Raw genomic sequence first — 129,223 nt, forward strand, 5'->3', positions numbered from 1 at the left:
TGGGCCAATTGCAGTGCTACATCCTCCTTTGCACCTGCCATTGATCCAGGGTAGCACTTTAAGGGCTACCAAAGTTGAGATTACCTCCATCCTCCTTTGACTGCATTGAAATGGAAATTGCAGGTCACTACAAGACAGGTGAATCAGAGCATATTACTAATCCCCAGTAGTCACAATGCAAGACTTTGCTTTCACTATTCCTGTTTTCTATGTGAATGTGGCATTTGTCAGTTGCTTTGATGGGCAATGGTCCTTGGAGCTGGTGCAGTTCACTCAGTGATGAGGTCAGACAACGATGGCTCTGCAAACATGACCAGAAAATCATTTCAAAAGTCAGAATGTTATGGCCCCTTTTATTGCCTTACACAGGGCAGAAATCAGGCCATTTAGAAGTATTTGTTAATTTATTTATAAACTTCATTTATATTTTTGAGACACTGAAGGGACCTTTTACATTGATCTTTCATAGAAACATCTAAAAAGGAAGGAAGCATAATTCTCAAAGACAATTTGACAGAGGATCCTTTCAACATAGAATTAAAAAAAGTTTAGCAAGAGCTTTTCATTTTTTTCTTTTTAAAAACACCTTTGTTGACATATAATTTACATACCATAAAATTCACTCATTTTAAGTGCACAATTTAATGATCTACAGTGATTCACAAAGTCATGCAACCATCACCATAGTACAGTTTTAGAACGTTTCCATCACCACTGCTACCCCCCCAATCTTTTGTGCTGTCTACATTCATTCCCCATTTCCCATTCCCAGCCCTGGGAAACCACTAGTTTACCTTGTGTCTTTATAGATTTTCCTTTTCTGGATATTTCATATAAATGGAGCCATACAATATGTGCGGGTTTTCTTAATTTTTATTTTTCGAGGCGGGGGCAGTGGTGCAGCTGGCTTCTTTCACTTAGTATGATGTGTTTCAGGTAATCTAAGTTGTAGCATGCATTAGTAGTTCCTTCCCTTTTATTGCAGAAAAGCGTTCCATTGTATGACTATACCACATTTTGTTTATCCATTAGCCTATCAGTGGACTTCTGGATTGTTTCCACTTGTTGACAATTATGAATAATGCTGTTGTGAACATTGGCATGTAAATCTTTGTGCAGAGTGATGGCTCTTTAGACAATACTGAATTCTTCCTCACCTAGAGAAACAAGCTCTTCCTGGAATAGTACATAGGTAGGCCTCATTGAGCCTTATTTGAGAACAATGGATAAAGTGTTAAAACTCTTCTGCTACTCTTGAGAAGACAAAATTGTTATGGGAGTGTCAGAAGATCTCAGGCTTTACTTAGGACATTTTTCCATGTTTCTCTTAACAAAGAGGGACAAGACCCAAGTAGGGCCAATTGGGTTTTTTCTGGATAGATATAGATGGATGTCTGCAAAAATATCTTTTCTCATTGGGATTGCTGTGCTAAGAAATTGTAAAGCTGACATCCATTAGTGCAATTTGTCCACTTTTGTGGAAGGAGACTGTCAACAGAATTCATTCATTCATTGATTCATTCATTCATCTGACAATATTATTGGGTAGCTTCTACATGTTAGGCACTGTTCTAGATATTAGTGATTCAACTGTGGAAGAAACAAAACCCCTGTGCTCAAAGAGTTTACTTCTAGTTGATGAAGCATACTACAAAAAAATATAAAAAATATATTTTTATATGATATGTCACATGGTGATATGTATTATGGAGAAAAATTAGGCAAAGCAGGGGAACTGGGAGCTCCTAGGCAAGAATAAAGGTTGCTATTTTAAAGAGAAAAGTCAAAGAAGATTGGACTGAGAAGGTCAAGTATTATTTAATGCTGTTTAACAAATTACCATACATTTAGCTGCTAAAAGAACAGATATTTATTAACTTACAGTTTCTGTGGTCCAGGAGTTGGACATAGCTTAGCTCGATCTTCTACTTTAGGATCTCTCACAAGTCTTTAATCAAGGTGCTGGCTGGGCTGTGTTCTTATCTGAAGGCTCAATGAGGGAAGGATCAGCTTCCAAGCTCACGTGGTTGTTCACAGAATTTCAATTCCTCTAGGTCTGTTGGATTGAGGGTCTCAGTTCCTAGCTAGACACCCTCATTTCTTTGCCATGTGGGTCTCTCCAACATGCCAACTTGCTTCCCCAAAGCCAGCAAGGGAGGGAATCTGCTGCCAAGACAGAAGTTACTGCCTTACGTAGCCTAATCACAGAAGTGACATCCATCACCTGTGATAGGTCCTGCCCACACTCAATGCGAGGAGATTACACAGGGGTGTTAATACCAGGAGGAGGATCATTGTGGGCCATCTTAGAAGCTGCCTGTTATAGAGATGAAGGAGTGTGCCATGGGGGATATCAGAGGGGTGAGTGAAACAGGCAGAAAGTTCAAGTGCAGAGGCCCTGGGCTGGGAGCTTGCCTGGTGCTCGAGGAACAGCAAGGAGGCTGGTGTGGCTGGAATGGAATAAGGGGACGGTAGTAAAGACGAGAACAAAGAGGTAGATGACGGAGGGCCAGGTTATGTGGAATCTTTCTGACTTTACTTTAACTGAGTAAATTACTCAGTTAAAGTAAATTTACTGAAGGGCTTTGAGTAGAGGAATGACATAGTATGACTTAATGTTTCTACAGCTCATGTGGGCTGCTGGTTGAGAATAGAGTATCAGGTAGGAGTTGATGATGAAGAAAATGGAGAGTCCAGTTAGGAAGCTACTGAAATAATCCAGGGGAAAGATAATGGGACCTCAACATTTCTCATGGGACCTCATGGGAAATGATGATAAATTGTCAGATTCTGGGTATATTTGGAATGTAAAGAGGACAAGATTTAACAGAGCTTTTCTGATTGGGTGTAGGGTACAAGAGAATCTATATCTATATTTTTATATCTATATCTCAAGGATGGCTCCAAGGGTTCTGACTTGAGTAACTTGGAGAGGGAAGACAGTGGAAGAAGCAGGTTTAGGGGATTAAGGGGCAGGTGAGAAATTTGATCTTGGAATACAAAACTTGTTATGCTTCTTAGACAGGGGTTGGAATTTTTTTTTTTTCTATAAAGGGCCAGATAGCAAATATTTTGGGCTTTGCAAGCCATACAGTCTCTGTCACAACAACTCAACCCTGCCACTGCCGCATGAAAACTCCCATAGAAAATGTGTGTTCCCAATAAAACTGTATTTACAAAAAAAAGTGAGAAACAGTGTTTAAGCATAATTTGAAAACCCTTTCTTAAACATGCAGCTGGAGAAGAAGCGGCAGGTTATATATGGTTCCTTGGAGTTCAGAGAAGGCATCCGGGCTGGGAACACATTTTGGAGATTTGTGTAGATAGGCCAAAGGAAAAATGAGAAGTGGAGAGGCAGAGAACCAGCTTCTTGGTTTGAGCTCCTGAGTTCAGATCTATCAGAAACTCAGGTACATCAGTAAGTTATATAGATTCTAGCTGGGCAGCTACATGCCCAGCCATAACTCTATTTCCATAAGAGAAAGGAAGATGGACTTTGGTGGGTACCTTGCATTTTCTGCTAGATAACAGGGCTCTAGAAGGCAGGCAGTTGGTCAAGGCAGAAGGAGAGAAAGAGAGAACACCTTGTTGATGTTGGTGTTGGCATGACTGATGGGTGCCCTCAATCATGATAGGCCCCAGACCACCACATGAGACCTGATCATTCAGAGGAAGGGGAACTATATGGCAGAGTGGGTACCACATGCCAGACACTATGCCAGCAGCTTCCAACTCCTTCACTTCATCTTGCATGTCATACGTCCCAGGAAAGCAGATTACATGCCCACTTACTGATGAAGAAACCGAGGCTCAGAAAACTGGTGAGCAACATAGTCCCTATTTGAACTGAGGTCTCTGTGACTCCACATTCTTTCAACTGTGTCCCTCCTGCCTTGGGACAGGGTCTATCTGCCTTCTGGTCCTTTTCATGCTCCCTATGGAAGTGGGCTGAGCCCTCACGTGTGTGCAGGGGTAAATGCATCTATTCTAGATCCTTGCTACTTAATCTGTGGTCTGTGGACCAGCAGCATCAGCATCACATAGAGCTTGTAAGCAATGCAGAAACTCCCATGAATCCCGTTACTGGGTATATACCCAAAGGAAAATACATCATTCTACCGAAAAGGCACTCATATCTTCATGGCAGCGCTATTTACAGTAGCAAAGACAGGGGATCAACCTAAGTGCCCATCCGTGGTGGACTGAAAAAGAAAATGTGGGAAATATACACCACGGAATACTATGCAGCCACAAAAAGAATAAAATAACATCCTCTGCAACAATAGGGATGCAGCTGGGGGCCATTATCCTAAGTGAATTAATGCAGAAACAGAAAACCAAACACAGAATGTTCTTACTTATAAGTGGGAGCTAAACACTGGGTACACATGGACATAAATATGGGAACAATAAGCACTGCAGACCCCAAAAGGGAGGAGAAGGAAGGGGGGCAATGGTTGAAAAACAACCTATTGGGTACTGTATTTACTATCTGGGCAACGGGATCATTATAAGCCCAAACCTCAGCATCATACGATATACCTATGTAACAAAACTGCACAGGTACACTCGAACCTAAATTTAAAAAAAAATAGCTTTTAAAAACGCAGAATCTCAGGCCATGACCCAGACTTATTGACTCTTTCACAAGATTCCCTGAGTGAAATGCACAGTAAATTTGAAAGCTTCATGGTTCTCACACTTCAGCCAGCATTAGAATTACCTGGAAGATTTCTTGGCCCCTAGAGGCTCTGATTCAGTCCGTATAGGAAGGACCTGGGATTCTGCATTTCTGACAAGGTCCCAGGCGATGCTGATGCTGCTGGTCCGGGGACCATGCTTTGAGAACCACTGGTCTACAGAGTGCCAGGTGCCAGGGATCTGGGCTCAGCAAGCCAAAATCCCTGTCTCAAAGTTGCTCACAGCCTCATGCCCTCCTCCCTGCCTCTAAAGGAAACACCACATCAGATCCAACGCTTCTTCCCTTTTCATAAGTCCCAGGAAAGCAGATTTCACATGCCGCCTCTTGTAACCACATCAGTGCTACCAATGCTTATGCCTACCCTGAAGCTCTCTTTGGTTTCTGCAGGTAAATCCTACCTCTCTTCATCCTAGCAGCGGTGGAGAGAGGGAACAGGTGGTCACCAGCTTCCCGCTAATAACCCTTCATATGTTTGCAGCCCATTATTAAATTGCCCTCACATTTTCCTTCTTGAAGATTACATAATTAGCTACCCTTTTCTGAATCATGGGGTGGAGAGGGTTTGGCTGACTGTAGCTACCAGCCTCAGACAGGAACATCTGTAGTGGAAATTCTTGAACCAGTGTGGAGGCTGGAGGTAGGATGGCACGGGGGCTTCAGAGGGTTTCAAAGGCGAGACCATCAGACTCCTTCCCCTAAGCAAGATCCTTAGGAGTGATATCAGCAGACAGCATGCAAGATGAAGAGATGTCTGGTAGGAGGCAGGGACTGGCTGGAGGTCAATCATCATGGGTGAGTCAAACAGCTTCAGGGCTTTATGGGCACCATTAGGCCCATCCTCCCGCTCTGTGCAATCTCCCACCCTGACCTGTTTTAGCCAATGGAACATCCTTTGGGGTAGGGGGCTGCGGGTGCAGCCTGGCTGGTGGTGGGCATCGTCCTAGGTAGGAAGTGTGTGCACATCACCAAAATGATGTCCCAGCATGCTAAGGTCAAGGTCAAAGTTTAGACCACCTGCATCAGCATCTCTAGGGAAGCTCGTTAGGAAATGCAAATCCTCAAACCTCACTTCTAAATCTACTGCATCACAATCTCTGGGTGAGGAGTCTGAAAATAAGGAGTTCCAGGATATAGCACAGCTCCCTACCCTCTTTGCGCAGTCAAGTTTGATGAATGGCTGTCCTCCTGTCTGATGTGTTGTTCTGTCTTCTCAACCTTTCTTTCTTGTTTTTTTGTTTTTTTTTTTTTGACAGGGTCTCACTCTGTTACCCAAGCTGGAGTGCAGTGGCACAATCTTGGCTCACTGCAGCCTCAACCTCCCAGGCTCAAGTAATCCTCCCACCTCAGCCTCCCAAGTTGCTGGGAAAACAGGTGCACACCACCACACCCGGCTAATTTTGTATTTTTTGTAGAGACAGAATTTCATTATGTTGCCCAGGCTGGTCTTGAACTTCTGGGCTCAAGTGATCTATCTGCCTCCGCCTTCCAAAGTGCTGGGATTACAGGTGTGAGCCACAAAGAAAACAAGAAAATTGTTCAGAGAAAATAAAGTACCAGTATAATGGCTAGTAATAATATAACCTGTCTGTGTGATGTGTTTATATTTTCAAAATAACAAATAGTACTAGCTAGCATTTATTGAGTAAATAAATGGTGGCAGGCACTGTGCTAAGGGATAAATCTAGATTGGCCCACTCAATGTTTACTTCCACTAAACGGTGGCTGTTAGTATCCTGTTCACTGAGGAGGAAACTGAGCCACACAGAGAAGCATGTCCAAGGTCACACAGCTAGTAAGTGGCAGGCTGACTCCGAAGTCCAGGATTTTAACTTCCATGTTATCCCTTCTTCCTCCCTAACATGATCTTCTCTTCCAACTGTAAAATAAAAAAAAGAGAGGGCCAGGTATATCAGCTCATGCCTGTAATCCCAACACTTTGGGAGACCGAGGCAGGAGAATCGCTTGAGCCCAGGAGTTCGAGACCAGCCTGGGCAACATAGCAAGGCCTCATCTCTGCAAAAAAAAATTGAAAATTAGCCAGGCATGGTGGCGTGTGCTTGTAGTCTGAACTACTTGAGAGACTGATATGGGAGGATCACTTGAGCCCTGGAGATCAAGGCTATAGTGAGTTGTGACTGTACCACTGCACTCCAGCCTGGGTGACAGAGTGAGACCCTGTCTTGAAAAGAAAAGAAAATGAAAAGAAATAAAAATAAACTTGTAGTTTTAAGCAGAAGAAACAGAGAACTACTACTCGTGAACTACATGTCAGTGTTTCAAGTATATTTTCCTCTTTTGCTTTATCTTTCACCAGCCTGGCAGGGGAGTATACCCATTCTGCAGATGAGGAAAACTGAGGCTCACAGAGGCGAAGTGACTTACTTGAGGTCACACAGCTATCATGTAAGCAAGGCTGGACTAGAAGTCGGATCTTTTTTTTTTTTTGAGACGGAGTCTTGCTCTGTCACCATGCTAGAGTGCAGTGGAGTAATCTGGGCTCACTGCAACCTCCGCCTCCCGGGTTCAAGTGATTTCCCTGCCTCAGCCTCCTGAGTAGCTGGGACTACAGGTGTGCACCACCATACCCAGCTAATTTTCTGTATTTTGGTAGAGACGGGGTTTCACCATGTTGGCCAGGATGGTCTTGATCTCCTAACCTCGTGATCTGCCCACCTCGGCCTCCCAAAGTGCTGGGATTACAGGCATGCGCCACGGCGCCTGGCCCAAGTCAGATCTCTTACTATCAAACCACACAGCCCGTGGGCAGGATGGAGATGAAAGGAGTCGGACTTCCATGTGGGGTTACTTGGTTATGTCTGCTCTTGGGATCATAGTTAACAAGAGGCTGCCATTCCTATTTCAGACTAAGCTATTTAATTAGCCTGGGGCCTTCTTACTTCCCTGGCATTCAAAAACACTGCCCAGGGTTACAGGTATAGCTAAAATAGGATCTGAATAGCATGTTTGGGAAGCTGTATAATTAAAACTGACTTAGGAGACAAGTGCCATCAGCCTGTATGGCAGAAATAGAAAGTCACCTAACCAGAATCTGTGTTGTTCGTATGGATGCGAGGGGCTGCTTTTGCAATTCTGGTGCTTTTTAATTATAATAGGTATCTTCAGGACCGTAGTTTGCTTTGGCACCTCTAACTACCTATCTAAGGATCCTGAAGAGAAGACCATTATTATATGCTTGTCTCTGCCATCCAGGGCTGGGTGGGTGGGTGTTCAAGGGAAGAAGGTGAAAGGCCTGGTTCCTTTTAGAAGCTGGAGATAAAAATGAGCCCCTGGATACCTTCAGGAAGTGACTGAGGCCTCATTCCCTGCTCATCAGCTCTGAATGTCATTCTGTGTTAAGAGGGGTTGAATTCCAGAACCATCTAATCTTCCCATTGCACATCTCTGCCTGAGTGTTCCAATGTGATCTCATCGTGGCCATGTTTTTTGTTTTTGTCTCCCAGCAGCTGTTCTTAGAGAACTAACTCCTCCCCTCTCTGCAGCCCTTGTGGGATCACAGCTCATGGTGCTCACACATCCCTGTCCACCTGGTCACTTGGTCCAGGCCGACTGAAGCAGAGTACAGGGTCCTCTGGACAACAGTAGGCATGAGACCTAAGTAGGGCCCGAAGTTTTCCATTAGATTTGGTATAAATATCTCTTTTCTTGCCGGGCACAGTGGTTCATGCCTGTAATCCCAGTGCTTTGGGAGGTTAAGGTGGGAGGATTGCTTGAGGCCAGGAGTTTGAGACCAGCCTCAGCAACATAGCGAGACTCCATGACTACAAAATAAAAATTTTAAATTAGCCAGGTGTGGTGGCATGCACCTATAATCCCAGCTACCCAGGAGGCTGAGGCGGGAGGATTGCCTGAGCCCAGGAGTTGGAGGCGGCAGTGAGCCATGATTGCATCACTGCACTCTAGCCTGGGCAACAGAGTGAGACTCTGTCTCAAAAAAAAAAAAAAAAAAGGAGTCTCTGGGCAGATCACCTGAGGTCAGGAGTTCGAGACCAGCCTGCCCAACGTGGTGAAACCTCGTCTGTACTGAAAATACAAAAATTAGCCAGGCATGGTGGCACAAGCCTGTAATCCCAGCTACTTGGGGGGTGAAGGCAGGAGAATTGCTTGAATCTGGGAGGTGGAGGTTGCAGTGAGCTGAGGTCGTGCCACTGCACTCCAGCCTGGGCAACAGAGCAAGACTCTATCTCAAAAAAAAAAAAAAGTCTTTTCTTTTTGGAGCATAAACTGTAAGAATATAAACTTAAGATCACTAGTGGCCATTTCCTGCCATGTAAAGCAAACCTACTCTAGGAAGAAAATATAAAAACCCTGATTTTCAGAGAGATGCTGTAAAGAGGTAGGATATATATAGAGAGAGTGAGCTCTTATGACTTCAGTTGCATCCCTATTTCCAGCCATGCCCACAGGATTTGCTCTTGGACTTTCCAGTTAATGAGCCCATAAATACTTTTCTGCCCAAGTTGGATTGAATTGGACTTCTTCCAGGAACCCTAGATAATACATATCTGAGACTCATATCCAGACACAAACTCCTCCTCCTCCTGCAGCACACCTGCATCTCTCTAGCCTTCCTTGCCTTCCATGACCTCATCACCTCTCACTCTGGTACTGCCATTGGCTCACTGCCATTATCTTGGTTCAGACTCACATTACTTCTCACCTAGATTGTTGCAACCATCTCCTCACTGGCCACCCTGCCTCCAGGCTTGTCTGCTCCATGTCCAAAGACAGCCAGGTGGACAGACAGACAGACATGCACACAGCCCTGCCAAAATCTTTCTGATCACAATCCTCCCTGCTTTTCCATGGGGTAACTTAGGAGGCCGCCTGACATCTGGCATCTGCTACCTGTGGAGCCACACCTGGCACCCACCTCTCCCCAGTTCCCATTCTCACCTCTAAGCTAATGCAGAAGCTATCTTCAGGGCTTTCTTACTACTTTCTGTGTCATGAAACCCTGGGCAGTCCATCAAAGCCTATAGAGCCCTCTTGGAATAATGTTTTTAGAATCGTAGAATAGAATACATAGATTGATAATGAAATTATAATGAACACTGATATACAGTTATCAAAATATTTAAACAAATTTAAATATGGTCATGTCTTTGCTTCTTTGTTAACACATTAAATAGACAATTTAGAGGTGGGCCTAATAACTATTTGTAATTTTCAAGCAATAAAGAACATAAATGAAATTTCAAGTCATTTGCAACAACTGCAAGTGTAATGAGATAGACTACACATGATCTTTGTTGGTGACAAAGTCCTGAGTAAGTGCTAAGCTTGTTTTGGTTGGTTGCCTGCAGTCATAATGGAAGGAAACACTAAATTTCAGAAGGAGGTTGGTGACAATAGTGATGTAACTTTTTTTCTTTCTAAGTTCATGGACCTTCCAAATAAGCCCCACTCCCCATCTTTGGTTCTTTGGGACTCAGCTTAATGTCAGCCCCTCTGGGAAACCTTCTGTGATCCTTCATCACACTAGGTTGGGGCCCCTCACCCGTAACCCCACAGTCCCCTGAGCCTCCCTTTATCACACCACAGGTCACATATAATTCCATGCATGTGTCTACCTCCCTGATTGGGGCCTTCTTCATTGAGATCTGTAAAGGTGCCAGCTTTGCAGGCACAGCCTTGATCTGAGTCCAAGTTACATTGAAAAGCTGGACTTCATGTCCCCGTGAAAGGCAGGAGAGGCTTGCAAAGCAGTGGGATCCTGGAACTCATTGACACTCCCCTGATGAAGGACTTAAACTGATTTCTCGTCCGTTCTTTCATCTGACAAGGGTGCAGCCATGATGAGTTGAGCCTTTATTGCTAACCAGATCTGCATTTTTGTCCTGTCCCTGTCTCTTGTCACCTGTTTACCTTGGGCAACTCACTTTGCTTCTCGTCTCAGGACTTCAGTTTCCTCACCCGTAAACTGGGGACCATGACAGTACCCACCTTGTAAGGCTCCAGTAGGGATGAAACAAAAACGAATGTGAAGGGCTTAACACTCAATCATAATAACCAGTTGTCTGAGAGTTGAAAGTGTCCATGTTAGCTGTTGTTGCAACCCATTTGCTCATTCAACAAGCATTTATCAAACACCTATTTTGCCAGGTGCTTTGCATACATTTAAAGCATTTCATAATACCAGAGGCAGGTTCTATTATCCACATTTTAAATAACCTCTTCTTTTGCTCGAGAGGTGCTTAGTATTCTTGGACAGTTTCAGGTCATAAGGGATTAAGGTACCAAAAAATTCTGGGGACGGGGTCATCCCCCTCCTCCAAGATCAGGCATTATTAGGCAACATGGTGCAGGGGCTAGGGAAAGGATTCAGGTTTAGGTTTGAATCCCAGCTCCTGGAAGCCATACACACCCTGCAGGGCAGACACATTTGACGGCAATAATTGAACTTAGCTTACCCTGCGAACGACCCTATGGTCTAAGAAGAATGTGTATTCACAGTTCAGAGCTAAGGAATCTGGGAGTGGCCAACCTGGAGATTCACTCCTTATCTATGAAGGATGTCTGGGTCCCCTGCCTATCCCTTGGAATGCAGGCTGTACAGGCAATTGAGGCCCTTGGTTTTGGGTTAAAGAGCCAAAACCCTTGGTTAAAGGGCCAAAAGGAAGTTGCTTAGATAGAGGGTGCTAAGCGAAAATGCTATATAAACTGCATGCTTTTTATATAAACATGCTTTTTATATAAACAATCGAGGCCCTTTGTTTTGGGTTAAAGGGCCAAAAGGAAGTTGCTAGGTGGAGGGTGCTAAGTGAAAATGCTACATAAACTGCATGCTTTTATATAAACAGTAGAGGTTCTCCTGTCCAGCCAGCTGCCACTGGATTGTCCCTGTATGTAAGTTCCCTCAATAAACCCTGTGTCTCGTTCATTGTCTCTAGGTCTCTTTTTTGGCCTCCTGGACGTGGTACTATTCCTAAAGGAGTTAACAGTGGTCTGGCATGACACGCCTTGGGCAAATGACTTCATCTTTTTTTTTTTTTTTCGAGATGGGGTCTTACTCTGTCATGTAGGCCAGAGTGCAGTGGTGTGATCTCAGCTCACTATAGCCTCAATCTCCTGGGCTCAAGCGATTCTCCAGCCTCAGTCTCCCAAGTAGCTGGGACTACAGGTGTGAGCCACCAATGCCGGGCTAATTTTTGTATTTTGTAAAGAAACTTTTTGTAGGCTGGTCTTGAACTCCTGGCCTCAAGTGATCCACCCACTTTGGCCTCCCAAAGTGCTGGGATTACAGGCACGAGCCACCATGCCTGGCCAACTTCACCTCTTAATGCCTCTTTTTTTCTCACCTAAAGAGTGGGATAGTACTTGTGCCTACCTCATGGTAATCAGAGAATTAAAAGATCAAAATTTGTGTAAAGGGCTGAAAACAGTGCCTGGCACACAGACCTCAAAAGGGGTTAACTTTTTTTTTTTTTTTTTGAGATGGTATCTCGTTTTGTCACCCAGGCTGGAGTGCAGTGGCACGATCTCAGCTCACTGCAACCTCCGCTTCCCAGGTTCAAGTGATTCTCCTAGCCTCAGCCTCCTGAGTATTTGGGATTACAGGCACCTGCCACCATGCCCGGCTATTTTTTGTATTTTTAGTAGAGACAGAGTTTCGCCATGTTGGCCAGGCTGATCGCGAACTCCTGAGCTCAGGTGAAAAAGGGTTAACTATTTTTACTTATGGGAACACCTAGCAAATTCCTCCAACTCCCTCAAGTGCCCCCAAGGAGCACCCATTCCAATAGGCATCCTCCTCTGTGAGGCTCACTCCCCACCTGGTATGCCTTGCCATCAGTGCTGGAGAAAGATTTTGGATAAATACCACAAAGTGGTTAGGAGTGGCCACCTTTGGGTTCACTGCTGGACTTGTGGGTTCAAAGGTCAGTGCCCTGGGCTACCAGCTGTCAGGCCTTCATAGAGGCTTTACCTGTCTGGACTGCAGTCCCTCATAAATTGGAGATAATCATAGCACCTCCCTCAGGAAGCAGAGTGAATAAGGGCAACAAAAACAATTACTGAGTGCCTACTCTGGCTGGACAGGTGTTACCTGATAGGAGTGATCAAGGTACTGCAGGTTGAAATGAAATAATGTTTTGTTGAGGCGTGTATGCCTGCAGAATCATAAGCACTCAATATGCATTACGTGCTATATGCTACAAACTAAATATATCATACTAAAAAATGTATAGGTCTGCTAGATTTTTAGACAAAAAATATATGCATCTGAATATCCATCTTTTGTTACTCCCATATTCATTTTCTCATTTATTCCCACAAATCAGCCCTGGAGGATAGGCAGGGTGGAGATTTTCTCCTGTTTTTACTGAGGAAAAAGAGGCACTGGGAGGTTAAAATTAAAATGCTGATGAGCTGGTGTCCAGCAACAGGAGATGACTGGGCATATTAAAAAGAAATCCGGCCCGGCGCAGTGGCTCACGCCCCTAATCCCAGCACTTTGGGAGGCCGAGGCAGGCAGATCACTTGAGGCCGGGAGAAACCTGGCCCACATGGTGAAACCCTTTCTCTACTAAAAATACAAAAATTAGTGGGCGTGGTGGCATGTGCCTGTAGTCCCAGGTGCTCGGGAGGCTGAGACACGAGAATCCCTTGAACCTGGGAGGCGGAGGTTGCAGTGAGCCAAGATTACCCCAGTGCACTCCAGCCTGGGTGACAGAGTGACACTCCGTGTCAAAAATAAAATAAAATAAAATAAAATAAAATAAAATAAAATAAAATAAAATAAAATAAAATAAAAAAGAAATCCAGCGGAGGGCAATGTTCCACCTCGAATCTCTGAGTGGAGAGCCAGAGGCCTTGGGCTGGGAGGTTTGATGGAGGCCTCTGGGTCCAGGGCGCCCCAGCCACGAGGACAGGCAGGAGGGCGGCGGTGGACACGCCCCGGGGCGCACGCTCGTTGGCGGCCGCCTGCCCGTGGGCAGAGGAGCGCACGAGGCCGGGCACGACGCTGGGTGGCGCTGCCGGGCCGCCCCGCGCTAGACTTGTTGCGTCCAGGGCGCAACTCCGGCAGGTTTAGGGTAAAGGGGCGCTCCGCTCTCTCCGCGCGCCCCCTGCAGCCCTGGACGCAGCACCTCCGTTTGGGACGCCCTACGCCCACCTTAACTTGAGGCTCCCATCCAAGCAGCCTCTGCAAGCCTCACCGCAACCGTGCTAGGCGCGTCGGGTGGGGCGGGAATAAAGTTTTTCCAACCCAGTTTGGGGAGAGGGCTGGATGGGAAGGACCCTCCCTGCTGCAGACTTCATGGCAGGGTGCACTGTGTCCCCTCGGCTCCACGGCTGCCCCGGGGGCGCTGCTTTCGGTAGGTGCCAGCCCCCGTGCCAGCAGGATGGGCTGACCTGTGTACCGCCCCCTCCCACCCCCTTCCTCATCCCCATCCCCTCCCCCGCCTCCCGCGCGCTCGGGCCCCAGCGTCTCCGGCCCCGCCTGCGCTGGGGTCGCTGCAGTCCCCGCAGCTGCCCCGGGCTCCTTGCCCAGGCGCCCCGGCCTTATTCCAGCCTGGGGAGCGCCTCGGGGGGGGAGCACGGGACAGCGAGGGAGGCCGAGGCGGGGGCCCTGGGCGCCCGATATCTCCGAACCGGGGAGGCGGCCCCGATTCCGAGAGCCGGAACGCAGGGAAAGGCAAGGACGGGGCGGCCGGCGGAGGGGCGGGCGCCGCTCATCAGCCACGCCAGTCACGTCTGGGGCCACCGGCTGCCTTTTTCTTCCTTTCCCCCTTTGCTTTCTTCCCCCTCCGCTGTTGGCGAGGGCAAAGTGGCCGTGGCGGCGCCATGCCCGGGCCGGAGTGAGTGCGCGCGGGCGAAAATGGCGTACATCCAGGTAGGGCTGAGGCTGGGGGCAAGGTCCGGGGTGCGGGGAGGGGGTGCCGCGCCCCCTCCGGCTGGGAGCGCGCGGAAGGGAGGGCCCACGGCTAGGCTCCCACAAACTTGCTTCGAGAAAAAGGGTGCCCGTGCGCGGGCAACCTGTGCAGCAACAGGGGTGCGCCCCGGGAGGAGAGACTGGGGACCCCCAAACCCCGGGATGGAGGGTCCTATGTGTACTCTGCAACGCGCGCCCTTGCCTCTTGGGGAGGGAATGGGGGGTGGGGCTGACTTTTCTTCTCCCCTGCCCCCTCCCTCTCCTTGGCACCCCACCCCAGGGGAGGGGCCGTGGGGAGGGCGGCCCGGGGCGCCCCAGCCGCCCGGCCCGCCAGCTGCCGTTGCCGTGGTGACGGCTCCGGCTAATTGGCCGGCGGAGCGAGCCTGAGGCAGCTGTTCCGACCAGGAGGGACAAGGACGTCGTCTCTCCTGGGCACTGGGTGCTGAGGGGTGGGGGACACCCGGAGGCCAGAGGCGCGCTGGTGAAGAGAAGGGAGCCTGTTACTTTACTCCGCTGCATTGGGGTCTGGGAGATGTGGACCCTCTTCACCTTGAAGAAACGTCCCCCACGAATCCTTGGGCTGAAATAATTTCTAAGCAGCCTTTTTTGGGGGGAGGAGGCGGAGGGGTGGGCCGGGCTTCTTGGTGAAAAGACCTTTCTCCTCTGCAAGAAGGGAAGTGACCGCAGGTCAGCGCCAAGGTCAAGCAGGCAGACCCGCAGTGAGACCCGTTGAGCTGCTTGCTTCTGGTGCTGGCGCCTCTGAGCTGGGCAGAGAAGCTTACAGACTCCCACGTCCAGGGTGCATCTTGGCTCACATCTTGTCCCCTCAGCCACAGCTGGGGGTGCTGCTGATCCTCCCATTCCCCTCTGGGTCACATATCCCCTCATCGTGTCCTCAGACGCTTCAGCATGCCGGGAACTCTGTGCTGTGTCACCTGGCGGAGCCTCTTCCATTCGTCTCCTGCCTTAGATTCCCTGAATTGGCTTCCCTTTCGTGGAATCGCCAGTTTCTCTTCAAGTTCAATGAAGGTCACATTACTGTCCATCCACTGTGTGCTGAATGTTGTCCAGGGGCTATTCAGTAGTCACCCGACAAACACTTGGGCGACCGCCTACTAAGTGCTGGCACTGGGGATACAGTGATGAAAACAGCACAGTTCCTGCCCCTCTGAGTGCGCAATTTAGTGAGAAATGAACATGATTACCGGCTCCTGGGGTTCTTAATGGCTGCCTTCAGCACAGAGAAATTAAGTGACTTGCCCAAGGCCACATAGCTGCTTAGGGGTCAAGGTGGGATCTCAAGAGGGGACTGTGGTAGATATGTTAAGCATCTCATATGGCAATGACCCAGTGATGTTGGTTTTCCTTCTAGAACAAGGTGTTAAACTTTGTTGTCCTGTAAAGTGCCAGATACTATTTTTTTTCTCTTGGAGGCTCACATGGTCTCTGTCACAACTATTCCACTCTGACTATAACACCAAAACTGCTATAGACAGTAGTAAATGAGTGGGTGTGGCTGTGTTCCAATAAAACTTTATTTGCAGGCACCAAAATTTGAATTTTGTATAGTTTGCACGAGTCAAGAGGCATTCATCTTTTTTTTTTTCAACCTTTTAAAAACTCACAAATTATTCTTAGCTCAAGGGCTGTAGCAAAACAGGCTGCGGGGCTGGTTTTGATCTGCGAGCCTTAGTTTGCCAACCTCTGTTTAGAATGCATGGGTTGTCTTTCTTCCTCTTTCTTTCTGGTGTGAATTGGTTCTCTTCCATCGGTGTCAAACATGTGAGCCCAGGAGACCCAATGCCAGAAAGACTCAGCATGCCTGGGAACGTCAGGGCACCCTCTTTCATCTTCTTTGCTTTCTCTCTGCTCCTTGACACTCATCTTGCACCTGGGCTTTGAGAAAGCTGGGGAGGCTGTTTTTCAGCAGGGCCATGAGGTGGCCTTGTCTCTGTTCACTTTGGTTTCATAAATGGCCTCTTTTGACCACCACATGTCTAGGAAATGCTTCCCTATATTCAGAAAATGGTCATAGATTATTATGAAAAAGTATCACTTTATCCTAAACATTCTAAAGCACTTTTTCATGCAAGCCCTATGAGGGTATAATATTTTGCTGTTTTGTGCCCTGCTGTACCTGCCGGGACAATACCCGGTGCCTACTGGGTTCCACTAGGTCTTGACAATCACCTAATTCTCATCACAGAAAGGGTGCATTTTATTTTTCAGCTGGACCGCACACAAGTATTTGCATAGTCAGTGTCCTGTCCCACCTCAACAGCACGCCTTTGAGGTATAGAGTAGCCTTTCCACTAAAGAAGAGGTAACCGAGGCTCAGAGAGGCCCCCTGACTTGCCCAAGTCACATGATCAGTCGATGGTGAGACTAGGACTCTAGTACTTCCTGGCTCAGCTTGTTGCGTGGCCCCTCAGCACCTTTGGGTCTTGTTCTGTGTGTGGTTTGAGTTTTGGCTTTAGAGAGTTTGTGATAAGTGCCTTTGACTGTTTCCCAAGCTGTTGCTATTCCCTTACCACTTCGAGGATTTCGATTTTTTCACAAGCCACGTACCACCTGTACTATGATGATGATGATGATGATTGTTATTTTAGACAGAGTCTCACTCTGTCGCCCAGGCTGGAGTGCAGTGGTGCGATCTCGGCTCACTGCAACCTCTGCTTCCCAGGTTCAAGTGATTCTCCTGCCTCAGCCTCCCCAGCAGCTGGGATTACAGGCGCCTGCCACCACGCCTGGCTAATTTTTTGTATTTTTAGAAAAGAGGGGGTTTCACCATGTTGGCCAGGCTGGTCTCAAACTCCTGACCTCAGGTGATCCACCCGCCTTGGCCTCCCAAAGTACTGTGATTATAGACATTAGCCACCACACCCAGCCCTACCTATGCTATTATTAACTTAATTTTTTTTCTATAAATGGGCTCATTTTTATTTTTACTTTAAAAAATCATATGAAAAGGAAACATTATGTCACTAATATCATAGGAAACCAAGATCATGTGACATGGCAGAAGGCAACTAGAAGAATAAACCCAATGGGAATAATTCCACATTATTGAATTCTAGGTGGACGTGGCTGTCTCCAAGGCTCTGGACAAGATCTACTTTCTTTGTTTAAAAGAAAGGGGATGGGGGAGGGTGGAAATTGGTAAGTGGTAAAAGATGTTAACATGTAGTGGTACCAAATTGAGACTTTCTCCTCCTTAAAGGAGAATCGGAAAAAAGATAATAACTTTCTCCCTCTTGATTCAAAGTTTTGAGTTTGAGTCCCACCTCAGTTCACCTCTGGGACATGCCCGAGGTTGGGATGCAGTACTTCCGACCTATCTAGCTTACTTGGCCCATTTGGAAAACCACCTTAAAGAGAAGGAGGGAGTCTGTGCCTTGAGAACCCAGGAGACGAAGATGGGGAGGTGGGGTGGGGCCACAACAGGAAGGGAGGACCTCCTTCCTCAAGAGGACCAGATTAGGGCTTCCTTTTTAGTTCCCTCTATTTGTGGGTGGTGATAGGAAACACCCCACCATCACCATTGGAGCAGAATTGGAAGGTAGGGCCTCCGGGAGGGCGGGAGAGCCAAGTAACATCCACTGTGTGCCTGCCTGCATGTTAGCTAATCATGTCCTTTTGGGTTGGCTACATGGCTATTTCTGTATAGGAAGGTTTGCTCTTCTCCTGAAGTGTGGCTGCATTGGATAGCATGACTATCTATCTGCCCGCTCTGATTCATAACAGCATAAGGTGCAAATCAAATCGAAATGCTAAAGTTTCCCATTTATTTGGTGTTGGTTAACCAGGAGGCTACCAGCAGCCCTGAAAATAGCAACACCTTGTTAGGATGTTAGGAAGTCAGCTCTCTTCCCAGGATGGTAAGTGGAAATATGCAGGGCTTTTTTTTTTTTTTTTGTAAATTTTTTTTTGAGTTGCTGGAATATTGCTAAACTGGTCTTGTCTCTCTTTCTTTAACCCCTTCGTTCCCTTACGCCCTTGGCTTCATCGTGGATCTTAAAAGGGCAGTTGGAACCATTAAACGAGGTGGGTTCATTTGATGATTTGTTTGGTCTGGTTTCTAATCAAGAAATGCCTGACTTTCATTTTGGAGTCTTATGTGGGGCTGTGGGGATATTGAATATTCAACAATAACCTGGTGTTAATAACAGCACAGTTTCCATTCCTTTCTACTGAAAGGAGATCCCGGTTTTGAAAAGACACCAGTTGACAAGACAAGTTTCCCTCTCCACCCCTACTTATTCCGTTTGATTATCTCTGTCTGTTTCATGTCACCGAGATTTTTTAAAAATATTTTTCCCCTGCTTTCAAGAAGACACAGTAATATTCATTGTGTTTCGAACATATCGTATAGCCCTTATGATATTGTATAAACCACCCACATATCAAGAAAGACGTTCACATAAACTACAAAAGAAAATACCTGCAAATGTTTTGCTTGCTACTAACGGCTCCAGCGAGTTGATGTTTGCTATCTTTGTGCCTGCAGTTGGTAAATAGAAATGGAAAACATTTTGTTCTAAGTGCTGAGCAGCAGAGCCAGAACTCCTGAATGTCTATTTCTCATCCGAGATCGGCTGCTTGTAATTTTGGGTGTTGTTTCTCCTCTTCCTCTTCCCCACCCTGCCCACCTCCCCTCTCCCCCATCCCCCCGCCCACCTCCCCCAATGGCCTCAGGGTTTTCTTTCTAGAATCTCTGATCTGCTGCTGTGCAGATGGACCTGCCGGCACTGCTGTCAGAAGTGCTATGAGTCCAGCTGTTGCCAGTCAAGTGAGGATGAAGTTGAAATTCTGGGACCTTTCCCTGCTCAGACCCCTCCCTGGCTGTAAGTAAAACTGCTCTGAACTTCTGAGAAATCAATTTCAATGAGAAGGGGGGTTGGGGGTCTGGGCCACGGGAGGGAGGATTTGGGGGCATGAAAGAGAAGCAGGCTGAGTTTCCAGGGACAACTTTGCTGCAGACTGGGGATATGTTCTGTACCCCTCATTTTGTTCGGCAAGCTGGCGAGACCAGCTGGTGGTGTGGTTTTAGTTCACCTAGTGGCACATCGGGCCTTCTGAGATATGAACCGTGTAATGCTAGGCGTGTGGGCATTTTTAGTCACGTGGAGTGTGGTTCCGAGCAGAAAAGGAGATCTGTGAGCCGAGCCTCTATATTCTTCAGGGGCTGACCGCATTCTGAGGGTTTCCATCCAAGTCAGTGTGACAAGATTCCCTAGCACCCAGCCCAGGGCCTGCGCATAGTAAAAGCTCGATAAATATCCATTGCATGGATGGGTAGATGGAATGAACAAACAAGTGCCTTTTTGCTGCTCCGAACAAGAACTTCAGAAACAGGGAAGCAGAAAAGCACCTCCAGGCTCCATCCTGTCCTCCAACGCTGTTTATGTTCTCTCTGGCATCTTTCGTTTTATTTCTAATTTGCTCTCCTCCCGCGCCTGCATACAACATCTCCATCTGCCAGTCGCTCAGATATTTTGGGAACGCAGTTTTGAAGCTTCTCAGCCACGTGCCTGGTCCACCTCTCCGTGACTGAGAGAGGGACGTGGTCAGAGAGCCTGGGTACAGTCAAGAAGGTCGGGGCTGGGAAGGATCAAGAAGTCATCAAGTGAGCTTGTCATGATTCAGAGGGGCAGGCCCAGAGAGGGAGACAGACAGCGGCCAGGACCCACAGCTGGAGCCTGGCAGAGTGGAAGGAGGCAGCGCTGTTTCAGCTCAGTCCTTGGTCTCAGATTCCAAAAGTCTCTGGTGTCCCATCTTTCCCTCCAAGTTGGGGGCTCATGCCTCAGGCCTCTCATTTTCTCTTCTTAGAAACAAGTATCAAATATTTCCATAGCAAAATGGTTCTGTATCCAGGCTCTGTGGTCTCAACTACTATTTCTAGTTCTGTGACCTTGGGCAAGTGGTTTGATCTCTGTGTGCCTTGATTTCCCATCTGTGAAATGGGATGATAAAAAGAATAGTATTTCTCTCAGAGTTGTTGAAGGGAGTCAATGAATTTGGAATGTGGAAAAGTAGTTAGGAATGCTTGATACTTTGTTGGTGATTATACATGTAAGTAACTCTGGCTGGGCGCAGTGGCTCATGCCTGTAATCCCAGCATTTTGGGAGGCTGAGGGCAGGCGGATCACTTGAGCTCAGGATTTCGAGACCAGCCTGGGCCACATAGTGAGACCCCCCATGCCCCATCTCGACAAAACATCAAAAAATTAGCCGGATGTGGTGATGTGTGCCTGTGGCCCCAGCTACTCTGGAGGCTGAGGTGGGAGGATCGCTTGAGCCTAGGAGGTTGAGGCTACAGTGAGCTGTGATTGCGCCACTGCACTCCAGCCTGGGAAAGAATGAGACCCTGTCTCAAAAATAAATACATAAATAAATAAATGAGATATGCATATAATATGCTTAGCACAGAGCAAAAGTTTTATAAGCATTTATTTCTGTCAGTATGAGGTTTCCATAGAGATTAATTAAACTGATACAAACACAATGTTAAAGAAGTCTTCCATTATTCATTATTCATTATTCATAAGTTGTGGCCTGAATCCTACAGGTGTGTGTAGAGTTGAGATTTTTGGTGAAAGCAACTCATTAATCAAGCGATAATTCACAGCCGGGTGCTGTGGCTCTCATCTGTAATCCCAGTGCTTTGGGAGGCTGAGGTGGGAGGACTGCTTGAGGTCAGGAGTTTAAGACCAGCCTGGGCAACACGATGAGACCCCTATCTCTACAAAAATTTTAAAAATTAGCTGGGCACGTTGGTGCCTAGAGTTCCAGTTCTTCGGGAGGCTGAGTTGGAAGGATCGTTTGAGCCTGGAAAGTCAGGGCTGCAGTGAGCTATAATCATGCCACTGCACTCCAGCTTGAGCAACAGAGCAAGACTTCAAAAAAAAAAAAAAAAAAAAAGGATTCTACTGGTCTACGTAGCAGAAGTTAGTTCAGTCCATCTGATGTCCTTAAAGCTATGCTCACAAGAATGCTATCTCCATGTGGGTAGGGAGTTTTGCCTGCCTTGTTCACTCAGAAAAAGTTGTTGACTGACAGACTATCCTGCAGGCAGAACTTGCATCCTGAAAGTGCCAATCATCAGTTGAAAAGTTAATCTCAGTTCCTTTTGTAGTTATTTCTTAAGTACAGTGTGCCAGGCGCTGTGGTATACACAGGGCTAGATAGGGTCCTGTGACCATGCTCAGGGAATTCTCAGTCTCACGTAGGAGGTAAGGCAGGTATGTAAGTCAGGTTGCCCCCTAGAGTTGTGCATTTACACCCTGCATTCCATATATGACAGTCCTGCATAAGACCTTGTTATGAAAGAATCAGGAATGATGGCTTCAGGCATAGCTGGATCCAGGAGCAGAAATCATGTCATCAGAGCCTTTCTCTCTCTCTCTTTCTTTCTCTGTTTCTTCTGTATTGGCCTCGTTGTTAAGCTTGTTTTCTCCATGTGGCAGCACTAGACTTGCATTCTGTTGCGGTTGCATAAAAAACGAACAAACAAACAAAACAAAACCAGGAAAGACTCTTATTAGCCTGGCTCGGGTTATGTACCAATCACTTTCACTTGGAGGAAATGGTGCTAGAATCATGCCAGTTACCTGCCCACCCAGGAAACCAGGGAAATGGTCATTTCCACCATAAACACAGGAACTAAACTATTAGACCAGGGGTTGGCAAACTTTTAAAGGACCAAATAATAAATATATTAGCCTCATGGGCCATATGGTCTCTGTTGCAGCTACTTATTTCTACCATTGTTATGCAGAAGCAGCTGTAGACAGTAAATGAATGGGCACGTCTGTGTTTCATTAACACTTCATTTACAAAATCAGGCAGTGAATTTGGCTTTGTAGTTTGCAGACCCCTGTAATAGACAACTGGGGTATTGTGACTAGAGAGGAGGAAATTGACTAGAGAGGTGGGCAGACATCACCCCTTGTAGAGATAGGGGTCTCATTGTGTTGCCCAGGCTGGTCTTAAACTCCTGACCTCAAGCAGTCCTCCCACCTCAGCCTCCCAAAGCATTGGGATTACAGGTGAGAGCCACGGCACCCAGCTGTGAATTATCGCTTGATTAATGAGTTGCTTTCACCAAAAATCTCAACTCTACACACACCTGTAGGATTCAGGCCACAACTACATCTAGGAAGAGCTGGGGGAACCTGCAAGCTCAGGTTGAGTTGGGTCTTGAATGCCAGAGTAAGGAATTTGGATTTTCTTCGATACCAGCGGAGACCCCTCACAGGTGTTGAATATCACAGCCAGGTACCTGTTTGCCCCCGAGATGTCCAAATGTTGAGTGTTACAGATGCACAGCCTAGGTTCTCATGCTGAGCTGGAGGACAGTTGCGTTTTGCCTTGACTGCTGCTAACCCTTTGTGTAAGCAGGGGCAAGGGGGCTGGGACCCTCTGGGAAGATACTTCTTTTGGTTTTGCCACTAGTAGAGAAGTGGACTAGAACTTTCCCAGCAGGGCCAATACACCACAAAATTCCAGGTGGCGCCATTCACATGGTGGCCATTATGAATGGCACCACGTAGGGTTGTGCAGTCTACAGACTGAACAGCTGTGCGTGACCTTTGTGCTTCCCAGGATGAATGAGGTCTCTTCTGAACACTGGGCAGTGCTTAATACAGTTTTGACACTCGGCATAATGCAAAACGGTAAGAGAAATCTGTAAAGGGAAGATGGCTAAATCATTCAGAAAGTAAATTTACAGCTTTGTGTTTTCCCCAGATTTATTTACCAAGTGGGCAGCTGCATGTTATCAAACAGACAGGAAGTAGAAATGTCAAGTGTATGGGCTTTGCAGTGCTGTTCCTACTGCGACATTTGAGCCAAGAACCATGGGACTTGCCTCTGTGGACTGGCACGTGGCAGATGAGCTGGCCCTTTGTGTGTGCTCTGCGTGTGATCTTGGGGATACAACATTAATTGTCACATATGCTCATGTCCTGTGGGCCCCCAACTTTTCTTGGCTGGGCTGGGCTGGTGAAGATTAGGAAAACTGCACAATCTGAATGGTGCTTTTTGAGGCAATGCCAGAAAGACCCTCATTGAAGAGTGAATTAAAGTCAAGTTGGTTGATTGTTTGTCGAACAAGCACATATTGAATGCCTACAATGTGCAGAGCTCTTACAGCCCTCTCAGAGATGCCCCCCCTTGGCGATTGGGAGTGTGTGCCATTTAGAGTTTAGCATTACTGGCTTAGCTGGGGTTCTGCCTTTTAACAGTGGTGCAAATTAGTTATTCATCCTTCTCCCAACCTGTATTAGTTTGTTTTCTGTTGTGATAAAGGGATACCCAAGACTGGGTAAGGTTCAAGTGATTCTCCTTTTTTTTTTTTTTGAGACGGAGTCTAGCTCTGTCGCCCAGGCTGGAGTGCAGTGGTGCAATCTCGCTCACTGCAAGCTCTGCCTCCCGGGTTCATGCCATTCTCTTGCCTCAGCCTCCCGAGTAGCTGGGACTACAGGCGCCCGCCACCACGCCCGGCTAATTTTTTGTATTTTTTTTAGTAGAGATGGGGTTTCACCGTGTTAGCTAGGATGGTCTCGATCTCCTGACCTCGTGATCCACCCGCTTCAGCCTCCCAAAATGCTGGGATTACAGACGTGAGCCACCGTGCCCGCCCAGTTTCAAGTGATTCTTATGTCTCAGCCTCCCAAGTAGCTGGGACTACAAGTGCATGCCACCACGTCAGGTTAATTTTTGTACTTTTAATAGAGATGGGGTTTCGCCACGTCGGCCAGGTTGGTCTCGAACCCCTGACCTCAAGTGATCCACCCACCTCAGCCTCCCAAAGTCCTGGGATTACAGGCATGAGCCACCATGCCTAGCTCCTGATAACACTTTTGAAGAACATCAGATCAGTCTCATCTCATGCACAGGATGCGTCTGAAGACCTCACAGCATTCAAAACTTGCATTTTTCAAGACGAGTTTTCCCATAGGCTTTAATGTCAAGTTGGGGGGGATGCAGCCTCGGAAGGCATAAATCTACAGCCATTATGGCTTAGGGGTATGTTATTAGTAGCATCAGTCTCAAAACGACGTCACCAGCTGTTTTTCTACCTCCTTTCCCATCCCTCCAGCATCCTTACCTAGCTTTATGAGTATTGGGGGGGATCTTAAAGCCACCCCAGTTGTAATAATATCAGCTAAGCTGGGCATGGAGGCATGCATCTATAGTCCCAGCTACTCAAGAGGCTGAGGGCGGGAGGATCATTTTGAGCCCAGGAGTTCGAGTCCAGCCTGGGCAACATAGTGAGACCCTGTTTCTTAAAAAAAAAAAACAATGAATTGATCGATCAATCAATAAAAAATGTTTCAAGATGTATTGAGCACCTGTTTACTACACAACCAAGCACTGTTCTAAGCATTTTATTTATTTTTGAGACAGGGTCTCTTGCTGTGTCACCCAGGCTGGAGTACAGTGGCACAATCACAGCCCACTGCAGCCTCAAACTCCTGGGCTCAAGCAGTCCTCCCACCTTAGCCTCCCAAGTAACTATGACTACAAACACAGACCACCATGCCCAGCTAATTTAAAAATTTTTTTTGTAGGAACAGAGTTCTGCCATGTTGCCCAGGCTGATCTCAAACTTTCGAGCTCAAGTGATCCTCCTGCCTTAGCTTCCCAAAGTTTACATTCTTCACAAAGTTTACAGTTGTGGGCCACCATGCCCAGCCAACTTTTAGTAGAGATGGGTCGTGCTGTGTTGCCCAGGCTGGTCTCAAACTCCTGGCCTCAAGGGATCCTCCTGCCTTGGCCTCCCAAAATGCCGGGATTATATGTGTGAGCCACCATGCTCGGCCTCTACGCGTTTTATATGTGTTAACTCTTTCAGTGTTTACAACCACCATATAATGTGGGTACTGTCAATATTTCCACTTTACAGATGGGGAAATGGAGGTACAGGAGGGGAAAGGGACTTGCCCCAGCACCCAGCCAGGGTTCAGCCCCAGCGGTTCTCTCAATGACTACCCTGTATCGTCTTCCTTCTCCATCCACCCCTACCTCCTCCTTCCCAATTTCTCAGCAGTTCTTTATTGGGAGCACATTGAGTCACGGCTGCTGCTAATTTATAGCTATTTCTTTACATCAAACTTCTGTTCAGAAATTGTTGATTTTCAGGGCCATTTCTGCCGCGCAAAGAACCCTTGAGTGACATTGTTATAGGATATTTTTAAAAGATCTTAAATTATAGACACAGTGACTGTTGAAATACCAGGACACTTGTAACCAAAAGCAGAAGTTTGGATGCCTATAAAACAACCAGACGGTTCACTCCAGACTGGAGATTGACAGGTCTCGGGCTTCACTGAGCCAAAGTGGCGCCCCCACGTGGCGACAGCTTAAGTTTACACAGCTCTCCACCCAACCCCAGCTTTGAAATTATGCAAGTTCTTGACAGATTGTTCTAAATTGGGGAATATTTCTTCATATCATTTCACATTTTGTGCAAAAAGCAAGACGTTGTTGAGAGTTTAAGGACACCACACTGTTTCAAATTTGCATTATTCCATGTTGCATAAAATGAGTCTGAGAGCGGTTTCATCATGGGTCTTAACCCCCAAGGGACAGAGATGCCAGTCCCCGGGGATTCCTGGACAGCTACTGAGACCTCTTCCCTTCCTATAGGATGGCCAGCCGGAGCAGTGACAAGGATGGTGACTCTGTCCACACGGCCAGCGAAGTCCCGCTGACCCCACGGACCAATTCCCCGGATGGAAGACGCTCATCCTCAGACACATCCAAGTCTACATACAGCCTGACGCGGAGGATTTCGAGTAAGTATCTCTGCTTTACCTTTCTGGGGGCCCTGGCTGGCTTTCCCAGACACTCTCCCACGGAGAGTCATGAAGGGCAGTGTTATTGCTGGGGGAGGGCGGCAGAGTGGGATGACAGTCCAGGAGACAGGGCGAGAGAGAGATAATGACGGTGTGACAGAGGAGGGCATCACACCTGATTGCTGCTGAGTTTAATCAAAAGCAATCATTATGATTGATTTTTGCTTTATTAATTTTAAGTCTGATTGAATTGGCTGAATTGATTAACATTGTCAGTATATCATTTCAGATTCTGAAAGATGAGTGTGGCTATATTATATAGCAGGGTTTGTCAATTCTGGTGACTTCGGGAGCTAGGCGGGTTGCATCAGTGGCCAAGTGCAGAGGTTGCATAGAGATAAACATTGCCTGAGTGCAGTGACAAATGGCAGCTGCCGCTCTGTCTGGAGAGTTACTAGGGCAGGGTGGGGACTTCGGTCAATTGAAAAGCAAATGCCCATTGAAAGGGGGGCAGGGTGTCTGCTACTCGGCTCTGGCCAATGGTAGCTGTATGGGATTGGGGGCTCCGTATTGTCTGATCTTTGTAAAGAGATATTGACAATCTGGGTTTTTTTATGTGGAACATTCTTACTTTCAAGCCTAAACAAAATGTATGTGTGGCCATCAAATTTGACCACCCAATTTGTCCACTCTGTTGTGTGGCATATGTGTTTGACCAAACAGCATGATTTGGGCGAGGAGGAAAAAGGAGGACAAACACCCAGAGGCTCCCAACCTCCTTCTGCTCCACAAAAGTATCTCTGCTCTGCGTGAACCGATGTCTGAAATTCACCAAACAGAGGGAAAAGCTTCAAATGCATGAAACAAATCCATTCAGGTGGAGATCATTGGTGTCCAACCTTTCCTGGGGATAGAGGGAAAAGAAAAAAGTAGAAAAAAAAAAAAGAGTTCAAGGGCATGAAATAGTGAAACAGAGGGAGCACTGGATTTCTTTAGGCCTCAGTCTTCCCATCTGTAAAATGAGAGGGCTGGTCTAGAGCTGCACTGTCTGGTAAAACAATCACTAGACACACGTAGCTGTTGAGCACGTAAATGGTGTGAGACTGAATCTTACTGATGTTCTGTAAGTGCAAAATACATACTGGACTTTCAGGACAGTGAGAAAAAAAAAAAAGTCTGGGCGCGGTGGCTCATGCCTGTAATCCCAGCACTTTGGGAGGCTGAGGCGGGAGGATCACCTGAGGTCAGGAGTTCGAGATCAGCCAGGCTAACATGGTGAAACCCCATCTCTACTAAAAATACAAAATTAGACGGGCATGGTAGCGCATGCCTGTAATCCCAGCTACTTGGGAGGCTGAGGCAGGAGAATCGGTTGAACCCGGGAGGTGGAGGTTGCAGTGAGCCGAGATTGCACCAGTACACTCCAGCTCAGGCAACAAAAATGAAACTCTGTCTCAAAAAAAAAAAAAAAAGAGAGAGAGAGAATTTAAAGTATCTCACTAAAATATTTTTATATTGGTTCCATGTTGAAATGAGTATACATTGGATATAGCGGGTTAAATAAAATAAAATATTAAAATTAATTTTGCAGTCTGGGCGCGGTGGCTCACGCCTGTAATCCCAGCACTTTGGGAGGCCGAGGCAGGCAGATCGTTTGAGGCCAGGAGTTCAAGACCATCCTGGCCAACATGATGAAACTCCATCTCTACTAAAAATGCAAAAATGGGCCAGGTGTGGTGGTATACAACTGTAGTCCCAGCTACTTGAGAGGCTGAGCCATGAGATTCACTTGCACCTGGAAGATGGAGGTTGCAGTGAGCCGAGATCCGCCACTGCACTCCAGCCTGGACGATAGAGCAAGACTCTGTCTCAAAATAAATACATAAAATTAAATGAATTTTGCCCTTTTTTTTGCATATTTTAAAAGTCGTGGCTGCCAGAACATTTTAAGTTACATGTGTGGCTTGCATTTCTGGCTTGCGTTATCTTTCTATGGACAGTGTGGGCCTAGATAATTTCTAAGTCTCATGCCCAGCTCTGAACACAGGTTATCTCCATTTAGCATACATCTATCAGAGTACCTCCCATGCCTCTGGCAAATGTCTCATAAAGACAACTGTTTGGGCAATTAGCAAGAATGCCATGAGCTCATTGCTAGAAGAGAGGGATGTGCAAAGGTTGGAATAATGAACTTAGGATCAATGCACTCTGCTGGTTCATGGAAGGGAGAGAGGCGGCCTGTAAGCGATGAGGTTTGAATGTGAACCTTGAAGAAGTACAGTCATTCCCATTTGTTGGTCTGTGCCTACGGGCACATTCTGTGCCATGCTCTTTCCATGCCCTGGCTCAGTGAATCTTCACCACATTCTTTGAGGTAGGTGCCATTATTGACTCTATTTTACTGATGGGAAAACAGAGTCCCAGAGAGTCAAAAGAATATGCCCGGAGTCACATGGCTCACTGGTAATGAGTACACGAGTAGTGAGTAAGTGGCTGAGATGGAATTCCACCCAGGCACCCTGGTCCCAGAGCTCACTCTCTTAAAGTGGAGACATCATAGGATAATGGTAAGAGCCAGACTCAGGGGCCAGCTAGACCAGCCTGACACCTGGCTCCTACACTTGCAAGTGTGTGACCTTCAGAAAGTTACTTAAAGCTTCTGTTTCCTCGTCTATAAAGTGGGGATAATAGCAATTATCTAATAATTCAAGGGGATGTGAAGATTGTGATTGCACATATGCGATGATGTAGTGTACACAGTCCATTAGAGCAGTGCCTGGCGCTTAGCTGCTGTGATGATGGCAAGGTGACAATAGTGCCACCAAACTATCTGTCACAGAATCAGTGAGTATTTCAGAGTGTGGAGAAAGATGGCAAAGGTCATTTTGAAGCAGAGTAAACAATGCAAGAATCTGCTTACCTGCAAAGTGGCCCGGGTCTGCCCCGTATGTGGCTGTCTTCATTGTTATTTCTGGTGGCTCTCAGGTCTTGAGTCAAGACGTCCCAGCTCTCCACTCATCGATATTAAACCCATCGAGTTTGGCGTTCTCAGCGCCAAGAAGGAGCCCATCCAACCTTCGGTGCTCAGACGGACCTATAACCCCGACGACTATTTCAGGAAGTTCGAACCCCACCTGTACTCCCTTGACTCCAACAGCGACGACGTGGACTCTCTGACAGACGAGGAGATCCTGTCCAAGTACCAGCTGGGCATGCTGCACTTCAGCACTCAGTACGACCTGCTGCACAACCACCTCACCGTGCGCGTGATCGAGGCCAGGGACCTACCACCTCCCATCTCCCACGACGGCTCGCGCCAGGACATGGCGCACTCCAACCCCTACGTCAAGATCTGTCTCCTGCCGGACCAGAAGAACTCAAAGCAGACCGGGGTCAAACGCAAGACCCAGAAGCCCGTGTTTGAGGAGCGCTACACCTTTGAGATCCCCTTCCTGGAGGCCCAGAGGAGGACCCTGCTCCTGACCGTGGTGGATTTTGATAAGTTCTCCCGCCACTGTGTCATTGGGAAAGTTTCTGTGCCTTTGTGTGAAGTTGACCTGGTCAAGGGCGGGCACTGGTGGAAGGCGCTGATTCCCAGTTCTCAGGTAAGGGATGGGATTGTGGTGTTTCCTCCTGGGAGCTTTTTTAAAAAGTGATTATTTTTATTTTATTTTACTGTTTAAAAGGCTTTTTTGGATTTTTAAAACTTTTTATTTTGAAATAATTTTTGACTCACAAGAGGTTGCAAAAATAGCAGAGTTCCTGTGTCCTCTTGATCCAGCATGATAGCATCTTACGCAACCAGGAAATAGACGTTGGTAACTAACCTAGAGCTTACTCAGATTTCACTAGTTTTTTTTTTTGTTTTTTTTTTTTTGAGACGCTCTGTCACCCAGGCTGGAGCGCCGTGGCGTGATCTCGGCTCACTGCAAACTCCGCCTCCCAGGTTCACGCCATTCTCCTGCCTCAGCCTCCTGAGTAGCTGGGACTATAGGCGCCCGCCACCACGCCCCGCTAATTTTTTTGTATTTTTTTTTTTTAGTAGAGATGAGGTTTACCGTGTTATCCAGGATGGTCTCGATTTCCTGACCTCAAGATTTCACTACTTTTTACGTGCATCACTCATGTGTGTGTCGTTCTGTGAAAATTTATCACATGTATAGATTCATGTAACCACCACCACTCTGGAAGGCTTTTTTAAATCATTGATGCTGAGTTATTTAATAAGGAGAATGATTGCACAGGGTATAAAGCTATCAATCATTTTGACTTTCAGAAATTGATTTTTTTGGGGAAAAAGTGAAGGCTGGAAAACAGGATGATGCATGGATGTTTTTCAGGCCAACTGTTAGATTGGCTTCCTTCCCCCTGTCCAGCCCAGGGAAATGTGGTTGGCTGCTCGGGAAGCCACCCACGGACCAGGCTGTGTCTCCAGTCGGCTGTTGGGCATTCCTGCATATTAGAGGGTAACTGTCTACCCATTGTAGGTAGAAGGACGTGGGGAGCCCAAGGAAAGGAAAAGACCCAGCCACTCCTTCCTCCTTCCCTCCCTTCCCGCTTCTCTCTTCACTCCCTCCCTCCCTTCCTTCCCTGCTACCCTCTTCCCTCCCTTTCTCCCTCCTTCCCCTCCTTCCTCCCTCCCCTCCTCCCCTCTTCCCTTCCTTCTCTCCCTGTCCTGTGGGATGGCTGTTGTAGGAACAGGGACGGGAGATGGAGAAACAGGGGAGGGGGCTTTGGCCACCATGAGGTCAATAAGAGTTGCCTTCCAGGCCAGGCGCAGTGGCTTACGCCTGTAATCCCAGCACTTTGGGAGGCTGAGGCAGGAGAATCACTTGAGTCTAGGCGTTCAAGACCAGCCTGGGCAACACAGTGAGACCCCGTCTCTACAAAAAACAATTTAAAAATTAGCTAGGCATGGTAGTGTACATCTGTAATTCTAGCTACTTGGGAGGCTGAGGCAGGAGGATCTCTTGAGCCCAGAGTTTGAGGCTGCAGTGAGCTATGATCGAGCCACTGCACTCACTCCAGCTCACTCCAGCCTGGTTGACAGAGTGAGACCCTGTCTCTTAAAAAAAAAAAAGTTGCCTTTCCATGGGGAGCCATTTGGTGACGTGCAGAGAAAATGGCCTTGGGTCCAAGCTGCAACCTTCCTCCCAGTGCCTAGCTGTTGCTGGGCCCCTGTGCTCCCTCACCTCACTTCAGGTGAAGTGGAGGTAGTAACACCACCTCGCAGCGAGGGCCTGGCGGGTGGTGAGCACTCCACAGTGGCAGGCCCAGTTGTCAGGAGAGGACGTCTTCTATTGTGAACCCATTCAGAGTGAGCCTGTAATGCGTCGCCTTCCAGTGCACTAAGCGGTAATCACACCTGGTGAATATCTAATTGGGCAGACAAGAGGCGGGGAGTGTTCCTGTTCACTCCTGATGCTGAGCCTTCTTGTGGCAGAGGAGCTGGTGTCTCCTCAGCTGAGTTAATCTCAGGGCTGCCGTCTCCTTTCCATTTGAAGAGGGACAGCCGGGCCTGTTTCAGGTCACTGCGGGAGCAGGTTTCTCCCAGACAAGGGCTGGCTCCTCACCCTTGATAGAGCTGCAGGCCATGCCTTAGTTTCATGGGGACCTTTCAGTGCCTCTATGAATTAAAAGTATTCATGTGTATAGGGCTGAGTGTAATGGCTCACACCTGTAATCCCAGCACTTTGGGAGGTTGAGGTGGGAGGATGGCTTGAGCCCGAGTTCGAGACCAGCCTGGGCAACATAGTGACACCCTATTTCTACAAAACATTAAAAAAAAAAAAATTAGCCAGGCATGGTGGTATGTGCCTGTCTGTAGTCCTAGCTACTCGGGAGGCTGAGGCAGGAGGATTGCTTGAGCCCAGGAGTTTGAGGCTGCAGTGAGCTATGATTGCACCAATGCACTCCAGCCTGGTCAATAGAGCGAGGCCTTGTCTCTAAAAAAATAAAATAACAAAAGTGTGTATAAAGTTGAAATATTGCAGGCAGGTCAACTGCTCTAATTGCTCATCTGATTTACACTCTGGTCTGTCACACTGGGGCTTCCAGCCTTGCTGGTGCTCTTATCAGCCAAGTAGTGGCTGTTAATGCCTTTAATTGTGGGTTTGACTCTTAAATCCTGGCTGTAAATGCCTTCTGTCTCTCATTCCTGATGATGATGAGTGTTTTCTTAGTACTGTTCAAAATAGTTTTTGGAAGCATCATCTGGACCCTTAAGATATTTGTTTTCCTTCTCTTCTCCCCTCTTTATTATTCTTTGCTTTTTCTTCTCTGATCTGCTCATTTCTTCATTCTGTTTTTCTTGAGGTCCTATTATGTGCCTGGCATTTCTAGTTGGATTAATAAAAATGAATACCATACCATTCCTAGCAGCAGGAAACTTCCAGTCTAGTGGGAAAGACAGTTTGGTAAACAGCAAGCCATAATGCAGTGTGCTGCATGCGGTAATAAATGGGCAATCAGGACTCATTTGCTTTTTTAAAATTATTATTATTTTTTTTTTATTTTTAGAAACAGGGTCTTGCTCGGTCGCCCAGGCTGGAATGCAGTGGTGCAATCACAGCTCACTGCAGCCCCAAACTCCTGGGCTCAAGAGATCCTCCCACCTCAGCCTCCTGAGTAGCTAGGACTACAGTTGTATGCCACTGCACCTGGTTAGTTTTTTAAAAAATATATTTTGCAGAGATGGGGATTTCGCTGTGTTGCCTAGGCTGGTCTCCAACTCCTAGTCTCAAGTGATCCTCTCACCTCGGCCTCCTAAAGTTTGCTGGGATTATCGGCATGAGCTACTGAGCCCTGTCAAGACTCATTTTATTAAGAATGATCAAAATTGGCCTTGACAATGGGCACCATATTGAAGACTGAGGTACCATCTCTCAGTAATTCCAATATAGTAGGTCTTGCACCATTGGAGTGGATCAGGATGTATTTGCTCACATTTGAGGAGCAAACGTATTTCAGGCAGAAGTTTTAAATGTTGGAATCCACTAGGAAGGTCATGCTATATGAGTATTTCACTTTGAATACCAGACTCATACTAGCGAGGCAAGAAGCTCACACAAAGAGAGGCACTGGAGACTCTGACTGAGGGAAGAATATGCTCCTATTGCCCAGCTAATGCTTACTCTGGAAATTATGCTCTTTGAGTGGAAAAGCCGGTTGTCTTACATGCTGCCAACAATCATGAAAAAAAGCTCATCACTGATCATTAGAGAAATGCAAATCAACACTACAATGAGATACCATCTCATACCAGTCAGAATGGCTACTATTAAAAAGTCCAAAATAACAGATGCTGGTGAGGTTATAGAGAAAAAGGAACGCTTATACACTGTTGGTGGGAGTGTAAATTAGTTCAGCCATAGTGGAAGACAGTGTCGCAATTCCTCAAAGACCTAAAGACAGAAATACCTTTCCACCCAGCAATCTCATTACTGGGCATATACCCAAAGGAATATAAATTGTTCTATTATAAAGACACATGCATGCGTTATGTTCATTGCAGCACTGTTCACAATAGCAAAGGCATGGAATCGACCTAAATGTCCATCAGTGATAGACTGGATAAAGAAAATGTGGTACATATATACCATGGAATACTATGCAGTCATGAAAAAGAACAAGATCATGTCCTTTGCAAGAACATGGATGGAGCTGGAGGCCATTATCCTCAGCAAACTAACACAGGAATGGAAAACCAAATACTCCGTGTTCTCACTTGTAAGTGGGAGCTAAATGCTGAGAACACATGGACACAGAGAGGGGAACAACACACAGTGGGGCCTTTCACAGAATGGAGGGTGGGAGGAGGGAGAGGATCAGGAAAAACAACTAATGGATACTAGGCTTAATGCCTGGGTGATGAAATAATCTATACAACCATCCCCCATGACACAGGTTTACCTGTGTAACAAACCTGCACTTATACTCCTGAACTTAAAATAAAAGTTAAAAAAAATTAAGTTCTGCCAAAAAAAAAAAAAAAAAAAAAGAAAAGAAAGAAAGAAAGAAACAAGCTGGTTGTCTTTGGCCGGGTTCCCTAGAAGCAGAGCCGGAGATGGGGATTTGGATGTAGATTTGTTGCCAGGGCTGCCATAACAGAGTACTACAAATTGAGTGGCTTAAAGCAACAAAAATTTATTGTCTCACAGGCCTGGAGGCAAGGAGTCCCAGATCAAGGCATTAGCAGAGTCATGTTCCCGCTGAAACCTGGAGGGGAAGCCTTCCTTGCTCCTTCCTCGCTTCTGGTGGTTGCAGGCAGTCCTTGGAATTCCTCAGCCGGAGCTGCGTTGCTCTAATCCCTGCTCCAACATCACATGGACATTTTTGCCCTGTGTGTGTCTGTGTCTCTTCTCTTCTTTTTTTTTGAGACGAGTGCTGCTCTGTCGCCCAGGCTGGAGTGCAGTGGTGCGATCTCGGCTCACTGCAAGCTCCGCCTCCCGGGTTCACGCCATTCTTCTGGCTCAGCCTCCCGAGTTGCTGGGACTACAGGTGCCCACCACCACGCCCGGCTAATTTTTTGTAATTTTAGTAGAGACAGGGTTTCACCGTGTTAGCCAGGATGTTCTCGATCTCCTGACCTCATGATCCACCTGCCTCGGCCTCCCAAAGTGCTGGGATTACAGGCGTGAGCCACGTCTTTTCTCTTATAAGGACACCGGACACCAGCCATACTGAATTAGGACTTACCCTACTCCAGTGTGACCTCATCTTAATTTAAATAACAACATATACAATGACCCAATTTCCAAATAAGATCCCATTCTGAGATACTGGGGGTTAGGACCTCAACCTGTCTTTTTTTTTTTTTTTTTCTGAGACAGGGTCTTGCTCTGTCACCCAGGCTGGATTGCAGCGGTGTAATCATGGCTCAATGCAGCCTTGAACTCCTGGGCTCAAGCAATCCTCCTACCTCAGCCTTTCAAGTGGCTGGGACCATGTGGTACCACAAGTGTACACCAACATGCTCAGATAATTTTTTATTTTTTGTAGAGATGGAGTCTCATTATTTTGCCCAGGTTGGTCTTAAACCACTGGGTTCAAGCGATCCTCCTGCCTTGGGGGCCTCAAGTGCTGGGATTAAAGACGTGAGCCAGAATAGCTGCCCTGATTGCTGATTTTTGTTAGAAGCTAACATCTGCCTTCACCAAATTGGTTGGTTGGTCAGTGGAATGGAAAGGAGAGGAGGCAGTTGTGTAATGGTATATAAGACAAAACTATTCAATTTCTTACTTTTAGCCTATTCTAATGGTGTGTGGAGTTGAGCTAATGCTTAGTGTCTAGTTATACGTTCTTCTTGGAAAACCCATGTGGAAGATGAATGGGTGGCTTGTGGGGCCAGCATATAGGCACCTCCTGGTTCAAGGCAGAACATCCCATCTGTCTTGCAACATCTTATCTGACTGCATCTTTGATCTTGGCATTCTGGAAACTGGCAGCTAATGGAGCTATGGCATTTTTGGGGTCTCAGTGATAAGGTTGGCCAGAAGATAATGAAAATAAGACCATACAGTGAGTAGGACGAGGGGATTGACATAGACATGAAATTACACTGGCTATTTAGAGAAATTCTGCTCATCGGAATGGATTGAAAGCCATTGAAATCTGTGTAGGCTCAACTCTTTTAAAAAATTATTAGCCAACATGGTGAAACCCTGTCTCTACTAAAAATACAAAAAGTTAGTGAGGCGTGGTGGCGGGCACCTATAATCCCAGCTACTTGGAAGGCTGAGGCAGGAGAAATGCTTGAACATGGGAGGTGGAGGTAGCAGTGAGCTGATATCGTGCCATTGCACTCTGGCCTGGGCAGCAAGAGTGAAACTCCGTCTCGAAATTAAAAAAAAAATTATTAGTTTTAATTGTGGGAAAATACACACACCATGAAATTTACCATCTTAACTATTTTTGCCTGTACAGTTCAGTGGCATTAAGTACATTCACATTGTTGTGCAACCATCACCACCATCCCTCTCCAGAACTCTTGCAAAACTGAAACCCTACACCCATTAATCAATAACTCCCCATCTCCCTCTCCCCCCAGCCCCTGACAACCATCATTCTACTTTCTATGAATCTGACAGTTCTAGGTACCTCATATAAGTAGAGTCATAGATTATTTTTCTTGTAGCTGGCTTGTTTCACTCAGGATAATGTCTTCAAGGTTCATCTGTGTTGTAGCATGAGTCAGAATTTCCTTCCTTTTTAAGGCTGAACTGAATAATATTCCCGTGTGTGTGTGTGTGTGTGTGTGTGTGAGATATTTTGTTGATTCATTCAACAAAACACTTGGATTGCCTCCACCATTTGGCTATTATAAAGAATACTGCTATGAACATGGGTGTGCAGATGGCTTTTTGACCAACTGTGTGTGTGTTTTTTTAAGCCGTAAAAATATCCACGATGTAGGTGGTTCATTTTCTCTTGAGTTCATGTGGTTTGGGGAAGGAAGAACAAGGGCAGTGGAGAGATTAGATGCCCCGTGGCCATGCGGGAACCTTTCTGAGCATTAGGAAGGATACACAGTTGTATCCATTTGGCAAGGCTCATCCAGTATTCCTAAAGTTTGTGCATTTCACTGCATATAAGTTTAATCTAAAAAAAAAAAAACCCACCATAAACAAACACTGAACTCTGGTTAATGATATGCCAAAATGTGTATGGGTGCCATCGTCTGAAGTTTTCCTAAATTCGTATGTTGAAATCCTAACCCCGAGGGGATGGTATTCAGACGGCCTTTGGGGAAGTGGTTAGGCCATGAGGGCAGAGCTGTTATCAATGGGATTAGCGCCCTTGTAAAGAGGCTCCAGAGAGTTGCCTTGCCCCTTCCTCCATGTGGGGCAAAACCAAAAGGTCCCATCTATGAGGAATGGTCCTCAGCAGACATGAAATCAGCTGGTGGCTTGATCTTGGACTTCCCAGCCTCCAGAAGGGTGAGAAATAAATTTCTGTTGTTTTCAAGCCACCCAGTTGATAGTATTTTTGTTACAGCAGCCTGAATGGACTAAGACAGTGAGGAAGTGTACCAATGTCAGCCACTTATTTTGAAATGCATTCAAAAAAGATAGAGTGATCGATAGGGAATAAGCAAATAGAGCATATTTTAAATATAATTATAGCATTGTTAATATCAGTAACTGTTCATTGTAGAATCTAGGGGATGTATCTAAGACTGTGCACTGTACAGTTCTTTTGTTTTGTTTTGTTTTGTTTGTTTGTTTTGAGACTGTGTCTCACTTTGTTGCCAGACTGGAGTGTAGTGGCATGATCTCGGCTCACTGCAACCTCTGCCTCTCGGGTTCAAGTGATTCTCCTGCCCCAGCCTCTCAAGTTGCTGGGACTACAGGTGCCCGCCACCACACCCAGCTAATTTTTTGTATTTTTAGTAGAGATGGGGTTTCACCATGTTAGCCAGGATGGTCTCAATCTTCTGACCTCATGATCTGCCCACCTTGGCTCCCAAAGAGTTGGGATTACAGGCGTCAGCCACCGCGCGGCCGCACTGTACAATTCTTTAAGTCTCTCTGTATTTGAAAGTGTTGAGAGTGTAAGCCACGGCCAGGCACGGTACCTCACATCTGTAATTCCAGCACCTTGGGAGACTTAGGAGGGAGGATCACTTGAGGCCAGGAGTTCAAGATCAGCCTGGCCAACATGGTGAAATCCCATCTCTACTTTTTAGTACAAAAATTAGCTGGGTGTGGTGGCCCATGCCTGTAGTCCTGGCTACTCGGGAAGCTGAGGCATGAGAATCGCTTGAATCCGGGAGGCAGAGGCTGCAGTGAGCCAAGATCGCACCACTGCACTCCAGTCTGGACGGCAGAGCGAGACCCTGTCTCACAGAAAAAAAAAGAAATGTAGACTGGGTGTGGTGGCTCATGCCTAAAATCCCAACACTTTGGGAAGCCAAGTGGGAGAATTGCTTGAGGCCAGGAGTTCGAGACCAGCCTGGGCAACATGAAGAGACCCTGTTTCTACAGGAAAAAGGGAGAGAGAGAACGTTCATAAGAAAATGTTGAGGAGCAAAAGACAAGAAGTACCGGTGCCTGTTAGGAAAAATTGCTGTGGTCTCTTAGGTGAGAGGTGGTGATGATCTGGACCCCGTGTAAGGTGGCGGTGACAAAGGATGCAATTTGAAAGCAGAGGCTTTGATGCCCAGAAGCAGCCTTTGAGGAAACTATAAACAAGGAATATCAAACAGTGCGGGGTCGGTTGGGGGTGGTCAAGTGGGTTTCTACTACTGTGATGGTTCTCTTACTTTAACAAGCATCAGAATCACGTGGGAGCTGTGACTGTGGAGGCTCCAGACCTCAGCCTCCCTAATTCTGATTTCCCACATCTTGGGTGAGAGGCCCATGAATCTGCACTTGAGCCAATGGGCTGGGAGATTCTGATGTAGGTAAACTCTGGACCTCATTCCGAGAAACACTGGGTGGCTGGTGGAAGGTGAAAGGTGAAAGGTGGAAGGTGGAAAGGGTTCGGACATTTGACCTGCACAGACTTACATCGAAAACTTGGCTCTGCCACTTAGGGATTGGATGTTGTGATGGTTTCATAAGCTGGCGTGGCAAGTGCTGTGCCCAGCTGCTTCAGTGACTGGTGTGCAGGGTGCACCCAATACAGCGCTGCCACTAAAATGATATTTTATGGAGCTGTTCTGGGAAGGAGTAGATTCAAGTTAAAGTGCTCTTAGGCATTCATGTGGAAGAGTTCTGAGTCATGTCAGGATGCAATATCTTACATTACAAAGCCAGATTGCCCACTGAAGAGGAATGTTTGATTTGGGCCTGGAAGAAGAAAATATGTTTAGTCAAAAGTGATATTTGCACACTGGAATGCTGGATATTTATGTTTCCGAACATTGCTTCAACCTGAGATTTGCACTGCCCAAATGAAAACCTTTTAGACCTTTGATGTCTAGAATTCAGAGCATTGTGGCTTAGGAAGCAGAGTCTGTGCGTGTGACCACTAACCAAGCTGTCTTCTCCAGTGTCTGCTGACACCTGGGAAAGTCATCTGTTATCCTAGGTTGGGTTCCTCTAAAGACAAAGATTTGAGTGCATGCATTTTCTTTAGGAAGTGATGCTGAGAAACACCAGAAGAGAAGGGAGGAAATGAGACCAATAAAGTGTCTCACCACTGTGGGCAACTAGAGCTTAATCATACTGGGGAACTCAGTGTAGCCTACCCCAGGGGTGAGGGAGCTGGGGTATTTATTCGCCGAGTTCCCATGTGGCATGGGTTGCAGGATGCTCCCAAAAGTCCTTAATTCCCTGGGCACCTCCAACTTGCCTTGTGGGTACAAGTAGGAAAGACTCCACTGGCCGAGAGACCTAAGCAGAGATGTGGGGCTGACAGTAGGCAGTCAACGAAGTCTGTTCTGGTCGGGGCTAGGTGCTGTGGTGGGCACCTTTAGCATTGCTACACTTTCTCTTGCCACCCTCAGGGCTCAGAATGCAGCATCTTCCATGCCTCACCTTCTCCCTGCTTGCCATCTCTCTTCATTTCCCCTTTCCTCTGATCAGGAAGGTGCAATGCAGATGAATAAGAACATTGGCTAAGCGGAAACCTGTAAAGAAAAAGATGCCAGTCCCCCCTTCTTATAGAGGTGCCCAATCTTTGCAAGTGACTATCTTGGCAGCCATGTCTCTCTCTGAGCTTTTGGGGGAACGGATGACAAAGAAAATCTATAGCTGTCTCCACTCAGCCAATGCTCCCTCTCCCCTCATCCCTTTTGCATGTAGATACTGGGAATAGGGAGGATTGTGAACGCTGCAGAACCACCTCTCCGCCTCTCACAAATCGCAGAGAGAGATGTTGTGTCCCAGATGTTGCTGGCCCCTGGGTACTTCTCCTTGGTCTTCACTTTGGGCCAGGGCAGCGTGTTCTGGGGTCAACAGGAAACACCCTCACTCAGCATCCTGCTGATGTACAGGAAAAGGTTTGGCCAGCCCCTGGGGCAGAGTAAATACCCCATAGACATCAGCATTTGTTGTTATTTCGTGTTGGTATCTTTATTTATTTATGTATTAGAGACAGGGTCTCACGCTGTCACCGAGGCTGGAGTGCAGTGGTGCGATCATGATCACTGCAGCCTCAAACTCCCGGGCTCAGGTGATCCTCCTGCCTCAGCCTTCCAAGGAGGTTGGACCACAGGTATGAATTACCACGCCCAGCTAATTTTTAAATTATTTTTTGTAGTGACGGAGTCTTGCTGTGTTGCCCAGGCTGGTCTCGAACTCCTGACCTCAAGCAATCCTCCTGCCTTGGCCTCCCGAAGTCCTGAGATTGCAGATGTGAGCCATCACACCCAGCCAAATAAAAGGGTTCTAGTCTTGGTATCTTTGGCACTTGGAAGGAACTCAATAGATGTCTTCTGAATTGAACAAATATTGTGTAAAGAGCATGAGCTTTTGAATTAGACTGATCTGGTTAAAAGTTCCAGCTTCACCATTTCCCAGCTGTGTGAACTTGGGTCTAACTCCTAGGCTGTACATTAGGGATAATAATTCTTACTGCATGGGGATCTGGGGGAGCATTGTGAGGATAGTGATGGTGGCAAGCTCTCACATAGCACTCACTGTGCGCTGGGCATTCTAAGTGCTTTTATTGTGTGAACTATTATCACCCCATTTTATAGATGAAGAAACTGAGGCATGCATTAAGCAACCCATCCAAGCCACAGAACTGGGACTTGAACCCATGTCATCCAGCTGCAGAGGCTGTACTCTCAGCCACTCTACTCCATGGCACTGCTTCTTTCATTTATTTATTTAACCTTTTTTTAAAAAACAAAACAAAACAAACCTTTTTTTTTTTTTTTTGAGGGATTGGGGAGTGGGGGCAGGCATGGTGGCTCACACCTGTAATCCCACCACTTTGAGAGGCTGAGGCAGGCAGATCACCTGAGGTCAGGAGTTCGAGACCAGCCTGGCCAACATGGTGAAACCTCATCTTTGCTAAAAATACAAAAATTAGCTGGGCATGGTGGTGGGCGCCTCTAATCCTACCTAGCTACTCAGGAGGCTGAAGCAGGAGAATCGCTTGAACCCGAGAAGTGGAGGTTACAGTGAGCTGAGATCACGCCACTGCACTCCAGCCAGGGTGAAGGAGCAAGACTCCATCTCACCCCTGTAATTCTAGCACTTTGGGAGGCCAAGGCGGGGGGATTATGTGAGTCAGGAGTTCAAGACCAGCCCAGAGAAAAAGAGTGAGATCCCCATCTCCATAAAAAATTTAAAAATTAGCCTGATGTGGTGATGCACATCCACAGTCGCAGCAACTCGGGAGGCTAAGGTGGGAGGATCACTTGAGCATGGGAGGTGGAGGCTGCTGTGAGCTATGATGGCAACACTGCACTCTAGCCTGGGTGACAGAGCCGGACCCTGTCTCAAAAGAAAAAACCCACCAAAACCAAAAAGACTCAAAAAAAAGATGGAGTCATGCTATATATGCTGAATAAATGGTGATTGGGAACCCAGGTGCCAGAAGGTCACAGGGAGGGACCCAAGGAAGGAACGTACCAAGAAGGGGGGAGATTGAGGCACAATTGAGATTGAAACCAGAAGGAATTGGCTTAGAATCTGATTTGTGTTTCAATTTATACTACTTTGGTCATAACCATGCCCCAGGCAGACAGTCGATAGAAGAATTTTTTTTTTTTTTAAAGACAGAGTCTTGCTCTGTTGCCCAGGCTGGAGTGCAATGGCATGATCTTGGCTCACTGCAACCTCCGCCTCCCGATTTCAAGCATTTCTCCTGCCTCAGCCTCCTGAGTAGCTGGGATTACAGGCATGCACCACCACACCCGGCTAATTTTTGTATTTTTAGTAGAGACAAGGTTTCACCATGTTGGCCAGGCTGGTCTCGAACTTCTGACCTCATGTGATCCACCTGCCTTGGCCTCCCAAAGTGCTGGGATTACAGATGTGAGCCACCAGAACCCAGCTGAAGAATTTTTTTTTTTAAATGACTTTATTTTTTAGGGTGGTCTTAGGTTTATAGGAAAATTGAGAGGAAGGGACAAAGGTTTCCCATATATACCCTGCCTCCACACGTATGTAATCTCCTTTGTTATCAGCATCTCCTACCAGAATGGTACATTTGTTACAACTGATAAACCTACACTGACACATCATTATTACCCCAAATCCATAATTTACATTACGATGCTCTTGGCGTTGTGCATTCTGTGGGTTTGGACAAATGCATAATGACATGGGTCCACCATTGTAATGTCATCCAGAATAGTTTCTCTGGGACTTTTTTTTAAGCCAAAATACTTGATAATTTGAGGTGCTCAGAGTTATGTGCTCATTGGACCCGGTACTTGGAAACTGCCTGGAGTTATAAACGCCCCCAGCCTGCCTTGTCAGCTGCCAAAAACCGCCTGGTAAACAGAGACACCTTACTGCATTTTGTATTTTGAGATCACTCACCACCTGGTACCTTACCAGACGAGGCTCTTGACAAGGCAAATGCCAGGTTTCTTAATGAGAAATCCCTCTTTAACTTGCCCTGAGCTGCTGTCAGCCTTGACCCTCTCTGTAGAGTCCTGGCCTTTGTGTGTAGGTTAAAATTGTTTCCTGCTCAGGTTCTGATGAACAGCAGTGTTTTGGCAATGTTGTGTGGCCAGAGCTGGGCCCAGGCCAGCATCTTACAAAGCAGCCATTAACTAGAAGTTTCTTTTCGTGCGGTCCTTCATGTTTTCTTCCTCCTTAAATAGAAATTGATTTTGCATTTTAGATATCAACATGCACTTTTTTGTTTGTTTTGATTTGTTTTTTTAGAGACAGGGCCTCTAAAGAAAGAGGACAGGTTTTTTTTGTTTTGTTTTGTTTGTTTGTTTGTTTGTTATTATTATTATTTTTTTTGAGACAGGGTCTCACTCTGTTGCCCAGAATGGAGTGCAGTGGTGCAGTAAGGGTTCACTGCAGCTTCTACCTCCTTGGCTCAAGCAATCCTCCTGCCTCAGCCTCCTGAGTAGCTGGGACCACAGTCGTGAGCCACCATGCCTGGCTAATTTGCTCAGCCGTGTTGCTCAGGCTGGTCTTGAGCTTCTAGCTCAAGCAATCCACCTGCCTTGGTCTCCCAAAGTGCAAGGATTACAGGCATGAACCACCGTGACCTGCCTCAACATGGACTTTTGATTCCTAGTTATAAAATGAACTAGAAGAGGAACCAGAGGTGATTTGGACCAACTTTCCTGTTATGTAGACTAGAGAACTGCAGCACAGAAAGGTTGAGTGACTTGTCCAATGTCACATGGCTTTCGGGCAGGATGTCTTGCTGTACTGTACCAACACTCACTGTACTAACTTCTTTACCCCACAAGGGAGGCAATCTCATGATAGCTAAGAGCATAGACCCTGGAGTCATACAGACTTGGCTTCAAGTCTTGGCTTTGCCATCCACTAGAGGTGTAGGCTCAGGTGAGTTACTTGTCATCTCTAAGCCTCAATTTCCTTGTCTGTAAATGGGGATTGTGTGGTGTGCTGGCTCCCAGAGCCAATTGTTAAGTTTTCAGGAATTTTGCAATCTGGTTAACATCATCACATTGATAGCTGGAGACCAGCTATTGTATATGAAATTGACCAGTGTCATAAGTTAGAACCTCTGTCCACCCCACCCCGAGAACTAAAGATTTACCACCACAACACTGATCGCAGTAGTACTTACTTTAAAGGGTTATTGTGGGCAGTCAGACTTAGTCGTTATGAAGCATGAAGATCAGAGAGCCTGGCACATGTTTACAGTGGTGCCATATCACGGTCAAAAGCACAGACCTAGTGTCCTTTAATTTTCAGGTCAGAGCCAGCCCAACCACTTCCAGCAGTGTGACCTTGGGTAATTACTCAATGTCATTGATAATAATCATTGCTAGCTCTCCCTGAGTACTTACCATGGATCAATTACTGTTCTAAGGGCTTTCATTTCCACCCAGGGGCTATTATTATTCCCATTTTACAGTTAAAGAAACTCAGGCACAGAAAGTTTGAGTAACTTACCCAAGGCCATGAAGTTAGTGAATGGAGGAGGCTGTGTTCCATTGAACATGAATAGGCTGTGTTAACTGTTGCCCTGTCTCACTGAGGCTCAGCTTGCTGGAAAATGGCAAGAATAACAACCCCAACATCAAGGGTCATAGTTAGGCTGTCATCTGATAATGCCTGTGGCATGAGGCAAGGCCTCAATCAATGTGAACTTCCTACTGGTAATACTAAATAAATGTCAATGTCAATCATTACCATGATAATTACATTGAAGTCTTCCTAGCCAAGAAATTTCAACTCAGTTTGATTGAGGAGAATAAAGTAATAATTGTCATCCAAGCAATTCATCAGCTTCATCTGGGATTGAGAAGATGAGGCTATGAGCTCTGAGTGGTCGGTGGGTGGGTGGCCCAGGTTTCTGGTGGTAAGCTCCAGAGAGAACATGAAGGGCTTTGTTCAGAGAGGGAGAAGCCGAATGTTTCCAAGGGCTGTCAACATTGATTGACCACATATGTATGGCAGGTTCCGGGCTATAAACATGAGTGAGAGCCTGGTCCCTGCCCTTGAGACTCTCATCGTAGTGTAATAAGTATGAGCATTTGTCAGATGTGTCCTGTTTCCTGACACTGTGCAAAGTGTTTTGTATATGTGGTCCCACTGCAGACTCACTCAAGCCTGTGAGGTATGGTGACCCTCCTTCATTCTACACAGGAGGAAACTGAGGTCCTGGTTAATGAGTGACTCATCTAAAGTTATTCACGGAATGGTGGAGCTTGGACATGAACTTAAACAGGGTGACTTCTGAGCTCAATATTCTTATTACCTGAAGTTGCCTTTGAAAAACAGTCATGGCCCTCAATATCTATCATATTAGGCTGGGCACAGTGGCTCACACCTGTAAACCCAGCTCTTTGGGAGGCCAAGGCAGGAGGATGCTTGAGGCCAGGAATTCAAACCAGCCTGGGCAACAAATCAAGACCCCTTCTCTACAAAATAAAAAATTAACCAGGCATGTTGGCGCACACCTATAGTCCTAGTTACTTGAGAGGCTGAGGCAGGTAGATCCCCTGAGCCCAGGAGTTCAAGGCTGCAGTGAGTTATGATTGCACCACTGCACTTCCAACCTGAGTGACAGAGCAAGACCCTGTCTCAAGAAAACAAACAAACAAATAAACAAAAAAGGATGATATTGGTATCTATGAATGAGAAAACTAATGGGGCTATAAGAAAAAGGTCTTTACATTTCAAGCAGCAGCAAAATTGACTTTGGCAGCTTAAGGAAATGATGAATAAGATGATGATAGGCTCATTTATTAAATCTAGGCTGTAAGCCCTTCACATATATTAACCCATTTAATTCCCACAACAACTATATGATTGGTGTCCTTACTATCCCTATTGTACAGATAAGAAAACTGAGGCCAGGGAGTTAGGAAACTTGCCCACAGTCATCCAGTTAGTAAATGGCAGAGCCAGGACTCATGTCATACTCTCTGGGAGAAAGAGAGGGTGGTATTGAAAGGATAGTGGAGCAGTTTATAGTATCAAAAGAAGTGAATCACCAAGGCCTCAGGGTAGCTCTGGGAATCTCTAGACTAGGTCCCCATGGACTTCTCTCTAGAGCAGTGCAGCCCAACAAATACAACATGGGCTGCATATTAATGGGCCGTATACATGGGCCCATATACATGACCCTAACTTTAAATTCCTAGGAAACACATTTTAGAAACTAAAAAGAAATAGGTGAAATTTACTGTAATATTATTTTATGGAACCCGATACATCCAAAGTGTTATCATTTCCACAAGTCATCAAAGTAAAATATTATTGATGTGAAATTTTACATTCATTTTTCACACTAAATGGTTGAATCCATTGCCTCTTTTACATTCACAGCACATCTCAATTTGCACTAGCCATATTCAAGTGTGCAGCAGCCATAAGAGGCAAGGGGTTCCTCTACTGACAGCAAAGCCTTAGAAGGATCAGATTAATTGACTTGGCTCCATGGACTGAGGTCACTCCCTCTTCATTTCTCTCCATTCGAGTTTTATTTCTAGGTGATAGAGAATCCAGTGGGTTTCCCCCTTGGGCAGGGTGTCCAGGGCAGGTGCAGTCAGATATGTCTAGATGGTGTGGCTAGAAGCTGTTCGATCTTGACTTTTACTACAGCTGGTGTTGGCCTCAAGATGTGTGTAAACCCAGTGTTGAGAGAAAGAAGAGAAGAGGAGAGGTGAGATTGAGGGTTTAGTTTCAAAAGAGCTTCTGTCCATGCTGGTGACCCTGTGACCTTCCTTAGGGAATTAAACGGGGCAACCGAGAGGTGATGTGTGGAGGCAGAAGGTCAGATCAGCTCATCAACATCACTGGAATAAAGGCTGCACATTCCAGTGGGGGGACCAGCTGGGGGGCAGCTCCGACTCCCCACCACCCAGGGCTCTCTCAATGGTCCCTCAGTGTTCTTGAGGCCAACAGTAGAGGTCTGCTTCAGCACCAGGTCCCACTGAGGCCCCAGCTACTGCTGGACAGTCCAGGGGACCACATCACCTGCACATAGAACCTGTGTGAGAGAGGAAATTGGTTTCTGGGTGGCACAAAGGTGGCCATGGAGGCCTGTTTATCTGCGGCATGGAAGGACTTGCCTCCCGAGATTTGTGTGATGTGTCAGGACCCTTTGGGCCACCAGGGACACAGCCCCAACTCAGGCTTCCTTCATGGGGGACAGGGGAAGAGGTACTTAGGGAACTGAGAACCCTAGGAGTTCCCTGAGCTTCAGGCACAGCTAAATTCAGGGACTCAAACCTTGTCGTCAGATAGACTCTTACACAGTAGATTGTCAGAATCAATGACCACCAGCTGACTCCTGTACAAATGCCCAGTGTCAGCCCCACCCAAATCACAGCAAAAGAGCTTCTGACACTGGAAAAAGTGGGGAGGGGAGGAGTGCTAAACAAATAGAAGCCACAGATACCTCTTCTGTGGCCCCCCAAAATCAAAGACTGAGAGAAGGTGCCATTTTCAATAATAGGGAGGGCTTCTAAGGGCAGCAGGCATAAGAAAGGAAAGTAGTTACAAGGGATGCCCCTGCTTAAACAAAAAGACCAATAGATCTATTAGATTCTTATAGTGTGCCAGTATAGTGGGTAAGGGGGTGGGCTTTAAAATCTGACAGACCCAAGTTCCAACACTGACTTGACCACTTACACCTTCATTCATTCAACAGATACTTACTGAGCACTTGCTTAGTCCAGGCATTAGTGTTCCAGGGGATACTCACTGTGTGACATTGGGGAAGTTGCTTGACTTCTCTGAGCCTCAATTTTCAGTGGGAAAAGTGGGAGTAAAAGCCAAAAAGCATAGTTTTCAAGAGTTCAGGATCTGGAGTTAGTTTCTTTATGTTCATACCTTGTAAACTGTTTTTACTCACACTTCTGACACCAAGTTTGTGGGGTTTTCTTCCTCATACCAACCACTTCCCCATTTCTCTGGACACCAACTTGGTGTCCTTCAATTCAATTCATACGGACACTAAATACCTGGAGTTAGTGCAGACCCCACAGGTTAAGATCTCAGTCCCATAAGATTGCACCTGCTTCAGATACCAGTCAAAAGCCCCAGGGTGCCACCTGTACCTCTGACTGACCTGGCTAATAAATTGGGAGTTCCCACGACCCCCTCCTCAAGTTCAATAATTTGCTAGAAAGGCTCACAGAACTCAGGAAAGCACTTTACTTACTATGACCAGTTTATTATAAATGACACAACCTAGGAACAGCCAAGTAGAAAGGATGCATAGGGCAAGGCATGAGGCAAGGGGTTGTGTGTGGAGCTTTCACGCCCTCAACGGGCACAGCACCCTCCCAGCACCTTGATGTATTCACTAACCTAGAAGCTTTCTGAATCCCTTCATTTAGGGTTTTTATGGAGATACCATTATATGGGCAGGATGGATTAAACCGTTGGCCATTGGTGACAGAACTCCACCTCCAGCCCCTCCCCTCCCTGGAGGTCTGGGAGTGCAGCTGAAAGTTCCAACCTTTTAATCATGCTTTGATCTTTCTGAAGACCAGTCCCATCCAGTCATCTCATTAGCATACAAAAGACACTGATCGTTCTGGAGATTCCGGGCATTTTATTTTTATTTTCATTTGAGACAGGGTCTTGCTCTGTCACCTAGGCTGGAGTGCAGTGGCGCAGTGATGGCTCACTGCAGCCTTGACCTCCAGGTTCAAGCAATCCTCCCACCTCAGCCTCCAGAATAGCTGGGGCTACAGGCATGCACCACCATGCCTTGCTAATTTTTTTCTATTTTTTGTAGAGATGGGGTTGCCCAGGCTGGTCTCAAGCTTGTGAGCTCAATCTATCCCTCCACCTCGACCTCTATAAGTGTTCAGGGGTTTTGGAAGGTCTTTGCCAGCAACTGGGGACAAAGATCCAATATGTATTTTCTGTTCACACCCTGGCTCTGCCACCTGCTTACAATGTGATGTCAGCACATGCCTGGACCTTTCAGGCGTGAAAGATCCCTTTACTGCCATATATTATGAGGATAATAACAGTAACTCTCCCATAGGGTTGCTGTGAAGATTAAAGGGGAAAATAAAGGAAAGCACTTGGCCAGGCAGAGCCTGTAATCCCAGCAGTTTGGGAGGCCGAGGAGGCTGGATCACTTGAGGTCAGGAGTTCAAGACCAGCCTAGCCAACACGGTGAAACCCCGTCTCTACTAACAATACAAAAAAAAAAAAAATAGCTGGGCGTGGTGGTGCATGCCTGTAGTCCCAGCTACTCAGCAGGCTGAGGTAGGAGAATCGCTTGAGCCTGCACCATCATCGAAGGGCCCTTTGAGAACTGAATGACATAATGTGATAAGAAGCAAGGTGCTCAGCCCCAAGTGTGGTACAGAAGTGATTGGTCAATGTTTCCGCTGTGGTTATTATTTGTTTATTTAGTCAGCATGTTAGGGGGTTGCCCATATGTCGGCTCTGGCTTGGGTCTTGGGGATAAAGTGGTAAGTGAAGGGCTCGCAGTCTAGGCTGAAGGCCACAGTTAGAACCCAGAATCCTGAGTGGTTCCCTCCGCTGCAGGGACTCAGTCATGGCTCTGTGCCAATGCAGCACCTTTGCCTGGCACAGGGTGGAGTTTCTGCTGGTAGAATAAACAGCCACGTGTTCACTGAAAGAGGTAAATCTCAGGCTCACAGGAAAGCACGTGGCAGGGACACCTGCCCTGCTGTGGGTGGGCTGCGCATGCGATGGGGGTTGGTGGATGGTCTGGAATGTTCTGTTTACCTGGCACATAATTTTACCATGTGGGCAATGGTGCAACATAAGATTGAGGGAAGCGGAAGCTGGGGAATGAAAAGCCTGAGACCAGGCCATGGATCTTAGCACTTATCCTGAGGGGGATGGGAGCCGTTACAAGACAAAAAACAGGGGAGGCCCTGGTCAGATTTGAATTTGAGGTTGCTGTTTCTGGAGCAGAGCACGAGGTGGACCTAGAGCAGGGATTCTCAGCTTTGGCACTCGTCACACCTTGGGCTGGACCGTTCTGTGTTGTAGATGCCGTCCTGGGGATTGTTGGAGATTTAGCAGCACCCCTGGCCCCACACATTAGATGCTAGTAACTCCCTCTCCCCGACTTGTCACCACCCAAAATATCTCCAGACATTGCCACATGCCCCCTGCAGGGCACAATCACCCCGTTGGGAACCACTGATTTGAGAATGTTTGAGAACAGGGCAAGGTGACCTTAGATGTGGTGGGGGAGGGATCCAGGAGTGATTTTGGACAGGCATGGAGGGCTTGGAGGATTTTTTGGAGTTGGAAACGACACGAGGGCAGAGGGTGAGGGAGGTCTCTAGAGCCTCACTCAGCTTTCGGGGTTGAGGGGCTTGCTGGTTAGGGGTGCTGGACAGTGAGACAGGAGGAGCAGGTGAGGATGGGGCAGGGTGGTGCTGATGAGCTAAGTTTGGGGTGCAGGGTGTTGAGGATGAGCACCCCTGAGGAGGCTTCCAGTGGACTTAACTAAAGATCCCTGAGTGATCTCATCCGATGCCGTGGCTTGAAACACCTGTGTTATCAGTATTTCCGGGGCACTTGTGAAACGTTCTGATTCCCAGGCCCCTCCCCTGAAGAATCTGATCAAGTAGGCTCTGGGAGGCCCCAGGAATCTGTATTTACAAGCACCCTCAGTGGCTCTGTTGAGGGCAGCTTTGGAAACACTGAACTTAGGTTTGCTGCCTGCTGGAGTGGCTGGCTCATGTCTCACTCCTACCCTGGACTGTTGATTTTGCCCCAAATTGCTCCTCCGCCGGTGTTCCCCATATCCATCAGTGACACCCGCATTTGTCCCAAAACCCAGGAGTCATAGCCTACACTCATCAGCAAATCAGGCCAGCCCCATCAACCCCTTCAAACCCTTCTACTCCTACAACCAGGTCCAGGCCACCTTCACTTCTCACCTGCAGTGTTAGGACGCCCCTTATGGGTCTCCCTGCTTCATTCCTTTGCATTGCATTTCTCAACCCAGCAGCCAGGGGAATACAGTAAAATAAATGTCAGTTCATGTCTTACTCCTGCATCTAACCTTCTAATGGCTTCCTGTCTCATTCAACATAAAATCTAAATGAGACTCAGCCCCTGTATCTCCCTCCAACTTTATTTCCCTGGTCAGTGGCCTCCTGGACTCTGCTTCGGCCACATCAACTTTGCTGGGTATCTCAGGCACACCTAGCGTGGCCCTACCTCAGGGCCTTTGCACTACCATGTCTCTCCTTGGAATGCTGTCCCCCCAGATACCTTCATGGCTCCCTCCTTTCTTCACTCAGGTTACCATCTCAGAGAGGCCTTCCTTGACTTTTTTTTTTTCTTTTGAGACAAGGTCTCACTCTGTCACCCAGGCTGGAGTACAGTGGCGTGATCTCAGCTCACTGCAGCTCAGCAGTGATTCTCGTGCCTCAGCCTCCTGAGTATCTGGGACTACAGGCATGTACCACCACACCCAGCTACTTTTTGTATCTTTGGTATAAAGATACAAAGATACTTTTTGTATCTTTAGTAGAGGCAGCGTTTCACCATGTTGACCAGGCTGATCTTGAACTCCTGACCTCAAGTGATCCACCTGCCTCGGCCTCCCAAAGTGCTGGGATTATGGGCGTGAGCCACTGCACCCAGCCCCTTGACTTTCCTTTTAAAGAGCAGCCCTATCACTTTCTATCCCCGATGCCAGCTTTGTTTTTCTTCCTAGCACTTAACTGCTATCAGACATTACATATTAATTTCCTTATTATGTTTCTTCCCCTTTAATGTGAACTCCAAAAGGAGGGGGATTTTTTTCTGTCTTGTTCCCTAGTGGTACATAATACATGTTCAATAAATATTTATGGAAGGGAAGGAAAAAAAGGAAAGGAGAAAGAGAAAAAAAGAAGGCGTAGGCAGGACTAGAACTCATAAAGAAAGTATGTTTGGGTTACATAGTCAGTGTGATAGTAGAAATGACAGGCGTCAAGAAAATTGCCAAAAACACCATATAAAGTAAAGAAAAGGTGACTAGGAGTTGAATTCTGGGGGAAACTACATTTAAGGGCAGGAGAGAAGAAACAAGAACTGTGGAGACCAAGAAATAGAAGCTAGAAGGTAAGAGGAAGAGCAGGAGCGGACAGTGTCATGTGAACAAACGGAAACATTTCAAGAAAGATAAGCCTTCTCCACTAGAACTTCGTGGGGTATATGGTACGTGTCCTCCTTTTCTTAGGAGGAAAGGAATGAGGTTCAGAGAGGTTCAGCGGCATGGCTGAGGACACACACTCAGTGTATGTGGGAGAGCTGGGATTGCGATGGAGGTCTGTAACTCTTTGTCTTTTGTCTTAATCCACCAGTGTGTTAGTTTTCTGGGGCCCCTGTAATACACACTGGGTGCCTTAAAACAACAGGAATTTATTCCCTCACAACTCTGGAGGCTCATAGTCCAAATTCAGGGTGTCAGCTGAGTTGATTCCTTGCAGATCTCTACAGGAGAAACCACCCCAGGCCTCTCCTGTGGCTTCTGATGGCTGCCAGCAACCCTGGTGCTCCTTGGCTGAGAGCTGCATCCCTCCAGCCTCCACCTCTGTCCTCAGCTGGCATTCTCCCCTGTGTGTCTTCGTCCATGTTTCTTCTCCCCATTTCATAAATCCAGTCCTATGGGATATAGGGCCCACCCTACTCCTGTACGACCTCATCTTGACTCAATTACATCTGCAAAACCCCTATTTCCAAATAAGGACTGTGGACCCCCATTGCTATAGTTTGGATGTGTTTCCTCTGCCAAACCTGATGTTGAAATGTGATCCCCAATGTTGGAGGTGGGACCTAATGGGAGGTATTGGGTCATGGGGGTGGATCCCTCATGACTGACTAGGTGCCATCCTCATGGTAGTGAGTGAGTTCTTGCTCTGTTAGTTCTGCACAAGAGCTGGTTGTTTAAAAGAGCCTCGTGCCTTCCCCATCTCTCTTGCTTCCTCTCGTGCCCTGTGATCTCTGCACACGACAGCTCCCTTTCCCCTTCTGACAAAAGTGGAAGCAGCCTGAGACCCTCACCAGAAGCTGAGGAGATGCTGGTGCCATGCTTCTTGTACAGCCTGCAGGACCACGAGCCACTTAATCCTCTTTTCTTTATAAATTACCCAGCCTCAGTTATTCTTTTATAGCAATGGGAAATGGACTAAGATGGTCGTATTTACAGGTGTATTAGTCTGTTCTCACACTGCTATAAGAAATACCTGAGACTGCGTAATTTATAAAGAGGTTTAATTGACTCACAGTTCTGTAGGCTGTATAGGAAGCATGGCTGGGGAGGCCTCAGGAAACTTGCAATCATGGTGGAAGGCAAGGGGGGAATGAGATACCTCATATGGCCAGAGCAGGAGGAAGAGACAGAGAATGGGGAGGTGCCACACACTTTTAAACAACCAGATCTCCTGAGAACTCTATCATGAGAACAGCACCAAAGGGGGAAATCCACCTCCATGGTCCAATCACCTCCCACCAGGCCTCACCTCCAACATTGGGGGAAAGTTATGTAAGGTCACTACCCTCAATGAGCTCACAGCTTCGTGGAGCAGAAAGATAGGGAACAAGGTGGCCACTCCCTCAAAAATGAAAATGGGGCCAGGCACAGTGGCTCATGCCTGTAATCCTTTGGGAGGCCAGGGCAAGAGGATCACTCGAGGCCAGGAGTTCAAGGCTGCGAGCTGTGATCACACCACTGCACTCCAGCTTGGGTGACACAGTGAGACCCCGTCTGTAACAAAACAGGAAAAAAAAAAGAAAGAAAATGGAGCCTTACCTCATAACACAGACCAAAATCAAATCCTGATGGTCAGGAACTGATGAATGGCCAAACTTTAAGTTTTATAAGGAAATAAAGATCTTTATGACCTTAGTGTAGCAAAGCACCTCTTTAAAAAGTCAGAAAATAAAGTATGAACCAATGAAGGCAAAGAGGGATGCATCCTACCACATTAAAATGATAAACTTCTGCTTATCAGGAAACATAGTAAAAAGAATTAAAAGGCAAGCCACAGACTGGGAGGATACGTTTGCTATACACATATATTAGTTTTCTAGGGCTGTTGTAAGAAAATGCCACAAACTGGTGGCTTGAAGAACATAAATTTACTCTCTGCAATTATTGGAGGTGTATTAGTCCTTCACACTGCTATAAAGAACCACCTGAGACTGGGCACTACTAAGAAAAGAGGTTCCGTTGACTCACAGTTCTGCATGGCTGGGGAGGCCCAGGAAACTTACAATCATGGTGGAAGGTGAAGGGGAAGCAAAGCACGGCTTACACGGCAGCAGGAGAGTGAGGGGGATGTGCCACACATTTTTAAACTGTCAGATCTCATGAGAACTCACTCACTGTTATGAGAACAGCATGGGGAAATCCACCCCACAATCCAGTCACCTCCCACCAGGTCCCTCCCCTGACATGTGGGGATTAAAATTCCACATGAGATTTGGGTGGGGACAAAGAGCCAAATCATGTCAGGAAGGTGTTGGCAAAGCTATTATCTGTTCCAGGCCTCTGTCACAGTGTCTGGTGGCTGGCTGGCAATATTTGGTGTCTATTGGCTTATAGATCTCTGCCTTCATCTTCACATGGTATTCTCCCTGTGTGCATGTCTAAATGTCCTCTTTTCATCAGGACATCAGTCATTGGATTAAGGCCTACCCTATTCCAGTATAACCTTATCTTATTTAATCACTTCTACAAGGACCTTCTTTTTTTTTTTTTTTTTGAGACAGAGTCTCACGCTGTCATCCAGGCTGGAGTGCAGTGGTACGATCTCGGCTCACTGCAATCTCTGCCTTTTGGGTTCAAGTAATTCTCCTGCCTCAGCCTGCTGAGGAGCTGGGACTACAGACACCCACCACCACATCTGCCTAATTTTTTGTATTTTTAGTAGAGATGGAGTTTCACCATGTTGGTCAGGCTGGTCTCGAACTTCTGACCTCACGTGATCTGCCTGCCTCAGCCTCTTAAAGTGATGGGATTACAGGCGTGAGCCACCGCACCCTGCCAGGACATTATTTCTAAATAAGGTCACATTCAGAGATCCTGGGGGTTGGAAATTAAATATGAATTTTGGGGAGGGAAATAATTCAACCCATAAAAACATGTAATTGCTGAATAATAGTATCCATAATACTTAAAGGCCCTTCTAGAAATTAATAAGAGAAAGACAAATACACAATGATCAAAAAGAAATGAGCAGGGTTTTCATAGATGAGAAAGCATAAGTAGCTGATAACACAACAAGGTGCTCACCTCTTTAGCAGTCAGGGAAACCCAGATTAAACCCACAAGATACCCATCAGATGAGACTAATGAAAAGCCTGACAATAACAGACCAATATAATCCAGTGTGAAATGCAGCTTGTCAGCCTCACTGGGGGCTTATGGAGGAAGGGCATTGCACTCACATAGAAAGTCAACATTTCAGCTGGGCGCGGTGGCTCACGCCTGTAATCCCAGCACTTTGGGAGACCGAGGTGGGCGGATCACAAGGTCAGGAGATCGAGACCATCCTGGCTAACACGGTGAAACCCTGTCTTTACTAAAAAATACAAAAAATACAAAAAAAAAAAAAAAATTAGCCGGGCTTGGTGGTGGGCGCCTGTAATCCCAACTACTCGGGAGGCTGAGGTAGGAGAATGGCGTGAACCCGGGAGGCGGAACTCGCCGTGAGCTGAGATCGTGCCACTGCACTCCAGCCTGGGAGACAGAGCAAGACTCTGTCTCAAAACAAAACAAAACAAAACAACAACAACAACAAAAAACCCTAAGTATCTAGCAATAGGAAAATGGTTAATACAAGTTACAGTATTTCAGCCTAATGAAATGTTGTATGTGAACATTTATAATGACACTTATAATGTCTAGATAGTCACATGGAAAATGTGTGTGTAATTCTTTTAGTTTTATTATATTTTATTATTTTATTTTTATTAGTACAAATTTATGAGGTACACATGAAATTGTGTTACATATGTAATACATAGTGATAAAGTCATAGTATTTAGGGCTTCTATCATTCTGGTACAATACATTTTTGTTAAATATAGTAACACTACTCTACTATCAAACATTTATTATTATTATTTTTTAATTGAGACGGAGTCTTGCTTGAGGCAGGAGTCCTGAACTCCCGGCCTCAAGTGATCCTGCCACCTCGGCCTCCCGAAGTGCTTGGATTACAGGCGTGAGTCGCTGTGCCCAGCCCCAAACATTGAATTTTTTCCTTCTAACTAACTGTATGTTTGTACCCTTTAACCCACTTCTCTTCATCCTCTCCCCTCTGATCTAAGGGTATTTTTTTTTAAAGGGTATTTTTTTTTAAATACCCTTTTTTTTCTTAAAGGGTATTTCAGAATGTGACTGTATTGTCAATGCAGCTATGCAAATGCAGGGTTGAGGTATTGACAAAGACTGGGAAAAAAAGTGAAGAGAAGAAAGAAGAAGAAAGAAAAAGAAATGAAAGCATTTGATGAAATGTGTAAAGCACTGGCATTGCGGTTGGAGTTTGCTTTTTAAAAAATCCATTTCTATTTTAATGTTGTTTGTGCAGCAGATTAAGAGACAATAGACTTTATCCAACCGGTGAGAGCAAAGGCATAAGGGGGCGCAGAGCAGCTGTGTTTGGGCTTCACTAAAAGTTGTGTGTGCACATTTGAAACCCTTTGCTAGGTGAGAGAGAGCAAAAGGACCATAGAGAAGGAGTTCAAAGCAAACCTGTCAGGAGGAGAGCTGGGCTCTTGCTATCTCCAGAAAATGTCTTTTGTCCCAGATGATTTTCTTTGATTTCCTTTTTATTGATTAGAAATTAACTGTGTTGAAAGGCTGCCAGGAGAGAGAATTTTTGTCTGGGTAGAGAGGAGAGAGCTGAGCCACATTTGCCCAAGCCGGCTGCTGGATTCATCTGAGTAATTTACAGATTGTCTATTTTGGTTCTCCCTAGCCCACCCCACGTGGTTCGACCAAATTAAGCGCATCGGGCTCTTACAAGAAAGGAAATGAGGCCTGTTTATTTGTGACATCGCTTCCACAAGGGACGAGGTAGAAGTGGGCCTGTCACCCAGTTCCTTCTCCTGTCTTGGCTTCGATTCTCTGGGGGTTGGATAGGACAGGGGGTGGAACATTGTGCTGACAACCCCTCTCGGCCCGTGGTGTGGCAGCAGCTCAGCCTGTGTGTTGGGGGCTGCACTGCTTGATCTTGGATTTGTTTCTGGTACTGTGAATATAGTAGTGGACACATGGGCACTTTCTTTGCCTTTATGGAGAAAAAGGTAAGGACCAAGTACCATGAAGGAAATGACAAGGTGGTGTGACGGAAAGTGATGGAGGCAGAGGGGTGTTTTCAACTGAGTGTTAATGGGAAGCTTAGATGAGGAGGTGACTGTTGAGTTGAGATTCCCAGGGAATAGCAAGTTCAAGCCTTGGGGCAGGTATGATCTTGGTTTTTTTTTTTTTTTTTTTTTTTTTTTTTTTGAGATAGAGTCTCGCTCTGTCGCCAAGGCTGGAGTGCAGTGGCGGGATCTCAGCTCACTGCAAGCTCCGCTCCACCTCCTGGGTTCACGCCATTCCCCTGCCTCAGCCTCCCAAGTAGCTGGGACTACAGGCACCTGCCACCAAGCCCGGCTAATATTTTTGTATTTTTAGTAGAGACTCGGTTTCATTGTGTTAGCCAGGATGGTCTCTATCTCCTGACCTCGTGATCTGCCCACCTCAGCCTCCCAAAATGCTGGGATTACAGGTGTGAGCCACCATGCCTGGCCAATGATCTTGTATTTTTAAAGACTAGAAAGAAGGCAGAGGCGGTTGGTGAGTGAAGTCTCAGAGGTAGGCAGGGATCAAATCATTTGGATCAAATCATTTCGATCCTGTAGATAAATTATTTTAGAGACCATTAGTTCTCAACTGGGTGATTTTTGCCCTCAGTGGACATTTGATGATGTCTGGAGACATTTTGAGACTTTACAATTGGGGAGAGGGGTGATGCCGCTGGCATCCAGTGTGTAGAGGCCAGGGATGCTGCTAAACTTCCTGTAACGCACAGGACAGCTCCCACAACACAGAATGCTCCAACCCAAAGTGGCAATAGTGCTGAGGTTGACAAACCCTGTTGTTGACTAGGCTAAGCACTTTGAATTTTATTTTGAGAGATGGAGGGTTTTAAACAGGGAAGTGAGGCCGGGTATGGTGGCTCACACCTGTAATCCCAGTACTTTGGGAGGCCAAGGTGGGCAGATCACTTGAGGTGAGGAGTTCGAGACCAGCCTGGCCAGCATGGTGAAACCCTATCTCTACTAAAAATACAAAAATTAGCTGGGCATGGTGGCTCATGCCTGTAATCGCAGCTACTCGGGAGGCTGAGGCACAAGAATCACTTGAACCCAGGAGGCAGAGGCGACAGTGAGCCAAGATTGTGCCAGTGCACTCCAACTTGAGCCACAGAGCAAGATTCCTGTCACAATAAATAAATAAATAAGAAATAAACAGGGAAGTGAGGTAATGGCGTGGTTCTGTTTTCTTTTAGAAAACCAGAATATTGGTCTAAATTATTTCAGCTCTGACATTCCAATCTTATCTCACTAAATTTGGATAAGGAAGACTTCACAGAGCTGGAGATCCTACCAGAACAAGCAATCCATTTTCCTTGGGAGGGCTGAACCCACTTCCTAGGAGGATTTTTGTATTTGGTGCTTGGATGTCCACTTTGCAGTGAAAAAGAATGGCTTAAGGAGAAAGAGGAAGGAAGGAAATCTTAGCTGGATCTTTCTGGGCTCTGGATTGTGGCTGGTGCTTTGGCCTCTTCAGATCCAGAGGGGACTGAAGACAGACTCAGTGGAGGCAGTGAATAGACTTTTCTTTCTTCTTAAGAGACAGGGTCTTGCCGTGCCTCCCAGGCTAGAGTGCAGGGGTTCAATCATAGCTTACTAAAGCCTTGTTAGAAACAAATGCTCAGTGTCGCAAAGAAAATGAGCACTAAAACAAAGGATTTCCCAGTAAGGCAAAATTTCCTGCTGTAGGAAGGTGTTTCTCACAGGTCTAGTCATCACGAGAGTGCACTGAACAAAGGAGGGAAGGGGTTTTTATCCCTAACGTAGCTTGTCCCTGCTACTGTGTCCTGCCTCCACAGGTTGGAGTTGGACCACACAATCTAAGCTGAACCTGGTTGGCTAACTTGGAAAGTGCGGGAATGCAGTTACACTGGTGGGAAGGACAGTTTTGGTGGGAAGAGCTGCTGTGATGGGAGGGGTAATTTACAGAGTGGGTAGTAGATGTAGGCTCTGTAGATAAGGACCAGTGGAAGAGTTGTTTACTGAAACCAAGACAGGGAGGTACAGAGAGCAAGGAAGTTTGGCCTTAAAAGTAGAGAACAAAGAACAAGGAAACTAAACAAGCTAAACCTTTGAAGAGGAGCTTCTCACATCAGATAGCCTCAAACTCTTGGCTTCAAGCATTCCTCCTGGCTCAGCCTCCTGAGTATCTGGGACCACAGATGCATGCCACCATGCTAAGCTAATTAAAAAATAAAAATAAAAAAAGTTTAAAAATGGAAGGTGGGAAGGTTTTGCTTTGTTGCCCAGGCTGGCCTCAAACTCCTGGCCTCAACCCATCTTCCCACCTCAGCTTCCCGAGTAGTTGGGATTAGAGGCTCAAGCCACTGCACCTGACGAACTGTTCTTATACCAAAAGTTCCAAGTCTTCGGTTCCTGTTAAAATTTTGTTCAGGGTACAGTTATGTATTTAAAAAATCTGAATCAGCCCAAGATTTATAGGCTTAGTTCAGGATTTCTCACCTTTGGCACTAGTGATATTTTGGGCCAGACCATTCCTTGTTGAGGGGGGCTGTCTTGTACCTTGTAGGATGTTTGGCAGCATCCCTGGTCTCTCTCTACCCGCTAGATGCCAGTAGCAGACCCTACCCTATTCCCCAGTTATGACAACTAAAACATCTCCAGATATTGCCAAATGTCCCTGGAGGTGGCAGCAGAGAGGACAAAATTACCCCAGGTTGATGCAAGTTGGATGTCCTAGCACCTCATGGATGTCTGTAAAGATCACCATTAATTTCATGATCTTCCTAAGTGGGGCAAGTTGAGGAGCTGCTGGACTAGATGGTCCTGCTTTCTGTTCCTACATTCTAAGCTCCTTATCAGCTGACTCCTGGTCAGCTTTTTTTGTTTTGTTTTAAATTAGAGACCAAGTGTTGCTCTGTTGCCCAGGCTGGAGTGCAGTGACACCACCAACATTCACTGCAGCTCCGAACTCCTGGGCTCAATTGATCTTCCCACTTTGACCTCCTAAAGCTCTTGGATTATAGGCATGAGCCACCATGCTTGGCCCTCGTCAGCTTTTACATGTAGCATCTGATACTTCTAGGGAAGAAGGACTGAGAAGATACTGGCTCCAGGAACACCCCAGGGACATTTTTGTCCCTAGATTGTTAGAGCTGACATTTATGATGCCCGAGTGAACGATGTTATTCATACATACAACATATTCTGGGGCAGAGACCCTGAGTGTGATGGCAACTCTCCTTTTCCTCCAGGGCTGGGTTAGGATAAGGCTTTGAGGCCCCCAAGCCCTGAAAATTATGGCGCTGCTCACCATATGTCATTCAAGATAATAATTCTCTCTTTTTTTTTTGAAACAGAGTCTTGCTCTGTTGCCCAGGCTGGTGTGCAGTGGTGCAATCTCTGCTCACTGAAACTTCCGCCTTCTGGGTCAAGGGAGTCTCCCACCTCAGCCTCCTGAGCAACTGGGATTACAGGCGCCCGCCCCACACACAGCTACTTTTTGTATTTTTAGTAGAGATGGGGTTTCACCATGTTGGCCAGACTGATCTTGAACTCCCGATCTCAAGTGATCTGCCTGCCTCGGCCTCCCAAAGCGCTGGGATTACAGGCATGAGCCACTGTGCCTGGACAAAAAGGACTGCTGCAATAATTCTCAAATGTAAATCTCAGCAATGTTCTGATTTCTCAACGGGCACTGCAGTGCTATTTCTGAAATACTAAATTCTTGCCAAAAATTATATTTCTATTTTTTTAAAATTTATTTGATGTAGAAGTGGGGAGGGCATCATCCACTCCTAAGTGGCCAAGAGCACGCACCTGTTCTGAGGGAGAAACCAGTATTGTCTTTAACACTTAACAACAACAACAAACCAGGAATGTAAATGGGTGAAGGTGATGTTGTTTCTAAGGAGAATCCTCACTAATTTATCTCAAACATCCAAATTATTAACCATCTTTGGCTGCTTTATTTTATTTACTTATTTTTGAGATAGGGTCTTTCTCAGTTGCCAAGGCTCTATCATAGCTCACTGTAGCCTCAAACCTCTGGGCTCATTCAATCCTCCCACATTTGCCTCTTACATAGCTGGGACCACAGGCACTCACCACCACAGCTGGCTAATTTTTTAATTTTTTTGTAGCAAAGTGGGGCATCTCACCATGTTTTCCAGGCTGGTCTTGAACTCCTGGCCTCAAGCAATCCTCCAGCCTTGGCCTCCCAAAGTACTGGGATTACACACATGAGCTACTGCACCCAGCCAACTTTATTATTAATAATAAGTTACTTGGCCCTTGTACTAGTCTGTTTTCATGCTGCTGATAAAGACATACCTGAGACTAGGCAATTTACAAAAGAAGGAGTTTTAATTAGACTTACAATTCCACGTGGATGGGGAAGCCTTGCAATCATGGCAGAAGGCAAGGAGAGCAAGTCACGTCTTACATGGATGACAGCAGGCAAACAGAACTTGTGCAGGGAAACTCCTCTTTTTAAGACCATCAGATCTCGTGAGACTTATTCACTATCACAGGAACAACATGGGAAAGACTTGCCTCCATGATTCAATTACCTCCCACCAGGCCCCTCCCACTATATGTGGGAATTCAAGATGAGATTTGAGTGGGGACACATCCAAACCATATCAACTTTTATATAATAATGTTGATAAATTCAGGATCAGAACACAACAAAGAGTATTGGGGCTTTAGTGAAGGCTTCCCTCATTCTGTTCCATCTGTATGGGGCACCCTTCCCTGCAATATTTGCTGGACTAAATCCTACTTATCAAGGCTTAACTCAAATGCCTCCTCCTCCATGAAGACTTCCTTGACCATGCCCCTCCCAAGAATAGATTGTGCTTCACTCTGTCTTGGGTTTCATTTATATGGCTGATTAATACTTGAGCCCTACAATTATTTCTTTTTTTTTATTATACTTTAAGTTCTGGGGTACCTGTGCAGAACGTGCAGGTTTGTTACATAGGTATACACATGCCATGGTGGTTTGCTGCACCCATCAACCTGTCATCTACATGAGGTATTTCTCCTCATGCTATCCCTCCCTAAGCCCCCCAACCCCCAACAGATCCTGGTATGTGATATTCCTCTCCCTGTGTCCATGTGTTCTCATTGTTCAACTCTCACTTATGAGTGAGAACATGTGGTGTTTGGTTTTCTGTTCCTGTGTTAGTTTGCTGAGGATGATGGTTTTCAGCTTCATCCATGTCCCTGCAAAGACATGAACTCATCCTTTTTTATGGCTGCATAGTATTCCATGGTGTATATGTGCTACATTTTCTTTATCCTGTCTATCATTGTTGGACATTGGGGTTGGTTCCAAGTCCTTGCTATTGTGAATATTGCCACAATAAACATACATGTGCATGTGTCTTTATAGTAGAATGATTTATAATCCTTGGATATATACCCAGTAATGGGATTGCTGGGTCAAATGGGATTTCTGGCTCTAGATCCTTGATGAATCTCCACACTGTCTTCCACAATGGTTGAACTAATTTACACTCCTACTAACAGTGTGAAAGCTTTCCTATTTCTTCGCATCCTCTCCAGCATCTGCTGTTTCCTGACTTTTTAATGATCGCCATTTTAACTGGTGTAAGATGATATCTCATTGTGGTTTTGATTTGCATTTCTCTAATAAGCAGTGATGATGAGCTTTTTTCCATATGTTTGCAATTATTTCTTAATTGAGGTGAAATTCACATAGTATAAATGTAATCATTTTAAATATACAATTCAGTGGCATTTAGTAAATTCTCAGTGGTGTGCAACCATCACCTCTATCTAATTCCAGTTCTGGAATTATGGAATTCCATAATTGGAATGTTCCATATGGAACATTCCCATCACCCAAAGGAGACCCTGTATCCATTAAGCAGTCACTCCATATTTCCCCCACCTCCCAGATCCTAGCAATCACTCATCTACTTTCTATCTCTATGGATTTACCTATTCTGGATATTTTATCAATGGAACTGTACAATATGTGATTTTTTGTGTCTGGTTTCTTTCACTTTTTTGAGGTTTGTCTACATTGTATCAATGCTTCATTGTTTTTATGAATGAATAACCTACCATTGCATAGATAGGTGATGTTTTGTTTATCTATCTGTTGATGGACATTTAGGCTGCTTCCACTTTTGTCTATTGTGAATAGTGCTGCTATGAACATCTGCGTACAAGTTTTCATGTGGACATGTTTCCTGTTCTCTTAGGTATACAGCTAGGAGTGGAACTGCTGGGTCATACACCAACCTGTTTACCAAAGCAGCTGCACCAGTTTTCATTACCACCAGCAGTATACAGCGTTCTTGTCTACCACATCCTGGCCAACACTTCTTATGGTTTTGTGTGTGTGTGTTTATTATAGCCATCCTAGTGTATGTGCAGCCCCTGGAATTTTGATTTGTTTTTATATCTTCCTTGCTCTCCACCAATAGATAGTGAGTTGCTTGATGTCTGGGATTGCTGCTTAATCACCAGAAACCTTGTGTAAGAGTTGACCATGGGCTGAGTTTGAGCCTTGTTCTTTTTGTTTATGATATATGATCTTGAGCAAGTCATGCAGCTCAAGCTCTCTAAGCTTGAATTCTTTCATCTGCAAGACAGAAGCCTCTGGAGTTGTTAAGGAAAAGAAGTGCGATTCAGCTTTAGTGCCAGGACAGTGCCTGGACTATGGTGATTTCTCCATAAAGGTTTGCTGTAACAATCATGATCGTGACATCCCCAAGTGCTTGGACCTAGTACCTGTTACGTGAGCATTTGTTAAATGAATCAATGAATCCTTTGCTATTGCACAATTAGCCCTCTTTTTTACTTTCTATCAACTGCTCCCCTGACTCCAGACAACAGTGTTACAAATTGATCACTCCCCAGATAAGGCAGACAGAAACAGTGGCCGGATCAATGGGAATGGTTCCCTGGAAAAGTACAACCTGAAATCCCTGTTGTGCACGCTGTGTATGGAGGATGGGATGGGTAGAGAGTACAGCAAGCTTGTATCTGCAAAGGGAAGAAGGAATAAAAGAGCTTTGCTTTCTTAAGATGAAAAACACTCAGTCTTCTTAGAAAAAGGATGACTGCAGGAAGTGCCTTGTTGAAGGTTGGATCAATGGCCCCAGGGGAGGGAAGGAACAATTCTACCCACACTTGAAGGCTGCAGAGGTGGCTTGAGGGGCTCTTAGGTATCGAGGGCCCAGAAGATGGCCTCACCACCTCCTTCCAGTTCTGTGAAGACTGCCAGGATTGGGCAGAGCCCCTGGGATCAACCACTGGGCAGCTTGCCTTGGTTCCTGTAGGCGTCTCTAGAATCCATTCATTCTGCCCACACTGGCCTTCTCTTTGTTCCTTTGAACACACCGACTGAGTGATGCCGGGTTTATTCCTCCCTCCCACCATCCCAGACCTTGCACATGTTGTTCCCTCTGGCCCGTGAGTCCCCTATCCCTCTTTCCTCCCTCATTCCTCTTCAAACCTCGCCTCTCAGAGAAACCCTACCCCATCCACCGACTGAAAGGGCAGCTCCCACGCGAACCCCATCCATTCTCTTACACTGCCTAATTTGTCTTGTTTTCCTTTTTCATATTTATTTTATGTTTTTAATGGGAATATTTTCCACATAAAATAATAAAACAAACACCCATGTGTCCATCTCCCAGATGTCGTAAGTTGCCAATATTTTGCCACATTTGCTTACTTCAAACCACCCCCTTTCAATCAACTGTATTGAGGCGGAACTTACTGTTTGTTGATTTTTGGCAAATGCACACATAACTGCTACCACAATCAAGATATAGCATATTGCTATCACCCAAGAAAGGTTCTTCCTTTCTCTCACTCTGCTATATTTTTCTTCCTAATACTTAGAATTACCTGAAATCATCTCATTTATGTATTTTTTAAAATCTGTGTGCTGTCCATCCCCCCCACAGGAGTGTATGTTCCATAAAGTCAGGGACGGGTCTCACTGATGTATCCCTAGTCCTGGTACATAGTAAACTGTTTTTTTTGTTTTGTTTTTTTTTAAATAAAAGGAAATATCACTGTGACTTATAAACCTGGGAGGAGCAAAGTCCAGGAGGACCTGGATGGCCTGGGCTCCTGAGAATTCTCCACATTGCTTATACTAGAGTAGATGTGTCAGCAGGGTCATGCCCTAAAGACACTGCATCTTCCAAGCCCTTGAGAAGCAGCAGGAAACCCCTAGCAACAGTGCAAAAGGGGCTGAACTTCTTTTATTACTTTAGACACTCAGTTGACTATTCCTATTTTGAAAATCTCCATACTTGGATACCCAGGGCAGGGCAGCAGGAATGTAAAGGGGCAGAAATGGACAGATGAGGTATGATGTGAAGGGGGCAGGTCCCATCTAAAGGAGCACTGCACTGCTCTGTGGCTAGATGTTGGGTTAAAGAAAATTATTCAATGACATTTCTTTCTTTCTTTCTTTCTTTCTTTTTTTTTTTTGAGATGAAGTCTCGCTCTGGCGCCTGGGCTGCAGGGCAGTGGTGTGATTTTGGCTCACCGCAACCTCCGCCTCCTGGATTCAAGTGATCTGCCTCAGCCTCCCAAGTAGCTGGGATCACAGGTGCACACCACCATGTCTGACTAATTTTTGTATTTTTACTAGAGATGGGGTTTCACCATGTTGGCCAGGTTGGTCTCGAACTCCTGACCTCAGATGATCCACCCACGTTGGCCTCCCAAAGTGCTGGGGTTACAGGCATGAGCCACTGCACCCGGCCCTCAATGACACTTCTTGAAGTATGGCAAGGCAGAATTTATTGAGGACCATCATGATATGTACAGGGACCACAGTAATGGGATTTTTCAGTCACAGAGAGAGACTGGGCTCAGCCTCAAATACAGCATAGACAAGTGGGAATCTATAGCCATGGAGCAAAGTGGGGGGTCAGGGATTTTTAAAAACATTACTAAGAGGAAGCATCAGAGGAGTAAGGGGGACTCTGGCTAAATCAACCTAGCAGGATTTTTGCTGGAGACAGGCCAGGGTGATCAGACATTACCTGAGGGATGATGAAGAATGAAGAACCTGTCTGGGCATGATGGCTCGTGCCTGTTATCCCAGCAGTTTGGGAGGCTAAGGCAGGAGGATCACTTGAGGCCAGGATTTCAAGACCAGCCTGGGTAACACAGGAAGACCTCATCTCTTAAAAAAAAAAAATAAATCAGCCAGGCATAGTGGCACATGCCGTAATCCCAGCTATTCAGGATGTTAAGGTAGTAGGATCCCTTGAGCCCAGGAATTTGAGGTTGCAGGGAGCTATGATCATGCCATTGTTCCAGACTGAGTGACAGGGTGAGACCTTGTCTCAAAAAAAAAAAAAAAAAAAAAAAAGAGAGAGAGAGAGAATGAGGAATCTGACCAAACTGACTTAGCAGAGTTCTTTGCAGAAACTGGATTTTACAAGGTGGTGCACTGATGGGCCTAGGAGGTTTAGGAGCCTGACTAAAGTTTGGTCAAGTAAAGAATCTTTGTCACTTGCCTGGTGGGAATGCCAGCGTTACCAGATCTTCCTGTTTTTCAAGCAAGGCAAGAAATCCACAGTTTTTAAAAATGTGAATAGCTTGATTCTTGAATTGTATAATAATTAACAAGTAATTATAAGTTAAAATGTGATGCGGGGCAAACAAAATACACCTGCAGGCTGTTTGTTAGCAACTTCTGAGTTAACATGCGAGATTGTTTCTTGTTTGTTTGGGGACTAACTCACTCAGTACAGGAATCTTTTGGTTTGACTGTTCACCCTGTCAGTAGATGTTTATTGAGTATCTACTATGTGCTAGGCATTGTTCTAGAGCCTCTGAGTATTGTGCTAGGCATTTGGCATTAAGTTGCTGAAATGACTGACATCAAAAAAGGTAGAGATGAAAGATAGATGATAAAGATAGATAATGGACATAGATAAATAGATGATTGATAGACAGTAGATGGTTAGATTATAGATAGATGAGACAGTTAGATAGATAGATAGAGATCTTACCCTTTAAAGATACATATTGAAATATTACAAATAATATAATGACTGGGAGTTACTTCAGAGGAATATGGGGAGTTGAATGAAGGTGTAAGTGAGGGGAGATTCACCATGGGATGAGAATTTTTGAAGCTGAATGATGTTTGGGTATGAAGATGGTGGGGTATGTACTCTTCTGTCTGGTTTTGAATATGACTGGAAATTTCCCACACTAAAATGCTTGTTTTAATGTCCTCATCAGTTAAAGATGCATTCTGAAGGATATACAGTTACAATGACACCATATTGAGGGCTTAGTTTAAAATATTCAGCTAAAACGTTTCACAAGTCAGAATATAGGTGAAACACCATTTGGCAAAATGTCGATAATTGTTACAATTTTGTGATGGATAGATGGAGATTTGTTATGCTAGTCTATTGTTTTGTGTATGGCTGAAATTTTCTACAATACTTTTTTTTTAAAGGGGACAGAGAAGTGGGAGGCCTCCTGTTTTCTAGGTACTTTTGGCAGTATGGAGTCATGCACTTAGGTGTTCATGGGAATTTTCCACAGTGTGACAGAGCTGACATCAAGGGGATGGGTACTCTTCAACAAGGGATGTCACTGTGCCGAGTGTTGCTATCGTGAGGTTAGAAGCGTGGGATCTGTTGGGGACTCCAGGTTAAGAACAGATTTCTCACTCAGATAGTTCCTCTGCAGGGCATTCTACCCCCCAGGTATCTTATTGGATGGCAGAATAACAGCAGTCAAAGTATCTGGAACCAAATCAGCCTCCCTGGGTCTAAGTACCAGCTCTACCACTTTCTTGCTGTGGCTTTGGACATGTTATTTAACCCTGTGAGCCTCGGTTTCCTCATCTGTTAAACAGAGTTAATACTAATACCTCACAGACTCATTAGTCATTACATGTAAAGCGCTTAGCATAGTACATGGCAGTGAAGCATTTTTTTTTAAATTATTGCTGCTTTCGTTGTTATTGTTGTTGCTGTTGAGTGATCTAAGAGCGGAAAAAACTCAGAGATAGATGGACCACAATAATTGGAGGCAGAGATGAAAAGAAGTCACACACAGAGGCTCCCACCGTCAACTGATGCACCCACAGCAACCTGTTTGTGAGCTGCTGCAATCAATTTCTTGTATGGTGGGTGCAAAAGGAATAAAAGGAGAAGGCAACTTCCTGATCATTTCCTTTCTCTACAGAATGAAGTGGAGCTGGGGGAGCTGCTTCTGTCACTGAATTATCTCCCAAGTGCTGGCAGACTGAATGTTGATGTCATTCGAGCCAAGCAACTTCTTCAGACAGATGTGAGCCAAGGTTCAGGTACCGTGTGATTCCCCCCTTCTCTCACTTTATTAATGGGGCATCTGTGTTTGTGTGGAGGACCCAGTTTTCTTTTTCTGTATCCTGGATGAGCATTACTCATCTCAGGATGAGGCAGGTAAATGATGCCATCTTAGTAACCCTATTGGAATTGGGGAGTTGACTGAGACTGGTTGTGATAACTACTGGAAACTTAAATCCTATTTGAACCCAAGGAAGTGACTTGGCCTTTCCAAATGCTATTCCTGCAATGTAGACGCCATCCTGCAGGTGGCGATAGTGTGCAGTGACTATCCATTCTAATCAATGAACGTGGAGGACACACCCTAAGGTTTTTCGCCAGCTCATTTCATGTGTGCCATAAATCTTTATGAATTCCAACTCTGAAAAGACTTGTATTTAAAGTGTGTATATTATAGCAAAAACCTTTCAAACATGACTTTTAATGGAACGGAACAGATTCCATTCCATCTGTATGTTGCTTCTCCCATGACAGCAAAGGATATTACTGTGAAAGCAGCTGTAGTCAGGGATCTGTTTAGCTCAGTGGTGGAATTATTGTCTTCTCTAAGTGCAGTAGCTAAAATAAATTACTTTTGCAATAAGGTGACAGCTAGAGGACACCTTGCATTCTCAAAAGCCACATTATAAAAACAGAGGCTTAGAAAGGGCCAGTGGAGGCAATGGTATTAAGACCGAAGAGTTTCAGACTCACCACGATGGGAGAATCAGTATGATAAAATCATTAAGGGTTTAGGAGTCAAATGATGTGGCTTACAAATGATGTGGCTTTAGGGAAGTTACTTAACCACTATGTGCCTCAATTTCTCAATCTCAAAAACTGACATAATAACAGTATTCATCTTGATAAGTTGTTTAAACAAATATTAAATTAGATAATGTACATGAATCCCTTTGTAAACTGTAAAATGATCTAAAAATGAATTATAATTCTGCCATCTCTATTCACCTGTATATGGGCTATGGGCTCACTGAAATGATAATGGGTTTCCACAGACAGAAATCCAGGGCAGGCTCTGAGTCTGGTTCTATGTCCACCAGCAAGATCTTTAAAAACTGATTTCTCACCTTGAGTCCTCAGTTTTCTTATCTGTAAAATGAACACAATGCTGACATATGGGAGGAGCTCAACAAATATTAGATGGCTAAAGGAAGAAGGAAGGGGATAAGCAGATGAATGGGAAAATGGATGGATAATAGATGGATGGATGGTTGAACGGTCAAATAGATGAGAAACTGGATGGATAGAAAATGGATAGATAAAAGTATGGTGAGATGATGAATGGATCAGTGAACTGACGGATGGATGGAAAGATGGATGGATGGATAAACAGGTGGATGAATGGACGGACTATGAGATGAATGAAAAGTTGAATGGGTGGATGGATAGAAGAATGGAGGAATAAAAAGACAGATGGATGGGAGGTTGAATGGCAGAATGACTGGACGGATTAGGTTTCATGATCTCCAACATTCTATGATGCTGTGTCTAATTTTCAGACCCCTTTGTGAAAATCCAGCTGGTGCATGGACTCAAACTTGTGAAAACCAAGAAGACATCCTTCTTAAGAGGCACAATTGATCCTTTCTACAATGAATCCTTCAGCTTCAAAGTTCCCCAAGAAGAACTGGAAAATGCCAGCCTAGTGTTTACAGGTAGGTAGCATTCCAAAACCTGATGAACTCCAGGTGAGGCACGTCAAACTTACTGTCCTAGAGCCAGAAGGCATCTAGAGAGAGTTACATTTAAGAACTTAATGTCTGGCATTCAACTACCTGGGTTTGAACCCACTTAACATCTATGAACCGGGGCAGGACTCATAGAGCCCTATAATATAATTGTTAGAAATGTGGACTTGAGCCAAATTTCCTCAGACTGCCACATAATAACTGAGGTCTTTGGCAAGTTACTTAACTCCTCTGAGCTTCAGTTTCCTCACCTACAAAATGTGAACAATAATAGTACGTGTGGCATAGGTTTGTTGTGAACAGTAAATGACTTACGACTTTGCAATATACTTGGTAAATAATAAGTACTCACTATGTGTAAGTACTCACTATGTGTTAGTTTTGATGATGATGGTGGTGATGATTCAAGTTCCCTGCAGTCAAATAGAGAAGCATATGAAAAAACAGGGTCACCTAACTCAGAGAAAGGGATTTTTTAAATCTTCCCAGAGGATATAGTATTTAAGTAGAGGCTTCATGTGCCACTGTCTGGTAGAATTCAGTCCATTTTTCCAGGGTGTAATCTAATGTATTATTTCCAGAGTATATTAGTTATTTATTGCAGCATAATAAATCATCCCAAAATTTAGTAGCTTGAAACAACAAACATTTATATCTCATAGTCCCTGTGGGTCAGAAATTCAGGCATACAAAGCTTTGCTGTATAGTTCTGTGTGAATACCTCTGACAAGGCTGCAATCAAGGTATTGGCTGAGGCTGCAGCCTCATCTGAAGGCTCAACTGGGGGAGGATCTCTTTTCAAGCTCACTCACAGTTTTCAGCATGATTTAGTTCCCTGCAGGCTGTTGAACTGGGGACCTCAGTTCCTTCCTGGTTGTTGGCCAGTGACCTTCCTCAATTCCTTGCCACATGGGCTTTACCACAGAACAACTCACAACATGACTTTCATCAGAGTGGTCAAGTGAGGGAGCAAGAATGGCAAGGAAGAGTCTTTTTGTAATCTAATACTGGAAATGACATCCTATTACTTTCATTATATTCTATTCACTAGAAGCAATTCACTAGGTCCAGCCCACACTCAAGAGGAAGGGATTACACAAGGGTATGAAGAGAGGGAGGTGGGAACCACTGGGAGTCATCTTAGAAGCTACTCACCACAACAGGGATAGAGTTAGTAGAAGTAATGGTTATTCTTTCTTGTGTTCTAATTACAGTATGTACTTCCCTATATCATTGCTAACATTCACCATAACCCACCCTGTCAAGTTGATATCTTCATCCTCAACTTACAGATCTAGGGACTGAGGCTTAAAACCTAAACAACCTACACAAAGTCTCAAGCTGATAGAATCAGGATTCAAGCTCTGGTCTTGCCAGCTCCACATATCAAGGGATCTATATTTCCTCAAGCACCCAGGTAGGGCTAGCATTGGGGATCTGACATCATCCTTTGAGACATCCTTCTCCAGGGTAACTGGAAACTCTCCTCTGGTTAGATCTTGTCTAGAACTCTGGGCTCCAGGTCTCCCAAGAAATCAATCCATGGCTGAAAAACCCTTGCATACAAGATTTCCCCTATATAAACTTATTGCTCCTTCTCACCAAGATTGCAAATGTCTATCCTCTGAGACCCCTTCGAAGCAGGCTGGTTCTGGGCTTTCTCAAGGCCTGTCACCCATAGAGTCTGCGTTGAATCAGGGGATGCCTGCCATATGCAGATATAATGATCCCTTCTAATGCAGTCTGTGATGGCTGCTGTCCGGATGGAGTTACAAATAGACAAGGGCCTCACTCTCTCCGAGGTTTCAGGCCAACACAGAAGATCGTCACCCCTGACTCCTTAAATGGTGGACAGGCAGGCAGTGGGGACTATTGTATATTAAACCAAGACACAGATAAAAAATGAAGTCTCTTTTCCCAAGTCCCTGCTGAGAATAAGGGACCTCCTCCTATTGTAAGCTTAGATGAGGAGAGGACCCCAGGGGAAACTGAGAGCCCCCATGGAAAGCCCTGACACTTCATATTTTACTTAACATTTTATGATAAATGTAGCACACACATGTTATAATGAGTGACACCATGAAAAGATGTGTAAGGACAGAGAATCAGAGGAGAACAGGGGTTATGTGCCTGTGCTGGGGAGCTGGTGTCTGGGTCCTGGCTTTACCACTCACCTACTTTGGTGACCCTGGGCAAGATCTGCGTGCTTAGGTTTTCTCAGCTGTAAAATGGGGATAACAATACAGGACACTTCACAGGGTTGTTATTTGCATTCAGTGAGATCAATAAACACACGGTGCTGAGCACTGTGCCGCCCATAGTAAGCACTCTAGAACTGTTAACTATTATTAAAGGAAAAGTTTAATGTTTTCCTTTTTTCTCCCACGCCCATGGGGCAGCCACCACCTTCTCACTCCCTCATGCAGTTTTGTTTATTTCAGAGTGTTTTCTTGCTGTGGAATCCTTCTCCCCGCTTTTTTTTTTTGAGACAATCTCATTCTGATGCCCAGCTGGAGTGCCGTGGCATGATCTCGGCTCACTGAAAGCTCTACCTCCCAGGCTCAAGCAATTCTCATGCCTCAGCCTCCTCAGTACTTGGGATTATAGGGGCACGCCACGATGCCTGGATAATTTTTTGTATTTTTTTGTAGAGACGGGGTTTTACCATGTTGGCCAGGCCAGTCTCAAACTCCTGACCTCAAGCAATCCACCCACCTCGGCCTCCCAAAGTGCTGGGATTACAGGCATGAGCCACCACGCCTGGCCTAATGTCTTCCTTTAATGCCGTCCCCTTTCCAGTTCCTTCTCCCTGAAGTCATGCCTTTAACGTTCTGCCGTGTATCATTCCACACTTTTTTCATTGTTCACACAAACAATATCCACATACAGAGGGTTCTGTTCCTTTAAAACATTATTCATGAATTCAGCGAGTGTGTATTAAACACCTTCTGTGCCAGGCAGTGCTTCCAAGTTCTGGGAATAGAGCAGTGAACAAAACAGACCTAATCCCTGCCCTGGCGGAGCTTACCAGGACATTCCATGGATACCACACTGACACTTGCTTTGGTTTAATTAACAATGAATGTGTTCGTTGCCTTCAGATCAATATGAATACAAATGGATTTAACTTTTCATTTTTAATAACTGCATTAGATACTGTTGCATGATGTAGCATGATAAAAGCTGAGGTTATTTATTCTGGGAGTGGAGGGTATGACAGAGCTTCAGGGATTGTGATTAGAACTCCAGAAAAATACATGGAAGTATGGAAAATTTTGCATATAGTTGCAGAGGTTTTTTCGAATTCCTTGAATTCCATATGGTTACCTCATAAGGCTCAAACTAGAAGGGTAGTCACACCACACTCCCTCCCCATACATCTTTTATTCAACCCACAGCACTTCAGGTGGCAACTGTCAGCTGGGGCAGTGGTCAGCTGATGCTGTCAGGGAAGTCCTGTACTCTCCATTCACAGAAGACCCGCTTCTCTCCTGTAAGTTTTGGGGCCCTGACTTGGAAGTTCATGCTCCTCTTGTTAAAAGCTCATTGAAAATATTCTTTCTGGAGAAGGAAGCATTGCCTGCCTGCCCCCTTAAATCAGGGATTCTCAACCCTGGCTGTACCTTAGAATTACCTGGGAGCTTTAAAATGCTACCAATGGCTGCACTGCATTCCGCAGAGACTCTAAAGCAACTGGACTAGGCTGAGGCACTGAGCGTCTATAAGTAGCTATTTTTTAAAAACACCCCAGATATTTCTATTGCTCATTCATTGTTCCGAACCACAGCTGTGAGTGGAAATCCCAGCTAGGGTGGCAATTTACATAAAGGGTACTGGCTGGAATAATATGAGAAAGGTGTCTTAAGCCAGTATGTATCTCAGCAAAGCTACAGTTCTCCTGAACTCAAATTCATAAGGTTCTAACCTGCTTTATTTGTCCACTGAGAGAAAGAGCTGTCACCTCTAGGCTGAGGAACAAAAGCCCAGCCTATTAGCATGTTTCCAAACACTTCATAACAAAAGTAAGGTTGGTCTGCAATTTAGCATTTGCCATGAATCCCTGGTAAAAGCCTGTAATTAGCTGGTAAGCTGGACTTTCTGAACACTTGTTTTTCTGTGTGGGAGGAGGATTCGTCTGCAATTTTCTATCAGGTGGTTTCTGCAGCTGAAGTTTAAAAATAAAAAATGAAAAGAGGGGTAAAATTGCTTTTCACCACCCAAGATAGCAACACACAGCCCAGAGGGCTTCCAGGAAATTCAGGAAGGTTTACTGAACCAAAGTAAAGTGGAGCTGGCCACTGAGGTGATTGAGCTTTTACTGGATGTTGGGAAAAAGAAGGAAAGAAAGCGTATTAGTCCGTTCTCGCATTGTTACAATGAAATACCGAAGACTGGGTAATTTATAAAGAAAAGAGTTTAATTGGCTCATGGGTCCTCAGGCTGTACAGGAAGCATGAGGCTGGCATCTGCTTGGCTTCCCAGGAGGCCTCAGGAAACGTACAATCATGGAGGAAGGGAAAGAGGGATCGTGCACCCTTACATGGCCAGAGCAGGAGGACGAAAGTGAAGGGGGAGGTGCCACACACTTTTAAACAAGCAGATCTCAGGAGAACGCACTCGCTGTATAGTACCAAGGGAGATGATGCTAAACCATTCATGAGAAATCCACTCTTATGATCCATCACCTCCCACCAGGCCCCACCTCCAACATCAGTGTTTACAATTTCACATGAGATTTGGGTGGGGACACAGAGGCAAACCATATCAGAAAGGCAGAAAAAAGAAATGCAGCTTGATGGCAAATCTTCAAAAAGTTAAAAATAGAATTAGCATGTGATCTAGCAATTGCACTTGTAGGTATATACCCAAAAGAATTGAAAGCAGGGACTCAAACTCTTATTTGTACACCTACGTTCATAGCAGCTTTCCTTACAACCACCAACAGGTGGAAGCAACCTGAACATGCATCGACAGATAAATGGGTAAACAAAGTGGTGCATACATACAATGGAATATTACTCAGTCTTGAATAGGAAGGAAATTCTGACCCATGCTACAACATGGATGAAGCTGGAAGACATTATGCTAAGTGAAACAAGCCAGATATGAGAGGACAAATGCCATATCATTTCATTTATGTGAAATACCTAGAGTAGTCAAACTCATAGACAGAAAGTAGAATAGAGATTATCAGGGGCTGGGGGAAGGACAGGATGGGGAGTTATTATTTAATGGGTGCAGACTTTCGTTTGGGGAAGATAAGAAAAGTTCTGGAGGCCAGGCATGGTGGCCTGTTCCTGTAATCCCAGCACTTTGGGAGGCCGAAGTGGGTGGATCACCTGAGGTGAGGAGTTTGAGACCAGCCTGGCCAATATGGTGAAACCCCATCTCTATAAAAATACAAAAATTAGCCAGGCGTGGTAGTGGGCACCTGTAATTCCAGCTACTCGGGAGGCTGAGGTAGGAGAATCAGTTGAACCTGGGAGGCAGAGGTTGCAATGAGCCGAGATCACGCCATTGCACTCCAGCCTGGGCAACAAGAGTGAAACTCTTTAAAAAAAAAAAAAATTCTGGAGATGGATGGTTGTGATGGTTACACAACACTGTGAATATACTTAATGCCACTGAACTGTATACCTAAAAATGGTTACTTTTATGTTACACGTATTTTGCTATAATTAGAAGGAAAGAAAAAATAAGTAAATGAAGCTTCAGCCCGGGAGATCCTGAGCAATTCAGAGAAGTACCTGGATGCTGATGCTGGAACCTGGAATACTGTTCTTTTCCCTGAGAAAAGAATGTTCTTTCATTGCCACTTTGAGGGAATAGTTAGGCGTAATAGTTAGGAACCAGACCCTTAGCTTGGGTTCATATTTGTGACTTACTTGCTGTGTAATCTTGGCACTTTGCTTGGCCTCTCTTTGCCTCAGCTTCCTCACCTGTAAAATGGGGATAATGGTACTTACTTCAATGAATTGTTGCAAAGTCCAAATGGGTAAATAGACATAAAGGCTTAGAGCAATGCTTGGCTCAGAGAAAGTCCTCTTTAAATATGAGACGTTATTATTATTACTTGAAAGACATCCAATTTATGCAGCTAGATGCTACCTTGAGCTTATCTGAAGAAAGGCTACATATATATACATAAATAAATAATATAGTTTATCTACGTTGTCTACATAGAGTCTGAGATTCTGTGGGAAACCCAAAGAGGGAAGGAAAAAATTATTTTGCAGAATTACCTGGGTAGGGTATTGTCTTCCCTCTCGATGTTAGAGAAAGGCCATCTGTCTTCTTGGAGGTAAAGTTTTGGAGAAATCCCTCAATTTGAAAGAACCAAATGTCATGTGTTGAGCCTCTAGCCTTCTCCCTCCCTCAGTCTCCCCTAAGTGGCCGGGGTTTCCTGTCCTTCTGAAAGGCACTCAAAACCCTCTGTATGCTGGGCACAGTGGCTCATGCCTGTAATTCCAACACTGTGGGAGGCCAAGGCGGGTGGATCACCTGAGGTCAGGAGTTCGGGACTAGCCTGGCCAACATGGTGTAACCCCGTTTCTACTAAAAATACAAAAATTAGCTGGGCATGGTGGCGGGTGCCTGTTATCCCAGCTACTCGGGAGGCTAAGATCATGCCATAGCACTCCAGCCTGGGCAACAAGAGTGAAACTCCATCTCAAAAAAAAAAAAAAAGAAAAGAAAAAGGTATTGTTCCCTTGGCAAACTTGATCAAGAGGCCCTTGGCTAAGGAAGCGTTTCCAAAGCCTGGGGGAAGGCAGGTGGAGGAACTGCTGCTTGCTGGCCACCTGTTATGGCTGAGGTGGGAGGGGGTGGGACCAGCTCCCTGGGGCTGGAGCTGACCACGTGTCTGTCCTTACTGATTAAATTTGTGGAGCACCTGCTATGTACCTGGCACCGTGCTAGATGTTATGTATTCGACAGAGAACCAGACATTCACGGCCTGTGTTCTCATGGAGCTTAATTCTAGTAGAGGCAGACGGACATTAATTAAATGCCACACCAATAATGATTGAATTGTAAATTGGTCTAAGGGCTCTGAAGGAGAGATGCAGGGCACATTTCAGAGCGTCTGACCCAGTCTGTGGAGTGAGAGGAGCTGACACGTGAGCTGGGAGCTGAAGGACAAGGAGGTATTAATCAGCAGAGAGGACTGCAGGGGATGCAGAGAGGTCAGCCGGGCTCCAGCCCCAGAAGAGAAATTGAGGCTGACGTCATACTTCAACCTGGGAGCTAAAACTGCCAGGGGTTGGCATGAAAGACCCCCACACCCTGCTGCCTGCTGCAGGAATTGACCAGGGCATAGGCTTAGAGGGGCCTCATCAATAATAACCAGTGCAGGACAGCTATGGAATACACAGAAAAGAAACAAGGTAATGACAGACATGCCTCAATTTTTGCCAACCTTTGGTTGGTGTCTCTCTAAGACTAGAGAATGTGGCGTCTCTATTTTCACATGCATCTGCATTGCCCAGGGATTTGTTAAAATGCAAATTCTGACTCAGTAACGCAGGAGGCCAAGGTGGGCCTGGAATTCTGCATTTCTAACAGTTCCCAGGTGATGCCGATGCTGTGGGGCTGCAGACCACATTTTGGGAAACAAATAGACCCAGGAAGGGCATCAGGGTGAGTGATGATTGATTGTGCCAGTGCATTAATAAGAATTAAACCCTTGGCCCGGTGCGGTGGCTCACACCTCTAATCCCAGCACTTTGAGAGGCTGAAGGGGGCAGATCGTTTGAGTCCAGGAGTTTGAGACCAGCCTGGGCAGCATGGCAAAACCCCATCTCTACTAAAATTACAAAAATTAGCTGGTCATGGTGGTGCAGGCCTGTAGTCCCAGCTGCTCGGGAGGCTTAGGTGGGAGGATTGCTTGAGCCTTGGGAGGCGGAGGTTGCAGTGACCCGAGATCGCGGCACTGCACTCCAGTCTAGGTGACAGAGCCAGTCCCTATCTCAAAAACATAAACAAACAAACAAACAAACAAACTCTCTAGCACTGGTCCCTACCCCTGCACATCGTTTGACTCCCTAACCCTGTCTGTACGTTAGTATTACTCAGGGACTTTAAAAAAATTCTGATGCCCGGTTCCCAGAACAGATAAACTGAATCAACCCAGGCATCTGGGTTTTTTGGGGTTTTGGAAGGCATCTGTATTCTTCAAAGCTCCCAGGTGGTTCTCTTGTGCAGGCTGGGTTGGCCAATCTTTGCCTCTACTGTTCCGCCTCCCTCTCGCCCTGCTGTCTGTCTGGAGGCCTCCCAGACCCCTCTGTGAGAGCGAGTGCCAAGGCACCTGGTCTGTGTTCCATAATTGCTTGGCTTTCTGCAGCTGTAGCATCAAATCGGCTAATTGAATCTGCTGGTGAGATGAGATGGGTGGGAAGGCGCGGCGGGGAATGGATGGGAGGGCTGGAGGGCAGCATGCCAGCCTCTTGCTTGGAAAGACCCCAGGTCAAATGGGTACTGGAGGATGTTCTTTAAAGGGGTTGGGGGCCAGGCGCGGTGACTCACATGTATAATCCCAGTACTTTGGGAGGCCGAGGCAGGAGAATCACTTGAGTACAAGAGATCGAGATCAGCCTGGGCACATAGCAAAATCCCATTTCTAAAAAAAAAAATTAAAAATTAGCTGGGCATGGTAGTGCATGTCTGTCATCCCAGCTACTCAGGAGGCTGAGGTGGGAGGATCACTTGAGTCCAGGAGGTCAAGGCTGCAGTGAGCTAGGATCATGCCACTGCACTCCAACCTGGGCAACAGAGTGACACTCTGTCTCAAAAAATAAAATTAAATTAAAAATAAAAAGTGTTGGAGTTTGGGAAGCAGGACAGTGGAGAGGCAGAGGGTCTCCAGCAGAGAAGAGAAAAGGAAGGAATTCTGAGTGGGGCAGAGCATTCTGAGAGAGCCTGAAATTCTCCTGGGATGGAGAGATGTGTGGGCTTGTTCCAGGGCACAGATGCTTCCCCACAGCCCCACCCTGGCCACAGCCCACCCATGACATACCTTCTCTCTGCAGCCATGCAGCAGCCTCTGTCTTTTCCCCTTCTAGCCTGACTTAGTGAGCACCAGGCTCAGCTCTGCCTCCTAGAGAGAAGGTTGCATGGCTATTCAGAGTATGGATTGGAGTGAGCTACAGTTTGGTTCAAATTTCACCTTTTGGCCGTTCACAGTGGTTCACACCTCATACCTATAATCCCAGCACTATGGGAGGCCTAGGCAGGAGAATTGCTTGAGGCCAGGAGTTCAAGACCAGCCTGGGCAACATAGTGAGACCTTACCTCCACAAAAAATTAAAAAATTACCCGGGCATGGTGGTGCTTGCCTGTAGTCCCAGCTGCTCAGGAGGCTGAGTTGGGAGGCTCGCTTGAACCCAGGAGTCCAAGGCTGCAGTAAACTATGATCACACCACTGCACTCCAGCCTGGGGGACAGTATGAGACCCTGTCTCAAGAAAAGAAAAGAAAGAAAGAAATTCACCATTACCACCTAGCCAGTGTATGGGCATCGGGCAAACTATTCTTTTGATGGAACTCAGGTTTCTTCTCTGTTATGAGCTTCCAATCTCAATTTTTATTTTATATATTTATTTTTACCTTTCCTCTAATGCTGAAAATCTCACTATTTTATATAAAAACTTTAGAAAGTGCCTTGTACAGTTAGTGCTCAATAAATGTGAAATATGATTGATGATGATGATAATTGATGGACCCTGCCATAGAAGAGCAGGACCTGGAATTACACAGACTTGAGTTTGAACCTTGGCCCCATGATAAATCAGCTGTGTGACCGCAAGCAAGTGACACTGCCTCTCTGAGCTCCAGCTTACTTTTGTGTAAAATGTAGCAATCATTCTTTTTATGGGGGTTAAAGGCAAATCAGCCTGTGGGCCCATCCAGAAGTGGCCACTTGGAAAATTATATCTGCTGTTTTAATCATTGCAGTCTGTGAAAGAGTTGAAAACCTGGTGCTTTGGAGGTATTTAATAGCTCAGCCCAGCAGCCTGTGGTTGTTGCCCCAGCATCTCCCTCACCTGTTCACCATCATTCCAAAGCTGCCAGTGCTATGATGTCTGGGAGCCAGGAACTGACACCAAATCTGTGCCAACTCAAATACAGAACCAGGCGTTTGTGCTCCCTGAAGTTCCTTGGGATTGGCAGTATGGGGAGATAGGTCAGAGCAAGACCTGGCAGTAGGCACTCAGTGCCAGACCAGTCATGGGAAGTGAGCTGCAGAGTGAAGGGATTAAAGCCAGAGGACCACAAAAGTGAGCCCCTGAGAGCTACAGTATGGTGAGTATTATAAAGGGGAAGAACTTAAGAATGGATTCCATAAAACTGTGTATGTACTACTGGACTCATCTCCAAGCTACACAAGTGGATATTATTCTAAACAGTCTACTAAAGACACTGAAAACCAAACTATAGGGTGGCTCACCACCTAGGTCCCTTGGGGACACATCTGAGGGGCAGATACAAATAGCATTACAAAGCCTTTGAAAACTGAACTGACATCAAAATAACAGCAAACAGAAGGCAGGATAGAACTTGTAGCCTGAACTTTTCCATGTCAATTTCTTAAAAAGTCAACATATTCAATAGGATTTAAGCAAGACCTAGAGTCTCATAATATTAAAAATGTCCAGGATACAGCCCAAAATGACTTGATTTACGAAGAATTAGCAAAATCTGGCAAATTCTTAGAGAAAGTGTAATCAATAGATGCCAACCACAAGATGGCCCAGATGTTGGAATTATCAGATGAAGACTTTGAAGCAACTATTATAACCATGCTCCAAGAAGTAAGGGTGAACCCTCTTGAAAAGAATGATAAGGTAGAAAATGACAGCAGATCAACAGAGAAATAGAAGATATTAGAATTACGTGGAAATTTTAGAACTGAAAAAGTACAGTCACTGAAATAAAATATTTGCTGGATGGACTCAACAGCAGAATGGAGGTGACAGAGGAAGGTGTTAGTGGGCTTGAAGACAGATCCAGAGAAATTATGCAACAGAGAGTGAAAAAAATCAGGGGGAAAGAAAAGGGTGGGAAGACCTATGGAGAAATATCAAAAAGTTTAATGTTCATGTCACATGGATTCCAGAACATTTATGTCACATGAATCCCAGAAGGAAAGAAGAAAAAACAGTGGGGAGCATTGGCATGGAGGTAGGCAACTCACCCCAGACAATCCCTGAGTTCCTTACCAGATTGCTGGGCTCCTGGCTTAACCAAACCACTCTTGTTCTTCCCTTCTCAGAAAACATTAGCAATTCATGAGGAAGCTGTGTGGCACCATGGTCAAACTGGCTTCTATGTGATTGTGGGCAAGTTGCTTTACCACGCTGAACCTCGGTTTTTTTCTTGTCTGAACAATGGGGACAGTAATACTTCTATTTATCATGAACCACCTGTATGTTGATTTTCTCATTTAATCTTTCAACAAACATATAAGTTATGATCTATTTTATGATCATTTTTCAGCTGGGGAAACTCGAAGCTTAGGGACGGGAAGTGCAATGAGTATAGCCAACTGCAGAATGAGAGAACAGTTCACCCAAAACTGCCCTCACTTCAGATACCAGCTGTAAGTTCTGAGGTCTCTAGGACCACCTCCCTTCAGACCAGTTGGTTACAATTTCAGGGCCCCTATGACCTCCCTCGGGTTCAATAATTTGCTAGAAAGACTACTAGAACTCAGGAAAGTGCTACTTATGGCTACAGTTTTATTACAGCAAAAGGGTGCAAATTAAAATCAGCCAAGGGAGGAGATGCATAGGGCAGAGTCCAGGAGGGGTCAAACTCTGAGACTCTAGTCATCTGTCTGCTTTGTGAGTCACAAACAGCATTACCTCTACTCAGTCACTGTGTGTGACAATGCACACAGTATAGCCAGCCAGAGAAGCTTGTCACGCCTTTGGCATCCAGAGATTTTACTGAGCCTCAATCACATACTGCTCAGGTGGCTGATCTTCAGTCTCTATCCCCTCCCAGAGGTCTGGGTAAGACCTTTCATGATCAGTTTCTCCATAAGTCTGAATTGATACTATGTGATCCTAGAGCCCCAATCATAAATCACATTGCTAGGCTAGCCAAGAGTCAAAGCCTCTAGGCCAACAAAGATACTCTTCTTAGGCAGAACATTCCAGGGACCTAGAGATCAGTCCCTAGGAGCCAAAGACAAAGGCTAGGCCTCTTTTTGGGTAAGATTACTTTTTCACTGTTTAGGTAGTAACTAGCAACCGTGCAAAGTCATCCAGCTGGTGAGTGGTTGAGCTGAGCTTCCAACTTAAAGCTGCTTGGTTCCAAAGCCCTTTTCACTCACTCTTAACCACGACATTGATGTTCCTGTGAATCAACTGGGGGTCTTGTTAAAATGTGGTTTCTGATTCCATAAGCCCGAGGAGGCACCTGAGCATCTATATTCTAATAAGTTCCAGGTGACACCTGTGCTGGTCTGAGGCCCACACTTTTGAGGCAGGAGGTGGGACTTGGACACTGGACCAAATTGAGGGCTAGCTAAAACAGGGATGGGGGAAAACAGCTTTCCATAAGACACACCCAACAGTGCGCCATGTCAGTTTACCATTGCCATGGCAACACCTGGAAGTTACCGTCCCTTTCCACGGCAATGACTTGACAACCCAAAAGTTACCACTCTTTTCCTAGAAATTTCTGCATAATCCACCCTTTAATCTACATGTAATTAAACGTAGGTATAAATGTGATTACAAAACTGCCCTGAGCTGCTACTCAGCACACTGCGTATGGGGTAGCACTGCTCTGCAGGAGCAGTCACAAAGCTGTCACACTGCTGCTTCAGTAAAGCTGTTTTCTTCTACCCTACCACCAGCTCACCCCTTAATTCTTTCCCAGGCAAAGCCAGGAACCCTCATGGACTAAGCCCTACTTTGGGGCTCATCTGCCCTGCACTACTTTGAATAGCTAGGAGACCCTTCCTCTGTTCTCCCATGTCACCCCAATATGGCCAGAGCAGGGTTGGGGGACTATGAGTTTGCAGAAATATCAGTGGGGAGATCAAGTAGAGACTGCAGGATAAGAAGTTGATGGTTTTTTCTAAGTACATTGAGACGTCTTTGGAGGATGTTGACCAGAGAAGTGATGTGGCTTAGATGTTTGAAAAATATCCTTCCAGCTGTTGAGAGGAGAATCATCTGAAAGACCACTGTGTTAATGGCAGATTGGACTGAAGAGGTGGCAGAAGGGTTTCAGAGAGTCACTCACTGGACTATAATGTTGGAGGTAGGATCAGCAGAACATGCTGATGGATCAGATGTAAAGGACCATTCCCTATCTTGGCCAAGTTACTTATCTCTTCGGAATCAGGATTTCTTGTCTGTAGATCTCAGTTCCCACCTCACAGGCTATTGTGGGGACAAAAGGAAATAATGTATAAATGGGCTCAGTGCAGTGCTTGGCATAAAGCAAGGGCTCAGTTGATTGTGGTGTTGAACCTGGATGTGGGCAGAGGCCAGAACTCTAGTCAGGCGGTCAGGAGATGGAAGCATAGACCTGACCTGTTACCCAGGGTTTCTCCTGGCAGAGCCCCCAGTAGCACTCTGACCTCAACTTCTCCTCCTGAGAGCTCCTTGAGTCTGCCAACATCCACCAGGTGGTAGAACTTGGCTGGATCGTACACATCCATTATGGGTTCCAATGGCAGCCTTTGAAGATCAGGCCAACTGCCAGGGCTCCTGAGGGTTTTTATTCCACTTGAATGGCTGTTTAATGACTCTGGTGCCTTTGGATGGAACCTTGTTCCAGGCAGATCCCCATGGGGGAGAGCATCGGGGAGCTGAGGGTTTATCCAACCACATATGTGCCTGCAGGGCCTAAGCTATACAAGGGGTCCAGCAGAGGCCAGATTTCAGGCTTGCTTTGTGCCTCAGTGGTGGCAAGATGCAATCTTATGCTCAGAAGCCAAGGCCAGCACCTGGGTAGGTTCGAGATGAAGGCTTATGCAGGAAATCAAATCAGAAACCAAGAGTATGCTTTCAGACATCCCTTCTATCCATCATCTCATTCTGACTTTCCCAACCCAGAGCTGCCAGTCAGCAGAATGCTTAACTTTTAAAATGCCAGGGCCTGGCCAGGTGCCATGGCTTTTACCTGTAATCCCAGCACTTTGGAAGGCTGGGGCAGGAGGATTGCTCGGGGCTGGGAGTTTAAGACCAGTCTGGGCAACAGAGAAAGACACCATCTCTACAAAAAGTAAATGAAAAAAATTAGCTGGACATATGGTGGTGTGTGGCTGTAGTCCCAGCTACTCAGGAGGCCAAAGTGGGAGGATCACAGGAGTTGGAGGCTGCAGTGAGCTATAATCATACCACTGCACTCCAGCCTGGACAACAGAGCAAGACCCTGTCTCAAAATTAATTAATTAATTAATTAAACATATAAAATATATGTATAATAAAATTTTAAAATGCCAGGGCCTGCAGGGCACAGCTTCTAGTGTCACCTGTCTGCCTACATTTTGAGGAAACGTGCTGTAGTGGAAATAGCTTTGGCTTAGAAATCAGAAAACCAGACTCCCAGAGTTTAGTGCTGTATCATTTTTAGCAGAACCTTTTAATCTCTTTCAGCCTCTATTTTTCTTCTATCAGATGCATATAAAATCTATCTCAGGGTTGTTCATGCAGTATTTGACGGTAATAACGGCAAACACTTAAATAGTGCTTCCTGTGTGCCAGGCACTGCTCCAAGTATTTCAAATGAATTAACTCATTTAATCTGCATAGAAACGCTATGACATAGTGTTATGAGATCATTGAGGGTGTTGCTTTTCTGGCCGGAAACCACTGTGCCTGGTGGCGCCTTTGTCTGAGTTTTGCCTGGACCCACTGGGCCCACTCATCCTGGCAGGCTGTGCTCGGCTCATGCTACCAGGCTGGATCCCATGCCTCTGAAGAGACTGGAGCAGAGTAGCAAGGGTTATGTGAGCAAAAGAGCATGGGGTTCAGCCACTGTGCGCAGTCAGGCACACCAGCTGCTGCAGTGGGGCAGGCAGTTCCAGGTGCCAGCATGGGTGCCAGCTCACTGCGAGGCTGCGGCTGGACCAGGGTCACCACAAGCAGCTTCAACGGCTGGCACCGGGGAACACAGTGGTGCCCAGAAGCTTGGAGACACCAGAAACCACAGGGCCCCAAAGGGGAAGTCACAAACCTGGCTTGGGGAGCTCCTGGGCCTGGGCCCTCTGAAGGGCTGCAGCTCTCCTCTCCTTCTTTCTTCCCTCCTTCTTGTTGCCTGTAGTGTGGCAAACAAGGGGCGTGTTTCAGCCCTGTTTGTGTTACAGCTCTTTTAGCCCTGCCATTTGGCAGGCCCTGAGTTCTTGTCCTGCATCCAGGAAGAATGAGGTACACAGACAAGTGGAGGGTGAACAAGACGAAGAGGAGCTTTATTGAGCAATACAACAGCTCAGAAGGGACCCGTAACAGGTAGCTCCTCTCTGTAGCCAGCGTGTCCCAAAGAGTGTTCAGCTCTCAGCAGAGAGGGTAGCTTCTCTCTGCTAGGCAGGTCATCCAAGTGTCCAGCTGTCAGCAGCTGGTCAGCCTGTAGTCTACCCATCGTCTCTCTGTTCTCTACCCTGAGTCTGGCTGAGTCCGGGGTTTTTATGGGCCTCAGAGGGGAGGAAGTGTATGCTGATTGGTCCATGGGCAGCCATGGGCTGGCCCAGGGAAAAGCACCAGAGGTTTCCACTCTGGTCCACAGGACTGGTGGCCTGGTCCCCAGGCTTCAGGCCCTCCCTGGTTTGAAGGTGGGGCTTCACCAGGGACCAGCCCTCTTCTGCCCAGAAGCCTGTCTGTCTCCTGCTGCTCATGCCAGGTTGCTCATGGCGCTCAGGCTGTTCATGCCGAGAGGCACCTGCAGGCCAGTGGTAGGCTGTCCTTGGCCCCTCCTCAGCTTCCCCGTCATACTTGCTGGCACCCAAAGTCTGGAAGGGGCCGAGGCATCAGGGGCATCATGTCAGCACTGCCCCAAGCATGTGCATACCCGGCCAGGCTGCCACAGCACCTAGGCTCAGTTCTGACTTTGCTCCGAGGTAGGAGTGGGTGCTGAAAGCAGGGAGGAGCCAGGCAGCAAAGGTGGGGTGGGGGATTGAGGGTGGGGAGGGAAGGGTGTCTTCCTGCACCCCCAAGAGTGCATAGATGCCTGGGTCTGCAGCTGTAGCTAGGTGGCTGCAGCTGCACCCAGGAAGCTTCCTCCCTGCCATTTTGGAAGAGGCAGGGCTCCCACTTGTGACTGCTCCCACCCACTCTGTGGAGCATGCCGGAGCGTGCAGCCCTGGCCGCACCTCCTGGCAGCCTGGGGCGGGGGCCCAGGTCCTCACTGGGTCGCTCTCTGCCCACTCCTCCATGCCTGACTGCATTGCTCTCCCACTGGTGGATGGCTCAGCCCAGTCCCATTGCAGTGGCCCCTAGGGCAGCAGGCTCTAGTGGAGGTTCCTGGGGGCAGGCTCTGAGGACCATTCACCTCCTTCCTGCGCCCTCCCCACAGCTACAGCGGGGCAGAGAGAGGTGATGCATGCCAGGGTCGGGAGGCACAGAGGCTCTGGGCCTGGGAGTGGGTCCCATCCAGTCATACAAGTGTGGGGACAGCACAGTTGGCTGCCTTGGGCACGTGGGGCACAGGGGTCCCACCACCACTGCTGCCACTCCTGCAGTCTCTCCCACCAACACTGCCCGTTCCCCGCACCTGCCCCCCACCACCACAGCCAGAGCAATGGCAGTGGCTGCTCCGGATGGCCCTTCACTATCATCAATAGGAGTCATTATTGCCATTTTATGGAAGAGGGAAGTGAGGCAACAATAGGGTGGGAAGTAGCTTACCTAGGATCCTGGAGCCAGGATTCAAACCCTGGTCATCTGGACTACAATCTGAGCTCTCAGTTACTGGGTTATATGTCTCAAGTGTTTAGCCCCTGCTTTGTTGAGGTGCTGCATTAGTTGCTGAAGAAACACAGAAAAACAGAAAAAATCCATCCTTTCATGACCTTGACATTCTAGTTGGGGTGAGATAAATGATAAATAAATGAACAGCTAAATAATAGTGGAGTGAGCCAACAGAGAAGGCCAGGAAAATTACTCTAAATTTGATATATAAGCTGAGAAAGGGCCAGCAGTGGAAGGATGTAGGAAAGGAGCATTCTAGGCAGAGGGAATTGTGCAAAAGGCCCTGGGGCAGGAATGAGCTTATTTTGTTCAAAGAAGAGAAGGAAAGCCGGAGTGTCCAAAACAGGGATCTCATGGAGTGAATTAGGCAATGAGGTCTGAGCAATTAGCAGAGACTATATAGCAAGGAACTTAGATGATACATTTTTTTTTTAATTAAAAACAATTTTTTTGAGATGGGGTCTCACTCTGTTGCCCAGGCTGGAGTGCAGTGGCACAATCTCAGCTCACTGCAGCCTCGACCTCCCTAGGCTCAAGTGATCCTCTCACCTCAGCCTCCTGAGTAGCTGGGACCATGGGTGTGTGCCACCATGCCCGGCTAATTTTTGTACTTTTTTTTGTAGAGATGGGGTTTCGCCATGTTGCCCAGGCTGGTCTTGAACTCCTGGGCTCAAGCAATCTGCCCGTCTCGGCCTCCCGAAGTCCTAGGATTACAGGCGTGAGCCACCACACCCAGCCTTAGATGGCGAGTGTTTATTGAACACCCATAGTGTGCCTAAGGCTGATAGGCATGGAGGAAACAGAACTGAAGAAGAGATGTGGCTCCTGGCTCCATGAAGAACTGGGTGAGACGACATGCATGCAAGGACTTAGCACACAGCAGATGCTCAGTGGGTGTAATTTTCTCTCTCTTCCTATTTGTGAGTTGACATGAAAACTGCTTCTCTGGGTTTCTGCCTCCCCCCATGCCCTGCATTAGAGCAGGACAGAATGTAGTTGGCTTATCATGGAAATTATTTTTAGAAACAGCCATAGGCAAGGGCATTATTTACCAAGCAAAACAAAGCAAACAGGTGGGTGAAGAGTCAGTAGGGTGGGCAGTGGGCAAAAGATCTTAGCCTCTGTCTTCATGAGCAGATGCCTACATTGGCCACAGGAGGCTCTTTGGGGCCTGTTGTTCACTTTCTTGAGGATCTTGAGTGACTGGTCCAGGAACCAGGGAGAGTATCTGCTGATGTGGCAAGCAAAATTCCCCTTAGATGTCTGCTTTGGGATCTTATTCTGCCTAATTGTATTTGGGCTGGAGAAGCAGAGGGGAGGCAGCCTTTGGATGACTTGTGGGTGGGTTCCTCTTCCATCCTTGTGCAAGGTCACCACCCTTGCCTTCTTGGTGACCTCTCTGCTAAGGAGAAGCCAGGACACTTAAGATATGCCTCATCTGGCTGGGCACGGTGGCTCATGCCTATAATCCCAGCACTTTGGGAGGCCAAGGCTGGTGGATCACCTGAGGTTGGGAGTTCAAGACCAGCTGACCAGCCTGACCAACATGGAGAAGCCCTGTCTCTACTAAAAATAGAAAATTAGCCAGGCATGGTGGCACATGCCTGTAATCCCAGCTACTCGGGAGGCTGAGGCAGGAGAATCACTTGAACCTGGGAGGCAGAGGTTGTGGTGAGCCAAGATCATGCCATTGCGCTCCAGCCTGGGCAACAAGAGTGAAAAAACTCCATCAAAAAAAAAAAAAAAAAAAAAAAAAGATATGCCCTGACAACCTCGTGATAAAATAAGGGCCCCAGCCTCATTACAGGAAGCGCCTCTAAGACTCAATAAGTTCCTAAGGCACTTGAGGACTAGGGCAAGTCGTACTTTTCCAAGTTATTAAGTGTGGCTTGGAAAAGAAGGCACAAAAGACATCATGGGAAGAGCTCCTAACTTGGGCGAGGGGCAGGAGTTTAGTGGTAGCTCTTATAATAAAAATAGCCAACATTTATTAAAGTCTTAGAATCCTCCACGTGCTGTCCCAAGTACTTTATAAGCACTGTCTCAACTGATCGCACAACAACCAGATGAGGTAAGTTCTGATGTTATCCCATTTTACAGGGAAAGAAACTGAAGCTCAGAGATCTCATATGACTCACTACAAAGCTAGAAGTCACTGTATCAGTTAAGGTGTGGCTAGCTGCTATAACAGATCAGCTGCCAAGGTTTTGTGGTTTGACACCACAGAAGCTTATTTCTTTTCTTTTCTTTATTATTATTATTTTTTGAGACAGGGTCTTTCTCTGTCACCCAGGCTGGAATGCAGTGGCATGATCTTAGCTCACTGCAGCCTTGAACTCCTGGGCTCAAGTGATCCTCCCGCCTCTGTGTCCTGAGTAGCTGGGACTACAGGTGTGTGCCACCGTGCCTGCCATTTAAAAAAATTTTTTGTAGAGATGGGGGTCTCACTATTTTGCCCAAGCTGGTCTTGAACTCCTGGCCTCAGGCAATTTTCCCATCTCAGCCACCCAAAGTGCTGGGATTACAGGCATGAGCCACCCAGCCTGGACCAGAATCTTATTTCTTTCTTGCACCATGGTCCTTCGAGGATCCTGTCATGAGTGACCTTCCATGTGGTGATTCAGCGGCCCAGGCGCCTTCCATCTCATGGCTCTGCCATCTTCTCTGGCCTTGGGGAGTTTCATCTCTAGCTGGTGGTTGGGAAGGAAAGAGAGTTGAGGACTGCATGGGAACTGTTCATGGGCTGAGCCTAGAAGTAATGTACATCACTTCCACTTCCAATTCTATTCATATTCTACTGGCTGAAACTCTGAAGGAGGGGCTGGGAAATGTAGTCCAGCTACATGTTGAGGGAGAGAGTGAACAGGCTTTGGTGACCACACAGCCATCTCTGCTCACATACCCAAGGAGGCAAATAGAAGAGCCAGTCCATGCCTTCAACATGCTTGCTCCACAACCTCCCTGAGCACCTGTGGCCTCTGAGTTTATGGTCAGGGTCAACAGTGGGGGAATCTCATGCCACCAAATTCCAGGCTGGCAAGAGCCTGGAAAACCTTTTGGCTGGAGAGCCTGGGTCACCTGCTGACTTATGAAAGCAGTTAAACCAGTGGTTCTCAACCTGGGGTGACATTGTCTCCCTAGAGGACATTTGGCAATGTCTGGAGGCATTTTTATTGTCACAGCTCAGGGATGCTACTGGCATCTAGTGGGTAGTGGCCAGGGATGCTGCTAAATATCCTACAGTGAACACGTAACCCCTCACAACAGAAAATCATCCAGCCCCAAATACCTATGGTGCCAAAGTTAAGACACCCTGAGCTAGAATGATGGGATTTTGTGGGTCCCCTGAGGTTTTTGGGGTGAGGTGGTGATCTCCACCAGGCGCTGAGAAGGGCAGGTTTGCCTGGGCTCAGAGCCAGTCAGCACCTGTTCTGCACCTGTTTGAGGCTTGTTTACTCTCCTTATGGCATTTTAACCTCTCATCATTCCCAGTGGCTTCTCTTTAACTGCCTGAGTGTGAAGAGCTCAGATCCAGAGCATGCTGAGTGAGTCCACGCTCATCTGTGCAGATTTTTCAAATGGCTTCCCTGTCTCCACCCATAAAAACGTAGGCAAACAGAAATACCTTGCTCTGCAAACAAGCCCCATCCCCCAGGTGGCAGGGCCTGGGCAGATGGACTGCAGCTCAGCCCAGCTTGAGAGGGGGCGGGGAGCCCTCTTGGGAAGATGAGCAGAATATCACTTGAATGCGGTGACGTGAAGGGGTTACATGGGAAAGGGCAGTACTGATGGCTTTTTAGTATTGCTGTTATAAAAGATATAATTTTTCCATACTATATGTATGTATATATATGCATATATATATACATATGCATGTATGCATATTATTATTTAGATATAATTCCTATATTTTGTATATTATTTATTTTTTTTTTGAGACAGAGTCTCACTCTGTCATCCGGGCTGGAGTCCAGTGGTGCAATCTTGGCTCACTGCAACCTCTGCCTGCTGGGTTCAAGAGGCATCCCAACTAGCTGGGATTACAGGCGCCCACCAGCAAGCCCAGCTAATTTTTGTATTTTTAGTAGAATCGGGGTTTCACCATGTTGGCCAGGCTGGTCTCGAACTCTTGGCCTCAGGTGATCTGCCCACCTCAGCCTCCTAAAGTGCTGGGATTGCAGGTGTGAGCCGCCATATCTGGCCTATAATTTATATATTTATATGTGTATATTGTATGTACTATTTCTATAAATATTAGCCACCAATATATTAATAATGAATATTAATGAATTGATACCCATTAATGAATATTTGCAATATGAATATGTAAAAATGAATATCACTTATATATTATTCAAATATCTAGAAACTACACACACATATATTATGTGCAACCATAAATGGGGAGAAATAAAACAAAAAGTAAAAGTCCCTAATTTCCCCTACTTAGAGCTAACCACTTTTACCATCTAGGCTCTTTCCAGGAATGTATGCACTAATATGTGTATATATGTACACATATGTGTGTGCGTGGTATGTATACGTATGTGTGTGCGTGTATATGTGCACATCTGGGTATGTGTATGTCTATATCTCTACTCTCTTTTGTTAGCATCCAAAATGTATATGCTTTACTGCCACTTGCTCTTCTCACTTCGTACATCTTAGACAGTTTTCCAAATTAGCACCTATTTATTCATTTAACAAATATTCATGAGTCCCTCTTATGAGCCAGGCACTGCGGCTATGACAATGAGCAAATTAGACAAAAATCCCAGGTTCAGCAGGCTAATGCTTTAATGTGGGAAGACAGGCAATAAACAAAACAAATAACTGAATTTTGCAGTTGAGAGGTGATGTTAAATCCAAATGAGAAAACGGAAGCAGAGAAAGGGTCGTGATGCATGGGGTGAGGGTGACAGTTATTAAAGGGTGGCCAGGGGGGAGGTGACCTTTGATCCTAGCCTTTTAGGAGATCAGAGATATACCACGTGGATGTTTGTGGGAAGAGCATTCCAGCCAGAGGGAACAGCAACACAAAGGCGCTGGCAGGAGAAATAGCAAAGAGATCAAGTGATTGAGGTGGAGAAGTATAAAGCCCTCTGATTATTACGGCCGCATGATATCCCATTCAGTCAATTAGTTGAAGAGTAATCTATTTGGTAGGTCTCCTGTTGGTAAACCTTGAGGTTAATCACTTTTTCTGTGCTTAGAAACATTGTTAGAGTGAGCATCCTCACATATATCTCTGCTGATGTGTCCAAATGTACTGTGACCTAAATCCTAGCAGCGGGATGGCTGGGTCAAAGCATACATGTTGGTCAATTTTGATAGATATCGTCAAATTTGCAATTTTTTAAAAAATGGCACATCCTTCCCCAAGCAACCCTCCTGTCCCGGCCTCCCAAGGTGCTGCTGGGATTACAGGCATGAGCCACTGCAACCAGCCAGTGGCACAATTTTTAGTTTGTTGTGTCTTCTTGAAGCATCCAATTGAGACAGATGACTTGGGAAAATGTTTTAGCTCAGGGAGGTCCCAACTCCTTGCCCCACAGAAGATTCTTGTAAGAATGACATAAGCAAGCTTTGAAAATTGTTAAGTTCTGAACAACCATTTTTTATCATCCCTCTTTACCTTTAAAATCATCTTTATTTTTAATTATGTAATAATCTCAGATTTGACTTTAGTTTTATTTTATAGTTGGCATAGACAAAGCAGTTCTAAAGGTTACTGCCTTCCAAAATCCAGTGTGTGGATTATTATTTTTGCAATGAGTGAAAAAGTGATAAATGGACTTCAACAAGATTGAAAACCTTTGCTCTTCAAAAGACATAGTCAAGAAAATAAAAAGCCAAGCCATGCCCTGAGAGAAATTTTTGGCAAAACATATATCCAACAAAGAGCCCATATCTGGAATATATAAAGAGCTCTTGTAACTCAATAAGACAGTCCACACCCCAAGAAAAATGGGCAAAAGCTTTGAAAAGCCACGCCGCACAAAAAGAGAATACATAGATAGCAAAGAAGCATATGAAAAGATGCTGCTCTTCATCAGTCAACAGAAATGCAAATTAAAACCACAATACATTACCACTGCACACCCACTAGTACAGTTAAGTTTAAAAGATGGAAAACAAGAAGTGTTGGTGAGAATATGAAGCAACTGGAACTCTCATGCATTTCTGGTGGGAATGCAAGATGCTACAGCCACTTTGAAAACAGTTATGAACGTGGCTTATAAGGGTAAATATATATTTACCGTCCAACCCATGAATTATACTCCTAGGTATTTACCCAAGAGAAATAAAAACATATGTCTACAAAAAAAGGCATGTATGCAGATGTTCCCGGAAGCATTATTTGTAATCACCAAAAAAGTGGAAATGATCCAAATGTCCATCAACTGATGAATGGATAAACAAACTGTGAGACATTCATACATTAGAATACTACTGGGCCGGGCGTGGTGGCTCACGCTTGTAATCCCCACACTTTGGGAGGCTGAGGTGGATGGATCACTTGAGGTCAGGAGTTTGAGACCAGCCTGGCCAACATGGCGAAACCCCATCTCTACTAAAAATACAAAAAATTAGCTGGGCATGGTGGTGGGTGCCTGTAATCCCAGGTACTTTGGAGGCTGAGGCAGGAGAATCACTTGAATCTGGGAGGCGGAGGTTGCAGTGAGCTGAGATCGCGCCACTGGACTCCAGCCTGGGTGACAGAGCAAGACTCTGTCTCAACAACAACAATAACAAAAAGAATATTATTCAGCAGTAAAAAGGAAGGACATATTAGTACACATACACATGGCCGAATCTCAAAAACATTATGCTAAGTGAATGCAAATGACTATATACTGTGTGACTCCATTTTTATGGATTTCTACTAAAGGCAAAACTGTGGTAAAAGAGGCCAGTGTGGTGTCTCACGCCTGTAATCCCAGCACTTTGGGAGGCCGAGGCGGGTGGATCACAAGGTCAGGAGATCGAGACCATCCTGGCTAACATGGTGAAACCCCGTCTCTACTAAAAATACAAAAAATTAGCCAGGCGTGGTGGCAGGCGACTGTAGTCCCAGCTACTCAGGAGGCTGAGGCAGGAGAATGGTGTGAACCCAGAAGGCGGAGCTTGCAGTGAGCTGAGATCGCGCCACGGCACTCCAGCCTGGGCGACAGAGCGAGACTCCGTCTCAAAAATAAATAAATAAATAAGTAAGTAAGTAAATAAACTATGGTGAAAGAAAGCAGCAGACAAGGTACTACTACCTGTGTCCAGCCAACTTGAGCCAGGGAGGGGATGGAGTGGAAAGGGACAAGAAGAAGGAATTTTCTTTGGGGAAAGAGCTATATCTTGATTATCTATGGTGCTACTTACACAATCATAGGCAGTGATTAAAATTCATCAAATTAGATACTTGGAAATGGATGGATTTTATTCTGTGTGAATAAGACTTTAATAAGACTGCGGGGATATTTTTTTAAAATGAAACAAGTGGTTGTGGGTTTAATTTGCATTTTCTCATGACTGTTGGTGTGGAACGTCTTTCCAAGTGCTTTTCATGTGGAAGGTGGAAGGCATTAAAGGCAGGAGAGGGCTCTGAGCAGGATCCAGTGTGTTCATTGGTACAAAGGACCGTTGAACCTTTGTTTGGTGTTTTGGGTAGACAAAATATGAAGGTTTCAGACTCTTTGGTTCAGGCCCTGGTTGGTGTTTCTGGCCATGCATGGTCTGTTATTGGAGTCATTGGGATAACCTGGAGTCACTGGGGGCTCCATACTTTCATCCAGGTCGTCTTGTCTTGCTCACTCCCTTGTCCCCAGCAGATTCACCAAGTCCTCTTTTTGCTCTAGGATCCAACAGCCCCATACCAGCCTGTGAACTGAGTAGTCACCCAGCTCATGGTATCAGTCCTTGGATACCCTCACCTGGAAATGAACATTTCCATGGCATAAAGAAGCAAGTAAAGGCAATAAAAGTAGAATGATTGAGTTGTTTGTGTGTCTGGTTGCTTTTATTTTAAAGGCTTTGGTTTAACATTTTATTTAAAAATTTTTTAACATTGAAAGAATTGTCCCATGAAAACCCATATTTCTACCCATCAGATTCTGTAATGAACATTTTGCTGTTTGCTTTATCACACATCTATCCAACTCTCTCTCTCGACTCATATTTTTATCATACATTTCAAAGTCAGTTGCTGATGTTAATCCCATTTCAATGTAGGGCAGACTCTCGGGGTAATTTCAAAAAGATGTCTCAAACATGTTTGTGTCTGTGTGTGTGTGTGTGTGTGTGTGTGTGTGTGTGTGTGTGTGTGTGTGTGTGTGTGGAGACAGGGTCTCACTCTATTGCCCAGGCTGGAGTGCAGTGGTGCCATCATGGCTCACTGCAGTCTCGACCTCCCAGACTTAAGCAATCCTTCCCAAATAGCTGGGACTCCAGGGGCACCCCACTACATTCAGCTAATTTTAAATCTTTTTTGTAAGGGTCTTGCTGTGTTCCCAGGGCTGGTCTCGAACTCCTGGGCTCAAGTGATCCTCTTGCCTCAGCCTCCCATAGTGTTGGGATTACAGGCATGACCTTGCCTCAGCCTCCCACAGTGCTGGGATTACAGGCATGAACCACCATGCGTGGCCCCATTAGTTCTTTTTTAAGGTGACTTTTTATTGAAGTCCAACACACATACAGAAAGGTGCATCAATTCATGAATTTATACAAAATTAACGCTCCCATGTGACCAGTACTCAGATTAAGAACCAGAAACATTCTCAGAAATTCCCTCATAGCCCATGTCAGTTACTTCCCCCTCCCCCAGGGCAGCCATCATCCTGACCTTTCCTGCCATATATTCATTTTGCCTCTTTTTGACCTTTATGTAAATGGGATCACACCCCTTCCTTCATTCAGCATTATCTTTGTGAAATTTGTGTCATTGTGTGTAGTTGTCACTTTTCTATTCACATTTTGAGGATAATAGTGTTTCAGAGTGTCACTATACCACAATTTACATATCCATTCTAGTAATAGGGTGATTTTTAAAACATGCTAGAATTTGCCCATCAAAACAAGTGGCATTTCTTTCAGAGCATAATTTGGGATGCCGCATATGCCAAGAGCTGAGGTTAGGAGTTGGAACTCACTCATAAAAGGTCATCAGGACCCGAATTCAAATCCCGCTCTACCACTGGACCACAGGCTGGGTCCCAGGTGGGCCTCCTCCTGTCACTGGGATTTGACACCTTGTCTTGCACAAGGATTCCAGACACATGCCACATTAACCCACAGTATAGGTTAAGGAATAGATTCTGTTGGGGAATAAGGAAAAGGCCTGTAGGACAGGCATTGGCAAGAAAGGAAGAAGCTTGAATTCCCTCTCCATAACCACCATCCTTTGGAGAGATGCTGCAGGTCTGTGGTGTGTGTCTGAGTTCTAGGGCCAGGACTTTGTGCCCACCATCCCACCATTTTATAGCGCAAGTGTGAGCAGGCAGCCTTGTCAGTGGGGGCAGGTGGGTTAGCACCAGTGACTAGAGACCTTAGGGCCCATGGGAAATGACAGCTTCCTCTTCCCAGGGGAGGAAGCCACCAGGGTGGGAGGAAAGCTGGTCCCAGACAGTTCGTGGTCCAGATGTTTCGCCTAAGCTCCCAGAGCCTCTTTTGGACAATTCTGCTCATTGTACTTACACCCTGAGCCTCCATCTATTTCTCTGGAAAGTGGGAGCATCTCACAACCTTCTTCCTAGGCTGCTGTGAGGGTGGAAAGGGATTGCGCATACACAGGGCCACACGGCCTCTACATGTGGCCTATTGATCTTTAAGGGATGTTACCGCTGTTCAAAACATGTTTGAGCTGAGTGTAGTGGCTCACACCTGTAATCCCAGCACTTTGGGAGGCCGAGGCAGGCAGATCATTTGAGGTCAGGAGTTCGAGAGCAGCCTGGCTAACATGGCAAAACCCCGTCTCCACTAAAAATACAAAAATTAGCTGGAGGTGCTTGCTTGAACCCAGGAGGCGGAAGTTGCAGTGAGCTGACATCATGCCACTGCACTCCAGCCTGGGCGACAGAGCAAAACTGTCTCAAAACAAAACAAAACAAAAAAACCATGTTTGAGACATCTTTTTGAAATTACCTCAAGAAACTGCCCCACACTGAAAGAAAACATAAATGTGGCAGAATTCGTCATCCTTTGAAATGAAACATATATGTTTTTGTTTGTTTGTTTTGAGACAGGGTCTCACTCTGTCACCCAGGCTGCAGTGCGGTGCTGCCATCTTGGCTCACTGCAACCTCTGCCTCCCAGGCTCAAGCAATTCTCCCACCTCAGCCTCCCAAGTTGCTGGGACTACAGGTGCACACAACTATGCCCAGCTAATTTTTGTATTTTTAATAGAGACGGGGTTTCACCATATTGCCCGGGCTGGTCTCGAACTCTTGAGCTCCAGCAATCCACCCTCCTTGGCCTCCCAAAGTGCTGGGATTCCAGGAGTGAGCCACCGTGTGTGGCTGAGACATACATACATATATATATATATATTTTTAAATAACTTGAGGTCATGGAAAGCTGAATGGTTCATCTAGATTAAGCTCAGCAGCATCTTTAAAAAATTAGAAATGAAGCATCATTCTAAAGAAATGAGGCTGATTTCTTTGGATGTTTTGAAGAGGATTCTATTCCTCAGCTTAATGTTTGCATGAGGCACTTACCCTAAGCCAGTGAATCTCAAACCTGGCTACACATTAGGGTCACTGAGAAAACTTTAAAAAGCTGGGATGGATGTTTGGGTGCCACCTCCAGAGATTGTGTCAATTGGCCAGGAAGATCCCCTCCCCCATCACTATAGTCTAAAAAGCTCTCTAGGTGGTTATGTGTAGTCCTGCTAAACTCCAGCGTGCATCAGAATCACCCAGAGATTTGTTAAAACAGACTGCTGAGCCCCTGCCCAAGAGTTTCTGATTCAGTATAGCTGTGTGGGCTTGAGAATTCGCATTTCTAACAGGTTTCCAGGTGATGCTGCTACTGCTGGTGTGGAGACCACACTTCGGGAACCACTTCTTTAGACAGACCAGAGGTCAGCAAACTACAGCCCACTCCCTGATTTTGTAAATAAAGTTTTATTGGAATACAGCCATGTGCATTCATCAACATGCTGTTTGTGGCTGCTTTCTGCTAGTGCAGCAAAGTTGAATGCTTCCAACAGAGGCCGTAGGTGCCCCTCAAAGCCTAAAATATTTACTCTCTGGCCCTTTATAGAAAAAGTATGTTGGCCTGGTATGGTGGCTCATGCTTGTAATCCCAAGACTTTGGGAGGCCGAGGTGGGAGGACAGCATGAGCTCAGGAGTTCAAGATAAGCCTGGGCAGCAAAGTGAGACCCTGAATATTAAAAAGAAAATTTTTTTAATAGTTTTTAATTAGCTAAGTGTGGTTGTGTGTGCCTGTAGTCCCAGCTCCTTGGGAGGCTGAGGCAGGCAGGTCCCAGAAAGAAGAGGAGAGCAAGAAGACCTTTAACAACTTAGTCCCATCCCACAGAGATTGGAAACTCTAGATTGAGCCTGGGAGTTTGAGATTGCAGTGAGCTATGATAATGTCACTGCACTCCAGCCTGGGCAATGCAGCAAGACCCTGCTTCCTAAGAAAAGAAAAGAAAAAAGAACAGAAAGAGAAAAAGTGTGCCTACCCTGGCCCTAGAGTAACACCTCTGGACTCTCTTTCAATTCTTTTTTTTTTTCTTCTTGAGACGGAGTTTCACTCTTGTTGCCCAGGCTGGAGTACAGTGGCGCGATCTCAGCTCACTGTAACCTCTGTCTCCTGGGTTCAAGAGATTCTCCTGTCTCAGCCTCCCGAGTAACTAGGATTACAGGCGCCTGCCACCATGCCTGGCTAATTTTTTGTATGTTTAGTAGAGATGGGGTTTCACCATGTTGACCAGGCTGGTCTCAAACTCCTGACCTCAGGTGATCCACCTGCCTTGGCCTCCCAAAGTGGTGGGATTACAGGGGTGAACCACCGCACCCAGTCCTCTTTCAATTCTTTATTTGTTCTTTCCAGGGAAGAGGTGACTTACGTAATGGAGAACATAATAACTGTGCACGTAGAGGTCCCAATCTCTGTGGGATGGGACTAAGTTGTTAAAGGTCTTCTTGCTCTCCTCTTCTTTCTGGGACCTGCCTGCCCATGATAGGCACCACCCTCTGCAACTCCCTGAGTGAGTCTGCTGGACAGGCTTCACCTTGCAGGGACAAAATCTGCACAGTTATGATCAGAGAGTTTTAAATCAAGAAGAGGAAATAGTAGGATCGGGCCCCTTTCTACAACCCAGCTAAGCCACCAGTCAACTCATATTTTGATTCTGCATCTAAGCTGACTGCACATGAGATTCACTCGGGGAGCATTTGAAAACCAGTGCCACCCAGGCCCCCAACCCCAAACCAATCAACAGAATCTCTTGGGGGTAAAGCTGGGCACTGAGGGGGAAAGATCTGATTTATTATCCCCTAAAGACAAAAATGAAATTGGAAGATCACAACATAACATTCTAATGATATCACCACACTTGCTCAGGTGCTCATGGTGAACCTGGAATTTGATTCCAGACCTTCTGCAGGCCTTACCTCATCCCCAAAGCTCATGACATAGATGAAATATTGTAACTAGCTTGTAGACAGTTTGCAGTGTACATTTCATGACATAGATGAAATATTGTAACTAGCTCTGTAGACAGTTTGCAGTGTACATTTCATGACATAGATGAAATATTGTAACTAGCTCTGTAGACAGTTTGCAGTGTACATCTTCCCCCAAGCGATGCCAGCTTCTCTGAAACAAATGTAGAGAGGACCCTCAGTCAGATGTATACATTTTTGGTTGTTCATGTCAAAACAAGCACGTTGCTTTATAGTGACACCTTTAAGTGTGCTTCCTTCTAGTCGGTGTGATTCACACGTGGATCTGAAAGTGATTCTTCAACCCATATGTCATCTTCAGTGCAGGCTCCACGTGGCTCAATCTCCACACCGAGGCATAAAGAAAGGGGTCCCACAGCCCCAAAGGAATTTTAAAAGAAATTTCAACCTTGACTTTCATCTCTTGAGGAAGGAAAAAGAGATCTCATTCATAAACCAAAACAGCATTTCTCCGAGGTTTCTTCTCCACTCCCCCGCTTCTCTCCCCTTAAATTCGCTCTAAATTTGTTTTCTGTGCTGAGCTCCCAAGCTCTGTCTAGCTCAGTGGAGGTGACTTTCCTCCCACCTGCTCCTGAGTCTCCCAGCTCCTTTACCCTGTGAATCTGCCATAGTCTTTTGAATCTCAATGGCTTTCCTTTGGTTGGGAGAGGGGAGGCTTCAGTTTTAATGAAGGGAACTCCCATCGTTGCTGCTTTTCCCTTAAGGCAGAGGTTTTCTACCTCCACACTTACACTGATATTTGGGGCTGGATTATTCTTCACTGTAGGGCCTGTCCTGTGCATTGTAGGATGGGGAGCAGCATCCCTGAGCTCTACCCGCTAGAGGCCAGCAGCACCCCTCCCTCCAAGACATGACAATCAAAAATGCCTCCAGATTGTGGGGTAAAATTGGCCTCTGTTGAAAACAACTGCATTAAAAAATTCAGGCCGGGCACAGTGGCTCACGTCTGTAATCCAACACTTTGGGAGGCTGAGGAGAGTAAGATTGCTGGAAGCCAGGAGTCCAAGATCAGCCTGGACAACATAGCGAGACCCCATGTCTAAAAAAAAAAAAATTAATTAGCTGGGCGTGGTGAGGTGCCCCTGTAGTCCCAGCTACTCAGGAACCTGAGCCAGGAGGATCACTTGAGCCCAGGAGGTTGAGGCTGCAGTGAGCTATAATCATGCCACGCCACTGCACTCCACTGTACTCTCTTAAAATAAAAATTAAATAATTCGTTCTAAGCCAATATTGCCTGCAGACCAGGACAAAGAAGGCTTCTACCTTGGGCCTCATGCTGTAAATGGGAGGAGGCAAGAAATTCATGGAGTGAAGAGTCCAGGCATCAAGGAGCCCACATCTTCCTTTCTAGATCATCTCCACATACTGGGATCCCAGAATTTCCCACCCAAACAGCCCAAGCCTATTTCCAGGGCCTGCTCAAGGCTGGTCTAGGTCAGTCCCCAGGACGATGCATCATGCTGTCAGTGTGTGCCCTCTAGGCTCAAGGAAATAATAAAATAGAGGTAATCATAGTACAAACCTCATAGATTTGTTGTGTGGATTAAATTTGTGTACTGAAATCCACAGGACAGGGCTGGTATGTGATAAGCACTATAGAACTGTTGGGTACTATCACTGTATTTTTCATATCAACAGTCTTTAATATAGGACATCTTCCTTCCTTATCTGCTGCTTGACTGAACAGGCAGCCGCTCATTCAAAAGTCAGAGCCAATCCTGACCATGCTGGACCCTAGAGAGATGGCGAGAAGGGCCCCAACATGGCGCCTTTATGAGGATTTTCATGGGACTTTCCAGGGCCATTCTGAGTGTTGGCCTTTTCCCTTATATGCTGGCTGAGGTTTTAACCCCTCTTCAAACACACACACACACACACACACACACACACACACACACACACACACACACACACACGTACCATACATCTCTATCACCCAATCTGGCCCTTATCACAGGAGAGGGTGAAGGGAAGTAGGAAATGGGTGAGACTATTATTATTATTATTATTATTATTATTATTATTATTGTGGCAGGGTCTTACTCTTTCGACCAGGCTGGAACGCAGTCGTGTGATCATGCCTCACTGCAATCTCAACCTCCTGGGCTCAAGCAGTCCTCCCGCCTCAGCCTCCCAAGTAGCTGGGACAACAGGTGTGCACCAACATGCCCAGCTACTTTTTAAATTTTTTTTATAGAGACAGTCTCATTATGTAACCCAGGCTGGTCTTGAATTCCTGGGCTCAAGCGATCCTCCCACCTTGGCCTCTCGAAGTGCTGGGATTACAGGCATAAGCCACTGTGCTCGGCCTCTTCTTTTTGAGATAAAGGAAGAAATTAGGCTGGACTTTGAGTTTCAGTTTCTACTATGCTTCGTGCTGGCTGGGTGCCTTTGAGCACTCAACCTCTTCTCCAAGCCTCAAATTCCCCATCTGCAAAATGGCAATAAAAATAGGGCTGTGATATGGATTTAAGTTTAAAAAAGAAAAACAACAACATATATAAAGTTCTTTTCTCAGTTCGTAGTACACAGACCTCAAGATTTGCTGTTACTGATTTTTAATTATTATAATAAAGTTAACCGAATCGTCATTATGACTGTTGGAAGGAAAAACATGAAAAAAAGTTCTGTCCCAGCAGCTGCTGTGAATCACGAAGTGAGCCAGAAAAGCTTGAAAAACATCACCCTTAAGTCATGGATGAAACTTCTTAGAACCAAAGAAATGTCATAGCTAAAAAAGAACTCAAAATCTACATATACCCGCTCATTGTATAAAGGGGGAAACTGAGGCCCAGGGAAGGAATATGATGTACCTTGTTTTGCAAAAAAACCCCCAAAAACCTGAAAAAGCTTCTAGGTTTCTGAAAGAAGAAAAAAAAGAGAGTGCTCCAGTGAGAAGAGGTTTTGCAAAAGTTGGAAAGACAATGAGGACCACCTGTGTTGCAGTGTGTCAGCGCTGCCCTGTAGGAAGAAAGAAAAGGGGAAGAAGCAGGCCTGTGTAGACTGCGTTATGTCTCCCCCAGCAGTTAAGCTAACTCATGAACACCCATGAGTTAGTTTATGGACCGTGGGGACCTCTCGGCCATGAGGAAATAGGCAGGACTGTGAAACAGCCCAGGGTGGTCTTGCTGGCTTTGTGCATTTTTTCTTTTCAGGAATAGGGGAACATCTTAACCCAGCATCAAAGAGGTAGATCGCCGGGTACAGTGATGAGGTTTCGGGGTGCCAGCCATAATCTGGGGGTGTCCCTGCACTGTGCTGTCAGACTCAGAGTTGCATATGGGAGCAGTGAGAGCCTAGGGCACAAACGAGAGTCCTTCATTACCTTGTGAACCAAATATGCAAAATGAGAAGCTGTTGAGTCTGCTCCCATTGGTAAAGATGTTTTTTTTTTTCCTTTTAATTTGCAGTGTTTATTACACCCACATTCTAAGTCATCCAGCTTCCCTTCCAGAACCGTCTGCCTTGGCAAACTAAATTAGCGACCAAAGAATTTAGCTCCTATGGTGAGGAACAAATTTGTTTTTACAGCAAATATCAACAGGTGAAAGCCTCAGTTTGTCCCTGACTCATTCAGGGTACTTAGGTTTTGACTGGAGCAGTGAGTGATCTCCCTTCACCCTCTAGAACTCACTCTTCTCAGCTGTAAAATGAGCCAGTGAAAGCAACTGCCTTAAAGCACTTCTCAAATGTGGGAGGTGGGGGGCGGGAAGGGTGGCAATTGTGTCCCCAGGGTACATCTGGCAATGTCTAGAGATACTTTTGGCAGTCACAAGGGAGATAGAGGAGGCCAGGCACGGTGGCTCACGTCTGTAACCCCAGCACATCAGGAGGCTGAGGCAGGCGAATCACCTGAGGTCAGGTGTTCGAGACCAGCCTGGCCAACATGGTGAAACCCCGTCTCTACTGAAAAAACACAAAAATTAGCCAGGCATGGTGGTGCATACCTGTAGTCCCAGCTACTCAGGAGGCTGAGGCAGGAGAATCACTTCAACCCGGGAGGCGGAGGTTGCAGTGAGCTGAGATCATACCACTGCACTCCAGCCTGGGCGACAGAGCAAGACTCCATCTCAAAAATAAAATAAAATAAAATAACAGAAACAGGGGAGATGGAGGAATTGCTACTGATATTTAGTGTGAGATGATAGGAGCTACCAAACATTTTAGAGTGCCTAGGACAGCACCGCAAAACACAGAATGATCTGGCCCATAATGTCAGCAGTATCAAGGGTGAGAAACCCTGCTCTGGAGGCTTGATGTGATGATTAAATGAGTCAATCCACTGATGTCCTTAGCCCTGGCCCTAATACACAGTAGGTGCTTAATAAAGTCCTTCAAATAAGCTCCTTCAAAGCCTGATCTTTGAGCCCTGGTGGATGCCTCCTACCACACTTTTGTTTCCTGGTTGTGTTTCCCCAACTTGAATTGCTATGATATGGTGGAAATAGACAGATATGTTGATAACTCTGCAGGTAAGTTGGGTCTCAAATTCCTAAAAGTGGAATAGGCAGGGTGTGTCCATGCATTGTCTGAAGAAGGGAACTGGACTTCCGGGTACTTGCCTGTCCCCAGAGGGTAGCCTTAGGGTGCTGGAGATTAAGCGAAATCGGAAGAGAAAACATTAGAGCAAGGTACTGTGCAAGGTGTTACCCTATAGTCATTGGAGGAGGAGAACTAAAAGCATTTTGTGAGAGTAAAGTTTCCACTTACTGATCCCTTTCCCCATAAGCTTTAAACAAGGCTTAACATTTTTTAACTGTGTTTGCTACCAAAATTCCCGTACTTCCTTTGATCCATTCAGCAGAACATTCTAATGGATTCATGACCATAATTATAAAAATAAATGATCACACTGCAAATAGCCCCCAGCCCTGTGAAGGAGGAAAATGTTATTTGCCTCTTCACCAAATGGTTCCATTCTATTGTAGTTTTTTGAGTTCTTGTATCTGTCTGGTACTCACAATCCACTATATTAAGTTACTCCAGATGGGAAAACCAGATGACTGAGTTTATTTGAATTATGTCTAAATCCATGAGCATTAAATAGGTTCTTAGAGAAAGCCCTCTTCATGGATTTTGTACATAGACTTGTGATATCAATTCTGAATGTTTTGATTTTTTTTTTCTTGCCACACTCCAGATTATACAGGTTGTTGAGAAATTGCTTCCAGATGACTAGGGTACACTTAGAGTGTGTACATTTTGTAAACCAAAAAGTGTCTGAGACAAGTCGCAATCAGTTTAGGAGTTTATTTTCCAAGGTTACGGACCTGTGCATGAAACAGCCTCAGGAGGTCCAGAGGACATGCGCCCAAGGTGGTCAGGCTACAACTTGGTTTTATACATTTTAGGGAGACATAAGACATCAATCCATACATGTAAGAGGTACATTGGTTCAGTCCAGAAAGATGGGACAGCTGGAAACAGGGACTGGGGAGTGTGTGGGGTGACTTCCAGGTCTTAGGTGGATTCAAAGACTGGCAATTGGTTATTATCTAAAGACCTGAAATCAATGTCTAAATTACAATAAAGGTTTGTGGACACCAAGGTTTTATCATGCAGATAAAGCCTCTAGATAGCAGGCTTCAGAGAGAATAGATGGTAAATGTTTCTTACCAGACTTAAAGAGTCTCTTCTGGCTGGGCGCAATGGCTCACGCCTGTAATCCCAACACTTTGAGAGGCCAAGGCGGGAAGATCACTTGAGCTCAGGAGTTAGAGACCAGCCTGAGCAACATGGTGAAACCCCATCTCTACAGAAAATACCAAAAAAAAAAAAAAAAAAAAAGCCAGGTATAGTGGTGTGCACCTGTGGTCCCAGCTAGCTGGGAAGCTGAGGTAGAAGGATCACTTGAGCCTGGGAGGCAGAGGTTGCAGTGACCTGAGATCATGCCACTGCACCTGGGTAACAGAGAGAGACCTTGTCTCAAAAAAAAAAAAAAAAAGGAAAGGAAAAAAAAAGAATTAGTTCTATCAGTCTTAAGATCTGTCTTGATGTTAATGTTGGCATGTCTGACTTCCCCTTCCCACCACAGCCTGAACTAGCTTTTCAGGTCACCTTTGGAATGCCCTTGACCAAGAGGAGGGGCCCATTCAGGTGGTTAGGGGGCTTAGAATTGTATTTTTGGCTTACAATATCCAGAAATATATTAGTGACTACATTTAAAAGAGTCCCCCATAACCATCAGTAGAAATATTTGGTGGAGGTACTTTACAACAAAATTTTTAGTTATGGATGTTTCTAAAGAGAAGGAATTTAGGAATGTGGTTATAAGGAATTGGCTTCATTCACAGGTTATTCAAATACTGCAAATTTTGTCACCAATTAGCTATGTGACTTGGTTTCCTTACCTATAACATGGAGAGGGCTGGGTTATCTGACCCACTGTCCCTAAGCCCCTTTCTGGATTCCACATGTCTAGTCTTTAAAAAAAAATTGTAGAAAGAGAGTCTTACTATGTTGCCCAAGCTGGTCTCGAACTCCTGGGCTCAAGAGATCCTCCCACCTTGACCTCCCAAAGTTCTGGGATTACAGGTGTGAGCCACTGCACCTGGCCCCTGACATGTCTAGTTTTAATTCTCTATTTTCTCCAACACACTTAGAATTTACAGTGATGGCAATCTTGATATTCTCCCAGGCAACTTTTCTAATAGAAGTTATTACTTATCTTCAGCTTCACTTTATTATAATTTGCATTTAAAATTTTTTTAAGACTGTTAAGATTGCCATAACTTTACCAAGTGATTTGCAAGTTCCAGTGCCTGCTAATTAACTCAGATGGCCATGGCAGGAACTGCCTCCCATCAGAAAGGCTGAATCACTCAAGCGCTCCCACCTTTCAAGGGCCAAGTGATTCACCAGCCAAGTTACTTTACAAATTGGGATGAGGAGCATACGATATTAGACTTCCTTTTAGTTTTCATCCTTTCTGGCGATTTAGATGTGGATTCTGTAACAGTGACTTATTTTTCCTTTGTTTTCTTTCCAAAATAATATGCACTTGCTGTAAGAAGTTCAAACTGTACATACTTATTGATACAGAAAGTGGACATTTTCCTCTGTTTCCCCCTTCCCAGAGGGAGCCACTCTGAACAGTGTGGTGAACATCCATATTGTTTTCTTTAGGTATATTAACATTCTTTTTAACAAAAAGATTGTGCTTACATATACTGTTTTGTAATGTGCTTTTGTCTCCTAGCAATATGTGTTGGAGGTTTTTCCATTTCATATAGATAAGTCTGTCTCATTTTTAATGGCAACATGGATTTCCGTGGTATTATTATCTCAGAAGTTATTTAATTCATTTCCTCCAGTCTTATTCTAGGTACCTCCCAAAGACAAACTTAGTGACATGAGCTCAAGTAGGCTACTAGGAGGTGACCTCAGGAAGCTTGAATAAGGGAATGGCAAATGAGAGAGGAAAAGGAGGAAAACAAATCAAGGATGTTTGGCGAGTGGATATCTGCAGTATAGGGGGTCTTCAAAATCACCCTCAGGTCCAATGATTCACCACAGAACTTGGAAAAACTGTTATTCTCATGGTTACAGTTTATTACAGAAAAAGCATACAGACCAAAATCAGCAAAGTGAAAGATTGCTGCTATGGTCTGAATGTTTTGTTCCCCCAAAATTCTTATGTTGAATCCTAATCCCCATGTGGGAGGTGATTAGACCGTGAAGGCTCTGTCCTCATGAATGGGGTTGGTGCCCTTATAACAAACCCAAGAGAACTGCCTTGCTGCTTCTATTGCATGAGAAGGCACCACCTATGAAGGAGAGCAAGCCCTCACCAGACACCAAATCTGCTGGTACCTTGATCTGGGACTTCCTAGCTTCTGGAACCATTAGGAAATAAATTCCTGTTGTTTATAAGCCTCCCTGTTTATGGTAATTTGTTATAGCAGCCCAGCAGACTAAGAAAGGGGAAAGAGTCCTCTTTGTCATAGGAAAAAGTCCAAGAGAGACCAGATGCAAGCTTCCAGTTGTTCTCCTCAACTGGAGTTATACGAGCAGTGCCTAATTCTCCTTGCAAGGATGTGTGACAACACACTTAGGGTATTGCCACCCAAGAAGACTCACCTGAGCCTTGGTGTCCAGCATAGTTAGAGGACGTTGGTCATATAGTCATGGCTGACCATTTGGGTAGCTGAGCCTCCTTGCAGAGGTAGCTTGCAGAGGTCAAGCTAATGTTGAGTGGCCCAAGGTCCTCACCATAAATCACAGTTAGCACAGACAAGCTGGCATGGCTCAGGCAGGAAGCTGCAGGTGCTTGAGGAAGGACACTATCTATAGAAACCATGAGTAGCCTCCAAGGTGGGCTGAGGGGTAGGCAGGGCACCAACAGCCCCAGCTACACTCCCTCAGGGACAGTCTTGCCATTTCCCATTTTTCATTCTTATAAACAATGCCCTGGTGCAGGGGTCAGCAAACTTTTCTATAAGGAGTCAGATAATCTTTTTTTTTTTTGTATTCCCTTTTGGCAATTTGTTTAATTGAGATAAAATTCACATAACTTAAAACTCACCCTTTTGGTGTATATGATTCAGTGCTTTTTAGTATATTTTCAAGGTTGTGCAACCAACACCACTATCTAATTCCAGAACATTTTTATCACCCCAAAAAGGAGCCCTGTGCCAATTAGCTATCACACCCCATTCCCTCTTTCCTCTATCCTTGATAACCACTAATGGTAATTTCTGTCCCTAAAGATCTGCCTATTCTGGACATTTCATATAAATGGATCATAATATATGACCTTAAAAACTTGGTACATAGGCCAGCCATGGTGACTTATGCCTGTAATCCCAGCATTTTGGAAGGCCGAGGTGGGCAGATCACCTGAGGTCAGGAGTTCAAGACCAGCCTGCCCAATGTGGCAAAACCCCGTCTCTACTAAAAATACAAAAATTAGCCAGGCATGGTGGCGGGCACCTGTACCCAGCTACTTGGGAGTCTGAGGCAGGAGAATCACTTGAGCCCGGGAGGCAGAGGTTGCAGTGAGCCGAGATCATGCCACTACATCCCAGCCTGGGTGACAACAGTGAAATTACAACTCAAAAAAAAAAAAAAAAGAAAAGAAAAGAAAAAAAAAAACTTGGACATAAATGTTTACAGTAGCATTATCCATAATAATAGTCAAAATGTGGAAACAACCCAAATGTCCATCATCTGATGAACAGATAAGCAAAACATGGCATATCCATACAATGGAACGTTAGCTGGCCATAAAAAGTAGCACTACAACATGGATGAACCAGACAGATAGCAGATATGTGAGGCTTTGAGAGCCACATGGCCTCCAAATTATTCAGCTGCTGTGGTCTGAATAGTTGTCCCCCACCCTGCCAAATTTATATGTTGAATTCCTAACCCACAAAGTGATGGCATTAGGAGGCAGGACCTTTGGGAGATGATTAGGTCATGAAGGTTGGAGCCCTCATAATTGGGATTAGTGCCCTTATAGAAGATGCCCCAGAGAACTAGCCTGTCCCTTCCACCATGTGGGGACTCAGTGAGAAGATACCACCTATGAGGAAGCAGCTTCTCACCAGACACCGAATTTGCCAGTGGCTTGATCTTGAACTTCCCAGCCTCCAGAACTGTGAGCAATAAGTTTTTGTTGTTTATAAGCCACCCAGTTTATGGCATTTTGTTACAGCGGCCTGAATGGACTAAGACATCAACTCTGCCCTTTTTGCACAAAAGCAGCATTATGTAAACAAATGGGTTTGACTGTATTCCAATAAAACTTTATTTACAAAAACAGGTAGTAGTCCATATTTGACTGGGAGGCTCTAGTTTGCCCATTCCTGCTATATAAAATATCCTTGTATGTGTATTTTTGTCCATTTGTGCAGAATATTCTATGGGATCAATTCCTAGAAGTGAAATTGCTGAGTCATGAGTTATGACATATTTATTTTGAACAGATGCTGTTTACCACCCCAAAATTTGAACCAACTTGCTTTTCCACCAGCGGCACATGAGAGCACGTGAGACTGAGATTTCCCCCACCTTTTTTTTTTTTTTTTTTGAGACAAGCAAGGTCACTTTGCTACCCAGGCTAGAGCCAGTGCAGTGGCACCATCATTGCAGCCTTGACTTCCCTGGACTCAGGTGATCCTCCCACCTCAGCCTCCTGAGTAGCTGGGACTACAGGCACACACCACTATGTCTGGCTGATTTTTTGTATTTTTTAGTAAAGGCAGGGTTTTTCCATGTTGCCCAGACTAGTCTCAGACTCCTGGGCTCAAGCGATCCACCTGCCTCAGCCTCCCAAAGTGCTGGGATTACAGATGCGAGCCACCGTGCCCAGTCAGAATTTCCTTTCTTAAAGCCCTTTCACAAAGAAGTAGAACCCATACCCATTTAGAAGGGAAGTTTCTGCATTGTCATTCTTGAGCTTTGGAGAGGAAGAAGATAGAACATTTTGCCCCCAAAGAAGAAAACTAAATGGGGCCTGAAGTGGTCTCATAATAGTATCTTATTTTAGATTTGAGGCTCACAGGGAAGGGGACTCTGGTAACTTGTCCTCATTTGGTGAGATCAAACCTTACACTGCCCACTAAGTGTCATTCCTAAAAGCCTTGAGTGTTACCTGTTCAATTATTTTTTCAAATGCAGAGAGCTCCTTAGCAATTTCATTTATTAAGCAAAGCTTCCATTCCTATTATTTCTCTTTGTAAGTAACTTGCATGTAAATGAGGTCCACCTATACATACTGAGCATGTTACCAAATGTACAAAAAATATACATGGTCCAATTTTTCTCCACAGAGCTGACAGGTACCCATCCCTCTTGCTGAAGATGACATAGTATTTCACGTAGCCTAGTTTTCCCTAAGTCTTTTTGGCTTTTGGACGATGGATGGAGTTTTTGTTTTTATTTTTCCATTTTTCTTTTTTCTCCCTCATTTTCATCATTTGGAATTCGTGGTGTGAAACCCACAGGGGAGAACAGAGGCTCATTAGCATTCAAGCTCTGTTTTTGGCAGCATATTTTAGTTGGTTTATATGATATTCAGCATCCCTCCTGGGATCTAGCCTGCCTTTGCTCAGCTCACGCTGGGTGAATCTGTGATATTTCCCATTCTGTAGCCCTTCATTTATAACACAGGCATAGCCTGCTTTCCCATTAGTGAGATGGCATGCCTGGACTACCCACACACAGATCAAGAATTAGGCGGAACTTGGCCGGGAAGATAAATCAAGTTAACCATCTCATTAGGCTTGAAAGACACAAATTAAGCTGAAGTTGGGATTAACAGAGAAGCCTTTCAAAGAGACATGCAGCACAACAAGGGGTGGAAGAAGTTGCTGTAGCCATTACTCTCAGAAAATTTCCACCATTTGATGGAACAGAGGAAACATGAAGTCTCTTTTATAAAAGGTCAACAGACAGAAATTTAGGATCAAAATAGCAGTATAACATTTGTTGAGCTCTTACCACTTGCTTGGCACTGTGTGCTGAGAGCTTTACACACATTATTTCATAGAAATTGCACATTGACCTATGAGAGAAGCACTACTAAAATTCCTGTTTAACTAATAAAGAAACTGAGGCTCAGAGAGGTTACTTCACCTGCCTCGGAGTCACAGAGCTTGGTCAAATGATAGAGCCAGGATTCACCCCCAGGATATTTGGTCCCATGGCCCATGGCTTAACCTAGTGGTTCCCATTTGGGATGCATTGGCCTCCGCAGGGGACATTTGGCCATGTCCGAAGACATTTTGGGTTGTCACAGCTGTAGAGAGAGCTGCTACCAGCTTCTAGTACGTAGGTACCAGGGATGCTGCTAAACATCCTACAATCCACAGGACAGTTACGGCAAAGGATTATCCCGCCCATAATGTCAACAGTTCCGTGATTGAGAAACCCTTGTTAATCGCTCAACTGGACTACATTGACAGGCTCACTGTTCCACTAGAACCATCCACTTACAGAGCTCTATATGCAGTGTGGTGATGCCGTGGGACATACGTTTAAGGCTGCATATTGCAGGCGGTGCAGCTATCTGGCAGAAGGAACAGCCAATGCCAAGGCCGAGAGGTAAGAATCTGGCTGGCACGGGATGGCAGGAAACCAGGTGCAGCTGTTGCAGAGACTCACAGGAGGATGAGATGAGGGAGTTGGAGTTCTCACCAAGAAAAGGAAAAAGACAGCGTGCCCTAAACGATGACCCCCATGTTTGCAGTTGACAAATGTGTAGACTAATGGCCTCTTGTCTTCTCCCTGCCTTCCTGTTCTGTTCCCCTCCTTCCTCTTGCCTCCCTCCTGCCCTCGACCCTCTGGCTCCCTAGTTTTCGGCCACAACATGAAGAGCAGCAATGACTTCATCGGGAGGATCGTCATTGGCCAGTACTCTTCAGGCCCCTCTGAGACCAACCACTGGAGGCGCATGCTCAACACGCACCGCACAGCCGTGGAGCAGTGGCATAGCCTGAGGTCCCGAGCTGAGTGTGACCGCGTGTCTCCTGCCTCCCTGGAGGTGACCTGAGGGCTGCAGGGAAGGCAGCTATCATTTGTTTTTAAAAAAAAGACGGAAAAAAATGTGCCACATACTATTACATCCACACCTGCATACACACTCGCAACATGTCTACACACGTCCACACACACAGACACACAGACACCCCAAATCCTCTCAGAACTGAGAGGAAGCTGACTATTGATCACAAAATGGCCGCCCTCAGTGAGTGAGGCCTAGGAACATTCCGGAAGCCCCATCCATAGATCACAAGCTCAGTGGGCTCTGCCGTGGGACTTATTGGCAGTGCCTGCTCTTGTCAATACTCCTGCCCCAAAATGCACTTTCAACCCTCAGGCCAGAGAAAGGACCTCCCAAAGGGTGCCAACCTCCATCAAGACTAAAATTACCAAGAGTTTGGCCAGTGTGTGGGAGACTTGAACACCCCCCACTCCCAAAACACACACCCACTGGGTAACTTCTGAACAGGCTGCTGTTCCCTGGGGTTCTTCAAACCTGATACCTTTCTCCAAAGGTGTAAGTATCTTTGTCTTCTCCTTAGTAAATGTGATAACTAGATTATGGACCATTTGGAGAAACCAAATGGCAACCAAAACTATTCCAGTGTCAGAAGCCTTTCCTGGCTTAACAGAATTGTTCTTGTGTTAGCTCATCCCAGGGAACTCCCTGTGGGTATTTATGTGTATGTCCTCGTGCATGTGCCCTCACAGGCGAACACGTGTGTGCCTATGTGTCCTCTTGGAGAGCATGGCGATGGGCCAGGACCTCAGCCCTGAGCACTGCCTTCTCTCTGCCTCTCCTGTCCAGTGAGAGTCCAACCAGTGTCCTCCTGTCTGTCAGAGATCCCACTTTGGATAACAGTAGTGTGTGTGTGTGTGTGTGTGTGTGTGTAAAGTAAATAGGATATGATAGAGCAAAAGTAACATTTTTTGACCGAATCATGGTGATTGTGACCCACGAAAGACATACAAAGACCTGATACATGGGTTAAAATGGCCATCACACCCCATCCATGATGATCTTCTTCCTTTATCATACTCTGAGGATCTTTCTGTGTTTGTCTGTGAACCAATGTCACATCTCTCGTGCTAAGGAGTTAGTGTAGTTAGAATAGATCTCTCTCTCTCTCTCTCTCTCTCTCTCTCTCTCTCTCTCTCTTTCTCTCTTTCTCTCTCTCCCTTTCCTCTCTCCCTGTTGGATGCTTCTGTATCTTTTTCCACAGCATAATGTCTGGTGTGATGGGGAGCTATTTATTGAAATTAAAGATTATTTATTTGTGCCATGCATTCGAGTTATCTTTTTCTTCATGAACACAGGACATAGAAGGTGGGAGGGCATTGCAGCTAGTACCGCTGTGTAACAAACCATACTGAACAAGTCAAAACAATGATTTTTTTTCTTTTTGAGACAAAGTCTCACTCTGTTGTCCAGGCTGGAGGGTAGTGGTGCAGTCTCTGCTCACTGCAACCTCTGCCTCCTGCATTCAAGCAATTCTCCTGCCTCAGCCTCCCGAGTGGCTGGGATTACAGGTGTGCACCACCACGCCTGGCTAATTTTTGTATTTTTAGTAGAGACAGAGTTTCACCATGTTGGCCAGGCTGGAATTGAACTCCTGGCCTCAAGTGATCCACCTGCCTCAGCCTCAGCCTCCCAAAGTGCTGGAATTACAGGCATGAGCCACTGCACCCAGCCTCAAAACAATGATGTTTATTATACTGATAGATTTTGGGGGTCAAGAATGTTGAGTATTTGCAATATGTCTGTCTGACTTAAGCAGTGTACTAATGCCAATTATTCCAGTTTTGCTCTTCTATATAAAACTTTTCACTTCCTCAGGGCAAGATTCACGGCTTATTTAGCATTTTATTGGCCAAGCCCTGCTAAGGGCATGACCCAGGTAACTGCTCCATGGGCTAAAATGGCTTCACCCCTCAGGCTACATTGGGTATTGCAGAGAGAACCTCATGGTGTCTCCCATTCTGGAGTGGAAGTGTTGTGGAGGTCAAGGGGGAGAAACAGGAAGGCTGGGTTAGGTTGATGTATTCATCCATTTTTTTTTTTTTTTTTTGAGACGGAGTCTCGCTCTGTCGCCCAGGCTGGAGTGCAGTGGCGCGATCTCGGCTCACTGCAAGCTCCGCCTCCTGGGTTCACGCCATTCTCCTGCCTCAGCCTCCCGCGTAGCTGGGACTACAGGCGCCCGCCACCACGCCCGGCTAATTTTTTGTATTTTTTAGTAGAGACGGGGTTTCACTGTGCTAGCCAGGATGGTCTCGATCTCCTGACCTCGTGATCCGCCCGCCTCGGCCTCCCAAAGTGCTGGGACTACAGGCGTGAGCCACCGCGCCCGGCCGTATTCATCCATTTTGCATTGCTGTAAAGGAGTACCTGAGACTGGGTAACTTATAAAGAGGTTTATTTGGCTCATGGTTCTGCAGGCTATACAGGAAGCATAGTGCTGGCATCTGTGTGGCTTCTGTTGAGGCCTCAGGAAGCTTACAATCATGGTAGAGGGCAAAGGGTGAACAGGCGTGTCACATGGCAAGAGAGGAAGTGAGAGAGAAAGAGAAGGAGGTGCCAGGCTCATTTAAACAACCAGCTCTAATAGAGTGAGAACTCACTCATCACCAAGCCGTTCATGAGGGATCCACCCCCCATTACCCAAATACCTTCCACCAGGCCCCACCTCTAACATTGGAGATCACATTTCAACATAAGATTTGGAGGGGAAACAACATCCAAACCATATCAGTTAAGTTCTCAGAAAAGAAAAGGAGAAGTGTTTTCCTTCCCTATGAAATGGCTTCATTACTGTGGTTTACAGTAGAAGATAAAAGCATAAAAGAACAAACAAAATGAGTGAAGACAGGTACATAATAAGCACTTAGAACTAGAGGTGGAGTCATTGGTGATGAGGCCCAAGGGCTTTGGGCCCAAGAAACCATAGTTCAAATCCCAGGCCCACCACTCCTTAACTGTGTACTGAGGCACAAACCATGTAAGTCTTCTAAGCCTCAATTTCCTTGTTGTCTTAGGGTGCCTCAAAAACAGACCTTGACATGAGGACTTGGGTGCAGATGACCCCAGAAACCATAAGTGAAGAATAAGGGAAAGGAGAAAAGCAAAAGTCTTCATGAATTAGTACTGTGAGCTCAGTCATACTGAGGACCCCTGTAGAAAACACTAAAGAATTATCATTATGCAGAAGCTGGGGTATTTAATTACTGACGCTTGTCCCTCCTCATGGCTTGAGGGCTGCCCTAAAAGCATTAAATGTCTGGCACTTCAGAATTGACCAGTGTGGTCTGTATCAGCTCCCATAACACCAGAGAAATCTCTGGGCAGAGGAAGAGGCACATGTGCTTGATGAGGTCAGCTGTGTATGTGCACAACACAGCTCCCTACAGCCACAGGGGAGCCAGGTGGACTGAGGGATATGAGGCAGGGCATCCCCAGCATTAGACACCTTCATTAGTAATAACAAGAGGGCTGACTAGCACCACACGAGGTGCCAAACATCACATTTAAGCCTCATGCAGCAACCTTCAGGGGTGTAGAAGAGATGTTAATCTCCTTTTACAAATAGGGAGGCCAAGATTTTTTTTTTTTTTTTTTTTTTTGAGGCAAAAAGTTGCTCCGTCTCCCAGGTTGGAGTGCAGTGGTGGGATCACAGCTCACAGCACTGGGCTCAAGCAATCCTCCCACCTCAGCCCCCCAAGTAGCTGGGATCATAGGCCTGGCTAACTTCTTAATTTTTTTGTAGCGATGAGCTCTCATTATATTGTACAGGCTGGCCTTGAATTGCTGGGCTCAAGTGATCCTTCTGCCTCGGCCTCCCATAAGTGCTGAAATTACAGGCATGAGCCACTGCACCCAGCTGGAAGTCAAGATTTAATAAGTTTAAGTGTCAGGTCACTGCAATAGAGATAAAAAGCCAGCCCAGGCCCAGCTGCCTACCCTGTTATGGGTTGGTGATTTGCTGGAGTCCTAACCTCAGACTGTGGCCTTATTTGGAGAGAGGATCTTTACAAAGGTGATCAGGTTGAAGTGAGGTCATGAGGTGAGCCCTCATCTGATATGACTGGAGTCCTTATAAGAAGAGGAAATTTGGCCAGGCACAATGGCTCATGCCTGTAATCTCAGCATTTTGGGAGGCCAAGGCAGGAAGATCACCTGAGGTCAGGAGTTCGAGACCAGCCTGGCCAACATGGTGAAACCCCCGACTTTACTAAAAATACAAAAAATTAGCCAGGTATGGTGGCACGTGCTAGTAATCCCAGCTACTTGGGAGGCTGAGGCAGGAGAATCACTTGAACCCAGGAGGCAAATGTTGCAGTGAGCTGAGATCGTGACAGCCTGGGTAACAGAGTGAGACTCCGTCTCAAAAAAAGAAAGAAAAAAGAAGAGGAAATTTGAATGCAGAGACAGACACAGAGGGAAGAAGATGTGAAGAGACAGGGAGAAGAAAGCCATCTACAAGCCAAGGAGAGAGGACTGGAACAAATCTCTCACAGCCCTCAGAAGGAACCAATCCTGTTGACACCTCAATCTCAGACTTCCAGCCTCCAGAACTGTGAGACAATGAATTTCTGTTGTTTAAGCCCCAGTCTGTGGCACTTTATTAAGGCAGCCCTAGCAAACTAAGTCAGAGCCAGTGTAGCTAAACACTCCACTGGGCTGTGTCATCTAAAAATAGGATGACAATTCTTTTTTTTTAAATGTTGAGACAGGATCTCACTATCTTACCCAATCTGGTCTCGAACTCCTGGGCTCAATCAATCCTCCTGCCTCAGCTCCCCAAGTAGCTGGAACTACAGGCACACACCACCATGTCCGGAAATAGGGTAACGGTTGTTACCCCTTAGGGTTAATTAGCTGGGAAAATGCCTGCAGAGAGTTTGTTTGTTTAGTTGTGTTGTTGTTTTGTTGTTGTTGTTGTTTTGCCTGCAAAGTTTTACCATAACCCTTGGCACACTGCGTGATGGTGATGAGTACTAGCACACATCAGGCAGTGTTTGCTGGATGATCAGAGGTAACAGTGGTGGACAGATCAGAGCCTTTCACATCTCCAGGAACAGAGCTCATCAGGAGACGAGAGGGATGTGTTGAAAGGTGAAGGAAGGACTGAGTTTCTGTAGAAACCTGTGCCCAAGGTGCCCTGTTGTGGGCTGCCCACTCGTTTAAATTGGCATCCTCCTCCTCTTCAGGTAGGAGGTGGGAAAAGAGATACACAGGCCACTTAAACACCCTCTTTGGAATGGGAACTTGAGTTCAAAGGAAAAAAGCTGGGTTGGGGATTTTTAAACCCACTTCTACTTTCCCAGGACCATCCAAGAGTCCGCTCATCTTCTTGGGTGAAGCAACATCCCCCTTTCCCTCCTTGGCAGTGACTCGAAGCTCACGGCTGACTCCAGGGCATCCCAGGATTCCAGCCCACACCTTGGACTTGGCAGAAGTTAATGACCCCTGCCCAGCTCTGCTCACATAGGATGGGTCCCAGGGCATCAGGAATAGCTATTTCCTGGGTACTGATATTTCACTCCCAGAAAGCTGGGAATCACTACAAGAAAATTCCTTTCCTTTCCTTTCTGGGTGGACTGTCATCCACTGGCAGTGGGATATATGCCCTTTTTATGATCAAAAATACCATTTAAAAATAACTCTGGGATGATTTGTAGGTAAAAACTGAAAACTTAGGCCTAGAAAAAAGACTGGATGGCCATGCCCTACAGGTTGGCAGCAGCGGTCCTTTGGGTCATTCTTTTACTACCTAACTGTATTAGTCAGGGCTGTTGGAGAGACAGTACCAGTAGGAAATATGGAAGGGGATTTAATTAGGGGGGATTGGCTCACATGATCACAGAGGCAGAGAAATCTCAGGATAGGCCAACTGCAAGCTGGAGAACTGGAGAACTGGGAGCGTGGCTCAAAGCTGGGAGTGTGGCTCAGTCCAAATCCAAAGCCTCATAACCAGGGAAACCAACAGTGCAGTCCCCAGTTAGACCCAAGAGGCCCCTGAAGGATGCTGGTGCAAGTCCCGGAGTCCAAAAACCGAAGAACCTGGAGTCTGATATTCCTTTAAAGGCAAAAAGAGGGAAAGTGTCCCACTCTGGAAAGGAGAGAGAGATCAGAAAGGGCCAATCCCCCTTCTGCCCTTTTGTTCCAGCCAGACCACCAGGCAACTGGATGGCATCCACCACACTGAAGGTGTCTCCCTCTCTCAGACCACTGACTCACACATCAATCTCCTCTGTAAACGACCCCCCCCAAGACATACCCAGAAACAAGGCTTCCCCAGCTGTCTAGGAATCCTCAATCCAGTCAAGATGACACCTAAAATTAACCATCATAAGCCTACCGCTTGTCAACCTGGTGCTCCTGCATGTCTCCTTAAACCATACTTAATCTCCAAATAAAGACAATTACAAGGTCATAATTGATACATAACATGATACAGCTATCCAAAGTACAACCAAAAATGTGCGAATCCCATCCTCGGAAGAGGAGGTAAAGTTCTTGAGTGATGTTTACTCTTCTCCTAATATTCCATAACTGAAATACCAGGATGTAAAATTAACAATGCTTAAATGCTGATATAAAGTTAATAAATCTAGCTGGGTGTGGTGGCTCACGCCTGTGATCCCAGCACTTTGGGAGGCTGAGGTGGGCTGATCACTTGAGGCCAGGAGTTCGAGACCAGCCCGGCCAACATAGCGAAGCCCTGTCTCTATTAAAAAATACAAAAGTTAGCCAGGCATGGTGGCACATCCCTGTAGTCCCAGTTACTTGGGAGGCTGAGGCAGGAGAATTGCTTGAACCTGGGAGGTGGAGGTTGCAATGAGCCGAGATGGTGCCACTGTGCTCCAGCCTGGGCAACAGAGCGAGACTCCGTCTCAAAAAAAAAAAAAAAAAAAGTTGATAAATCTTATGTTACATGATAAAAGAATAAGGCAGAAGAGAAAACAAAGATATTTGCTTAATATATGTATATATATGCACAAGGGATTGAGAGATGCCCTGTGTATATAATGGTTTCTTAACCAAGTAGGGAGAAAAAGGCTCATATAATTATAATCATCATTTCTGTAACTGGTGCAGGTCATAGTTGATTGTTCATAACTACCTTCTACTACCCAATCTGTATTCCCTTTGCTTTCAGCAAACACCTCAGCTGGTCATGATTTTTTTGTTTTTGTTTTTGTTTTGTTTTTATAGAGACAGGGTCTCCCTGTGTTGCCCAGGCTGGTCCTGAACTCCTAGACTCAAGCAATCCTTCCACCTCAGCCTCCCAAAGTGCTGGGTTATAGGTGTGAGCCACTGCTCTCAGCCTGCTCATGGTTTTTAATGGAGCAGGGTGACCCAAACTTTCATTTCTGAAGGGTCTGGGCCATTCATAGTTCTGCCTAGATTGGGTTATTGTAGTTTCCCATCATCCTTGATTCCAAGGCATTAACAAGACACTCTATGGGATCCTCCTGTGTGCCAGACATATTTTCCCTTTTCTCCATTGTAGAGTAGTATCCAGTATCCCCTTGGTAGTCGAGATCAATCACCCTACCCAACACCATAACTCCCTTCTTAGCCTGTAGACTCAGAGGCATGAGCAGCCCAAAGTGGCCAGGTGGCAGTCTTAACTTTCAGGTCAATAGAATCACTATTGTGTTTCCTGGTAGAAGCATTCTTCCCTCTGCAACTAAGATCTCTAGGGCAGCAGAACATAATGTCATGGAACAGGAAGCAAAACAAAACAAAAAAAACTGCTAGTGGGTCAGTAGGAGTAATAGTGAGTGGAGCTACTCCTATGCTCACTCCTTGATTCCTGGACCCGTGAATACTAGCTACCAGAGAAACAACACCATATCTGATTCAGAGTATATACAGCCTTCTGGAGAACCTTGCCCCACCCCTATAAAGTATTGTTAACTAGCTGGCTGTGATTTCAAAAGACCATTCCACTGTTCCATCAAGCCAGCTGCTTCAGGATGGTAGAGAAGATGGTAAGATCAGTGAATTCCATGAGCATGAGCCCACTGCCACACTTCTTTGGGTGTAAAGTGAGTTCCTTGGTCAGAAGCAATGTTGTGTGGAATACCATGATGGTGGACAAAGCATTCTGTAAGTCCATGCGTGGTAGTTTTGTCAGAAGCATTGGGTGGAAGGAAGGCAAATCCATATTCAGAGTCAGTGTCTATTCCAATAAGGACAAAATGCTGCCTCTTCGATGATGGAAGTGGACCAATATAATCAAACTGCCACCAGGTAGTTAGCTGATCACCCCAAGGAATGATGCCATATTGGGTGCTCAGTGGTGGGTTCTGCTGCTGGCTGATTGAGGACTCAGCCGTGGCTACTGTAGCCAGGTCAGCCTTGGTGAGTGGAAGTCCATGTTGCTGAATCTATGTATAACCTCCATCCCTGCCACCATGGCCACTTTGTTCATGAGCCCATTGGGCAACGATGGGGTGGCTGGGGAAATAGGCTGCCTGGTATTCACAGAACAGGTCATCCTACTGATGTGATTATTAAAATCCTCCTCTGCTGAGGCCACCCGTTGGTAAGTATTCAGCTGGGACACAAATATTCTCACATTTTTTGCCCACTCGGAGAGGTCTATTCACATACCTCATTCCTAAATTTATTTGTTACCAATTTTCCAGTCATGTTCCTTCCAAGTTCCTGACTATTCAGCCAAACCATTGGCTATAGCCCATGAATAATATATAGTCGCATGTCTGGCCACTTCTCCTTCCAAGCAAAGTGCACAACCAGGTGCACTGCCCAAGGTTGTGCTAATTGAGAAGATGTCCCTTCACCATTATCCATCAGAAATGTCCCAGAAACTGACTGTACTGCTGCAGCTGTCCACTTCTGGGTGATGCCTGCATATTATGCAGAAATATCTGTAAATCAGATCCCAATCTTCTCTTTTCTTGTCATCTGATCATAAGGTACTCCCCATGAGCCCAAAGGTGCAGGCTGGGAGAGAGAAGATAGTGTAGCAGGAGTGGGGAGCATGGGCTTCTGGTCCACTTCTTCTTGTAAGGTACTTGTGCCTTCAGGACCTGCTCAGGCCTGGTCACGTACATACCACTTCCATTTGATGAGGGAGTGCTGCTGTGCATGTCCAACTTTATGGTTTGGTGGATCAGATAACACCTAATTCATGATGGGCAGCTCTAGTGGCATGAGAGCTTGGTGACCCATAGTCAAGCGTTCAGTTTCTACTAAGGCCAAGTATCACACCAAGAGCCATCTCTCAACAGGAGAGGAGTTATCTGTGGATGATGCACGGCCTTGCTCCAAACTCCAAACAGCATCCCCATCTGCCACTGACACCTTAGGCACCACTAGATCTGCTGGATCATAAGACCCAAGTGGCAGAGCAGCTTTAACAGGAGTCTGGACCTGTTACCAAGCCTTCTCCTGTTTTGAGCCCCACTTAGAACCAGTGGCTTTTTGGGTCACTCAGTGAATGGGCCAGAGTAACACAACCAGATGAGGAATGTGTTGCCTCCAAAATCCAAATAGGCCCACAAGGCATCATGCCTATTTCTTGGTTGTAGAAAGGGCCAAATGCAACAATTTATCCTTTACCTTAGAAGAAGTATCCCAACAGGCCCCTCACCACAGGATTCCTAGAAATTTCACTGATGTAGAAGTTCCTTGAATTTTAGTTGAATTTATATTCCACCCACTGTCATACAAATATCTTACCAATAAGTTCAGAGTGGTCGCTACTTCTCACTATGTCCAATCAGCATAATGTCATCAATGTAAAGGACCAATGTGATACTTTGTAAAAGGGAAAGGCAGTCAAAATACCTGCAAACAAAATTATGATATAGGGCTGGAGAACTGATATATCCCTGAGGGGGGACAGTAAAGCTATATTGCCGGCCTTGTCAGCTGAAAGCAAACTACAGTGGATCCTATGGACGGATATGGTAAAAAATGCATTTGCCAGGTCAATAGTTGCATACTAGGTACCAGGAGATGTGTTAATTTGCTCAAGCAATGAAGCCACATCTGGTACAGCAGCTGCAATTGGAGTCACCAGTTGGTTAAGCTTATGATAATCTACTGTCATTCTCCAAGATCCATCTGTCTTCTGCACCAGCCAAATAAGAGAGTTGAATGGAGATGTGTTCTCCATCCAAACTGAACACAGAATGGAGAATCACCACCCCTGTGTCTTTCAAGTCCTTGATGATGGCACTAATCTCTGCAATCTCTCCAGGGATGCAATATTGTTTTTGATTTACTATTTTTCTGTATAGAGGCAGCTCAATGGCTTCCATTTGGCCTTTCCATAATAGTCCTCTCTCCACAAGTTAGAGGGTCCATATGGGGATTCTGCCAGCTGCTAAGTATGTCTATTTCAATTAAGCATTCTGGAACTAGGGAATGTTTAATAACCATGGGATGGGTTCCAGGACCCACTGGACCCACTGTCAGTTGGACCTGAGCTAAAGCTCCACTAATCACCTGACCTCTGTAAACCAAAAAGTGTGTGAGACAGGTCTCAATCAATTTAGAGGTTTATTTTGCTAAGGTTGAGGATGAGTCTGGAAAAAAGAGACACAAGTTAGAGTAGAATCTACAGCCTGTGCTTTTTCCCAAGACAATTTTGAGGACTTCAATATTTAAAGGGAAAAGAGGGGGCAGGAGGGGAAGGAGGAAAGAAACAAGGAGGGGGAAGATACACAGTGAAGGGAGTGGTCACATTCTTGTGAGGCTCTGACCAGTGCTCAGTGAATCCACATTTTACATGTGAAAAGGAATGAGTGAGGGGAAAAGTCAATTATGTATTCATCTCACACTCAGTAGATCTACATTTTACATAAGATAAAATAAGCATGTGAAGTTATAGCTATCTGGTTAGGAACAAAAGAAAGGCAATTTTTGCATTACTCGATTCCCAAGCTTAACTTTTCTCTTTGGCATAGTGAGTTTGGGGTCCTTAGATTTTATTTTTCTTTGACACCTCCAAAAGCCCTTACTTTGACTGGAGGGCCACAGTGCCCTTTTTGGGTCTCCTGGAATCAATGTCAGTTAGAGCCAGTATTGTAGTCCCCAAAGGTCTGATTATTTCCCTTTCCCCAGTGCACAGTTACCTATGGTAAAAGGCCATAGGTCCCTTTGGGGAAGGATGGGGAAAAGATTAACAGCATAAATCTTCAGTAGTGTACCAGGGTCCTTCCTCAGGGAGACTCAGCCCCCCTTCTTTCAAGGGGTCTTGGGGTCTGTAGGCTAACTCAAGTCTGGAAAATGATTGAGGGACCATGATTCTCTGTTTTTATGATTTAAATTACTTTTGTTCACTTGAACTGAAAGTTTTCTGCTTACACAGATCAAGTAAGAATGTAGTAGACTTCCAGGGCCAGACAAGGTGACACACATCTGTAGTACTAGCTACTTGGGAGGCTGAGGAGGGAGGCTCACTTGAGCCCAGGAGATCAAGGCTGCAGTGAACTGTGATTGTACCACTGCATCCCAGCGTGGATGATAGAACAAGATCCTGTCTCTTAAAAAATTTTTTTTAATAGCTAAAAAAATTAAAATTTCAAAAATAAAAATAATTAAACAAATAAAAGAATGTGGTAGGCTTCCCATCTATTTCACTTCTAGGATCACCATGATTAATTAACCAATGCCAATAGGAACACCAGGATTAATTAGCCAGTGCCATAGGTCAACAGGAGGCCAACTATTCTGGTTGTTGCTTTGCCTTTGTGATCAATTATGGTAACCACACCCATCTTGCCTTTGATGGTTAGTGCTGCCACTTGGCTCCTGCCACCCCGGAATCAATTATTCCCATTGCATTTAAGTTTTCCAGTTGAGTGACTGCAGTTCCCACTGTAAGGTCTGGCCTACAGAGAAGAACAATCACAGAGCTCTTCAAGGATGCTAGTGTTCCCCTCACAAATCTATTTCTCAAGCATTAGTCAAAGGCATATTTTCTGGTCCCTCCCAGTGTGAGTGTGTGACAAATCTACTCTATCATCCCAATCTCCCTAAACCTTTAAATCTCTTCTTGCATTAAACCAGGGGAGATCAGGCATCTCCAGCTCCATCATGGTGGGCCATCTTTTGATCCATGTTTCAGCCAACCAGTCAAGGAATCAAACTATTAACATCTTTTCTAACTCCCCAAGCTGCAACAATAATGCAGACTCTCTGCTTAGTGAGCCTATGTTAGTAAATTTGGCCTGATCTAACTTTCTGTTCCTTCCACCATTATCCCACACCCTGAATATCCTTTCCCACACATGTTCTCCAGATTTCTGTGTGTATAAATTAGAAAACTCATGTAGTTCTTTTGGTGTGTAGCGTACCTTCTCGTGGGTCACACTTTGTGCCTCACTTTTATGGGCCTGCTGGGATTAGAGACAGGTTATAGGTCTAGAAGTAAAAAGGGGTGGTGGAGCTAGGTCCAGAGGAGAATCAGCATTGTCTTACCTGGCAACTGCCTCGGAGGAGGCCACTTCTGTTTCCTCAAGCAATGCAGGGCTTAATCCCCCTAGACAAGGGGGATTAACTTATAAAACCTATAAGTGGTATAAGACCTATACCACTGCAGACAGGGAGGTCACTTCACTTGGGAAATAAGACTCATCAGAATTTAAGAGCTCAGTGCAGTAAGCTATGATTGTGCCATGGCATTCCAGCCTGAGCAACAGAGCAAGACCCTGTCTCTCTTTTTGAGATGGAGTCTTGCTGGGTCGTCCAGGCTGGAGTGCAGTGGTGCCATCTCAGCTTTCTGCAACCTCTGCCTCCCAGGCTCAAGCAATTCTCCTGCCTCAGCCTCCCGAGTTGCTGAGATTACAGGCGCCGGCCACCATGCCTGGCTAATTTTGGTGTTTTTTTTTTTTTTTTGAGACGGAGTCTGGCTCTGTCACCCAGCCTGGAGTGCAGTGGCGCGATCTCGGCTCACTGCAAGCTCCGCCTTTCAGGTTCATGCCATTCTCCTGACTCAGCCTGCCGAGTAGCTGGGATTACAGGCGCTAGCCACCACACATGGCTAATTTCTTGTATTTTTAGTAGAGATGGGGTTTCACTGTGTTAGCCAAGATGGTCTCCACCTCCTGACCTTGTGATCCACCCACCTTGGCCTTGCAAAGTGCTGGGATTACAGGTGTGAGCCACCTCGCCAGGCCAATTTTTGTATTTTTTAGTAGAGATGGGGTTTCACCATGTTGGCCAGGCTGGTCTCAAACTCCTGACCTTCAGTGATCCGCCCCGCTCAGCCTCCCAAAGTGCTGGGATTACAGGCGTGAACCACCATGCCCGTCCAAGACCCTGTCTCTTAAAAAAAAAAAAAAATAGAAGTTCAGTGTCCCAGCCTCCTCAGAATCCTCCCACACATCCCTCCCAACTTACAGGGCCCATTCTTTCCCAATCAATACCCTCACCTTAACGGTAGACACCCTGAGGGGCTGAGTTTACCTTTCATTGTAAGTCAGCCAATTGGAGGATGAGGGCTTGTGTTTGATTTTCAGCACTTTCAATCCTATGACCATACAGGAGAGAAGATTCTGCTTCAGGGCACACTTAGAAGCTTCCAGGCTAATTGTGTGCATCTAGAGCTGAGAAACTGAGTCCCTGTCCTCATTCTTTTCTTTCATCACTTTGTCTACCGATGTTAGGAGCAACTAACCCACATCATTCTATGCCTTGGCTTTCTACAGATGCTCAAAAGTATCATGCACAGGGTCACTAAGTTCCTTGCTTCTTCTTAGCAGTGAACTAGGAGTATCAAGTGCATTTATTTTGTGTATCTCTATTGACAGTTCACGCCATGGACTATCAATGTTCTCCGTACTATGAGAAGTAGAATCTTTAGCATTTTGGGGTTTAATCAGATTACAGAGCCAATTCCAGAAACCCCAAAACCAAGTAAGGAAATTCATTCTTAAAATTGTTTCTCTAAAAGGCTGGGCACGGTGGCATAGGCCTGTAATCCCAGCACTTTGGGAGGCCGAGGCGGGCAGAGCATGAGGTCAGGAGTTTGAGACCAGCCTGCCCAGCATGGTGAGACCCCATCTCTACTAAAAATACAAAAAAAAAAAATCAGCTGGGCATGGTGGTGGGCACCTGTAGTCCCAGCTACTCGGGAGGCTGCGGCAGGAGAATCGCTTGAACCTGGGAGGCAGAGGTTGCAGTGAGCCGAGATTGCACCATTGCACTCCAGCCTGGGCAACAGAACAAGACTCCATCTAAAAAAAAAAAAAAAAAAAAAAAAATTGTTTCTCTAGAACTACCTCCTGGTACGAAAATCTGTATTAGGGTTCTCCAGAGAGACAGCTAGTAGGATAGATGGAAGGGGATTTATTGAGGAGGAGTTGGCAAACACAGTCACAGAGGTGAAGTCTCAGGATAGGCCAACTACAAGCTGGAAAACCAGAGAAGCTGGAGTGTGGCTCAAAGCTGGGAGTGTGGCTCAGTCCAAGTCCAAAGCCTCATAACCAGGGAAGCCAGCAGAGCAGCCTCCAGTCAGACTCAAGAGCCCCCAAAGGCCACTGGTGCAATCCCTAGAATCCTAAAGCTGAACCTGGAATCCAATGTCCAAAGGCAAAAAGAGAAAAAGTGTCCTACTCTGGAAGGAAGAGGGAGAGCAGAGAGAGGACCAGTCCCCCTCCTTCTGACCATTTTTTCCAGTTGGCTCCCTGCCAGTTGTTTGGTGTCCTCCCACACTGAGAGCAAGTCTCCCTCTCTCAGTCCACGAACTCCCATGTCAATCTCCTCTGGCAATGCCCTCCCAGACACATTCAGAAACAACGCTACCTCCGGGATTGAGGCATCCCTCAATCCAGTCAAGTTGACACCTAAAATCAACCATCACATCAACTTGATACTTTCGTATACAGTATTTTTGAAGGTTCTAAAGTGATCGAAAGGTAGCTAACGTATATGGAATGCTTATCATGCGACAAACATTTTTCTAACCACTTGTATGAGGGAAGTATTGATTTCTTCCCATTTTGCAGTTGAGAAAACTGAGGATTAGAGGGGTTAAATAATCAGCATATAATCACACAGCAACAGGTCTGGAGTCTGAACAACGATGCATCTGAATTGAAAGCCATGAAATGAACTGGCATCTATTGCCTCTTTTATAATTGTGGTGAAGGGGTAAGGGACTTTGTTTAATTGATAAACAACATTTTTTAAAAGCTAATAAATTAAGGGAGATAGATGATTGACAGATAAACAGATGATAGAGATTAGATAGATAGACAGACAGACAGAGGGAGAGAGATAAAAGAGAGAGAGAGGGAGAATCTTAATGGAACTTCAAGATGCCATGAACACAGTGTATGTATTGGGAGAGAGGAGAGATAGGCCACCACTCAATAAATACAACTTTAAGAAGCCAGAAAATACATACGGTGTAACAAAGAGATGCCTACAACCTCCAAATGACAGCAAAGATCATATTTGTTAAGTGAAGAAATTGTTTACTTTCTGGCCAGAAAGCTTGAGGTCTAGAACAGGGATTGGCAAGTGACAGCCCGTGGGCCAAATCTGGCCCCTTGCCTATTTTTGTAAATAAAGTTTTATTGTCACACTGCCTGGTCCAGTCCTGTATTTCTGGCAGAGTTGAGTAGTTGCGACAGAGGCTGTGTAGCCCACAAGTCCTAAAATATTTACTGTCTACCTCTTTTTTTTTTTTTTTGACAGAGTCTCACTCTGTCACCCAGACTAAAGTGCAGCCACCATCTTGGCTCACTGCAGCCTCAAACTCCTGGGCCCAAGCGAACCCCCTGCCTCAGCCTCCCAAGTAGCTGGGACTACAGGTGTGCACCACACCTGGCTAAGACTTTATTTTTTAAGTAGAGATGGGGTCTCACCATGTTGCCCAGGATGGCCTCAAACTCCTGGCCTCAAGCAATCCTCCCACCTCAGCATCCCAAAGTGCTAGAATATAAGCATAAGCCACTGTGCCTGGCCTGTCTGGTTATTTATAGAAAAAGTTCCCTACCCTGTCCGGAGCAGTGTTTCATAAACTTTAATATACACACAACCCACCTGGGGAGCAGAATTGATTCAACAGGTCTTGGGGGACCTGGGATTCTGCATTTCTAATGTGCTACCAGGAGATCCCCGTGCTGCTGGCACATTGACCATACTTGTGTTTGAGCAAGTAACAAATATCTTGTGTGTCTCCATTCAGAGAGGGTACATGAACTGATTTATAAAAACCTTCAGGCATCAAAATACAACACAGATAATTTAGGAGGTTTATTTGCCAAATCAAAGGATTCTCCACTTTTTAGAAGGATTTCTAGTGGCCTGCTTTGGACCACTCTCCTCCTTCCCACTTAATGTGTCCACACCCAGAGAGACATTGCTATGGTTTGAATGTCTGTCCCCTCCAAAACTCAAGTTGAAATTTAATTGTCATTGTGATGATATTGGGAGGCGGGACTGGTACTGAGTAATCAATGGGCTTGCTACCCAATGTGCCCAGAGGCCAATATCATGGCACTGGCTTTTAAGAAGAGAAAAGCTTTATTGCTAGTCAGCTGGCAAGGAGACAGGAGGAAAGGCTCAAATCTGTCTCCCCATGCTAGGGTTTGGGTCAGGTTTTATAAGCATAGGGTAATGAGGCATGATCTGATTGGATCTTGCAATGAGATGATGTGGGGAGGCATGACCTGATTGGATCCTGCCATGGGGTAACGTCGGAGCTCAATACGATTGGATTCTGGATCCTGCCATGTAGTGCCTGCTTCTGAATTCAGTCCCTGCTCCTCAGTCTGAGCACTTAGGTTCCCCCTGTGGTTGCACACTTGGTCCACCTGGGCATGCTCAGGTTACGTGACCTTCAATCTGAGGGTCCATG

The 129,223-nt window shown here is 45.8% G+C and overlaps 1 protein-coding gene across 7 annotated transcripts; it reads left to right on the plus strand.

Annotated features, from left to right (window-relative positions):
* Nucleotides 1-14,132: 14,132 nt before the first annotated feature.
* Nucleotides 14,133-113,663, plus strand: SYT17 (synaptotagmin 17). 7 transcript variants are annotated; one of them, XM_031002944.3, is made up of 8 exons: nucleotides 14,134-14,555; nucleotides 18,616-18,638; nucleotides 19,290-19,438; nucleotides 26,247-26,395; nucleotides 29,381-30,000; nucleotides 68,455-68,575; nucleotides 70,097-70,252; nucleotides 112,190-113,663. In XM_031002944.3, the coding sequence occupies exons 4-8, from the start codon at nucleotides 26,248-26,250 to the stop codon at nucleotides 112,384-112,386; spliced, it is 1,242 nt and encodes a 413-aa protein (XP_030858804.3). In that variant the 5' UTR covers nucleotides 14,134-14,555; nucleotides 18,616-18,638; nucleotides 19,290-19,438; nucleotide 26,247; the 3' UTR covers nucleotides 112,387-113,663. The 7 variants fall into 7 exon arrangements, with proteins under 7 accessions (XP_055221340.2, XP_030858804.3, XP_030858802.3 ...); XM_031002942.3 differs by having other exon boundaries at nucleotides 18,621-18,638; XM_055365362.2 differs by lacking the exons at nucleotides 14,134-14,555; nucleotides 112,190-113,663 and adding exons at nucleotides 15,252-18,472; nucleotides 95,057-95,190.
* Nucleotides 113,664-129,223: the final 15,560 nt, after the last annotated feature.

The sequence above is a fragment of the Gorilla gorilla genome, chromosome 18 (assembly GCF_029281585.2).
Source record: "Gorilla gorilla gorilla isolate KB3781 chromosome 18, NHGRI_mGorGor1-v2.1_pri, whole genome shotgun sequence".
Lineage (NCBI taxonomy): Eukaryota > Metazoa > Chordata > Mammalia > Primates > Hominidae > Gorilla > Gorilla gorilla.

Bases quoted from the DNA above. Each gene is read 5' to 3' on its own strand.
- SYT17 (XM_055365359.2), top strand. From the start codon at position 18,442: ATGTTAGGAAGTCAGCTCTCTTCCCAGGATG. The intron at 18,639-19,289 runs GTGGGTTCATTT...CAATGGCCTCAG, and splicing joins AGTTGGAACCATTAAACGAG to GGTTTTCTTTCTAGAATCTC. The intron at 30,001-68,454 runs GTAAGGGATGGG...CTTTCTCTACAG, and splicing joins CGCTGATTCCCAGTTCTCAG to AATGAAGTGGAGCTGGGGGA.